General features: G+C 39.5%; 6 protein-coding genes and 1 long non-coding RNA gene across 8 annotated transcripts in view; 1 reads left to right on the forward strand and 6 right to left on the reverse strand.

The window, feature by feature from the left end:
* adra2a (adrenoceptor alpha 2A) overlaps positions 1-1,110 on the reverse strand; it is a 2,354-nt gene extending 1,244 nt beyond the window's left edge. Inside the window, exons 1-2 of the mRNA XM_040145103.1 lie at positions 847-1,110; positions 1-654 (exon numbers count right to left, since the gene is read on the reverse strand). The exon at positions 1-654 is cut by the window's left edge and continues 1,244 nt beyond it. Coding sequence (XP_040001037.1) covers positions 1-447 — 447 coding nt within the window. The 5' untranslated portion in view covers positions 448-654; positions 847-1,110. The remainder of the gene's footprint in view (positions 655-846) is intronic.
* Positions 1,111-9,771: 8,661 nt separating this feature from the next.
* On the reverse strand, positions 9,772-23,126 carry shoc2 (SHOC2 leucine rich repeat scaffold protein). 2 transcript variants are annotated; one of them, XM_040145881.1, is made up of 9 exons: positions 23,024-23,126; positions 17,846-18,918; positions 17,231-17,368; positions 16,943-17,073; positions 16,302-16,490; positions 15,056-15,178; positions 14,339-14,476; positions 13,273-13,390; positions 9,772-11,490 (listed from the first exon to the last, which is right to left on the reverse strand). In XM_040145881.1, the coding sequence occupies exons 2-9, from the start codon at positions 18,546-18,548 to the stop codon at positions 11,282-11,284; spliced, it is 1,749 nt and encodes a 582-aa protein (XP_040001815.1). In that variant the 5' UTR covers positions 18,549-18,918; positions 23,024-23,126; the 3' UTR covers positions 9,772-11,281. The 2 variants fall into 2 exon arrangements, with proteins under 2 accessions (XP_040001815.1, XP_040001816.1); XM_040145882.1 differs by lacking the exon at positions 23,024-23,126 and adding an exon at positions 22,511-22,763.
* On the forward strand, positions 22,586-24,533 carry LOC120800079. The gene is made up of 3 exons (XR_005708933.1): positions 22,586-22,830; positions 23,563-23,669; positions 24,520-24,533. It is a non-coding gene; the product is annotated as an uncharacterized LOC120800079 (long non-coding RNA).
* Positions 24,534-26,031: 1,498 nt separating this feature from the next.
* Positions 26,032-35,318, reverse strand: pdcd4b (programmed cell death 4b). The gene is made up of 12 exons (XM_040145883.1): positions 35,231-35,318; positions 34,621-34,737; positions 33,913-34,230; positions 31,505-31,599; positions 31,096-31,209; positions 30,670-30,891; positions 28,844-28,941; positions 27,841-27,955; positions 27,378-27,485; positions 26,918-27,028; positions 26,654-26,793; positions 26,032-26,515 (listed from the first exon to the last, which is right to left on the reverse strand). The coding sequence occupies exons 2-12, from the start codon at positions 34,661-34,663 to the stop codon at positions 26,455-26,457; spliced, it is 1,425 nt and encodes a 474-aa protein (XP_040001817.1). The 5' UTR covers positions 34,664-34,737; positions 35,231-35,318; the 3' UTR covers positions 26,032-26,454.
* A 788-nt stretch (positions 35,319-36,106) lies between these two features.
* rbm20 (RNA binding motif protein 20) lies at positions 36,107-86,907 on the reverse strand. The gene is given in 15 exon segments (XM_040147007.1): positions 36,107-37,206; positions 39,419-39,468; positions 39,471-39,539; positions 40,778-40,843; positions 41,556-42,114; positions 42,239-42,325; positions 42,415-43,126; positions 43,352-43,431; positions 43,508-43,639; positions 44,840-44,986; positions 51,925-52,025; positions 53,236-53,345; positions 53,792-53,856; positions 54,358-55,405; positions 86,344-86,907. Coding segments are annotated over 15 exon segments (3,414 nt in total). The 5' UTR covers positions 86,463-86,907; the 3' UTR covers positions 36,107-37,137.
* An 11,740-nt stretch (positions 86,908-98,647) lies between these two features.
* Positions 98,648-128,011, reverse strand: smc3 (structural maintenance of chromosomes 3). Its single transcript, XM_040146023.1, has 29 exons — positions 127,813-128,011; positions 127,039-127,114; positions 126,803-126,841; positions 126,631-126,698; positions 126,260-126,331; positions 125,332-125,411; positions 125,153-125,231; positions 124,755-124,872; positions 124,076-124,251; positions 123,621-123,701; positions 122,756-122,920; positions 119,760-119,881; positions 118,593-118,806; positions 118,031-118,134; positions 115,818-115,917; positions 114,465-114,625; positions 113,755-113,896; positions 112,231-112,381; positions 111,594-111,746; positions 109,058-109,209; positions 108,738-108,896; positions 106,690-106,797; positions 106,233-106,341; positions 104,534-104,781; positions 102,800-103,012; positions 101,663-101,854; positions 101,173-101,350; positions 100,736-100,842; positions 98,648-99,834 (listed from the first exon to the last, which is right to left on the reverse strand). The coding sequence occupies exons 1-29, from the start codon at positions 127,825-127,827 to the stop codon at positions 99,763-99,765; spliced, it is 3,654 nt and encodes a 1,217-aa protein (XP_040001957.1). The 5' UTR covers positions 127,828-128,011; the 3' UTR covers positions 98,648-99,762.
* Positions 128,012-128,350: 339 nt separating this feature from the next.
* dusp5 (dual specificity phosphatase 5) lies at positions 128,351-134,634 on the reverse strand. Its single transcript, XM_040147024.1, has 4 exons — positions 134,149-134,634; positions 132,955-133,094; positions 132,047-132,266; positions 128,351-129,611 (listed from the first exon to the last, which is right to left on the reverse strand). The coding sequence occupies exons 1-4, from the start codon at positions 134,510-134,512 to the stop codon at positions 129,205-129,207; spliced, it is 1,131 nt and encodes a 376-aa protein (XP_040002958.1). The 5' UTR covers positions 134,513-134,634; the 3' UTR covers positions 128,351-129,204.
* Between the last annotated feature and the right edge of the window lie 9,545 nt (positions 134,635-144,179).

Consider the following 144,179-nt stretch of genomic DNA (forward strand, 5'->3'; position numbering starts at 1 on the left):
AATGACCCACACAATGAAGATGATGCACTTGATGCGGCGTGGCGTCCTCTTTAGGTTGTACTCGATGGCCTGTGTGATGGACCAGTAGCGGTCTAAGCTGATGGCACAGAGGTGGGCAATGGAAGCAGTGCAGAAAAGAACATCTAGTGCCAGATATATTTCACACCACACCTCGCCAAAGTACCAGTATCCCATGAGCTCATTGGCCAAGGAGAAAGGCATCACAAGGGTAGCCACCAATATGTCTGCCGACGCCAGAGACACCAAGAATAAGTTCTGCGGCGCTCTCAGGGCCCGGCTTGTAAACACAGCTATGACCACCAACACATTACCAAACACCGTCAGCAGGATCATGATCCCCACCAGCACAGTGAGTGGCAGGGATATCTGGAGGCTGTAAGGGGCCACCTCTGGAAGAGTCTGGTTGGTCTGGTTGTTAAACTCCATTGCAGCAGATTGGCCAACTTGCTAACTGAGTTCAACTGCGGTTACCAAAGATCCAGCAGGAAGAACAGAGCTAGTAGCTCAGAGCAGGGCTGAGAAAGGAAGCAACTGAATCACTCCTCTGAGGCTTTCCCGGACGGATTTTTCTCTTTCATTGTGCACTGCCTCCACGAGGATAAGATGTAAATATTTATAAGGCTGTCAGTTCATCTGGAAATATGAGGAAACAAGAGGAAAAATCCGATCTTTCAATATATATATATATATGTACATACACTTTTTATAACCTGTCTTTAATGTTATGACTGTTAGAATTAACTCAAGCAGTACACCAGCTCTCTCCCTTGACCAGCACAGAGAAAAAAATATATATAAGGCATAGAAAGTGTGAAATAATCTTACTTGAGGCAACAAGCGGCGACACAACCTCTCCAGCCCCAGGGACGCGCGGGCTTTCGAACAACTGTCAGTGGGGAACTTTATGCAGATCAATAGGAAGCAAAGAAGATCCATATGGCAGATGAAGCGTCAAGTCTTCCCCCTGTGTCTCCTCTCTCTCCCCGCACATCCGCGATCCCTGGGCTGCATCGAGTTGTGCTCCGGAGCGGACCTGATAGAGCGCTAATCATGTTATCCCGGGCGCTGCCGTGCTGCTGCCGTCTGTGGTGCGCGGAGTCTCTCTCCTCCAGTGTGAACCAGAAGCGCCACTCCCTCTCTTTATAGCCCCGCACGCTGCAAAAAGTGTCCCGCGCGCGCGCGCGGGGTCACCGTGCGTGCGCACGAGTGTCAACACCGACGGGGCATGTGGGTCTGGCAACAAGGGGCCGTTGCAGAGGTGAACATCGGGGGGGGGGGGTATCAGTGCTCTGTGTGTTCACCATGTATAATACTGCAATTGGTTTAATGAAAAAAGAAATTGCCCTGCAATAATTACTCCATCTTTTTGGCAGTGTCAGTGTTTATGGTCATTTGTGGTTGGTGTTGCTGTGTTATCGTGTTTTGCTTTAGTTTTGTTTTTTGTTTTTTTGTGTTTTGTCATTCTGTCCCTGCACATGCTTCTGCCATTGTGTTTATAGACGTTGTGAACGACATGATAGCAGGGAGCCCGTTGGACGATCAGGGCGAGTTTAGCTGGATGGCACCTTTCAAACACAGAGGCAATAGAAAGCAGAGCAACCTTTCCGAACGCGGACACACAAGGAAACTACAGTCACTTCAAATAAACAGAGATATACAGTTGGAGTGGAGAAGAAGTTGCCCGAAACTCAATCATGGGAATAAAAGTGAATCTGACATTTGATTTATTTTTCTAAAGATTATCAGGAAGATAGTTTGTAGGTAAAACAAAACAAAATATGTCTGAATTTTGATCATGATTGTCCAGTTATATCTGGCCAATCAGCAGTCAGTTGCTGCACACCGTGTTCCGTTTTATCAGCTCAAGCCTGATTTCAAGTTAGTTGCTTTAATAATAATAATAATTTTACTTATACCGCCCTTTTCAAAACAAAGTTACAACGTGCTTTACGTGGCTGAACCAGGATTAAAACACTTCGGGACTGAGGCCAAAAAAAATTCAGGAAATTCAAATAATAAAGAAATAAAATGGAATTTAAAAAAACCCCAACATTAAAGACAGTAACAATAATAATAATGATAATAAGACAGATGGGACAAGTTGGCAATAAAACGGTGTGCTTGAATTTATAACAAGCTTCTTTGAAAAAAAAGATACGCTTTAAGAAGTGATTTTAAACATGACACTGATCCTGCAAGTTTGGCGGCAAATACTTGAAGCTGCAGAGAATCTTCTAAAAAAAACCAACCCTTTCTTATCTCTCAGCTCTACCTCCTCACAATCTCGCCTCGCTCGACTGTTCCCTTGACCTCGAACGGATCAGAGAGCAGCTCTGGGCGGTGAACTGCCGTCGGCGGCGCGGGCATTTTTTGCAGCGCGGCAGCTTGACTCCGTTGCCAAGCAGCAGCCAGAGCTGCACCACGTGGGCATCGGCAGAGGGGGTTTTATTACTTTGCCCAAACTCAATTTATTCACCCACCGTTCACACTCCATGTGCGACACGGGAGGGAGTCCCCGAACACTGAGCCAGACCTCGGACGGATGTGCTCAAAAGGAGACATCGGACGAGGCACGTTGGGGCTTACAGGCGTGGCTTGGGCACGGTGATGCGAGCGGGTGCAGGCTGTACCTCTAGAAAAAGACGTGCAACCTCTTGTCGGGGAGTCTCGAGGCCTCCCCTCCGTGTGTATCTTGTCACTGCAGACTCATAGTGAATTGACATAAACTACGTAAATGAGCAATGGAGGCCTGGGGGGGGGGGGGGGGGTCCCAGCTGCATTTGGAAAATCTGCTGGGGAGCTGGTGACATTTTCTACTGTTCACCACATAAACTCTACAGTTGCACATACATTTGATAAAGCTACACGGGTCCTCTCTGTGTGTAAACGGTGCATAACGTGATGCCCACTGGGTGAATCCAGTGAATCAGCTGGAATCAGCTGGTACCAGACAGATATTTAACCCTAACTGACCCCTGCGTTTATCTGTCCGGTGCCGTTTGTGTACATCATACTGTCCCCACATAACTTAGATGTGGCAGGTGACGGTAGACATGAAAGAGTTTAAGTAAACGTATTAACTGTCTTTTTCATTAGTTGAAGACTGGATTGAATTTGATTTGAGCGAAATGTAATAAACCAGCGGTAAGCGAGCCAACGTGCAGGGGTTTTTCACTCTTATTAGTCACTATAAAACTGAGAATGTGAGGGAATGTAAAACTAAAAATAAGCTAAATGGTCATTATTAGGTGTTACTACAATTTCACTCAAAGGTTCCGTATTATCAGACTAATAAAAACCAAAGTTTGATGTACCTCTAATACAAGTTAACTGCTTTAGCTTGTAGCCAATATCAGTTTGAAGTTACAATCCAACTCCAATTCCCTCCTCTTTCATGGATGGATAACACTGATGGTTATTTTGCATTCTTTCAGCAAATCAACCAAAAGGACACAACATTTCCTCAGATTTCATCCATCAGGGGACTCAATATTTTCCAGACTCCCAGAGTCTTCCTGGAACCGGAGCCCCCTCTCACCACAAAAGCTCTGATTCTCGGTTACACAGTTAATTGTTTGTGTTCCTCTCCTGTGGTCAATTTAAAAAACTCACTCGGGGAGGTTCCACTTGGAGGACGAAATTCGTGAGAAACTCTGGGAGGACATAGAGTACACTCCTCATCATCAGCGCACGCTGAGACACAGCATGGTGCATCGTCCCGGATGAAAGTGTCTCTCACACACATTTTGGTCCTGCAACTGCCTCCATGAGAAATTTGACTGGTGACTTGGTCGGTGTTTGCTGCAGGTGTTTATACTCCTGGCGTTGAAATCAAAATTCTCAGCTATCTCTATTTTATAAGTCACGGATGGAGTCAAAAAAAACAAAAAAACAAAAAACAAGTTACAACTTGTCTTTTCAGAGTCACAGTGTGAAGGTTTGCTCCAGACCATGCGCTCATGTTTCATCCATAAAAGCTGTGCATGACCACGTTTACATTGTGTCCTTCTTCTTTTTTTGTTTGGCTTGATTACGTGTCTTTGATATTACATTTACTGCAATCTCTAATCTCTATGCTTCCTAATGAGAAGAAGCTGTAACTTTTCCGATGAATTAATTCCAACCCCCTAGTCAGTTAGATAAACATGCAAAAATGTGAATTGTGTCTGCAGGCAAACATACAATTCATCCCACATGGAGAATCAATTCCAATAGATAAATCTATTTATGAATCTATATATATATATATATATATATATATATATGGTCCTATAATGAGCCTTTCCAGGAAACTTCCTTGGAAATCATTATTTGAAATAGGAGGCCAAGAAGATACGGACTCTCAGACTCTGTAATTGATGCACATTCTCCCTTTGCATAAAACATAAAATAATGGATTATTTGGTATCATTTTTGTCTCGTGGTGATGAGGTCATAAAACCACAAAGTGTCTGACAGCTGCCTGAAAGGCTTTGAATGCTGGGCAGTGAATATTCAAAGCGCCCACCTGCGAGATAGTGCACACACACACACACACACAGAGAGAGAGAGAGAGAGAGAGAGAGAGAGAGAGCTCATATCAGCCTGATAATCCTGTCTGTCCAGGCCGGGGAAGTTGCAGCTGCCGTAGATCCGCCGCACTGGCCGACTGTTTTTGGGTAAACATCTTCTCGTCTCGGCGCTCGCCGACGCATGAGGGCGCAGGCAAAGCGCAAGGATACAGTGACACCTGTCGTCTCCAGCAAGAGCCTCCCAGCGTCAGGGGGCCAAAAAAAAAACAAAAAAACGGAGAGATGTGAGGCTCGGGGGACGAGCAGGTCACTGTGCTCAGGGTTGGTCTCTTTTATTTAACTTAAATTTTGTTTTTTACAGGGGATTTCGTTCTTTAAAAAAAAAAAAAAAAAAAGATGGCGCAGGTGAGGAAAGTGATCCGCACCGCCACATTTCAGTGAAACCAGACAAGGTGACAGGCTGAGTCCATTTCCCTGACAGAAGTGGCTTTCGGGTGGCAGTGTTGCAGTAGTCACCAGGCTCCGCGGCGGGGAAAAAGCCCTCAGTACCAGAGGTAGAGGCCACAGGCGGCGTCGGCCCTTCAACGGGACTCAGACTTCGAGCCACCAGCAGGGGGCGCCGCTGCAGCTGAGCAGAGACACACGCGGCTCGGGCCACCGCCGAGGAATAAGCACTGTTGTGAAAACAGTGATTCACGGCAATATTTCCAGGAAGAGTTTCAGCCCTGACACAGGTCAGTGGTGACAAGCTGAGGAAGTTTGAGTTGACCAGGTGTGAGCGATGTCGCTCAGCCGCAAGCCCATAATTATTTGTTGATTTTTAACAATTAAACATTTCCAGCTTCTGTCATTTGGGGAGTTTTACTCACTGACCATAGTTGAAGTGTATATGCTGCATTTAAAACAAGACGATGAAGACACCTAGTTTTTTTCACAGTTGAAGTCCCTTTGAAATTTTGGTAGTAAAAGGGATTTGGTACAGACTGTAAGTTAAGTGACTGTGGAATCATTTTTATACGTATTTATTGTGATTATTGTGAGAGTATTGAACTAGGTTCGTTTTGCCCTTCTGTTTCTGTTTCCATGCTCCAAGTTTCTTTTCGTAGACTTCGGAGCATGTTTTTCTGCGATGGCAGTGTGAGGACAGCAAGTGAAGGAATTTCCCTGTGAAGTTCAACCTGCTCTCTGTGAATTATGACAAAAAGCTTTGATCATATTTGAATCCTGTCAGCAAATGTCAGAATACTTCATCAAAGAGAAAAACATTTTTTTTTTAAATCAGTATTTATCATTCAGGCATTAAAAGCTTTTTGACTGAATATCAGTTATCAATTTTAATCTCTATGAAAATGTAAATTGTACCTTTTGTTTTAATTAACAAAACACACGTCTTTCTTTTACGTCGAGAAAAGATCCCCTAAATCCTTTTGGCAATAAAGTCATTATTTCCATGGCATGCATCTTAATAGAGATGTGGACATAAAAAAAATGAAAATTTATGTGAGGAAGCATCAAAAGACAATGACTTCAGACCATGTTAGCATCAACTGTTAAGTGTTTTAGTAATTTATTAATCTCGTCATGTGCTGTTTTTGGTGTTTGGAGAAACTGAAACACACCAACACACACACACACACACACTTCATAAATTTGTAAATATTTATCGGTTTATTACAGTTAAAAAGATGTATGTACATACAGAACATCACCAAACATGGTCATCTTCACTCGTTTGCAAAGTAGCACTCTGCAACTAGTTGGTTTCAGGATAACTGTCTTACAATGGGGCGGCATCGATAAAGTTTGTCATTTACAACCAAGCACACAAATCAGTGTATTTTTTCCTCTTTTTCATTTGCCAAATAATACTTAGTAAAGGCATATAACCACAATAAAAACAACAGAAGGATGCTTAATAAAACAAGTCGTTGTTGAATTGCTGGTCCAAATCCAAGTTCCTGCTGCCAACCTGTGGCTTTGTACAGTATGTACACAGGTAGAAACACCTCAGACTGGATCTTGGTCACTGTGGTTAGCAATGGAGACTCACATAGAGGTAGTCATGTCTGCATCTGCTCATCCAGTCAAGAGACAACTGACCCAAAAACTTTGCTTCAACGTCTGTTCAATCCGTGGACCCAGATCCCTTTACCCACATTAGAGAAAGAAATAAAGGAAAATGATTATCTGTCTTCGTTGATTAAATCAAACGGTCATAAAGGTTCTGCTTGGCGCGCATAAGGCAGTCAAGTAAATGTATGGAGAGAGTATAGAGGGGTGTGTGTGTGTGTGTGTGTGTGTGTGTGTGTGTGTGTGATTCAAGGTTCCAGTGGGAAAGAACAGGTGGCTTCACATTGAAGGGCAATTCCACCAAAACTAGCTTGGCTTTAATCAGAAAAAGTGAGTGGACGTGTAGTTTATTTACTCTCAAGATGAAGAACGTGATCCTACGACATCAAACTGAACTATCTAAAAAAAACTGCAAGTTGTGACTGTGTCTCTTCTCAAGACAAAAGTATTTTTCCTTCCTTTCCAAAACTGCATTTTTTAAAATATAGGTTTGGTTTTGAAAAACTATGTCTACTCAATTTTCAACATTCTCAGACTATTAAATTTTACGTCACATAATTTTATTTCCCCTGATCTTGCAGTCTCGTTACTCAAATCTTACATCACTTGTGAAGAAAAACATATGAAAAAGAAAATTTAAAAAAAAGAAAAAAAAAAACTCAGTAATTTCTGTTGAAAAGGATCTGCCTTTGCAGAATAACAATGCAAGTCAGTTTTGGTGGAATTCCCCTTTAATGCCAAAGACAAGTGAGACGCAAGCTAATGCACATCCACTTGGTAGCATAATGGCATTATCTTCCATTGCACTCTTTGTCTTTTTGTAAAACTCTCATTACATTACAGATTTTGTAATACTGAGTCTACCATAACGTCAGATTACTGTACAGAGTAAAAGGAAAAATAGGACAAAGAAATTAGACCCAAATTTACATTGTAACGACCAGTTGCTTGTCATCAAGTACAGACAGTGGCCATAGACACAAGGAATAGCCAAACAAACACCTAAAAAAAGACCATTAAGGCTGCTTGTCAATGTAGATTAAGTAGGATAAGCATAGCCACACAATGCTTCGATACCCTTTGCAATATACACAAAGGGAGCATTTGCAGATACACCAAATAGCCACTAAATCGAAGTCCTCTATGCAAAAACGCCCGATTCTGACCCAGACAAATCATGTCAAAAATGTGTTCAACATGCTTGTTTCCTGTACAAAATAACCAGGCAATAAAGAGACAAGTTGTATGATCCAGAGGGGGGAGTCAAAAGAAAAAAAAAAAAAAAAAAAAAAAAAAAAAAAATTTGGTTTGATTACCTTTTGTTGGGACTTTTAATGTACAGTTACTTGAAAATAATACTAACTGAATACACATTTCATTATTTAGGAAAAAACACTCAATGTAAATTGATTTAAAAAAAAAAAAAAATTTGGTTTGATTACCTTTTGTTGGGACTTTTAATGTACAGTTACTTGAAAATAATACTAACTGAATACACATTTCATTATTTAGGAAAAAACACTCAATGTAAATTGATTTAAAAAAAAAAAAAAATTTGGTTTGATTACCTTTTGTTGGGACTTTTAATGTACAGTTACTTGAAAATAATACTAACTGAATACACATTTCATTATTTAGGAAAAAACACTCAATGTAAATTGATTTAAAAAAAAAAAAAAAAAACAACACACAATGCTGATCTGAACTGCAATAAGCCATTTCACTTGTGATGGAGAAAGCAGGATATGGGAATTTTAAACCACATCATAGCCACACAGACCGTTTTACAGTTTGACAGGTTAAAACTTCCCCAAAGAAAATTACTAGCATATTCAGAGCCCATGAAACTCAACATTTATATTTAATTAATACAAATTTACATGATAAACTGTTAAACTGATAAAATACTTATTTATGAAACAAATATGCCCCCATTCAAAATAACCAATGACAGGCTACTGTGTTTTTGCCTTAATGTAGAGGGTGCTAATGTCTTTGAGAAAAAAAAAAAAAAACAACACACAATGCTGATCTGAACTGCAATAAGCCATTTCACTTGTGATGGAGAAAGCAGGATATGGGAATTTTAAACCACATCATAGCCACACAGACCGTTTTACAGTTTGACAGGTTAAAACGTCCCCAAAGAAAATTACTAGCATATTCAGAGCCCATGAAACTCAACATTTATATTTAATTAATACAAATTTACATGATAAACTGTTAAACTGATAAAATACTTATTTATGAAACAAATATGCCCCCATTCAAAATAACCAATGACAGGCTACTGTGTTTTTGCCTTAATGTAGAGGGTGCTAATGTCTTTGAGAAAAAAAAAAAAAAACAACACACAATGCTGATCTGAACTGCAATAAGCCATTTCACTTGTGATGGAGAAAGCAGGATATGGGAATTTTAAACCACATCATAGCCACACAGACCGTTTTACAGTTTGACAGGTTAAAACTTCCCCAAAGAAAATTACTAGCATATTCAGAGCCCATGAAACTCAACATTTATATTTAATTAATACAAATTTACATGATAAACTGTTAAACTGATAAAATACTTATTTATGAAACAAATATGCCCCCATTCAAAATAACCAATGACAGGCTACTGTGTTTTTGCCTTAATGTAGAGGGTGCTAATGTCTTTGAGAAGAAAAAAAAAAAATTTGGTTTGATTACCTTTTGTTGGGACTTTTAATGTACAGTTACTTGAAAATAATACTAACTGAATACACATTTCATTATTTAGGAAAAAGAAAACACTCAATGTAAATTGATTTAAAAAAAAAAAAAAAAAACAACACACAATGCTGATCTGAACTGCAATAAGCCATTTCACTTGTGATGGAGAAAGCAGGATATGGGAATTTTAAACCACATCATAGCCACACAGACCGTTTTACAGTTTGACAGGTTAAAACTTCCCCAAAGAAAATTACTAGCATATTCAGAGCCCATGAAACTCAACATTTATATTTAATTAATACAAATTTACATGATAAACTGTTAAACTGATAAAATACTTATTTATGAAACAAATATGCCCCCATTCAAAATAACCAATGACAGGCTACTGTGTTTTTGCCTTAATGTAGAGGGTGCTAATGTCTTTGAGAAAAAAAAAAAAAAAAAAAAAAAAAAAAGTGCATACGAGCAGCAGCATTGCTAGGACAGTGTGGGACAAAAGGAGATATTTAAAAAAATGATCTAAGTCAAGGGAACATTTCCATCATGTAATTAAGATTCATGGGAGACCCTGTTAAAAAAAACAAACAAAAAACTGCAGAAGAGTTAAGGATATTGACAAAAAAAGAAGTGTCAAGAAGAATTTACCTGTCAATGTTTTATTATGAAACCTTGTTTGAAGCTCTGATACACTCACCACTTGCTCCAGAGACCCAGATAATGTCTTTTTAAAAACGCTTGATATGTTGGTCAGTGATCAACTGGATGACAGCTATGCAGCCCAACACTGAAGATAATATCAAACAAGTAAACATAACTAAAATTGCACTCAAGGCAACAACCAGGATTTGTATACATATATAAAAACATCTCCTATCATTTATCCCATCACCTATGCATGTTTGACTTTTTTCAATACCTTTTTGTCACACAAAAGCAATATAGACGGGGGTCACAGCACCACCCGTTCAAGTCCAACTTGCTTTTTTTTCCTCAAGCATGTATGATTGGCATTTCTCATATGTATACATTTCTAGCTTAATGTTGAACAACTACTGCTGCTATTTGTTAAAAAGATCTCCAATCACCCTATTTTACAACTGATATCGCCTGCTTGAACAGCAAAAAACACAAAAAAAAAGTAAAAACAGCAGTAATAAAAAAAATTATTGAAATAATTTATATCTTTGTATTCTCATGGACAATTGTGTTTAGAGATGAACCACTGGATCACTCTAAACATAGGCACATTTAAAAAAAACAAAAACAAAAAACAAACAAACATAAAAGGTAAAAAAAAAAAAAAAAAATAACCATAAAATAAAATAAAATTAAAAAATTATAAACACACCATCATTAGACCTTTGTTCTCTCCGGTCAAGAAGCAGTTAACATAAGTTATCTTGAGGAAGATGATTTAAAAAAGGGAATATCAAAAGAAAATAAGATGACAGTTAAAATTACGGCAGCAGCAGTAAATGTGAAGTTCAAAAGACTTTTTTTGTTTGTTTTTGCATACAATTGTATCCTTGCTCACATAATAGATGCTTGTAATTACTGTAAATACATTGGCAATGGGAGCATGGTTTATATGGTTAAAAGACTTGCCACTTAGCTCACAGTTACTCAATATATATAACTTTATATATCTTCAGTTTTGGCAAAGAGATGGAAATATTTTCCTCTTGTATGATTCGGAATGAAAGATGAGCGGGGGGTGGCTGGGGTCCTAAAATGACCATGATAAACTCTGGAGCAACACAGAAGTCAAGTCTCAAAAGATTCACCTTGTTTCTGCCCAAGGATGGTGAAAGAAATGTTTACCTCTTCCTCCTCCTTTCATTTGCCCCCGACACTGATTGTGGCGAGTCTGTTTTCTTTACAGTGCGTGATACACATAATGGGGGCCGGCAGGCAAGAGGGTGCAGAGCAAGTGGAGGGTTTGGAGTTGAGTAGGACTGGGATTGAGCTGCTCTTGGCTCAGACCATGGCACGGTATGGTCCCTGCATCTTGAGGAACTGGATGATGAAGGAGGGGCCTCCTGCGACAATCTGGGGTGGCAGGTGGCTGAGGGGACAGTTCTCGATGCTCATGATGGACAGCTTGCTGCAGAGGGCCAGCTCGAACGGGAGGCTGTGCAGGTTGGGGTTGTCGTTGAGGTACAGTTCCTCCAGGTTCTCCAGTGTACCTGAGGACAGACATCAGGTAGCATTAGTTAAGGCATAAACTGTAGCGAACGCTGTCATCCTGGGAAATGGCCTGAAATATACAGCCACCGGACAATGCGCCAGTCAAGAGAATAGGATTTTCTGGGAACAAGAGAGTGCCCCTCACCACTATTGATTCCCAGTTACACTAAATTTTGCTGCAATTCAATTTTGCTGATTTTAAACACAAACTTTGAAGAAGTTATTTAATACAAAATGAAATAGTAATATGTCTTAATGCCTCACAGTGGAACTTGCTCAATAATAATACTCAGGTCTGTATATACTGAGGATTCTCGCTATTGATTATTTTGCCTTTTTTTCCCCTCTTGATTTATCATTTGGTCTATGATATGAAAAAAAGAAAAGATGTGGGAAAAAATGGTCATCACAGTTCCTAAGACCCAAGGTGATGGCTCCAAATTCCTTGTTTTATCTGACAATCAGTCCAAAACTCAAAGATATTAAGTTTACCAACTTATATGACAATGAAAAGTTGCAAATTCTCACTGTTTGGTATTTTTGCTTTTTTTTTTTTTTTTTTTTTTAAAGTCTTAAATGGATAATTGGCTATTGGAATATTATGTGATTAATTTTCTGTCTATCAACTAATCATTTCAGCTTTGATATACTATATTACTGCAGCCATCATTTGTCCCACCCCTGGAAAGACATGATAAGGCTGTGTGGATGAGATCTCAAAGAAGCTAAACTACGGCACCAGCCAAGGGGAATTTTTAATGGCCCCGAGAGGATGCTACAGAGACTGCCATGGTCTTCATCCAGTCTCAGGTAGATCTCAGATTGTCGGTACGGATACAAATTTTAAAAATGAACAAATTATTAGCAATGATGTTCATACATTTTCTACTGTCAAAATAAAAATGCATAGAGATGTAGTGTTTTCTAAAGGAAACTTAAATACCTCCAAGCCAAAGGTATCAATTCTGGGCCCAGTCTGAATACTCTAAAATTACAACAACCTTTAGCTCCTTCCTCCAACCATCTTAATCTCTTTACCTCAGCAGTAACCAGCCTAGTCGGGCTGGACCAATCACTCGGAGGAAGGGTCAGAGGTGTGACATATTGTGGACTGTTAAGCTCTTAAATCCTGATGGTTAAATTTAGCTTTTAATCAGGAAACAATGTAATACTTATAATCAAAAAAAGCTTCAACTTATTTGTTTTGTTGTAAAATGAGATTTTCAAATGTGGAATTGGTCCTTGTGCCATTTGCTCAAAGACTACTTGCATGTATATAAACATGCGATGTGCAGGTCTTACACCATGTGGGAAAATTGTCTTTAAAACTACAAGGCAGTGACAGAACAGTAACAAGTAGCCTACGTCAAAAGAAGAATTATGGAAAGTAACTTTATTTTGGTGGGCCTCCTTGTCAGCCATACACAGCATGCCCTCTATATGAGAGCACTGAATACTGTACAGGACGATGTGACAAAAAAATAATAATAATTGTGTTTAGTTTAATGGTACAAGGTGTTTTAAAGTAATAATCAGTCTTGACAGAATTATGTCCCAAAAGTCAAGATTGTGGTTTCAGACAATCAGCCAAGTTGTCTGTTGTTTCTATTTCCACTCATCTCCCAGACACAGAGTCAAGTCCCCTCACAGTGAGGCGTCCCCACCACCACTCAAGGACGCTATTGTTATACTGTGTGAAGCAGCGAGTAGTAAAGTAACATTTTTCCAGCCCCGGGAATGTCACTGATATTAGTACAGTAGTTGATGTCATGAGTATTTACCAATCTCCTCAGGAAGGTGTTGCAGCAGGTTCTCCCCCAAACCCAGATGAGTCAGGTTGGTGAGGTGACCGATGCCTCTGGGTAACGTAGTTAGCTGATTATTTGTCAACACCAATTTCTAACGAGGGTGAAAACACAGGATGTTTTTGGAAGGTCTTGTTACTCAGTGATAAAAATTACAGTTTATTTACATGGAAGTAAAAGTTTGAATATTAGATAAAAATAAAAATGAAAAAAAATCAGCAATACAGGATGTGATTCATTAAAGTCTGCTGATTCACGACCCAAATTTACCAACCCCAGTTACCAAACATACAGTGGAAATAAAAATGATCTCTGTGGTTGTCAATACAATCAACTTCTTTATCAATGAGTTATATCCAGCTGCATTGTCCACTCCTTGCACAGGCTAACTGTGGACGACTATCTAATGGGTAGACAGCATGCCCAATAACTTCTTCCTTAAAGCTAAAATGGTTTGTATTTACACAGGGATAATGCTATCTATTTTATAGGTTGTTGTAATGACACTACATAAGATCTAGTATCTTTTCCCCCTGTAACCTGCAGGGGTCTGGTATCATTTAGATTATACTGATACTAATTCTGATGTTGCTTATTGATTCAGGTTCTCATTAGTTTTTGTTTGTAATTTTTGAGCTGTTATTTGAGCAAGAAAATAACCCAAAGTACATCAAAAGCAAAAAACACTTTTATTCACTGCATAATTACAGACTTGCATTGCTGTCTGCTGCAGTGTTTTTTATCATACTACAATTGGGAGTTAGTGAAATCATAATTTTTCAAATTCACTCACAGGCATCTTAGCCCTAAGCTATGAAATGAAAATGAGGCTTATCAAATGCTCTGAAAAGTAACAAGTGGGCAGTTAGAAGTAAAGGTGGCTAAAAATAATCTGAAATGTGTCCCAGTATCTCTAATAGTTGTGGTTTCCAATAGCAACACAAACAAACCAGATTCTCTAAAACAAAACTCAAAATATTCTGTAAAAACAAATAAAGAACCACAAATATAATGGAGAGAACTGCATGTCTGGAAAACTTACCTGTAAATCTTTAAGATAAGCAATTTCATTAGGTAGAGATTCCAACTTGTTTTCCTCCAAGTCGAGCTCTCGTAGCTTTCTCAAATTCCCAATACCATGTGGTAACTTCTTGAGAAGATTATTGGACAATATTAACACCTGTGAAGACAATGAAGTTTTTCATATTAAGGAATGGATCTTCAGTGAAACTTTGGCATCATGACACACAACTTTCTGAACAAGTGAAACCGTTAAAATTTCAAAAAGCCTACACGTATGCTACATTACACTGCACTTATCCACTGTGCTGCACTACTGGTATTCACGTTTAACAATAATGATCAAAAAATCTTGAGAAAAAAGTTTGTTATACTTTTCAGCCATATTTGCAGCGCTGTGTCTTCAATAAACACTTAGGTCACTGTAGTTTTGAGGAAATGGGCCTGTCCAGTAGTAATGTTTTTAAACAAACCCAAAACTTACTGTCATGAGTCAGAGTTGTTAAACAAAATCCTAGGGCTATCCATTTTTATTACATCAGTCATTAGTCTCAAGGATTCACTCACAAGACGATGGCTGTAATGTGTAGACATAATGGCTCCACTTCTATTCGTACTTATTGGTTGCCCCAAATATACAATTTATGTACTGTGACTTTCAACTCTTCAGTGAACTCACTGGATACTGCACTGGCAAGCTAAATTCCTACTATACACCATGTGTGTATGCAAGACTCACCTCCAGAGAGACTAGACCACAGACGTCCTCTGGGATCTTTGTCAGCTGATTAGTGGCCAGGTTGAGCTCGACCATGCTAGTCCATGTGCCAAAGTCCAACGGCAGAGACGTTAACTGGTTGTCCTGAGGAAGACAATGGAATACCATTATTAGCAAAATAACTGACCATGCACAGGGTCAACACAAGAACAGTGCTGTTCAAGAGGCTGAGCAGACCAGTGGACTATGCCAGCTATTTTACCTGGTGCCAGGACAAAATGTCTCCAATAGAGATTTAAATCTTAACTACATCCATTATGGACATACACCATGTAACAAGTTAAGGACATTTTAATGCCTGTCTGTACATGCCAGAGGTCAATACAAGCTTTGATGGAGGTGCTGTTTAGCTCTGAGCAATGGTTGGGACAAATATGATTCAATAGTTGTTCTCTCAATGGACTTCCACTCTACGGTGTTGAACTTACGAGGTACAATTAGCATTTAACACACACAAGGAGACGCACCAACCTGTTTGCTACATTTAAATGCGGTCTCTTATTTTCCCACAGTACTTCTCATCATGACAAAGAGATTTTCACCTAACCTAACAGCTACTTTAAAAAAAAAAAAAAAATATGTATAGCTTACCTTTTTAAAATGATAAGATGAATCATTGGACCTTGTTCTGTTTAACTGTACGATTATATCCACATTTACAGTGCCAGCTCATTTATATTAAAAATGTATCCAAGGCCACAGTAAAAAGTGCTGAAGACCAACAGGACAGTGGATTTACCACTGTAGATTTGTTTAAGATTTAAAACTTCTGTATTTCTCATGATTTCAGTTTTTGACACAGAATAGCTCAGATATGACACAAAGGTCTAGTTCAATCTCACATGATCCCATAGGTCTTTTTGTGACAGTTTCTGGGTCCTGGTTGTTGTACATGCTGGGTCACTGTCACAGTGTCTTGACTTACTGGGACACTTTAATAGAACAGAGCCACTGTTAATGTCATGGGTAACACCTGTGCTTTTCCTACTATGACAAGTGAAACTGTGTGCTGTGAAAAGACCTATTAATCACAGATTTTCATATCATGTGATGCCATGGTAACACGTGATTTTGGTGAAAATAAAAGTATATGGCAGACAATATCAAAAAGATAGTGTTTCATGATCATTTCTTCATTTTGTTGAAATTTTAAAAAGAGCCTACTGAAGAATTCATTTCACAGAGATAAACAAGCCCATGCTCATACCTTCATGTTAAGCTTGCTTAACACTTTGGCCCTGGAGAAGATACCAAAGGGAATCTTGTTGATACGGTTATGCTCCATGTTGAGGGAGTAGATGGTGGAGAACTGGGATGGTCCACCCACAGGGTACGACTGGAAGCAGTTCCTCGCCAGTGTTAGACTTGTCAGGTTGACCAAACTTGAAAGCAGGCCCTGGTCAAGTACAGAAACAAAGACATGACAGAGACCATTTGATTAGGACAGGACTCTGTCACTATAGACTGTGACTTTACCACATCATTCATTAGTAGCCCTCAGACATACACAGGAATTTAAGTGGATAAGCTATATGCATGGTAAACAACGATTTTTCAAGATAACCGCAAAGAGTTTCTGCGCAGTCCTTGGGGTGAAATATCTTGCCGACTGTGATTCTGGTGTAAACATTTGTGGCTCAGACGCATACATTTTAGAGCACATGTATAGCCGGGTTGAGGTTGGAAGATGAATTTGATGTTTGCCATTTTGTTTTTCAGTTGTCAGTAGCATTGCAGAAAACAACTGATGCTAGTTTAATAGAAAGTAAGTCTGAAAATAATTATTATTTCCATTATACGGTATTAGTCTGCATTTATATTTGAGACTAAATTCCAAGTTCTACTTACCTCTGGCAACACTGAAATGTTGTTGTTTTCAAGGTTTAGCTCCTCTAGTTCTCGACATTTGGATAATGATCTGGGGATGGCTGACAATCTATTATATCTCAGACCTAAGCGATTTATGCTGGCGAGATTGCCTGAAACAACACCAAAAAAATGTATTAAGTTTTTCTCCCATGTAACATTTAGAAAAATCTATCTGGAGTTATACTGGTAAATAAAGCAAAAACATACACTATACATTAACAAAGACACAATACTTTGCTTTTGAGTCCTAAAATATACTTAAGTTACCTATAGTCTCTGGGAGGTCCAAGAGCTCATTGTGCTGCAAGTCGAGGTTGGTTATCTGTGTGCAATTCCCAATCTCCTTCGGTAGGTGTTCCAACTGGTTATGGGCAACATCCAGGGTAATAAGGTTGCACAGCTCCCCTGCAGAGAGATGTACACAAAATTCAGATATTTAGTTTATTCAAGATGAAGGTGCTTTCAATTACCCACCCTCAGCACTAAATCCGCCAACTAATTTTTCTCATCCCCTATTCACAGAATCAGGATATTGACTTGTATGTAGCCAACGCCAAATCTGTCTTGGTGGTATATGTGCATAGCTTGACACAACTTACCAAGTTTTACAACCAGAACTCTCTTTTACAGTACAATTATACAGTGCACAAGATACTATGGCCAGCTGGATTCAGGGCTCAGCATAGTATGAGAATGTTGACCTTATGAGCACAAGATGACCTATACTCTGGATGGAAATTAACATTAATGAAATGACATAAACCCCAGTGGTAGCCCACTACCTCCAACAGTAACTTGTAGCCACTAGCCAGAAAGGTTTGCTTCTTACCATAACTAAATTTGAGGAATTTGTCACTGTCTTTACACATTAGTTTTACTTACCTATCTCTGCGGGCAGCTGTTTAATCTTGTTTTCGCGGATGCTGAGCATAGTGAGCTTGGATAGGTTTCGGATGTCCTTCTCTACTGATGTGATACGGTTGAAGCGCAGGTACAGCGTGGTCAGAGATGTCAGTCGGTACACGACAGCCGGTATCTCTCTCAGCTTGTTGTGCCGGAGGTCGAGCATTCGAAGCTTCTTAAGGGAGTCCAGGGAGTCGGGCAAACTGGTCAGAGAGTTCTCGCTCAGGGCCAAAGTGACCAGGCCTGATAGGCAACCCACCTCAGCTGGCAGGCTCTGCAACTTGTTGCTGTATAAGTAGAGTTCAGCCAGCTGCGTCAACTCCTTAATAGAGGCGGGCAGCATGTGAATGGAACGTTTAGATAGGTCCAGTCTCATTGAGTTCTCCTCCCGGCACTTGTTAAGTTCTTTGATCACCTCGGCATTACTGGACTTCTTGCGTGTACCTGGTGCCGGGTTTGGCCGTTTTATCGTATTGTCAACAGAGAAGGCAACACCCGGTGTGGTGCTGCTGGTGTCCTTCTTTCCTTCTTTGGCATCTTTCCCTTTGGTCTTCGCTTCCTTGCCACCATCTTTGACCAAGCCGGCCAGAGCCTTGGCCTCCTTTTCCCTTTCTTTCCCCGCTGGACCACCTTTGGGGTCCTTTTCTTTCGAATCTTTTTCTTTGCCTAAAGTACTACTCATGTCGACGTTACCGGGTGTCCTGCAGAGTTGCTCATGGGAGTCTCTCTTGTCAGGTTACTTATTTGGGAAAAAAGGGACACAGGCAGCCAAGGAGGCTTTTAAAGAAAACATCTCTGTGCAGGTCCACACATTTATGATTATCCTTGAAATAAAGGCCTTCTGATCCAAAGGTTTTTTTTTTTGATACTTTTGATACTTTGTTCCTTTGTTAAAATCCCATGGGAAAAAAAATCCTTTGAAGTAGCTGGATTGTGGCATCCATGGGCCACATGCTTAAGTGTTTGAACTGCATACAATCCCAGGACCTTCGGATAGAAGTTCTTTCAGGCTGCAAAGGTCATCAAGATTTTTTTAATCCCTCGAAGATTTGCTGTTGGGGGGGGGGGAATTTCGTTCACATTTACAATTTCATTTTCACACTTTATAAACATTCTCAGCATTTTGAATTTCAACAGTTGAGTGATCCGCCTGAAAAAGTTTCTGATCTTTTCTTGTTCTCCCTTTTTTGTTTGCTTTGGTGGGGGGCATTCAAATACTCCCCACTTTGCCCTATTAAAAAACACGGCACTGCACAGTGAGAATGACAAGTGCGTGAACTCAAACAGAAGTAAGCCATGTCAGATACTTAACACTGATGACATGCGGCAGAAAGCAAAGTATGCATGAACACATGGTTGGCAATTTCCTCGATTCGCGTCTGTTTCAGCAACATTTTGCAGGAAAACCGCACCTCTACAAAATTGCTGTTCATTGAAAAATTAGTTTTTTTATGCTGGAAAGAAAGAGCCTGAAAAAGAGACAATCCAAGCCTTCCCATCCCTGCAAATTCCCACTGACACTCTCTCAAAACATATTATGCATAATACATAGGATATATACAAAATACTACCAGTATATTTAAATTAACTGTTTGAACTAATTTTAAGGAGGGCCTACTGGGGGGTAAATGTGCAATGTAAGCTGCATGTCTGTAGTAAAAATATGATAAAGAAGGAGCCTTAACAACAATATTCTTCCTTATATATTGAGACAGAAAAAAAACACATCAACAGGTTTGGTGGGTTGTTAGTACGATGATATATGTGGTACAGAGTGCGCCAGTCCACACAAATCTGTTGAAATGTACTAAGCATAGCCTCACACCAACTTACTCCTACTAAACAAACACGGCCCAGCGGGTGTTGACATTACTATAAGCCTACAGCCCCACCTAAACATGCATTCAGCTATTTAGCCACCCCCTAATAAAGTCTGTAATGTTAAAAAAAAAAAAAAAAAAAAAAAATCACACTGAATATTTACTTCTCAAACGCAGCCAGATGAAACACACAACCCTTTGGATCTTTACATGACAAACTGAGCCAGAATGTCTCTGGCGGCCTGTCTCTGTTTAGTCTCTGTTGCTGTTGTAGCTCGGTGACTGTGTAAAGCTCTCCAACACTAGTACAAGCTAAGCTGTGGCAAAAGGAGAGGCAGGTTTGGCTCAGGATCAGAGCTAAGTGAAAAGGTTAGGACTGCTGAGAGTAATCTTTAGAAGTGGCCTTCAAAGCACGAAGTCCCCACAACAACAGGTCATGTGACCTTTTGGGTAAAAGAGATGTTGGGTCAATAGCAGCACCTCTTACATGATAGAAGGCCTGACTGTGTTCTGTAAATAAAAAAAGGTATCCACTGCTCTTTCCTGTCATAAATAATGAGATGAACATCTAACACTGGCTGTAATTGGCATACCTGTATGTAAAATAATTATTAACATAAAATGAGAATAGCCAGGCCAGCCCAATTGCTGGGGCCATCTAAACTAAACCATGCAAGAAACTTCCTTTTATGGTTGTACTGTCTATGTCGCTGCCCTGGTACACCATCTGTTTATAACAAACTGAATGTAAACATTATCTGTATAGATTTATCTCTGTATTTGAAGAAGAATGTTTTTCTCTGAAACCTAATGAAAGACCAAATGAAACCAGAAGAAAAGTTTAGGATCCAACAAAGCAAGTTCCTTTCCTAGTTAATTTTTAGTATTTGTAATGTCATTTTAATTATCATATTAATACTGAAATTTTTATTAAAATATAAAAAACTTAGAAGCTCATGGAAGGACTATTTGTCATTGTTTGTCCAGGTTATGAAAACAAAATATTAACCACACCAAAGTGGATGTGTTCTTAGCTGTATCTTTCAAATGAATGCAGTGGGTTGTACAAAACAGCTCAGTGGTTTAATATTCAGGTGAACAAAGCAGCTCCGACTTCACAAGAACGTAAGAAAGTAAAAAAGCTGTGGGTAACAACTATGGTAAAAAAAACCACAGAACCAGGGGTTCATGAGATTCAGTAACTTTTCCATGGCTGACCAGCTTAAAGTGCCCACTTGTTGTTGATGAATGTAATGACTGGATTGCATCAGCAGTCTGAGCAAAAGAGAAGGGATATGCAGAGAGAATAACCCATTAGTTGTGCACAAAACGGTGGAATCATTTTGTGGCCATAAAATAAATATCTTTTGATCAGAAAACTGCACTATTGACGCACGCTCTGTGTCTGTTTATTACCCCTCTATTGGACTTCACAACTGTCTACCATACAGGCATGGAGGAATTATTTTAAAGATGTCATTGTGGTGTATGTTGGCCGAAGCTATGGGATAATGTTAAATCAACAGGCAAGTGATCCAGTTGTGAAAAAACATGCATGCATTTTGTGAATTCCATTGAGTTAGGACTACTCATTTAGTAGATGTATATTATGAAGCTCAACTCTTATACAGCTTTGAAGCAAATCTAATGAATGTCCATCAACGCTAACAGCACCACCGTAAAGTGCTACTACACACTTGAACTTCATGGAAATGCAGCCCATATAGAAACTAATGAAGTTTCCATGAATGACATCTTGAATCCATCTGACAATGCCTGTGCATTTAGGCCTAAGCAGAACTGTCTAATGTTCTCCAGCTTTTGTTTATCCATGACAATGCATTTTGGATCAAATTAGAAAAGCATCAACGTCAGCTAATTAGAGAATACTTTAGGCACGTGTGTAAAGCAAATGTAATACAGTGAAGTGCTGTGATATGAGCAGATAAACTACAGATTCAGATTCAGGAAATGTCTAAAATTCATCTCCTATGCTGCTGCTTGACAGTACGCTACTGCTCAAGCAAAAGAATCAACAAATCAGGAATAATCTGGACCTGTCAGTTTAATTGGGTACCCGTGTGGCGTTAATTTTTGAGGCAAAATAGCAAAACATAGGTGAGGTGGCAGCTATCAGCTACAGCTGCTGCACAGCACTCCGCGGGACGCCGCTAGCCTGATGGCTACGTGAGCCAATGACAAATCCTTGGAAACATATTGCCGACAAAACGGTACCAGATCGGAAAGTCAAGTCGCCTTTCGAGATGAATCAATTTTCATAATATGAACACCTGAGGAAAACATACTAGGAGGGGTGATACTGTACGATCACTGGTGTGACAGTAATAGCCTACCTTGACACGAACAGTCATAATGCTATACGTTACGGCTTGACTGTTAACCCATCAACAACTAGCTAATAGTCGTTAGCCAACTCACGTAGGCTGAAAATGTCTAATGTTAGCCAAGCTAGCCTTGAAACTGACTGGGAGAAAATACCTATAATGTCTATCTCTAGCGACCAATCCTCAAAAAGAGAAAAACATGCTGGCTAAGCCTGCTAAAAGGACTGACAACAAGGCAGGAAATAAGAGCAGCTAAGCTAAACGTCAACAGCAAAGCAAACGTCAGTTATGCCAGACTGCTAACTTGCTAACGTCAGCTAGCGGACAAGTTAGCCCACCAGCTAACTGCATTTTAGCGAGCGATCAAACGAGAAGAGTTACATGACGGTCGGGATGAAACAATAAAATGAACCGCTATTATCGTGCATATCATACGGTGCAAAGGGTGTGAAGATTTCCCCTGACACATTTACTCACACCCAGCGTTTAGCGTTATCTCAAGCACAGCTAACTGTGCGTGTAGGCCAAGGCAGAGCTGCTGTCGGACGCGGACCGACCCGTCCGCCGTGAGTACGATTGAGAGGGGAAACCTCTGCTACAAGCCAGCTGAGCGCAATCAGGCAGCAGACACCGGAGGAACACAGCCGGGGGAGCGCACTTTGTATCTCAGCAGAGGGGCACACAAGGCGCCGACTAACTGAAACACAGTATCTAAGCGCTCTCCCCGAACTGAATATTAGCCGAGGAAAAAAAGAAAACACACTGAAAAACAGCGGCCATTCCGAAGCTGAACAAAAGAGTGCGTTCGTACTCGCCACTGCAAAATGACACTTTAGCCCTACACACGCCGTAACAAGAGACTGACGAGTGTATTATCTCTGGAGTGACGCGATGCCGTGCTCTGTGTGTGTGAGTGTGTGTGAGGGTATGTGTGTGTGTGAGGAGGGGGGGGTAAAACGTCCACTGTTAATGTGATAATATAACTGTTTTACCTTCAGAGGTGTGACTCCGCCATCCTTGCTGCTTCCTCCTCTTTTCCTACACTGCTGCTTTGCTCCCCTCCCTCCCCTGACACCAAACTGCGTCATTCGCACGCCTAACCACTGTTATCACGAGACTTTGAAGCGTTCAGATATTCCTGGAGATTATAATATATAATATATGTGTATGTGTATGTGTATATATATATATATATATATATATATATATATGTTTATATGTATATATATGTTTATATATATATGTATATATATGTTTATATATATATATATATATATATATATATATATATGTTTATTTATATATATATATATATATATATATATATATATATATATATATATATATATATATATATATATATATATATGTATGTATATATATGTGTGTGTGTGTGTGTGTGTGTGTGTGTATGTATATATATATGTATATATATGTGTGTGTGTGTGTATCACACACACATAGACAAATATTACAAATTAAGAGTGGAAAAAACAGATTAGTCATAATTTTGACTTGTGTTGTTCTGCAGATGTCAGTAAAGCATCGCGCCTGTGAGGTAAAGCGAAAAAGAAGGTCACGTGATTCTCGCGGACGCTTCGGACTGACGAACGCTGTACTCTCTGCCTGGTGCTAAAGGTGGGTTGGATTGAATTTTACAACCGATGCTTTGGATTTAACATAATCACACACGATAGTGAAAACATATCGCAGTGTATTAACAGAAATAGCGACTTTATCTGACCGTTAGTTCGCTAAAAGAAAGATGCGGTTACTTTAACTGGGCCTATGTAGCTAGCCGATGTTGCGTCTTTTACGTGCTTAACCTGGCTAGCGTTAGTTGGATCTAGCTATCATATGATATATTTAATCCTAGTCTAAAGTCAGTCCAACAAGGTTAATGGTAATATATTCGGACATTAAATAAGTAACGTTAACGCTACATAAAAAACATCCTGAGGTCGATTAGAATAAAAACGCGAACATTAAACATATTGCAGCAGCAGCATGCATACATTTCACAAATACAACACGGAATTAACTGATGCTAAATTGTTTTCTTTCAGGGTGATCTGGTGTTTTTTTGAGGTGTATCGTCTTACTTAAGTTACTGATGTCACGTGACTCCAAATCATACTTTAATGGAAGATCTTCTCTGTAACTTGAACCTCGCTCGTATTATCGCTCTGCATGTAAATACGCTGAAGTTTCAACTAAACTTGTGCCGCAGATCCTGCTTAAATGCATTCTCTATCAATTTGCCTCTTACTTGTGACGAATTCACGAGCCCGGTCACCACTCATTATCATCAATTGACATTATTTGTTAGCAGCAGGTTTCTTCACGGTCCCACAGTGTCGCTGTTTTGAATATTTGGGTTTTCCTCTGCATTTGCTTAAGTATACTGTCCTTACTACTTCTTTTTTTCATGAATCTCCGCAGGATAAAATTATGCTAAATTTAATAAAGTAATATGTTTACCTTTCAGCGGGCACTCGGGAAACACAATGCCAGAAGTCAAGTCAATTTTCAGAGAAGTTCTGCCTAAACAAGGTTTGTACCACAGCAATTAGCTCTCTGGACAGCAGTAGTTACAAACAAAAGGCTGTTTGTGGAGCCCAATACAACATGTGAACTGTTCAGAAATCTGCAAAAGCCTGCAAAATCAGTCAGTGGGTGCTCTGTGCTGTGTATTCCCCCTTTACAGTATCTTTTATTGTCGCAGTATAGACAGTTATATAATTGGGGTTAGTACCATAACTGGATGACAATGGATGTCTAGTGTTAAAAGTGTAATGGCTTTACATGTGTACAAGCTTTTCAGGAGCAGGACATTAGATGTGTAAAATTTCCAGATGTTTCATACGGGGTGACTTTTCGGTAAAAACTGACCACCAGTGCAACATAAATTAAAAATATTGGCAAGTAATGGGCCACGACCAAGAACATACAGATGGAACCGTGGGGGCTTCTGTGGCTTGCAGGTCTGGCAGTGGTGTTCTCACAGTTGTAGTAGTTATTAGAAGTTCAATAGTAGGCAGAACATTTCTCACCGCTAATGTGCTAGAGGTTTTTGTGTAAAACTAGCAACAATACAGCCAAGTCTTTACTTATATCTTTGTGGTTAAACCAAGATTAGTGAGATGTTTATTTTTTATTTATTTATTTTTTTGGCATCTACAGGGCAGCATTCCATGGAAGATGTCCCTACCATGGTTCTGTGTAAGCCAAAGCTGCTCCCACTCAAATCAGTCACCCTAGAGAAACTGGAGAAGATGCAGATGGAGGCTCAAAAGGCTGTGAAACAGCAGGAACTAGCAATGAAGGAGCAGTCGCAGTAGACACCCGATGGAGGGTTTGCAACGGTCGAAGCAGCCAGACTGGCAGAAAATTCCTTTCGATGGATGGCACAAACGCAGTCTTTTCAAGCTCTAATAGATTTAAGTGTTTTTATGGAGTGTGACATGTTACGTGAAGACCTTGACGGTTGGCTACATAGAGCAGCAGAGTTAAGGAAGTGGCGAGAGTACTCAGCTAAGCTTAACCACTACTCAGCTCATCTTCCTGTTCATGAATCATCATCAAATGATCTATTGCATGTTATCAATAAGGATTAAGTCTATTGCTTGCCAGTTTTTACTTTACAGACATAATTTGTATTATTGCACCTGTAATTTGGCCTCAATTCATAAAACAAAATTTAAGTTAACTGCCTCTTTGTTGAGTGAGCGTAGGGTTGAGCAATTCATGTGTCACAGCCAAGAGTTTAGTTGCAATGGCGTTGGATGTAAAAACTGTCTTTGATTATTTAATAGCTATTTAATGAAAAAACAAAGAAAATAAACACTCTAAACACCATTTTGTGAAGTTATCCGACTGGTATTTGTTTTTTGAATTGTACTCATGCCTAGATACATTCAGTAATGAGATCTTTGTGTGATTTAAAGGGTTAAAAAAAAAAAAAAAAAAAAGACAAGCACAGCATAGAAACAGCAGCTAGTTAGGGAGCCAGTATTGCATTGAACCAACATGGTCCCCTTTATTTATTTTTTTAAACCCCTTTATAAAGCTCTCCACAAACCAGTCATCTATGTACAAACACTGCTTTCTAGAAAACACAAAAAGGAGTGGCAGTGAAATCAAGAAAATACTGTACAAAACAACATGGAATGACTGACACTGAGAGGTGTGGCACTTTAAGGGTTAGCTTATGTAAATGTTTACATTGAAACACCTTGGAGAAAGTGATCTTCAGTCTCAATCAAAAGTGCAGTTTTTTAGCCCATCTCAATTTAAGAAATGTACATTCTTTTGACTGCTAGAAGGGAAAAAAATTGTACCCGACTATCTTGAAAAATATGCAAGTAAAAAAGTAGCTTTATCCTCTTCCTCTTCTTCTCTGGCACATAAAAAAAAGGACTTCTCAGTAGCTTTCAAGTTTGACAACACCACCGTCTCCCTCGCTGACAAATCTCTTCCGGCCCCTGACGAGAGACAGACCTCATTACCAAAAAACGATACCATCCCCCCCGAAAAAAAAAAAACGAAAAAAAAAACAAGGACACACATCTCCCTTCAGAGATGAATGTAAGGTGTGTATCTGAGAAAACCAGTGCACTTACCGACAGGGACAAATATCTCTTAATTTTACATCAATTATTCCCATACTGAGGCTCTTATCAACAAATTGCTCCAGGATGAAGTATGCACGAGGGACATCAATGTTGATTTCAGCAATGTCCATATAAACTCTTTCATAGCCCTATGAAAGAAAAAAAAGACACTGCATATAAAGCACCGTCTCATAAGGCTAGCAAACAAATAAGCTTGTTCTTGGTGATATACTTCTATGCATTACATGATCTAAACACCAGATGGCACCTTACCCTTCTCAGTTGGTCAACAGTGATGATGGAGGACAGAGAGAGAGACTTGAGTAGCTGCAGAACCATTTTGAATGTTTTCTCTCCTTTGGACTCCAACACCATCACTATTGCCTGAGGAAAGTAGCAGCAATATTGACAGCCTTTTATTAGTTCTCAAAAATCTTTGCTAGTAGCCACTAGAAGCAAATACTGCAGTACAAAACAAATAGTTGATTTATCCACAGATTTTAGTTCAGACTACATGGCACAAGAGGTGATTACTCCTCAATGAGGATTTAAAAAAAAAAAGTAAGATAAACTAACATAAGATGTTTCAGATGATGATGATGGGCTGGCTCGAAAACATTTTGCAATATTTCACCTTAAACATTGTTTAGGTAGAGAAACATTTCTCTCCCTCTTCTTTGGCCTCCTGCACATCTGCTTTTGTTGCTAATGTCAAGTGTAGCCCAGTATTTACCTCATAAACAAACTCATGGTGGAAATGGGGGACCTCCAGATCTCTCAGGCATCTCTCAGCCTCCTTACTGTCTCCAGATAGGATGTACTCCTTCAGCAGCAGGTTCATCTGGGAGGGCAGAAACAGGTAATGACACTGATTAGACTTTGGTATTTTTTTTTTCTTACAGCTACAAAGAGTTGTAAAGCAATGACAATCAGTCATAATTGTACAGAATTCTTGGACTTGAAATCCCCCTTTCAAAAAGCAGTAAACCAGACAGGCACATAAATACAGTAAAAACATGTATTAAATCAGTTAAAGCTTTATAACAGAAAAGAGTAACAATTCAGAAAAAAATAGTAGATTTTGGTTAAGAAAAAATAATAAAAGGATACTAACAGAGGATATTACGACTACTGCTCACAAAGACCTGGCCTGCTACCGGCGTCTTCTCAAGTCTGAGCTACATTATGTAATTTACCTCTTTGATGAGCTGTGTGACAGGTCTCTGCCCCCCCCCTGTCCCCCACTGGCTGTCAATGCGAAGCCCACCCATACTCATCTTCAGCAGCACTGCTGCCCGATCCAGTGCCGCCCTTGAAGACCAAAAAAAAAAAAAACAGGCAAGGTTTGTGGTATAAACTTGTCACACTGCAACATTAACCGTCATCCCCACATTCCTTACATTAATTACTGTCCCCTCTCCCCCACCTGCAGGTGATCACACTGCTTCTGCTCTAACGTGCAAAAAAAAAATGTGTGTTACACGTTTTTTTTTTTTTGTGTGTGACACACACAGGACCCTTTACATACAGTATAGTTGCTTATCATACTCGAGTAATTTTTGTTTACTTCACTTTTTTATTTCTTGAAAGGCACTTTGGGTGTCTTGACTCCTATACGTGATCCAGTAACAGATGTTGATTCTGTTTTCTTAATATATTCACTTTAATACATTTCCGGTGAAAAATACATTTCCAAAAACAGGGAAAGTAGAATGAGGGGATTTCTTACTAAAATACTAACTATTCACTTGTCTTGTCTAACTCAGACTTTTCAAGGGTTATCTTAGATAACATAAACAGATAATCTTTGGAATACAGATTTACACAGAATGAGGGCTGTGGATATTGTTCCCCATCACTTACATTCAACATGCACTAGGATGGGATTGCTTAATTGCAAGTACAAACAGGAAGAATAATCATAGCAAGAAAAGCCTGTTTAAATGTTCAAATGGGCACCTGACTATTGGTATAAGACAGACTTGAAAAACATTTTTAGCTATATTTAATGATACAAAAGCTATATATGCAAGAAAGCTTCTGCATATTATTATTGACGGAATCCCCTCTTATCTTTAGCAGTCATAATCTCTTGCACGCACTTTAAACCCGGATGTAATCTCTGAAGATTTTCATGATAACACCATGAAACAGGAAACTGTACTCACAAGCAGCTGAGCTCTGCCAACAATCACATACCTCGTGTATTCACAGTCAACTCTGCCTTTGTAACCCTCGATATAGCCCTTGGACAATATTTGGTCGCTAACAGCGCGTGCAATAAATCGGCCCACCAACTGTAAGGGAAGCACAAAAGAGGGAAAAATGTAAACAACCAAAAAACAAATTACACAGCACCACGTTATGCTGCTGTGCAGAGTTTGACAGAAACTTGATTCACCTGGGTTCTCCTCAGACCTATTATTCAGTCTACTAAATCAGAGGGGAGGGTTGGTCCGGAGTCAAAATGTCATAAACCTTATGTTCATGCATGACTGACATCCAAAACAGCTCCTTCATATATAAGGGCATCTGAAGTATGCACTGAGGAATTCATATCTGTGGATGTTTAGAATGACAGTGTCATATTTATGGGGCATGTTATTTTCTTGCTTTCCTTTTATTTTTTAAATCTGGCAATTTGTGTATGTTTTTTGTATTAAGATAAATGAAAATCAGATTTAACACAATCCATGATTCTTTTTCCTTTACATCGAGGAACAGCATCCCCATCGAGCAGGAAACAGAATAAGGGTTTGATCAGAAAACATTAAATTTAAACTGGTTACCACTTCTTTAAAAACAGTCCAAGTATATTTTTAAGTGAAATATTGTAACTGAATGTTTAACATTTGCTGTAAAAATGAAGTGAATTAAAAAAAAAAAAAAAAAAAAAAAACCTGCAAAACTGCTGTTATACATTAATAAGTCACAATTGTGAAATTCTTTTCAGTTAGGGGCCCCACAAAAACACTGACATGACAGGCGACTGACAGTGGCCTTAGGGGCACGCGTGTGTTTTTGTTTGTTTACAGTGGTGTGACGCATGATTTAGAGAAACGAAAGAGCTGGCTTTGCTCTTCTGGCCTCCACAGAGCCTGTGCTCATCACTGACCATTGTTTCTGTACAGACAACAGGCAGCTCCGTCTCATCTGATCTGTGGCTGTGGCGAGACTGGCAGGCATATGAGGAGAGAGAGGAGCGTGTGTGTGTGTGTGTGTGTGTGTGCGAAACAGAGAAAGAGAGAGTGAAAGGGTGGAGGGAAGTAGGTGGGGCCAGGGCAGAGGTGTAACGCCCCTTTAAACCCACAGAAAACAGTGAGAGTGAGACAGAAATGACAAGTGAGACCAAATGAGACAGTGAAAGGAGGGGTGCGGGGGGAGGATGACCAACAACCCTTTGAGCGTTCTTCGCTGAGCTTGCATTTTATGAGCACAGACAGACAATGGCCAGAGATCTCATGTCTGTGCAGACTGAAAAGGAAAGAGCTCAGATACACACACCACACACTAGCTGTCTCTAACACACCAGCACATCAAACCACAGCATTGTTCCCCTGTGCTCCCCAACAAACTGTAAAAACTCAGACATACCACCTCAAACACAAACTATTCTGAAGAGTCTTTTGTGTTTACTGTAACAGGACTGTCAGATTTGAGCCGAGCTTCCGCAGATCAGTTTGTCTCAATGTTCTAGATGGTAACAAAAACACAGAACATAAATGAGAAACATTATAGGACACGGGTTTACTGCTGCTCCGGGAGCTTGCTTTATTGCTTGCTTTAAATATGAAAATGAGTTTACCAGACCAACTGACCCATATTCTCGAACAAACCTGAGTGAACTCACTTCACTCAGTATCATTGTTTGGATTTTTGAAGTAAACACCCGTCCTGAATTCACAACAATTTAAGGTAATTTTAAGATTTATATTCAGCACTGTAACACACACACACACACACACACGCATATTTAACAAGCTGCTAACTGAGCAACAGGTGTACATACACTTATTTCCACTCACCTGTGGTGCTCCGGGTGTGTCCAGGACCAGGTCGGGCAGCTCTCGGAGGAGTTTGTCGAATGAGTTTTCCATGTCGCTGCGGGACAGAACAGGCCCACATAAGTCAGCCAGCAGCCTGGAGGTGAGCTCCCGGTGGCTGGCTCTGGCCTCCAGGGCCAGCGACACAGCCAGTGAGGGCACCTCACTCCGCATGGGCCCCAGGTTCAGTTCTGCAAGCAGCTCCTGGATACGCAGAGAGGCGTTAACTTCTGGCATGGGTTTAAGTCTTCATGCAAGTTGACGGTCTTTCAATGATTATTACTTTTTTACAACTCTTTGTAATAAATAAATAAAAACTTGTAGAGAATTGTGTGTAAATGTGTTATTCTGTGACACATAAGCACGTGTACGGACAGGCCGTTTCCTGAATGATGTTGGGGCACTTACTGCTACTTCATTTGTGTCGCCGTGTTCAAAGTACTCTTGCACTATGGGGGTGACCGTCTTCTCAAAGTCCCTCTCATCCAGCGGGGGGACCACAGTCTCATACACACAGTTTTCCTGTCAAAACATAACCACACTCTAGGTCTAGTGTTTGCCATACTACATCAATAAGAAATATTAATTTAATCCACTGCATTGTCAAATAAACGAAAATTTGATAATATGATGCAATGTAGTACAGCGATGTCACAATCTGCACCTTCAAAGATTACCATACAGCATCAACAAAATCTTTAAAATTAAACATAAGCTCCATATAAGAAATGTTTATTGCAGGCCTGTGCCTTCGATTTTAAAAAGTGATTTTATAAGTGATCATGCTATTCAAGACACTCAACGCTGCAGTCATTACCTGAGTTCCGTCATAGTTGGGGTCTTTCTCGTCTACCTCCTCCGGCCCATAAACTTCACCGGATCGGCCCCAGACACCTTTGCCTCCAGCTCCACCTGCAGACAAAGGTCAGTGACAACGTTAGACATGATATCGGACGACGTCACAATCGATCATGTTAAAGCAATATGGCAGTGTCCTTCTCAAAACATTTACTGGCCCACATATCTGGGTTACCTGAAACATGAGTTGTTCTTTCAAAAAACGCTTTGAATTCTGTTTAATAGTTCCGTGTATTGTGAACTTTTCGTGGTTACTAAGAAAAGAAAGTGAAGTAGCAGCTTTTGTGAGCATGAGGGGATCTTCACATGATGTCCCTTAAATATCACCCCTGAAAGCCTTTTCAAAGCAAACACAGTAAGCAGGTGGGGGTGTTGAGGGTTATAGAGCATGATATCATGTATCAAAATGCTGAGACACACAAACAGAAAGATGGTGCTGATCTATACCAGGGAAACATCTTGCATCTCATCAAGTGTTTTTTGTAACACCCTTTAGATTAAAAAGCTTTCAATTGATTTCCTCCTTATGAGTGACTTTGGCTAAAATGCCCAACTGGCCGCTAAAAAAAAAAAAATGAGGAAAGGAAGGAAATAAAAGAAAAGTCAAGAAAAGTGAGATGCATTTTGACAAAAGGTCAATCTGCAGGGTTTAACGTTCCACTGAGTGTGCCGGCAGGTGCTCAGTGTTTTACTAAGAACCACACAGTAGATAGCAATAGATTTCAACTGGCGATGCTCCATTTTTGTATAAAATATCTGTACATACACCCCCCTGCCCCAACAGAAGAGACTTCCTTCCTTCTTTCAAACAGGAAAACTCTCAGCTATAGTGTATAACACGAGTTAGACTTTAGTAACATTATTGTAACAACTATAAGTAAGCTTCCTAATGTTCTATGGATCATTATCTTTGTGTGTGATCTCTACCAATTCCCGTGCAAGATTTTTTTAACCCAAGGACCCAAACATGCTGTGATATAATCCCTCTATTTGTTAGACAAACAAACATCTGCTAGGTCTGGGGCCAGCACCAACAGATTGCAGACAGTTTAAGAACCCCGATACCAAAGCAGCTTTTGTTACGTGCTTTAAAACCTCCATTAGTCCCACCCAGTATGTCACTTATAAAATGCCACTATATTTAGCGCAGCCTACACTGGTTGTGAGAACCCTTCCTACTTCGGCGTTAAAACCTGGTGTACGCTAGTTTGTGCTCACCACAGAGTCCTCACATCCACTGTATTTGTCTTCCAAAACTGCTAAGCATGAACTTTTAATGCAGGAGAGCTCACAGCTCATATTACAGGGCACCACTGGCATGGCAGTTCTGTTATGTAACCTGAAAAAAACGGAGAGACGCGATGCAGAGAGAAACTACACTTATTCCAGTTTTATTGCCCATGAGAGGAGGAAAGTGACTAAACTGTTCTGCAATCTGCAGGGATACGTAGGTAGGCACTGTATGCTTACATCACTGAATGAAGACCAGCACTGAGAGACAGCTGAGATGAGTAGATCTTCTGATCCACTGATTTGTTTCTGAAGTTTTTGTTGTCGTGTACAAAAGACAGTTGGGGGCACGGAGAAGGCGGGTCAGAGGAGCTATCTTTGGCTTGATACATAAATTGGATGAGAACTCACAATAAGCCATTATACCCCCTTTAGCTGAATGCTGTTATCCATGGTGTCAAACACAATAACAAAGTATGTATCTACAGCTATCACTGTGCCCTGGCATACAAAATCGTTTAATTTCAGCAAAACAGGGATAGATGATAAATCAAACTCAAACACAGGATAAACAAATCATCCATAAATCATTTGAAACTAACACTACCTTACTTCAACCTATTAACTTAATAACTACTTACACTGTATATCTCTGTAGTCTAGAAGGTGGAAAATTTAGGGCACATCCTACCCGTTGATAGATTATCACTTACAAAACAAAGTTCAGTTACATACGATTATTTAATCTCAAATGGAAATTTCCAGAAAAGCTGGCCTGAGCAGATGGCAAGAAAAGAAAAGAGTGCTTTTAGATGGGTGTGAGCTGCTCAAGATCATCTAGCCATTTGTTTACCCCCTAATTGGTTTATGGCTCCAAGATGGAAAGCCACCAGGTGATGACAACTGTAGGTCACACGGCCATGAAGGCTTCTTCCCTTTGAAGCACTGGGCACTGAAGCACCAGCGGCTCGTTGATTAACTTTTACTCGCCCGTGGTAACAACCACAAGCAAAAGGGTATCCTTTGAAAATCAAGAGAAACTGACACATTTGACCTAATTGGTATCACAGTGTTACATGATAGCACAAAATGATCCCACTGTTAACTGAACTGACTCAAAATGTTAAGTCTTCTTACCTTTCTTTGGCAGGCCTCTGCCCTTGCCCAGTCGGGACTTTCTGTCCAGCAGCTTGCTCTTGGGGCTGGTGGGTGCCGCAGAGGTTCCCCTCACCACATCACCGTTATCGCTGAGGGAGTCCCCCCTGCCAGAGTCCCTGGAAGAGTTCTTTCTCAGCCTCCGCTTGGCCTTTGCCTTGAGACGTGCCTCATGGATACTGTTGCTTGTCAAAGACAGCCAGTTGCCATTGATCTCATTGCTGATGTTTTTGTTGCAGATAACCGGCCTGCCATTGTCCTCGTCTCCAGATACAAAGGAGTCACTCAGGTCCTCAGCCTCTGTTGGATTACAAGCCAAAAATGGCAGAGAGTTTATGTTTAAGCTGACAGACAATGAGTAAGCAGCTTTTATGTGCAGAACAGATCAGGGAGACTGTAGCTGATACCTACATTTATGCTTGTTTATACTTACGTGGGCCATATGCAAATACAGTTAACTCTAGAAAAGACAGTTTGTGTCAGACTTAACTAGACTTCATTCAATTTCTATCTGCAGTCACCCACTAAATGTAGGACGAGCAGCATAAATCTATGCCAAACTCAACATCAGTAAACCTGCAGGCGGTACAAGAAAGTAAGTAATGAACCGCCTCCACATGACAACGTCCTAGTGCCCCACTTCGGATGCAGCTGATGGAGCATTTAAATATTTGTGACTGGCTCACTTACCAACAGGGTTTGCGTTCAGCCAGGCCTCGCAGTCAGTTGCCATGTTTTACAGTAGAAAAAAAAAAGAGATTTTGCAGCAGGAAAGCGTGCAAAAAAAAAAGGAGTTTCAAAAGATACCTGCAATATTGAAGCAGAATGAGAAATTAAATGAGCAGACGTGCGTAGATAACATGCTCAGACATGTTGCAACGCAACAGCTTCCCCTCCCCCTATTCATTCAAAGTCCCACTGTTGATAAACAATGGCTGACGCTGCGTTAGCTTCAATGTTCACTGTCAAAGGAGAGACCTGCGTCAAAAGACCCGACTCCAGGGCATCTAACTGCACATATAACACCGTTACTACTTCTGTACTAAATCAAAATCTGCACTTTGCAGTTTGTTTGGCAGTTCTTATACAGTACTGACTCGCCTTTTATCTGCGGTGGAGACCCAAACGTCAGTGAAAAACAAAAATCAAACCGCACAGAGTAGGCGAGCTCGGTGTACACCTTCAAGCTACATCGATAATATCCTTAAATCCCTAACGACACTGTCATATAAAACATGCATTTCTATCTCCCTTGCTCTGTCGATTGAACAACTCGACAAAAAAAAAAAAAATCACTGACCGTCTGCTGAGTCCAAGCTTGTAACTCCGACACGAACACTGCTTTTGTTTTATCTACCCAGCAACGCAGGCACGTAGGCCTGTGTTTTCCTCCTCTGATTGGCTGGAGGGAGGGGGGTTTTTAAAAACAAGGAACCAATGAAAATGCAACACGGGATTTTCTTCTCGCATGTTCTCTGGGGTCTGTGTTGGTTATGAAGGGCTGCCCCCTATCGTTGTGATTGTAGGACTGCACTCTGTGTTGTGGGAGATTGCTCTCTATGACATCGGCCACAACATACTGGTTAATGCATGATGATGATGATGATGATGATGATGATGACCACTATTATTAATTGTCAAATATGTATAATCTGTTGTTCTGGCCAAAGCACGTTAACCATCCTGAACAGTTAGTTCACTTAAGAATATAATGCTTTGTTAACATACCGTGTGACTAAACAGACTAAATTAATGGCAGTGGACATTTTTGATACGGACAATAAGTTGGGCAGGATCAATGTTAACTCTCCATCCAAACAAAAACTCCCAAACTGAGTTTCACATGTTTTCATGCCCACAGATTTAGTTTTTGCAGCCAGATATGGTTTATACCTCAACACTCGGTGAAGCTCTTTTACCACAGTCCCATTCAAAGTCTTATTCTAACCTGTTATAAGCTATATAGAAAATGGATGGTGTACTGTACCCTGTCTGTGGGGTTGTTCATGACCGTATCACCATTTTACCGCATTGCATAAACATCATGTTGGACTGCACACACTGATCACTTGAGAACTTGAGAACAAAATACCTTCTGAAACCAGTTCCAGGCCCTACGACATGATTTGTATTCGTTGAAATATTGATGAGGCAGCTCAGATATTTGAAACGTTTATTTGAGAATTTTTCCATCAAAAAATCATATCAAAGGTTCATCAAAGAAAACAACACTATCACTGATGTCACAGGATCAGTATTCACAGTATATAAAAACAGTCTGGCTTGATAATCCTTCTGAAACAAATCACTGTAACATGAAACACTGCATGTTTAACTCTGATAATTCAAAAACATGGTCCAGTTTAAAGTTTTCAATATGTAAGGTATTGCAAGTCGGCAAATATGACTGAGATTGTCTTATGAATCCAATCCAACATAAAACTTAAAAAAATTAAAAATCCTTTGTATCATTATTAGTCCAAATGATGTACAGTTTTACCTGACAGATAATGTGGTGCACAAACAGGCACAGGATGGAAATAAAAAACTGCAAGAGCCTTTAAAGCCCCAGATATAAATAAAAATGTAAATGTTGTGTACTGTGCTATACATTGACATGTGTTCAACAAATACAACAAACCTGAGAATCTGCCCCAGCTTTTTAACTGAGCAAAAACATTCCTTGACGCATATTTCAAGTCATTTTGCAGCTGTACATGTATCATTGTTGCTAGCGCAATGTACAGACCAAATTAAAAACAAGGTTATCTCATGAGTATAATCGATTTAAACTCAGAAAACTGACTAAAAATGGACTAACATAAGACCATACTAAATAAGTTTTTCTTCTCACTAATTAGACATCATTGCAAAATACATTTACATTCCAAAAAATAACAAATAATTCACACACAACCCCATAAAATAAACTGTAAGAAAACTGAGAAACCGAAAAACAACAGCAAAAAAAGTCAATTAAATATTTTTGCCTCACTATACATTACACTTTAGGTATATACAAAATTGGGGCATCTAGGGCTGGGATTGTCAATGCCATTCTAGACGTCCAACCCCCCCCCCGTAAAAATGTCAAAACTCCTGCAATTCTCCACATCCTCTAGCTTCCATGTGTCACATTAATCCTTGCTGTAGTTGACCATAGCCTGGAACCAACAGCACACGTCAAAGGGCAAGGTCAAGCTGACGTCACTGCGCAGCTGAGGGTTCAGAAAGTGCGTCCGACAGACTTTCCTCTGCCAGCTGAGAAAGATATTTCTGGGAGCAAGTGGGAGAAAAGAAAACGAAAAAATTTACAATCCAAAATATATCTAAAGATACAGTATAGTATGTATAAAATAAAACAGACGTTGTGAATGATTCAACAGCACAAAGTGTTTTCTGCAGATCAGAACCAAAACACTGCATCAACACAGGCGGTTCCACTGAGATTAAATACGTCTTTTTCAAGAGAGGAAAGGACAAGAAAGTAGGATTTCAAATGTCAGCGTTGTAGACAAACAACTATCTGATCAGTCTGTCCCAGCACCAGCCTCGTGGCGGTAACTGCATGGTCTTACTAATTACTTTAAAATACTTTTAAAAATGTATAAAAACAGTTTTCAGTTTGATTGTCAACAGACTTAGTCAAAATCCAAATAATTGTGCCAAATTACAATCTGTAAAATATGTGTATTAGGATTCTGCAATTAATATCAGCAGTTACTAGCATCAGTCTGAAAAATATCAGGATTAGTCCCCAAAAGGTCCAGGTCCAATACTGAGGTGTTTTTTTTGTTTTTTGTTTTTTAAATCAGTTAAAGACTTTGCTGAAAATAGCAGTTGATGTTGTGCTGGATTTTAAACCCAAACTAGACAGAAATGATCATATCTGATTTTAAAACAATTTTCAGAGCCAACATAAAAAAAAGGCAATCTCAATTTGAATTTTGTTATAATAATGGACATATAAACTTGTACTGCTGCTCAATGACTAAATGGCTAAATGAGATACAGTTAATCCTTGAAACCAAATGTCTTCAACTTAATGAATATCTGTAAATTAATTTATAGTATAATACTTTTAAAATGCAGAAACAAATCTACAACAACAAAAAATACTGAGTGTTGAGGTTCAACTATGTAGAGTAAGTAAATTAAAACAGAAATCTAGGGTCAAAAGAGTGACAAAACCTTGACTAAAACAATTAAACACCGGGACACACACACACACTCAGAGCTTCGACAGACAGAACAACTGTTTTAATCTTTTTTATTTCTTCTTGGAATGCAATCCATCAAATGTTCGGGAATCGCCGCTCCTCTGGCCTCGCCTCAGCTGTGCTGCTGTGGCCGAGAGAAATGCAAGATAGCGCGGTGCTGAGGGGCCAATAATCAGAAACCTGATACAGTTGCAAGTTTACAGGCATGTGTGTTTGTGTGTTTGCTAGGCTGTATCAGTATATACTGCTTTTATATACTGTTGTGTTTGTCTGAGTTTGTGTATGCCCATCTGACTGCATTCATGTTTTTGCATTTTTTGATAAATATTTTTTTTCAATTCACCATTTACTCTGTAAAATGTCAGAAAATACTTTTAAAAAATCCAGAGCCCAAGGTGGTGTCTTTAAATTGTTTTGTTTTTTTCCAACCAACAGTACAAAGCACAAAGACATTCAATATAAAGCAATATAAATCTTCAAATTTCAGAATCTGCAGTGTTTTTCCTTGATCAATGACTCTTAATCAGTTCTCAAAATTAATATAATAGAAATACTATAAATGTTATGCTGACTAACTAGTCAATTATTAAACTATTTGTTTTAGCATTATTGTGCATTTTGCCAAATTACAATTTATTGGAGTGTATATAAAAGACTGCATTTACAAAATAAAAATAAAAAACTATTTTTGAGGACAGAATAGTTTGTTTTCAAATATTTTGGCTGAGGTTTGATGTTTCCAAATTACACAGTGCATAAAAGAAATCATACATTACATACCATAGAGTACCTTACTGAGGATCACACTAATGTGATTGAGGAAAAATCAGCGTATTTCATTAAAAATTAGTCAGATTCATCCCCGAAATAAGGCAAACATTTAACGGATGGCAAAGAAAACATATAATATGCATATGCTGAATGTACCTTATGTACTGAGTACAAAATAAAGAGATTCCTCACCAACTCAGAAATGGGTGTTGAAATTTTGCCACCAGACCATACTGACAGTTGACCACACAGATTTCAACACCTGACACTACACTCACTATTGTAAAAGAAGTGACATCAAATGAGCACGCAGACATAATCGTATATGTGGATACCCGCACAGACACACATTTACTGAGGGTCGGCATGCTCATATGAGGCAGGGGGGAAAAGACTGAATGAAATGTGGAACTGTTCAGTTGCAGATTATCAACTTATTTCTTCCTCTTGTCATCATCGTCAGCCGAAGGACTGGTGTGACACTGTGCAGTGCGTACCTGTAGGTTCCTGTAGTGCACAGTGCTGCGGCAGTGGGTCGTCTTGCATTCTCCTCACTGGTATAGAACAATCCGCAGAGTTTACAATAAAAGCCGGTCCTTGGCACAATGAACTCCACTCCTATTAGACAGCGAACACAACAATTAGAATTCAATCGCGGAAAAATCGGTACCACAGAAAAACGGGTATTTCCAGCAAATAGTACTTAAGGCAAAACTGGGATCCATTTGATTAAATGTTGCAATTTGTGTATTACTCTGAAAATGAAAATTTAAAAAATTTAATCCAAATCCAAGTTTGGAAAGTGAAAAAAATATCCAGTTTCTTTTATTTATTATAGAACTTTTTTCCTTGTTCATTCATCCTTATCTTTTCAAACTAAGCCATGCCTCTGACAGTGGCAGGCTGAATAATGTAACCTCACTGGGTGCACCCCTCACTACGCCACTCTCCACCACAACACTGGGTCAATTCGATTGAGTCGATGTATGTCCTCTCAGTGTGTATTCTCATACAACTATCTTATCTCGATAACATGGAATCAGATGGCAAGAGCAAGCATGCATGTTATTTAAGTCCTTCAACAGCGCGCTGTTCAGGCGAGCACATTTCAACAACACGTATCTGGGTGGCAGCTTCCCATTCCAGATCGATAGGATATAATACAAAATTATCAAAATGGCAATGACAACAACCAGGCGACTCTTCTGTGTTATATTTGTCTCAGGCATGGTACCAATGGGCACAGTTTGCCTCGACACACACGCTCACTCTTAGGGCATCATACAACAGAAATAGCCACACAGCTCACAGCACACACAGCTGTTCAGTCTGTACCGTGGTCTCTTGTTGCCAGACTGCACCAGGGCTTATGTAAGTGTCCATGCAGCAGGACCAACACAGGCCATGTGCTTGGCCGTGTCATTCAGGCCCCAATAATAATATAAATACTCATCTCTCAGGGGTGCATTTTACGACCTGGAAATAGGTCAGCAAGTGGCCAAGCAATTCCAGGCAATTAGAGTGCTAATACAACAGGTTGGCAGTGCACTTGTTAATGGTGTACATGATAACACTGTATCGTTAGGACTAAGACCACAGGCTCAAGACTCCATGAACCTCCACATCTGCGACAACGATTAAATATAGACCAGTCCAGGGACCGCTGGGAAGAATCTAGTCAGAGAAACCTGATTCAATTTTTATCGTTACTGCTTCTGCAATAATCTGTTTAATGTAAGCTGATATTTGCTGACAAAATAGGAACCATACTGACTATGTTTTAAAATCCTCAATGATTTTCTCCATTCTCAGTACAACACTCAACCAGAATGGTTAAAAAAAAGCATCATTCTTACCCAAAGGGATGCTGTGTTCACTGACAGCTTTGTCTTGCTCACGAGACGGTGAGGGGGCCTCAATCTCTACAAAAGGCATAACATTTATGAAAAAGGCAGGATGCACAAAACCTCCTTAGAAATTATACTTACTTTTACCTGACAATATATTTTTAGTAATGAATTAAGGATAATATCTAAAAGAGTTGCAGGAGGAATCTGTTTCCTTGCAACAGTCATCCCTGCAATTAGTGTGTGTACTGTGTTATATTGCTCTAATTATAATCAAAACCTGCTGTTTCAACTGTTGACCCTTCTGTTGTCCTATGTGTTCTGTGTGAAACTAGTTTATTTAGGCTGCATAGAAAATAAAGTAACAAGTTATGAGAAAAGCAGGTGACTGTACTCAACGAATTCACAAACGCAATCACATTTTACAAAAAAGAACTCACTGGGAATTCACATGAAAAGAGAAACGAGTGGTTCTGAAGCAACGATGCCATTAATAAGTTCACAACATATAAAAAGCAGGGCATTTGTTTGAATTGGTACACTAGAGAAAAAAAAATGGATTTGGAGCCAGCCAGGAGCCTCTGAGTCAGTGTGAATTGCCACCTTTGATATAATGGAGGAACATCTGTTCATTGAGTCAGACCACTGACGGACATCAAGACCGCTTCAAAAGAAGCTTTCTGTGGAGATTACCCTGAAGGATGTGTGTGCATCAATTGATTGACCATCCTGAAAGGAAATCCGTATAATCTTTACAGAACATTTGATTTTCTCATAGGGAAAGTACCTTTTTTAAGAATGACATCCTTGTGTTGTGCCCCGTTAGTGATTGTTTCCGTGACCTGCCCTACTTCCTGGGTCTTGCTGTCCTCTAATACGCTAATGTGATTTTCCATTGGCTCTTCTACTGGCCCACTGTTGGTTACTTTATCCTCTAAACACATCTCCTCCGGTGCACCCTTGAACTCCTCCTTGGGGAAGTCACTAACGATAGTGACTGGCAGCTCAGGAGCCTCTTGACTGAGTTTCTGTTCTCCAGGACTGTTTGCAGTTAAAACATCCCCTGCTTTCTCAGTTACAGATGTGTCTGCCTGGTGTCCAGCGTCCATACAGGACTTTTCCTGGTTGGCCTCCAAGGAAGAGGTAGGTGGTGATATATGCTTGTCTGCTGTTTCTTCCTCTGCAGGCTCTTTGGGGCAGGATACATACTCCTCCAGCTCAGGAAGGTCTGGCTCAATAATGGAATCGTCTTCTCCTCCCACTTCATCTACAGTGACCAGTTCCTCCATGTTCTTAGGATACCAACTGTCCTCATCAGTGTCAACTCCACTTTCCCACTCCTTCTCCTAGGGAAATGGATCAGGAAGAGAACTGTTAAGAGGGTATAAACATGTTTACAGTTCGCCTGTAGGGTTATATAAGGATCTGAAGGAGTTTGAATGCGTCATGCAGATCAAAACGCTTACTCACAGTGTCTCTATCTTTACTACATTCAGTAGCCTCTTTTGGTTTATTGCTTTGCTGAGGTGAAACTGATTTTTCTTTCGACTGGCGATCCTGAGAAAAGTATTGACATAGTTGCTAGTAACAATGTGTCACATCGAGCAGGTATACAACAATAATGCACATTAACAAAAGTTACTCACAGTATTTTCAGGAGAATTTCCTCTCTCATGTTTTTCTGCAGTGGTGTGCCTCCTGCTTGTCTTTCTGCCCCTGCCCATGCCTGGGGAACTCTGCCTCTTTTCTTCTGGTGTTCTGCAAAGTGGCTCTTCACTCATCTCAAACTCAGAGTGCCTCGACCTACCATGGTAGTCACCACCATCCCTCTTCTTTGGCTTTGTATCATGCCTTTGGTATGGAGGTCTGGGCGGCTTATCAGACTTGTACATTTGTTCTTTCATGTAGAATTCGTCCTCCATGTTCCTGTAAGAGTTGAAGGACATGCCTAGAGGGCTGCCTCGTGGGTGCCGGTCTCTGTTGCCCCTCATCCCCTCACCTCCTCCGCCACCTCCTCCTCGCTCATCTGCAGATCTCAAGCTGATATGATCCAAGGGTTTCTGGTAGGCCTTCCGGCGGTCAGCCGTCCGCCCATTAGGCCGATCGTCATCCATGCCTCCCCCATTCCTCCATGGGTCATCCCTCTCCCTTTCGTCCTCACCCCTTCTTAAGTGTGACGACCAATCCCAAGAGCTCCGACAGGGGCCCAGGCCATTGCTGCTTCTCTCCGGACCCCTGCATGGTGCCCCCTGGGGGCTGTGGGCTGCGCTGCACGATGTAAAACTGGGGCTATGGGAATGAGGACTCAGAGAGCGGCTGATCGGGCTGCGAGACCGTGCTCTCTCTGGCATGTAGCTGCTGAAAGATGAAAAGTAGATTACATTGTGGAATCTTCAAAAGCTGTCCTCTGTAGTGGAATTTTTTGGTTCAGAAAAGTCACACTGATTCTAATTAAGTAATAATCTGTGACATTTTTATATCTCCAGTTTTCCATTTTGCTTTCCTCTGATATTGGTTCAAAGAACTCAGCTACACAAAAACAACCATTTGAGACTGAAAGCACAAATGATTAAGTTGCCTTACTGTTCAAGTTCTTGCATCTCATCCCTTTCCCGCTGAGAGGTGATATCGTGGATGATCGACTGAACATCTTTACCTGGTTTCTGAACAGAATAGAAAGTTTAAGTGATCGGCTAAAACAGTCTATAACCTGCTGTTCATTTTGTTCTTCAGTCTTACCTTGAGTTGCAGTTCTTTGTATCTCTTAGACATTCGTATAAGAAGTTTCTGATTGTTAATCATAGCTGGAATAAGTTGGTAGTATTGAACCATGGCCTGAGCAGCTTCAATATACGCCATCTCCAGAAATGCCTGATGGGAGAACAGAAATTGGCTGTAAAAAATAATCCCCCCCTGACAGTTATATGGTCGTTCGTGCAGGACATACACATAAATGTTAGACTGGATGCGCTCGAATCTTTTAAAATCATCATAACGAGGCATTGTATTTCAATACCATAATAAATCACCAGAACAGTTGCTTTAGTCCCCGTAAGTAATAACATGGGTTTAGTACGAATGCCTTAAATTAGTTAGGGGTGATATTAATGGTACATATCAGTTCTGACAAATGAAACGCTGCAACCTGAGTAAGCTGTCATGTACTGGTAGTTAAACCGCCAGCAAGTTCTGCCAAAGTACATGAGACCACATACCAGTTACAACTTAAAAATAGCTGCTGATAACCATAATGGCGATTTGAATTTTGACACATCTCCTTCAAGTGAAAATCTTCACAGGATCAACATGTTTTTTAGAGCACGTCAGTGCAGAAACCACTTGGGGGCAGCAGAAACCAGCTGTGCACAGAACGTTGACATATCATGACCTCTTAAGTTGATGTGGTAAACATGTTAGCAAACACTTTCTACATCCAGCAGTTTACAGAGCAACATTATTGTTCATGTGGAGTCATGTTTCTGGTCACCTGGCAAATGTAAGACCAATATTCAACCTCTTTTAGCTCTGTTTTGGTCTCGAACAACTGAGGTAAATATCTGGCTCTATAGCTGCTAAATGCTCCACTATATTTACCAGGTAGTCTTTTTATGTGGAGCAGGTAGCTAACAGTGGGTTTTTAGAGCTTTTTCACAGAAAACCTCTGCCTGCTGGGGCTGACAACGAAGCTATGACAGTGGGGAGAGTGAATCAAAACAATCATCGACAAGTAGTAGTCAACGGTAAAACAGTAGTAGTCAGTTATTGATTATAGCCACTTTAAATAATGGGCATTAGACTAGACATGCTGGCATTGGGCTTGGAATCTCTGTTGATTACACACATGAGAAGATGGCTGTGACCCTTGACCCTACATGGTGCTTATTTTAATATTTGGTTTATCTCACAGCTCAGTGTATGATGCGTGAAATGGGTGTGTCAACCGAGGACCAAAAATCTTATATATAAGATTTTTATAATGTTTAGCCTAGGAAGGGAAATTCAAAATGTTTCTAAATTATTTATTGATAAATATAAATAACACGTAACTGACAAATAACAACGTTATTGTACCTGATGGGTAGAGCGCATGAGGATGTAGTTGGTGACTTTGCCAAAGGGTAGTCCCAGGTTGATGACATCATTCTCTGTGCAGCTGCCTTCAGGGAGGTTGCAGATGTGAACGACTCGCCCTGAGGTTGCTTTTCTGGGTGGAAATGGCTGAAAATAATCCAAAAAGTTATAAACTTGGCGGAACCAAGAACAGTGTTTTAAGCACCACACAAATCATTGGCAAAAATCTGTTGAACATATAACCTCATCTTGCTTACAATGCCATTAACACCATGACCGGTATATACTGAGCTGGTCGTCTGGTTCTGTTCACTTGTTAACTCCAGTCCACAAACCTGCTAACCCCAAAACGAGAACAGGACTTTTGAGCTGCTGCGTGCAGCCACTAAACCCAGCTGTTGTTGGTCAAGAAATCCAGTTGCAGTGTGTAAGCTAACTGTAAGCTAACCCATCCCCACTTTGTCACTGCTTTTGATTGCACATGGATAACTGTACAAGATATAACATGTAACTACAAAAGTTGGGGTGTTTTCAAAGTTGTCTTTTTTTCCCCCACACTTTTGACAAAGGATAAAAGTAATCATGTGAAGATAGGCTTAACCCTCAACTGGACACACAGAGATGAAGTTGATCTTCTCCTCTAACTGTGGGGCTGACAACACAAAAGAATAATTCCAAAAATGTTTGCGTGATCCTTTAACAATCTGTGCAGCACATCAGAGTCAAACATACTCCAGAAAACTAGACTGTCTAACATCAATGTTAACACCATCACACAGGATGTCATGTCATTTTCCCTCCTTGATGCAGCCCACTTCATTGCATCTATTTATAGTTCCTTGGCAATAGTGCAGCAGTGTTAATGAAAGTTTTCTTGTTTGGATTAAGAGACTTGTCAGCTGACTGGCCCCAAGATTTATGTCACACATTTGACATGAATCTTCTTGGCTGCCAAGTATAGCGACCTGCATTGCCCAACATCCGTCTGCCTTTCCCCCTTTTTTATCTTAAAGGAGACTGGGTGGATGAGTAATGTAAGTATGCGTAAAATATTTTTCGTAGAGATACAGGAGGCTGCAGAGATACAGTACAGAGAAGGTGAAAATTATATCTGTTTTGGTTTTAGATATGGTAAAATCACTTTGTTGTTATGTTAAGTAGCCATATTTTATATTTTTCTGACAATCTATTGCTTATTTACTATTAAAATGTACTTTTATTGCTTTATTATTTAGGCAGATAAAGTTAACAGTTTAAGTCTTTGTTTCTTTATCTTCTCGGATTTTATTTTTCCATTCTTATTTCCAGCTCAAATATATAAAATCATCTCTTTTCCTGCTCCCTGCCGAACCATTTATCCTCAAATCGCTGTCGTCTTTACCTCTGTCTTTCCCTATTTTTGACTCACCACCAAGTTTTTTCGACCTCTGTCTCTGCCCAAAGACATGCAATGTAGCCAGAAGAAACAATCTAAAGAAGTATCTCTACCATAGCAGGAACGCTGGATGCTGTGATTCAGAGGCATGCGGAAAAGAAGACCAGTTTGCATCGTGCATTATATGCATCTTTACTGTTCTGATGAGCTGCATGACCCCCTTTTAGTTCTCATTTCATCTTTCCCATTAGTTCCCCTGAAATTTTAAAAAGGGCAATGACAATTGAATGATTTCATCTGTCTTTCTACTATATATTCATCATCAAACTAACCGTTGCACATACTATTTGATAACTCGTGTTCCTTTAATATCACTGCAGAAAGCAGTTGTAAATTCAGCTTGTTATATCAGGGCGTCTTATTTTCACAACCATTATGCTGCAACACATGTTGCAACAGTGCTCCTCCTCCTCTTCCTGCTTCTCGAGCTGACAGACAGTCCCATGTGTGGGACAGACTGGGGGTCCTAATTCCACCGTGGACAAGCGGCCAGGGTCTCTGTTTTTACAGGGAATTTGTTCAGGGAAAACCTAACACTAACAAACACTTCACACTGGGTCCAATAGCCATGAAATGTAGAATATATTAAGGGGAGGAGGAAACTTTTACGATCTGAAAGTCACTTTGCTCTGCATGTCAAAACATAATCAGAGGGAACTGCATCAGTATTCAAAGAATATATGAAGCACTGATCGCAAGTGATCCGTAAATAACAGGCGATTATATATCACAAAATCCTGATTGATAACTTGAGACAGAAATGGTGAATTAGTTAATAAACTGAAGACTCATACTTTTTAAAAGGTGCCTTTGGCTCCTTTACAAATTGGGTACTATAGATTTTGGACCAAAATTTCTATTCACAAAGTGTGGAAACACCATGTTACCGCTCCCAATAAGAGACCTGGATGAGCTGGATTACTGGATTGCTATGCCACAATTTAATGGTTTCTGGCCAGCAAGCTGACATTAACAGCTTCAGATGCAAGTGATAATTCTATTAACAGCCCTGTGCCAATGCCACTGCCCCCACCAGAAAATATAAAGGTCAGTGCAGGTTGGGCTCTATAAACAGATCCAGGAATAGGCTGTTTATGCCCTTGGAATATTAGAGAGAACAAGAGTGTTGTTCTTTGCTCACTGCATCCACTAATGTCTGACCTGTGTCTGGAAGCCCAGACAGCTTGACCACAGCACTGATATCACTGTTGAGATTAGATCAGGCTTAGAGCAGTAGCTGTTTCTGTTGACCACAAACCATAAGTGCAGAGCTAGGCTCCATCATTGTGTACTCACAAGGAGTCACTACACACACTGCCAGGACTTCCTTACAATGCTCTACTTTGCAGGTGTGATTTTCAATAGAAGGAACAACAAGAACAAACACCTTGGCTAAAAAATGTCATCGTTTCAGGTTTTGAATCACCCACGCTAAACAGCTTAGACACTAACATTCATTATAACATGAAGCTAATACTAAAAGACTACAGGAAGAAATACATAAGAGAAAGTCGTATTTTGTATTAATAATGAAGCCAATTGGCTTGGTCGGCTCCAAATAATTGCCAAAAATATTTTAATTAAACTGGAAATTAACTATGATTGAAATATACCTTGTATAATTAAACCTTTTTGAGTTTAATCAGTTGTTATTCTAAATTTAGCCTGAAGAAAACAGTTATGAAAATTGACATCAATGTTTTCCTTTTATGTATTTTTTCATCTACAGATAACTACTGAAATCTACTGACAGACAATGTGCACCCCCTAGACTACGGTCAGCAGCGGTAGTAGCTTTACCTGCCACAGGGTGTTCAGCCATATGGGATGTTGCTGGAAACTTCACACTCTCAGCACTATGACCTGGTGAACCAGGGCCAAATGTTGTAAAGGATAACAACCATTCCACATGGTGCTTTCCTATTTCACTGACAGCATGCTGACTGACATTAGCTGGAATCTGTCCTAAGGACATGTCTGTTTATTTGCACAAAGCAGGGTCCATGCTGAAGGTTCCAGGAAGACGGTTAGTTTGGTTTCACAGTTTTCCCCCACGTTCCTACACAGAGTGCTCACACGCCGATCCCTCAGATCATTTTACCAGCCTCTCAGCATACTGAAACTTTACACCGCTGCCACGGGGTGTGACCCAGCGGTCTTTAGGTCTGCGCTCCTTACAGCCCAGGGCTAAGTTAGCTGTAATCCGCTGTTGATCTCTGTTTGAGGTCTGTTTTACATGAAGCTACTGTGTTGCTTAAAGCTGAGCTGCTGGACGTTGCAGTCCAAACTAAGGAGCGTCTGTGTGTGTGTGTGTGTGTGTGTGTGTGTGTGTGTGTAAGCATGCATATGTGTACGCTTGTATGCACTGTATGTGCTAAGGCATATGTTTGTGAGCCTTTACCTACAGATTATATATACTGTTGGTTTAAACTTATTTTGATCACAAAATCAGTTTCATTGAAGTTTATGTTCAGTTTTACTTTACCAAAGGGGTTTTATTTTAGTGTGACTAATGCAGTATGTTTCTATAAACTTTATGTAAGATGTGTTTACCTTTTAATTATAATGTGTACATACACAAATAAAACACAACGATAGTTCACAAATAATCATTGCATGTGTTTGCGTGTGCACTTCAGTGCGAGTGCTCTGCTCAACACGGGGATTTAAAAACAATAAAACCCCATCTGTTCTGCTTCGACAGGTGTGTGTTTATAGCAACTAACATTAGCTCATGTAGCACAGCCTATAAATATTTTTCCACTGATACAATAAAACCCTTTGTCAATAACCAACCAATGAAGCATATGACTTTCACATCACTCGGTTGAAGGCTCCTGTTAAATTGGTTCCCATGGCAATGAAGAAAAGCACAAATGGTTGATATTAAAAAAAACACGGTCATACAACATCAGCGTTTATTGGAATGGAAGAAGGGATGTAATTTAAACAACATGGCCACAGAATCTTACAGCCCCCATCAATCATACTCTTCTTTATTCTCAGATCTTAAACACATTTCTTTACGTGGCCCAAATTGTCCTCTGTATTTTAATCTTAGTTTTCACTAAAAAAAAAAAACTCTTTTTTTCCTTTACCACTGAGCTCTTATTTTTTTTTTTTTTATTTGCTTATTTTACCTGTATAAATGGTTGTACTCATTACCCACATTCTCTTTAAGTGCAATCTTTTTACACTCTATAAAGTGTACGGAATTGCATGATCATGTACAAAATACACTTTGTGCCTAAAATTCAAATGGTTCATTGCTAAGTTAATGATATAGATGATAAGCTCAGAACAACACAAGTGGCTTTAAAGACAAGACTCAAGATTCTGCAAATACCTAAGAAGCGTCTTTAAGAACTGCTGTGAGTTCTGTAAGAGGTAAGTAAAATTAGTACCTTCAATTAATACCTTTATTATTAAAGTATTCAGCTCAGAGTCTTGTTAGGCTTTATTTTACATTTCTGTGAAAATCCCAAATTGTCTAAACGTGGGAAAATGTTGTGATTTAATATAGCTCGTAGCTTAAAGAGCTGGTGCAAGGCTTATTCAGGACTAAACTCTAAAATCTCAATCATATTGGGTGAGTTCACCTCACCCAATATAGTCTACACAAGATGGGACTCACAGATGATACCACAGACTGCACATCAAACACTACGGATGATCACCGTCATGCCAACTGTCTCTGCCAACCCATTCAAACATTCTGGACAAGCATCACACATACACTATCCTCAGCCGTAGGTCGCATTATTCCAGCCTTCCCATCTGTATGTGTGCTAGGAGATCTTTCATCAGTTGAACCACCACTGAAATAAGAACAACCAAGAATGGTCGCCTTGACAATCGCTAAAAAAAGACAAAAGGCCTAAACTTGAAAGACAGAAATAACCTTTCAACAGCCCACTGGCATCCTAGTATCTGGACACATCTCTACAGAAAGACAAAGAGCATTGAAAACAATAAAATAGATTCATTTCACACATGCTGGACTCCCTTTGTCAATATCACCTGTCTACCCAATGTAACACAACCCCCTCCCCCTCATTGTTTGAAAAGACAGCTCTCAAGCCCTGCCAGGTCCCCCCATACTACAATAATAAGCCATTAATTTAGTTATTTATTACTTGATTTATCTATTTTTTTCATTCTTCCCTAATTAGTACACATTTATTACTCTTTCTTCATACATGTATTATCATTATTATTATTATTATTTTTATTATTATTTATTAATTTCTGTCTCTTCTGTCCCATACATATACAATCATACACAAAAGCACACATACTACAACAGATCTCCCCTAAAACACTACAGTACTACCTAAAACACAGGCAGTAACTGCATAATGTCACAATCATTATAATTATTATGACTATTTTATCCTTGTTTGTTTTCTTTTATAAATTTACTATGTCAAGTTCTGCACATCACCCTGTTTGTTTGTCTATCCCTGTTTCAATCATTGTTGTATCTGTAAAATCAACTAAAAGAGGTGGTGCAAGTATATACAGTTACACATTATGCAATGTATTTTCTGGACATAACTTTAAAATTCAAGGGGTGGTAGGGTATGTTACAGAAGTGTAGGAAAATTGCAGCTCAAATTAATAATATATACACTGTACAAGTCCGCACAGTTTGTACACTACGTGTCTGTGTCCAGGTATGTGTGTGTTACTGCCTGCTGACTGTTGAAAGCTGCGTGCTGGGTACCAGGCCGGGCTTTCCTCAGTTTTGCTGGGACTATATTCAGATGCCTTTCACCTCGCTCTTTAGTTAACACGAAACTGTTTTTGTTCTGAAAGGCAGACAATTAAAGACACGGCTGAGTTGTGTCTGGCCTAAACAAATTTTTACAGAAGGATGCACCTAAGAATGTGAAACATATGTTCACCTGCCGAAAATAAGAGGAATCAGTTAATGTGATTACAATTAAAAGGAAAAAAGTTATGTTCACTGTTACACAACATGTCCTTCAATACAGAGGCTCTTCTGTTATTAAGTCTACATTTAACCACTTAAATTGTATCCAGGGGCTGGAAAATCATTAAGTTGTAAAGTATGGATTTATGAAAACATGTAGTTTTATAGCCAATATTTAATGACACACTTTGCCTGGCTAACCAGGTCAGTGAAATAGTTGTCAAGCCCATACAAAGCCTGCTGGTGGGCCCCAGCAGCTGTCAACATGGAGATCTGGGTCCTTTCATTACGCAAAACACATTTAGCATCCAGTCCTTACGCACCTTATATACTTCTTCCTGCTAAGGAGCAACAAAATCTTTAAGGATACATGGAAGAAATGCCGTTGAAGAAATGCTGTGTAAACGTAATTAGAGATCAACTATGATAACATACCATAGCCTATCAGTCTGACTCTCTTACCCTGCACCAAAGAATACCAATGAAAAAAAAAAGAAAAAAAGAAAAAAGTGGCAAGTGCACTCCGTGTATATTATTCCAAGATTCATTGACATGAGTGAAACATTATTAGTCAAGGTACAACCCGATTCATGTTCGAGTGTGACAGATGTTTATTTATCACAAGCATTCTTCAGAACTTGTCACAAATTTTGATTTACATGCCCATGTCAAACTCAAAAAACAAGAAAAAAAAACAAAAAACGTTTATCTGACCTTTGACTCTGGCTGGTGTGAGGCAAATCCTGTGTCTGACATGGGATAAGTCTTCATGGCTGCAGCTGGCAAGTATGATGTAGTGGCTCCTGAGGATACATCTGTGGAAACAATTTGAAATTTGAATTTAAAATTTTCCTCATACAGTAGACCAAGTAGTGGGGAAAAAGTTACATTAGTTGACTTCAATGTTGTAAATACAGCTTCTCATTCAAAATCATTATTAGTTTTTCCATTTTAAATTGTGTAATAGTTTTTTTGTTGTTTGTTTATGGAATTTGAAAACACTAGGTTGAAAGAAAAGGGATCAAAACATGCATCAGTGCTAAGAACTGACATCTGAGAAATGTGGTGATACTGTACTGTGATGTCAATGCACACTCAGTTTCTCAGTTATACCCTATGGTTTGTTCCAGCGATGGTTTGGTGTTCACAACGGAAGATTTGAAAACTCATTTTAAATTGAAGTTTGGGGTACCTCCATAATGTACATCCAAAGGTTAAATTAAGGCTTATCTACACTCTAAAGACAGGGTTTTTCTTTCTGAACAGCTAAACTAATTAGCTAAATGCACTGTAAAAATAATGGTATGGCTTCTAGATTTCTGTATAATGGCACATTATTAGCTGTGTGACTTGAATTGCTCAATAGAAGACACCTCTTATTTACAGCTACAGCTTTCTAAACACTGAATACTTAACTGGAGAGCAAAGAACTGAAAGGTCAAATGTGTAACCTTGGTTCTAAGAGTCAGAGGCCATCTCTCCAACTTGAGGCTGCTAAAAGACCCATTCCATGAAAACTGTGAACAATGAGGGTTAGACACAAAGGCCTTTTCACTGTCTGGGCCACCCCCTACGTCTTGAAGTAATTTTACACAAGGGAATACATAAGGGATATGTAATACAGTGGAGAGATACTATCGTTATGAAAGAGAACAGGTGCTTAGTTTGTTTATGTGTAGAAAAGCACAACAAAGAAGTCATAAGCTTTGTGGGTTTGCAGTTATAATATGTGCAACAAAAGTCATAAACCCCCAACAAGTATGAATTAAGGTTTGGGTTGGTTGTGGTCACGATATTTTTGATTAAAAAACACATTTTTCTAAAATTATATATCAATGTATCAAAATACACTGTGTCAATTTATAAAAACAAGTTGCTTCATACTCTCACGTAACTCTAAAAATAGCCCCTGACCTCCATCTATCACTCCATTTCACGTATTCCAGCAATCAGAAAAATATCACTCTAACATCACCAGTAAAAAGGGACACTTGATTGGTGGTGGTGATGAATGGCTTATCCTACCTTGACTTGCAACAGAGTAGACCATGGAGTTTGTCCCTCCGGGGTTCAGACCTCCACCAGAAGGCCTGCCGACGGCGTAGTGAACAGCTCCAGCTGATACCACGCCGGAGCTGCAACAATCATAGAAGGCTGATTTTAGATGCCTCTCCCCTGCCTTGCTCACTCATATCTTGTGACAGAGCTCATATTCATAGAAACATTAAGACAGCTGTATATAGAGCAAGGAAAAGGAAAATAAAATGTTTCCAACACTCACGAAAGATTTGGTCTAAAATGATCAATATAGAGCTAAAGATTTTTAAAAAATTTCACATTTAAACACAGCTGGTAAGAGAGCGGGAAAATGACCAAATCAGCGTCGAGAATAATAATAAAAGCAACATTTTTACTCAAACCTTTTTGACAGTACACTAAAAACAGAATAAACCATGTAACGCCACAAGCTTTTGAATATCTGAAGTTGTCACTCAGTGGTAAAACAACATGGGAGAGCACGTTTCAATCTCAAGCTATTTTAAACTCTGTGCAATGAATTTTAGAGTTGCATTTGACTCACCTTTCACTTGTGTACAATGTTCGATTCTGCAGGTGTAGTTTTCCCTTCACGTGCTGGTCCCAGTCCTAAAATCACACACATACATACAAAACACACACACACACACACCATCCAAACATAGACTCAAAAAGCTTGGACACACTGGAGGCTCACTGCTTGCCCTCCCTTGGTAGCTCTTACATACCCCTTGTATAAGCTCATGGCTGGGAGCAATTAAAGAGACAACATCTTGGATCACTTAGTTATTAGCTGCCACTCAAATCAAAACATTTAGCTACAGTATATCAGCTATTTTCGAGCCGAAATGCCCATTTTCTCACCCAAAGCCAGGACAAATTTTAGTCATTTAAAAAAATCTTAGGAGCATTACATGACCTCCTGTTTTATTTGGAGAAACTATTCAGGGACTAGGTTGCCTGCTGTTTAACTCTCCATTGTGTATTTTTAAGTAAGGTATGAGCTGACAAATGTTACACTTGGGGTGAATAATTGTGTTTAGTTCCTGGTGTGCAATTATGTTGGCCAAACAAGCATGAATTTAGGTTTTGACTGATCAGTTCACTCACCTTGAGGTTGTAGACCTTCTTGTCACAGATGCTACACTGGTGTGGTAGTTGAGTGGGTGTGACAGCATGGTAATCATTGACTTGATAAGGCTGAAGTGTCCTGGTACCTGTAGATAGGGTTTCCTCACTTCCGTGCCGGGGCTGGTAGCCCACAAATCCCTGCGTGCCACTTGAACCCAAAGAGGAAACCCCACCACTTTGATTGAACTTGGGATCAGAGGTTGGCTCCTCTGGGTTATACAGCTCCGTTCGAGACCTAATTGGCTGCCCAGCTGCTGTCCACACAGCGGCAGCATTAGGAACCATATCCACCTTTCCAGTGTGACTCAGGCTAGCGGGGCCTTTCCATTGCTCCTTATGCCCGGTGGAGTTATAAACATTCAAGTTCTGCTCATTGACGGTAAATCCAGCTTGTTGCCCCTGAATATCCCGCCCGTAGAAATCTCTCTGAAAACCAACATTGCTCATGTTTTTTGCCTGAGTGTTAATCACTGTGTACTGTCCATCACCAGCAGTGGCTGATGCTGCAGATGTGTCTCCAACTAAGTTGTACTGAAGACGCCTGTCAGTATCAGAAGGGTAAGCTGACCCTGACTTTTTGCTATACTCTGCATCCTGTTGGCCCACTATGCCCCCTCCACCAGGATGGTTTAGTCTTACATTCCCTGGGTTTTGATGGAATCCCCCACCCACCAAGGCCCCCAAGGCTGAATTTGAAGAGGGAAAACCTAGCAAGCCTGTGGGGAAGGCACTCTGTGGATTCCCAACCATAGTTGAAGTCCGTAGCTGATTGAACAGGGGTTGGGACATGGCGACATTGGAAAGAACTTGATTGAGAACAGTGGCGGCAGTGGCTGTGTTGCCCCCCTGAGCCAGTTTGAGGCGATGGAGGGCGAGTTGGGCCTGGAGCTGAGCAAGCTGGAGGCTAGCTGGAGTCAGGAGGAGCTGCTGGTTCTGCTGCTGAGGCCCCGTCTGCACACTACCTAGCAGCTGGCCTCCCACCTGGGGGCCTTTCTTATCAGTGCTGTCCACAGGTACCGCACTGATGCTGTGAGGAAAAAAAAACATCCCGTACTTAATGAATCTCAAGGGTCAAATCCATGCGTTTTAGATGTCAAACAATAGCTGAGAAGTTTGTGTTTGTGTCTGTGATCATTAGCATGCTCCATAAGTGAGATTTCGACTAGGCACTTTCAACAGACACAAACAAGTCAATCAGATATTGTGACTTCTCTTTACTTCTATTATAAATCATGTGATGTCAGTTGAGTCTGCAGACACTCAGATGTTCTGAGTTCCCAGCCCAGGAATGTGTGATATACATTTACCAGTTGCATGAATCCAGCTAGTGGAGCTGGAGGAAATATCAATGCAGAGACAATGAACCAATGTGAATGAGGGTGGGTTGTCCCAAAAATAAAATGGAAGCATTTTGCGTATGTTTATTATGAAATTCAGAAATTAACGTTAAAAACACAAATTTTTCAAGATATCTACTGGGTGAACAGGATATAGAAGTGTGGATTGTGGACGACGAGTAAGTGTCTATTAGACCTTTTAAACACAGACTGGATACACTTTATACTGCCAACAATGAAATTTAGTGGAAGGTGACTGGGACTAGCTTTCAATTTTCAACTACTAGGTAGGAAAACTGGCATGGAATGCCACGGAATGCCATTATGTTTGCTAATGGAAAAACTGTGGCTCTGCAAACAATTTTAGCAAGTCACAGATTGTCTCACAGATGTTTCGCATGGAAAAAGTGTTTCTACTTCATGCCAAAGCTATTTAAATACTTGTATACTATTAAAAAACCACCAAACAACGACTAGTTTTGTACAGTGGAAAAGGGTTAATGAGCAAATGAGACTCTGCTAACTTGCAATCACCAGCAAATATGTTAAACTAGCTACTTTCATTAACCAAAAAAAATACAGAAAAGGTTTCATTACTGTTGTTTCAACTAGATATTTACTCAGTACTCCACTGTTTTCCTTTTCTTGTTGACACTTGCTGTTAGAAAGTTTCAGCTCCTCATATTCACACAACTGTTTTCTTCACAGCTAGTAACAGCAAACACGTCGAATCTTACGAGTGATCAACCAGCAGATGGCCGACGCAGTTGGGCACAGCCGTCAGCTGGCTGTCAGCACTGCTGGGTTTAAGATAAACCAAAGGAAGTAATCTGTGCCAAGAGGTATTACACAGCACTTTGCTAGGTATATTGAACTGGGAATGAGGTGAATATTGAGGGCCTGAAGAAGCAAAAGTTGTTAAAGAAATACTGAAACCTAAGGTTCCCCGTCGGTCTATCTCCTGGTTTCGCAGATATGATTGTCCGGCTTACTGATAAGCAAAATCACCTGCTAAGTAATTGAACTCCCAGAGAGACAATTAATCCTCAAGTTCTTATCTCAGACCGTAGACATAAGCAGAGGGCAGCCTCCTTAGACCGACTACATTGTGTCACTAGACTGGCACATTTACAATAGACAGACTCTGTCTCTACTCCATTATTTAGTTTTGTTGCGCTTGCTACCTTTTGAGATGATACAACAAGAGCAATTCTAGTAGCTCCGCCATCTTTTGTAGCTCAAATTACATTTCAATTACTCTTCACCAGTCTGGAAAATAATGGATTTAATCTTTCATAGAGTGGTCACAGAAACTGTACACGGATGGGTCGTGTAACGTTACTTTAATTTCTCGCATAAAGAGAGAGTAGTTGAAGTAAAAGAGGGACAGCTGTATAGAGCACGGTTCAAATATCAAAAGGTTAGCGGCCCAAGCGCCTATTTTCCTACCAGCATACTGTACTGCACACCAGCTTCCTATAACAGAAACTGCTGTAATAGAACCACTTAAAACCACATCGTCCACCGGTGCTGTGACCCTGTTTGACTGGTCTGTCCTTTCAGTTTTTGATGAATGCTCTCACATGCTGTCTAAACTTAGTCTACTCAACTATTCGTCACACCATCTATGCTAAGCACCTGACACCCCCCTATCTAGCCACTGCTCATACCAACCCTGCTGAAAGGTGACAGACCAATGAGATTATGCAGGGTGAATTTCTAAATTGTTCTAGATAAAGATTTGTCAGCCATAAAGCTTTGCACATAGAGATATTGACACATTATGGTTATTCGTAATCATGTTTACACAGATCCTTCAAAAAAATGTGGAAAGGTGGATTGAACGGGTTCTTAAATATAAAAAGAGACATGAGACATATGAATTTATGCAAATGAATCCTCCAGGCCTGTCTTCTTGATGGCGTCTTTAGTTGTGATATGGTCTTTTGATTACACTGTCACTTCATAACACTCATCGTGTCACAACCATCACTCATACTCCTTCTGAGCTACAGTATACACTATCCTGCTGTAGACATATGATCCTGACATCACAACTCCCTCAGCTAGAAAGTGAAAACTCAATTAAATGATGTAAGTTTGTTTTGCATTTTGAGATGAAAAAAAAAAATTCACAGATTTACATTTAGTATATAAAAAATTAAGGCTTAATGTTAATGTTAAAGAATTTATTAATTCATATGTTTTAAAGGTTGTGCAATTTCAGTTGATTTCTATCACTAAACTGCACAATACAGGTGCAATTCTAAAACCTTGGCAGAATCAGATAATCCACTTTAATTTAGAGATGACTAATAACTAATTATATGTCTGCAGCTCTACATCACAATGACTTGACTACATCAATATAACTTTCCTTTTGGCATATCTGTTCCATTTACAAGTCATAATCAGTGTTATGGCTTACATCTGTAGTACTTGTCCAATCAACTGTGACGCAGACTAGGAGCCAGGCTGCTCACCAGTTAAGACTTTAATTTGGAAAACGTGGAAGAAATTTGACTCACTTAAACTTCAGATAGCAAGATCATTTAGAATTTTTCTGGTCTAAATACTTAAAAGTAAAAATATTCATATTTTAGGGCAACAGTGGATACTAAATCAACCAGAGCTGCTGTTTTCAAAGAAGTTAGGCTTTTTATTTGAAAGCCTTAGAAACCATTTCAACCATCTTGGCACTTTCAGACTGTTGCCCTGCTAATTTCACACATAGTAGATAATGTTGAAACACATTTTATGAAAACCTAATTTAAGGCAACTTCAGTCACTCACAGTATTGCTGGTATAAAAGCTGAATGCTTAAAATACATTAAGAGGCTATTTCAAGTTATATTTCAAATATACTCTGGTGACTGAATTTAAGTCAAACCAAACCAAACAAACATCTGGTAGAAAATAATGACTGAGCATTTGTTTACTAAGTTTGCTCTGTAAAGCAGATTGCATCTTGGATCAGAAAAGTTTTATTAAAACGATAGATGAAAATTTATTTGCAATAAGTTAAAGGATCACATGGGTATTTTTTGGTTTAGGTTCTATATATTTATGTATTTGTGATGCATACAGTAGAAAGTTAAAACAGACCTGTAATCATGTAAAATCACATCCCACAGTCTAAGGGGTAGCACATAAAATTAAGATAACTGACTCATTTTGGACAATTGACAATCCCCAGTTTTGCTGCTGCCTGTACACACTGTTAGACGAACAAGCACATTGATGGAAAGATACACTTACACCATTCCAACTTATGACTCAAAGCTATAAATACTAGAGTTGCCCTCTGCCATCCTGAGACACAGCGTCCTCAATAGACTAATATGGACTCTTGGGAAGCTAGCAGAGTGTGCTAGACACTTCAGACCAATCTAGTAATGACGATAGGGAATATAGGCGTCGAACAAACTTGAACCAGGTGTGGAAGGGAAGAGCTTAAGAGTCACAGGAGATTCTGTAGACACGGATGACAGCGAGAAAAACCTGCAAATGTAATAATGAAGAAAATGAGTAAAGTCTCACTGTGATATAATGATGTTATTTTGAAACAGTCCTCACAGCCACGCCACCAGGACGCCTCCAGGGACACACACACCTTATGTGTTTATCATTCTATAGTAACTTATTATAAAACTATAAAAATTAGGGTTAAAATGTGTTAGAGTATTTGTAAGTATATGCACAGGGAGTACCAGAGAGAGATGCTGAGTGTGTGCAATACGTATGATGTAAGTTGTCAGTATCACAACAATGAATTCGATAATATTCCAGTACATACTCTGTTGTCGTCAAAGATCTGATAATCAGGAGCATTGTCTAGTCTCTGGGCAGACAGCAGAGTAGCAAAGTGTTATTTATGCATAAAAAATGCATTTAAAAAATATCATCACTTACGTGTCAATTGTTTAGCAACCCATAAAGCTTACATTCAAGAATATTTGCAAATTCATGCAACGGAGGGAACCTGCTATTATGCTTTCAGTGGCAGACAAAAAACAATTACTGAAGAATGGGACCTGTCAGCAGTGATAAACTCAGTTTTTGGAGAAGGAAACAAACTTATTGTGCGTCTCTAAACATCCATGTTTAGAGACGCACAATTTAAAACACATCAGCAAAAGCAGCAAAGACATTTTTCTTTTCTTCTGTGCTGAAGAACTGTCTCTTAAGAGTGAACACAAATGCATGAACGTTTTTATAAACTCTTTGTGGAAAATACCAAATATCTGACTGAACAAACCTCTAAGTTGTACCAGAGATCTTACATCAAGGTCTATTCGAGTGTCAAGTTCCCATTAGTTTCAGTTCCACTACACACTTGATTTGTTGCATCCACAAGACAAAAGTGTTGCAAATATTCAATGAGATCATGTCTGAGATCAGAATATAATATACAAAGCTTATGTTTGGCTGTGATGTTCTGACCTTTCTATGTTTTGCTTTGTGTTTTTTTTTTGTAAATTTATTTTTCAAATATAATGGCAGTCTGTTTTTCATGTGTCACTGTTGCCCTACTCTTCACTTGTACCTTTGACCGCTGAAAAACGCCTCTTACACTCAAAGTCATTTCATGGCAGAACTCCTATGCCGACAGCGAGTATTAGCTCAGTCTTAAGAATAGCCTCGTGCTTATTTAAAAACTCAAGCACGTAAACGAATTTTATTATTGCTAATTCTGCCTGTGCAGTTTTTTTTTTAATACTTTGACTAGATTTTACAGACTATCTACTAAAAGAAGATGGTAGATTGTAAACGTAACAAGCATTGCTTTTAAGCTATACTGTGTTGGCTTCTGCCACTCCATCAGTTGTAGGTCTAATGATGAGTTTTCTGAATCTGTTGCGCAAATAATCACATAACATGGAGAAATGGCTGCAATATTTGAAATGACTTTCAAGTCGGATGTCTGCTCCTGATGCAAGGCTTTCTCATCCGGCGCACATTCAGTGTGAAAGTCCTAGTGTCCAACAGGAACCCTGCTGAACACACGCCTTCTTTTCCTGCTCAACAAAGCATCCTAAAAGCATAACACTACATAATGATCTATTAAAAACTCTATTAATTTTCTAATTTCATTTTAAATTCTGGCTTTCCAGAGCATGGTGATCATACTTTATATTGTAAACAACCCCAGAGTACTTAAGAAATATTGTAAGATGTATAATAAAAAATAAGAAATAAAATATAGAATATTAATAAAAACTTGTTGATAAAACTACACAGTGCCATTCATCAATAAAATAAAGCATAAGAAGTAAAGTATGTTTGCATTGCAAAAAAACCCCAACTTGTTAGTATTAACCATTTTCATAAAACTCCACACCTCCAGTGTGATCCATTGCTGCATCACTCAGTTTGCATAAAAATGTGATCATCTGACTGGGATTTAATACAGTCTAAATGCTGGTCATAAACAGCTGACGTCCTGTTTCCTGCCATTTATTGAAGAAACACATTCAAAAGCGTTTAGGACACACTGCAAACCGTAAACTTTAAAGGTAACGATGCATCAACACTGAAAAAGATTTCAGCCAATCTGAGAGCCCAGCAACTCTCTGCACACATTTCAACAGATGTATACCTGGTGGCCTAACAACACAATATAACTTATGAAAATACTTTTTAAAAACTGCATTAAATATTTTTCAGGACAATTTTGGCAAACTAGCATGTTCTGTTTTCAAAGTCCAGGTCTTAGCCTCATTGTCCTCACTTTCACAAAGATCAGAGACAGCTCCGTAGTCACAACAAAATGCCACATGGGTCCAATCAGTCCACAGAGCCTCATCGGAGGAAGTAACAATTTAGAGGAAGGATTTAAGTTTAAGTCCACCTACAGAATAGGCCTCCACTGAGTCCAGTGAAACATCCAACAAAATATCCCAAAAGCTCCATACACACTGCGGCTCCACAGACAATTACAAATCCGGCCTCTTTGCAGAGCCCCAACGCAGTACGGCTGACAAGACTTGCTACCACATTAACTACTACTACTACAGGCTTATATTGAAAAGGACACCTGGTGGTATCGGAAGAAACACACAAACCTTGAAAAGTCAGGCAGCGGATGTCCACGTTACATCTCTGACACTACACTCTGCACTGCTTCTCCATAGTCTGACCTCTGCCCAGCAGCTGAGACTGACATATGTCTCTTCCCTCTAACATGACGACTAATGCTAGCACATGTACGCTAGCACAACATCACTGCAACTGGTCTTTTCCCTATGTGAATGACGCCGCTTCCCTGTGTTAACAGGGCAGGCAGAAGAGACGCATGTGATGAAAAGTCACAAGTGGTCAGCATGTGTGTGTGCACAGGGAAGAAAAGTATTTACAGAGGAGGCCTTCGGTTAATGCTGTGCAGTCCTGAAACTGCCGCTTCCACATGGGCAGCAGTTTGGTCCAAGCAACGCTTAATGTAGAGTCAGCAGTGAGGTTCACAGTGGTAGAAAACAACAAAATGTCTGATTACTACTGACCCACTGCCACAGCCATCTTTTGTAGTAACACATGTAAGATATAAATCAAATATTCCGTCGCTCCTCTCAAAGCTGCGCAAAATGCATATTCTTTAAAGAACAGAAACAATATGCTACCCACAGATGCAACCCATTTAGTCTGTGAGACTAAATGGTTGTAACTGACTCTTTCCTGGCAGAGATTTTCACTTTTAGTGTGTCTGGTGATTGACAGATACAGAGCCTAATGTTGAGTGCACATCCATCTCCGTCGAAGAGAACTAGTGATAACGGCTCCGAGCATCGATTCTGTAGCTCTGTCGAAGTCTTTAAACTCTACAAATGGCTTCTTTTGTTCTCGTGAGAATCTCTGATTTCACAAAGTACTCTGCATAAAGGAGAAAAGTACCTAGATGACCTGCATAAACTTATCTAAAAAAAACTGGAATTCCTCCTGGTAGGTTTAAACAACTACAGTAAAAAGCTGATGTGACAAAAAGTGTTAATCTGTTTTACTATAGTTTTAATTGAAATATCTCCTCATAAATTAACATGCGCAATTCAGACATTGTTGTGCTTCTAAAATTCCAAATCAACTTTTAAAGTATCAAGAAGCTGCCTCACATTTCACTGTGTGTAGAAGTTCTTTTTTTGGACATTTAACAAAACAAAATAAAAAAATATAAAAATGATTGATGAACCAGAAAAGATGAAAATGCAAATACCTTCAAATAAAAAGGGCCTCTATTCAGTACCATGTTAGAAATAAATTAGTTACAGTAAAGGTAAACAATAAGCCAACTGTTGACTCTACTTTATGAATGACTAAACAAGATACTTTTTTGAATGTTCACAGAAATGTTGAACAACAATTACAGTGGTAGTTCTGGTAAATGGGAAGAAAATCCTTAAGAAACACAGGGAAATAATTTTAAACACCACAGGCTATGCATCATGCAAGCTGAAGCTATAAAATGGTCACGTAGATTCATGTCTTTTTGTACAACCACATTTCTGAGGTCTATGCAATGATATGAACATGTGCAGAGCCGTTTCTGCTTTTTCCAAAAGATGCTGTCTGAAGGGAAAACTGCAAGCTCGAAACACACTGCAACAAGAGAAGCTGCTTTTTTAAACTTTCTTGTCTTATTGTTTTGTTCCTTAGTGCCTGCATCGTGTGAACAAATTGAGCAAATGAAACGTTCTTTTTTTTACATTAAACACATTTTCTTTTGTATGTAATATGTTTGCATAAATTTTTAATTACTTTTTCTTCTCTGTTTTAATACCATTTCCTAAACGTACTCTTTGGATTTCACTCATATGTTCTTTTACTTTTTCCCTTCATCATCTTTCTCTCTCTGCATAGTACAGTTTGTTGCGGACAAAAAAAATAAAACAAGTATACACTGTAAAACAGTACCCCACGATAAAATAATCTTACAGCAACAAACATGTAAGCCTACAATATCATCTATTATTTTTCTTTTCTGCCTTCTTCTGTAGACCTCTATTTGTAGATTTTTAGCAGCTGTAAATGAGTGCTTTACCTAAGCACACAAGCATTCAACTGCGAGGCATCACACTGGCAGATTTATAGTCACTCCATCTGTTAGCATCACACCGAGACAGAAAAGACAGAAGAAGTCCCTTTTTATCCTGCACCAGTACATTAAGAGCTATATGATACGCTAAAGGGATATTACCTGAACATATCATTCAATTCTTCTTCTTCTTCTTATTATTATTATTAATGCAGTGAACTAATTTAAATATGGAGGAAGGGGTAACATTAAACATCAATACCAACAACAATCAGGCCCAGCTTTTTGCTCCAATACCAACACTGGTGTTAAAATAACTCAAATATATGACCTTGTACAACCAATGTATATTTATAATTAATACGTAATTATGTATGCCAGGGTATATTTTTAGAAGTACATTTCCGAAATTGAGATCGATAAGAACTTGCCTATATCAATGCAATTAATAATACTGTATGATACTGTACAACACAAAAAAAATTGATAATAATACTGTTTTGTCATATATACACATTTGTTTTAGTTTGTGCTTAGTTTTTCAGTTTCACTTGAGAAGAGTTGTTATAAACTTTTGTAGCTGAAATGTCTCATAATGATGGATGCTCCGTCCTCGTTTGGTATGACGCTATAAATGCAAATACTGTACGTGGAGGTGGGTGCTTGTGGGAGTTCTTGTTTCAAAACTACACCTGAAAAATGAGCTTTGAAAGCCAGAAATCTTAGCTGCAAAAAAAGTTACAAGTAAGAAACTGCACTTATTGTTTGACATTTTTTTTAGTATGTTGTTTGTTAATGTTTCCTGTTTCCTGCCAGGGTATGGTAGCACAGAGTTCATGAGCCAGGGAAAAAGGCACACACACACACACAGATACACCCCGTAGGTGTTGTATAAAACACTTTTTCCGTGGCCCACTAGGTGGTGCCATATATTGCCTAAACTGGCCCCAGGACGTCTGACGGGGATGTGTCGGCCTGCCATATGAGGGCACTGTATTCATTTACATCACACATCAGTGTGTGTGTAAAATAAAATGTCAAACAATAATTGCAGTAGGTCCTTTTCCAGCCCGCTAGAATGGGAGTCACGATGTTTACATTTACAGAGATTGATTTACCTACGGTGACTCATAATGTCATGTCACTTTGGTTAGTCACCTTTGGAATAGGATGAAAGTGCTTGCGAAATACTTTTTCCGATCCCTTATACAGGGTTGTGCAAAACTTTGCTTTACAGCCATGCAGACAGAATGCTCATGGCAAACGACAAATGCACACAAGCAAATGTGTACACTTTCATTCATACATAGAGACAAATGGGCAGATATGTATGAACTTCAGAATATGTGACTCAAGACGCTGATCAACCCTTACTCTTCCCAATATGGCATAAACTGTTGCTGACATTCCAGAGACCCTAAATTAACTTTTCAACAAATCAGACACGTAGCCGCGGCCTGCAAAGTCAACAAATAGCCCCCATCATGCCATGGCAGACGGTTGCAAGGGGCGAGGTACGGGTGAGGATGCGGGGTCAGCTCGCCTTGCTACACATTTGGCACAGTTGCAAAGGGGAGTGGTTTTCAATTTATGGCACCCCAGCAATGGGTGAGGTATCCTGGCCGCAGAGACATAGGGCCTGGCCCCTCACGACCCCCATAAGACTGGCCTGTCCACAGAAAGGCATCATTTTGATTCATACCATGTTCCTCTGATGATGCTTGTAAAATGGTCAGATTTATGCTGGGGATCAGTCACAGGGTTTTATGAAGTGATATCAAAGGTAAACTAAAGTTTGTGAGGTAACTAGAGTCGCATGTACCCGGCCGTAGCAATTGACTGTCAAATAAACCTTGAAGTTCACATGCCTGACATAAAGTCAATGACTGAGTCACACAATAACACGCATTAGGCCCAGAGACATGCAACTAAACCCTGACAGGCTAACGCTGGAGAAACATTTTCCCCCACTTCTCTCACACTTACACATGGTAGCTGTAGGTGATCTTGTTTCAACCATAGGGAGGTCTAACATGGGATACTGGGGTCACAGAGAAACATAGAGGTCAAAAGAAACCTTCTGACTTGACAGCTGTCTCCCAACTGTGGAACTTTAAGAGCATTCCTACAAATATGTCCCCTACCAGCAAAACTGCAAGTGGTTTTTAGAGCTCTCCTGTTGCCTGGGTTAAAACTAGCAAAGCATTCAAATGTAAACCATAAATTCCAACACTGCCATTTTTCTGACAGATTATCAACACTCGCCCCTGTTTTCATATCAGGTGTTCTTGGGTCAGCTTTGATGCAAGGGTGCTGACAAGAGCTCAGAAAAGGGGGGCAGTTACCTGGGATCCACTGACACTGAGCGTCAAACTGGGTGCTGAGAGCTGTGGGCCAGGTGACTGAATTTCCGAAAACAGCTCGCTTGGACTTTGGACAAGTGACATCAGAGATCCGTCTGGCTTGCCAAGGCTGCTGCCGGCAAAAAGAAGGATGGCGACCACACAGGCTGCAGGGAAAGTCTAAACCTACAGCAGCTATTGCTCCTGTCACAGTAGCCGCGAGTTTGACAGAAAACAGACCTTGTCCCTTAATCCTCCAATCAGTCGGAAAACTGAGGGAGAGGGAACGACATTAGAGAGAGAATTACAGGAAACGCTGAGCCCAAATCAGGTAAAAAAGAAAAAGGTTCCCTTTTCCTTAGCAAGTTAATGTTGTTTAAATTGGATTACAGAATTATTTGTATATTTGTGAGGTAGGAATTCAAGCAGAGGAAGCGTCACAAGACTGAGGGATGAAGTAATATGAGGAGTGGGTTAGGATTGTGTTGCCTTTGACGACTGAGCCTGACCAGCCATCTTTCCTGCTGCTCTGAAATAGTTATTTATAGCTGCTGCCTGGGTGTAGAAAGTAATTTTTATTCATTGACTGCTGCTGTGCTGCCCAGTGACACATTAAAGGTCTATGATTTTTCTTTGTGAAATTCTGCAGCTCCAAATATATACATAAAGTGGACCATTATATTTTCCACATCCTTACTATTCATGAGTAGCTGCAGGGCACAGCAAGGAACACCTACGTGGAGTCTCTCTCAAACGTGGTCAGCAACATCGGAGCTATATTGGTGCACAAGGTGACGTAGCGATGATTCCCACAACCCCTCCTTCAGTCCTTCTCTCCTTCCTCCCTTTCATATCACCCTCTCTCTCTCTCAGTTCTTACCTCACTCCCACTCTCCTCCATCTCTATCCAAAGAAAGCGCTGCATTTTACCATCTGTCACTGCTGTTGTGCTTACAAATACCAGTCAAACCCAGCTGCGTTGTCCCACTCACTGACTTCCTAACCAATGGTAGTAGAGCTCCCTTTCACCACCCATCCTTTTTTTTTTAAATACTTCATGCCCTTGAGCAGTGTTTGGGCCAGCTTTAGGGTGTCCTGCCCTATTTTTTCAATAATGTTGTGTATTTATTGGGAATTAGCAAACATGTAGATTTTCAAACAAAATATATAATATAGCATTCGTGATCCAAAAAATATACTGTGAGTAAATAAACAGTCCAAGCCCAGCACCACTGCGACAGGTTGTTGAACATGACTGTCAAGGGAAGAGAGGGAAGATTACAAATAAAATCCATACAACAGCAATCAGAGTATGCTTTCCTGTCCACTCAGTGTAATACTATATACACCAAATAAGAGTGCTATTCTAAGGTCTAAAATATAACATACAGTAAAAAAGTCATTCAAAGAATTTTTAAAAAGTGTCCCCCAGCTTCCACATACTCCCATCCCCTCACACAGGAAATTTGACGATAGTACATGTCCATGTGCCTGAGCCATAGCGTTAGACCTGCGATATGACTTCCAGGGTGGTGTAGACTCACTCCCCCTCAACAATTCTCTTTTTGAGCCAAGCATGTGATTGAAAATGATGGTGAACCAAGGCAAGCATGCACAGGTTTCTCTGCTTGAAGGTGTCTGAACCAAATCAGATAAAAAAAAAAAAAAAAAAAAAAAAAGGAGAAGAGAAAGAAAAGGGTGCTGGAAAAAATATTTAAATATTTTTTTAAAAATATATCTGATGCTTTTAAAAGGTCAGGCATGGTAATATCATAATAAACATATTTGCACTTTTTGTCAATCAATTAATCCAGTTTGAGATCAAAAGCACAGAAAAGAGAAACAAAAGCCATATTCACACGTGTCTAGAATTTGGGACTTTCAAAACTAAAGAATTATGTCCAGCCTGTATAATTTGAAAAACATTTGCAAAGGATCAAGGAAAAAAAGACACTACACAAGGTGCCTAATGTCAATATTTTAAAAATTGAAACCATTTAATTTCGTGAAGCTACAGGTGAAAAATCCGTTACAAGAGCCCATTTACGTATATTTGAGTTTATTGCTCTCAGTTTGCATGGGATCGTTACGGGAGCTGAGGTTCACCAAAATACAGTGATTGGCACTGAACTTATACATGTAAAATTACAGACATGGTAGACTATCTCTACTATTTTTATTCTACTATTTCTGCTACAATTCCAATACTGACAACCGTTCAATTAAGATGGATTCCCCCCAACATGTGTTGAGAATGGTTCAGTCATCTTTTAATAACAATGGAAATTGATTAAAATTGTTGTCTCAAGTGTCCTCAAATGCTTAAATACAGTATCATGCTATCCCGTTCGCATCTTGTTCAAAGTGAGGACACCAGATGGATGAACACACATGGTGGACACAGCACTGGTCTGACAGTGACAGGGAGGGCACTGCAGCCATATGGTTTAACACGTCTCATTCCAGGAAGCTGCTGGCCTCACAGGCTTCTCAAATAGCCATTAGTACAAATTAGCCCAAACAATGAAAGTGAGTGAACTCAGCAACTTTTCCAACAGCTGCTCTGCAGAATTCCCAAAATGACAAATGAACAAAAGGAGAAGAAAGGAAGAAGGGAAAGTCATCCAGCCCCAGTGTAAGTGAGAAATCCCTCTCAAAGCCGGTGGACAGAATGGGTTGGCTATGCCCTGGAGTAATGACCATCAAGGGGTTACTCTGTGGAGCCTAGTCATTGAAATAATACACACTCATTAAACAGAAGTGATAAAATAAGACTATTGATTTTCTGTTTTACCATTTTGTGGCTACAAATATACAGTATCAAGATATAGCTTTAGTTTAATTCTCCTATAATTCTTGATTAAACTAAAAACCTCACTTTTTTTCTACACATCATCTGAGACTGGGACACCAGAGAGGAGGGATAAGCATGTCAGATGGGAAGAGAAATTACTTGGTACGATTTGACTTGTTTGTTCAGAGTTTTCATAAAGAAGTGAGTGCATTAAAAAAGGAAGATTTTTTACGGCCCGTGTAAGATATTGCACTTTTACAAAGACGGCACTATCATAATCCACTTCTTTAATCAGAGGAACATAAGTACAGTATATACACATAACATGCAGTATACTGTATGTGCATAACAGCAGACAGAGGACTGTTATAAACAGACCACAGTCACTGAACACAAAATTATAGTCATATAAAAGTAAACGCCTTATCCCACATATGTAGTGATTAATTTTTGAATGCAGGTTGATAACATGAGAGTGATGATGCCATGTTCAGCAACAGTAAGTAATGTATTTGTGAATAAAATTTCTGTTTGTGGTTATCACCGTTGGCTTAACAGATACCAATGTTGAAAAAAAAAAAATCTGTTCCTTAGTTTGTCTTTCTACAAAAAAAATGAATACAGTAAAAAGGTGGTGACAGCCACAGACCAAGGACCAAAGAAATAAAACTAGTTACAACTGCAGATAAGACTGGGTCCTGAGTAAAAAAAGTTTGAAGAAATGTGAACTGAAGTTTATCAGATTCTTACTAAAAACTGTGAAAAAATGAAAAAAAATGTGAAACAAATAACTGCTAACCGAAAACACTAGGTAAGCTTAGTTTTAATGGACTTTACACCAACTTTCAGAATATTTAAATTAATGTACTGTATATTTTCTTTTGGATCAGTAAGCCAAGATGTTTTTTATTTATTGATTATGAAACCAATCCTTGTCTAATCATTGTCCCCATTACAATAATCCAATAATAATCCAGACTTTGCTATCAATAGTTTTTATAGGAACCTTTTCTTTGTTTGAAAGTAAAAATATTCAAACAGGGGTTTGTGGAATAGTCAGTGCCACTAAGACATCGTATCTAAAAAAAACATGATGCTGTTGAATTTTGTCAGCCGAAGTCTCACATGTACATAAAACCGAAAACTATCTGCATAGCAGGGTTAACACGGAAAATATGTTTAACAACATAGCTATAACTCACCGGAGTCAGAGAAAACTAGGGACCATCTTGTGACGGGATCATACCAGCTGCGATGCCCTTCAACATGCTGACGTTCCGACCCATGAGTGCTGTAGTTATCACTACATTATTACATGGGTACTCAGTACTCATGGGTCGGACCACACTTATCTTCAAACTTGGCCTTCATTTTCATCTGAACTACACACCTGTAAAGTTTTGTGACTGTATTTTTTGTGACTGCTACCGTGGTGACAAAATCTGTCCACAGACAGACAGACAGAAATACAAATACCTGCCAAAGTACTCAGAACTGCCTCCCTGGTAGTACCCGCTACTTTTTTGCAATGATGACACACACCCACACGCACGCACACACACACACACACACACACACTCACAAGGTGAAAACAATACCAGCCTCGCTGTCGCAGCTGGTAATAAAGCATTAGCAGACAATCCTGGCTGGCAAAGTTTTATCGTCAGTATTCCGCCTGCAAGGGGATCACATCATACACTGTGGGGAGGCAGGACGGTTACTGCCCTTCTATCTTCGCATTTATGAGTCACTGACAGCTGAATCTGAGCTGGTCCAGACCCACAAAAACATGAGTGGAATTTTATTAGTTTCATGTGCACCTTACACTCTCACTCTACAGGGTTTAGCTAAACCAGTGCCTGCTACTCAGAGAAACGTGGAATGGAGAAAAACAGATTTATATCAGCAGTGCAATTATAGCCAATTACTTATTAATAGTTGTCTCTAAGGGGGAAGTCAGAGGCCAGCACCTGTGCCCTCCCACCTCCCTAAAGAGCAATTGATTAGCTGGGAGGTTAATCAACAGGAAGCTCTTTGGTATGGGTTTTGACCTTGTGCTGACACACAGAAATCCTCCAGGCCCCTCCCTCATCACAGTGAGTATTTTAGGTGGCCCATTAGCATGCCTGATTTCTAATCTGTTTTCTCAAGCTGCCAAGCACGACAACACTTCTCTATTATCTTCCCTTTGTTGATGTATGCATCTACACCCCTCTCTCTCTTTTCCTGTTTAAAGCTTTTCGGTTTCTCCCCCATCCGCCTTCCTGCTTTCTTCCTCTCTTTAGCCGTCCCCCCCCCGAGACACTCAGTCACAGAGATCTCTTCATTCATCCCCGACACTCGATGATAGCGGTAATAGAGAGGCTGATTGCAGAAGCCAGGAATAGAGGCTGATGTAACGTGGTCTCTCTTTTGAAGCCAGCACCATGAGATAATGTTGGAAAGGCAAAGTTATCTTTATAACAATGAGGCGTTATCTCATGCTCTTGTAACTGAAAATAATAAAAAAATTAGTTTATATCGTTTTATTACTGTTAATTAGCAAAAGTCATAAAGTCTCAATACAGTACAGTTTGTGAGCTTTGTCACGCAGCAAAACTAGTGCATTTGTTTTCTTCTTTGACAGTTTTAGCTGTAGCTCTACCTCTTTCGACATCACCAGGTGATCATACATCTGCCTTGGCTGGTATGAACCCCAGAGAGGGTAAACGTACGACAAGTCCACCTAACGTTTCTGAGAAGGGCAGGACCAACGAACAGAAGCGATCGTACCTCTGCGCAGTCATCTAACGCCCAGTGTGGGCGAGTATATGTATGTGCACACAAGTGTGCATACATGTGCGAAGAGAAAATACGAGAAAAAGATGATAATGGTGGGAAAAGAAACCAAGTGTAACAGACTGAAAGAGACAGAGAGTTGCATAACAGCAATGAGTCAAGTGAAATAATAAAATGAAGAGATGAAGAGGATTCTTTTGCTTTCACTCACTACTGACTCAGTGAACTACATATCCGATGAACTGAAAAACAATTATGACATTGCTATTAAAATTAAAGTCACTACCCCCACCAAAAAAATCTCATTTACTTTGAGCTTCAAACTTGTTGTTACATCTACACGATGAGGATGATGATGATGATGATGCCTAACCTAGTTTCCAAAGTGACTGTTTTAGTCTTAGTTGAGATTTGTGCTGAAAGACTCACTCCAGACCCACAAACGTTTACATGACACACCGCTGAACCCAAAATATTCTAAATCATGACCACCCTTGGGTACACTCATCAAAAGTTAGGACTGTAGACTAAAGGTAGATTAATGCATTAACATCCATTTGTTGACTGCAAGAATAGTTAGTGGTCAACTTCTGCAGGTTTGGGTTTTCTCTTACCTGAAATGCTTGATTTTTTTAGCAGGTACTTTAGACAGTCATCAACCAAGATCATATGCAGTTGTGTAATGTCTCCTATGAAAGCTCATCTGGAACTGCATTTGTAGAATCATTGTATATGTTTTATGATGATACAGCAAAGTCATATTTTTGATGATGTGGCCTGAAGGTTAGAGAAACAAGTCTGTGCCTGAGAGACCCCCAGACCGGCAGTATAAATCCATTACGCCATCTGGGGTGCTCCTGAGCAAACCACTTAACCTCTAACTGGTCAGTGGTACGGTACCTTTGCAGTGCCATTATTTCTTTTTCACCTGAAGACAAACTTAGTGTCTTTCATTAGGTCAAGGGATTAAAATATGTCAAATGTAGAAACCTGATTTCTTGTCTACAAGTAAATTGGTAAATTTCCATAGCTGAGAACTGCAAAGAGAGAACAGTAAGTTATCTGTAAAATCCTAACACAGTATAGAAAAACTCCAGCTCTACCACTACAGAGCCTGTCCACTCACTGACAGGCCCAACAACCAAAAACAGAAAAATAAAAATCTTCAAGCTGCAGTCATAGATCTCTACAGTTAATTTATATAAATTTACTTTTAATGCAATTTAATATTCACATTTTTGTTTAAAAATATGGAAGGGTTTGGGGACATCTCCGATTACTGACCAACCGTGTGTAAATCGATGTTATAACCATGTTAGCTCACAGTACATAAACACATTCTCTAATTTCCTTTTCCCTTATCCCAATTTATCCCATTAATTAATCATTTTCTGATGTAAAAGCATTTGATAAAAGATTTGGAGCTACTGTTACAGGATGAACTTTGACACCACCTCAGTTTTTGAGGGTGGAAAACACATTCATAAACGACTGCTATTAAATCATTTACTATTATGGTGCAGAGAGTTTTGCAAATTGCTGTGGTCTTTGATTACAGGAAAGATATTACAAAGTGGGCTTGGTGACAGACTGAGTGGTTCTCACTGGTGGCACCGGGGTCTCTTCAGAGTCTCCCTTCCTCTTGCCATCCCGCTCAGCCCATTTAAATTTAATCCCTGAATTTAAATCTGTTACAAAGTTCTGTGGGATCCCACTGGTGTAAAAATCTGTGGCTACAGTTTTACATAGCTTAAGGGAAGAATGGCTACGTTAAAATGTAACTGTAGCTGCAGTGTTTTTGTAAAACAGAGTTCCTTTATTGCAGAAGTTTCACTCCTTACAGGAACCAGGAGACACAATTTGCTACATAAAACTCTCCTCTCACCACAGCAACTGACAGACGCCGTAGACAACGTTATCGACAATTTACCTATAGAACCAACTAAAACATCTCAAGTCAGATGTATAGTTATTTACAGAGGGAAAGCTGAAAAAAGTCTTGGAGCCACCTTCACACAACATGAAGAGGTATGAAAAGATAAGCTCAAGTAGCCATGCATGTAACTACATACAAGCCGTAACTACAACTACGCAAAGGCAAAAATTTAGTTAATCTTATAGTGGGAGTAAACCCAATTTAAGGGTGAGTGCAAAATGAGATACAACAACTGGTTTTGCTTATGACTCGTTATGAAGAAACAGACAGTGCAGATGGAAAATAGTAACAGTGACACATTTAATGTGGTGTTGTGAATGAAACAAATGAAACAGTTACTAGAATTGAAGCCCCTTTTTCTCTATACTGTCCCCCAATTTTTAAGGGAAAAAGCATTAATTTAGTGAGTTATGTAAACTTTAATAAAGTCATCTTGTTTAATATGTGGCCACAAATCCTTTACAAACAAAGACTGCATTCAGTGTACAACCAAAACACATCGCATCAGGTATCTTCTGTGGTGATGCTCAACTACGCCTGTACTGTAGACACGCTTGTTTCTGGAGCTTTTTTATCCCAAATTACTCCATGGTCGCCTTGTTATATGTTTCTGATTTCTGTCCCGCTTGACTGTCATAAAAACAGTTAGGAGTCCCGCACTGCTCACCTATGAACATCACCTATAAACATCCTTATAGCTGTCAGTACCTTAACCACAAACGTCAGTTTCATTTCAAATGCAATGTTTTGGTGTAGTTCCAAAAAATAAGACTTTTATCACTGTCTTAATACTTTCTGACGGGACTGAATAAACAATAATTTTTTTTTTTTTTTTTAAACAAAAAAAAAAAACCTCACATATAGTGCAATCATTTGGTGAAAACACAGAGGCAGTTATTAAGACTGAGTAAGACTAATGGGGGTAATGGCTTTCCTTTGCTGGAAAAGAACATCTATATCCTTGTGGGTTACCCCAGACACATGAATCTCGATTTGTGAGACAAGCAACACAATACATGTAAAAGCTAGTTTTATAACCTACACATGTTGCTTTACTACCCCGACAACAAACAAGTCAGTTTGGTAATGCTTAAGTGCTTTGCACACACAAGATAGATTTCTAAAAAATGAAGCTGAATAATCACACAAGGTCTGGCGTCACAATGCATAATATAGTGTTAAATGAAATAAAGACTACTTTTTAAATCAAAATTTTTGAAAGGGAAGAGATCCTTACACGATAAAAAAAAAAAATACTTTTTTGATGATAGGAATAGTAGCATTATTCCCTAATGGTACCGTTTGGTGTGTATCAGCTCATCCATCAATGGTATATTTAATTCAGGCTGGGAGGGAGGCACACAGCCTTCTGACTAAATTGTGTCCAAGTTCTTAGCACACAGTACATCACACTGTCACTGCATCAAACACATGTAACCAACATCTTAACACTCTTGACATCACATTAACCACGTAAAACACAGCTTAAGCCTAGACCAGCTGACTTATTCTCCTATGGGAATATAATCAAAAGCTTAGTGACCATACCAACACATAACATCTCCCTGGTCTAAAGCAGCTAGCGAAACGAATCAGACGCTGCCACTCTACCTACTGACGTCAGGATGGGTGAATCATATTTCACTCGCGGATCATTTATCTGGTGATTATGAATAATTGAAGGTAGGTAATTATCACCCCTCGCCTCCCTTCTGCTTGCCCGGTGCTTGCCTCTCGCTCTCGCTAAGAGGCTGAGCCTGGAATCTCTACTATTAGGGACCTATACATAGCCAGACCCCCTGCTGATGGGATGGGAGCCACTTGCTCATCCTCACCCTGACAGTGATAGAATTCAAGCCCTAACTTAATAATCACTGACAGTCTAGCTCTTTCGATTTATGTAACCAACTAATTTCAAATCCTAACTACAAATTTAGAGTAAATCCTTACTATGTAACAGACAGTGTCCGCCCCTGACATCATGTATCTTGTATCCGTTTTTCAGCCTGCCCGTGTCCATTCCTGTCATACATTCTTGAGCGGGCCTTGCCCTTTCCAAGACAAGAGGGGATTGTATTAACAGTGATTATCACCATGCAGTAACATAAATTCCTTGTCAGTAATACTTAGTTTACCATAGACATACAGTAATACATACACACACACAGAGAAGAAACACAAGTACGCATGCATATGCAACACTAACAGACATAAAAATGCATTCATACAGATGCAGACGAATCCCAAAACTCTTTAAAGAATGATTTTAGTCACAATATCTGCTTGAGCTGCTCAACTAAAATCACATTCAGTATGTGAATTTGTGATTGTTACGGCCAAACGAAGCTATAGAAAGACTACTGAAATGTATTAAATGTACATAAAATGCAAAAGGAGTACTTTTTTGTTAAAAATTTGTTTAGATGGACGTGTGAAAAATTATTATGTGAATTTGACTGCTGACTGTCCCCTCTGAGCCACCACTCAGAGGGGACAGCAGTCATTAGACAGTGTTGCCAAACCCACAGATTATATCCAAACAGAATCTTGGTGTGCAGATAAAGGGGATGCTTCTTTTTTGTATGGCCTGCCTGACAAAACAATAACCGCCATGAATTACTTGGCGTGATAGAATGTCTTTCAAAAGCTGATGTTCCTCTGGGACTGAAATAGATGGAAACAAATAGCTCTATGGAAGGCAGATAATTTTACTTTGTTAAAGCAATATCATTTGACGATGATCCTTCTGTGTGTGTGTGCGCGCTGCACCTGTCTGGGACAAAGGTACGGTAAATTTGATTTCCTGTTGTCTGGCCCTCTCACCATGTGGACGAAAGCAAGATGCCTTCGGGGTGAGCACACGTGCCACAATCTCCCCTGACCTCAGCTGTTGGTCCCGGCCTAACAGAGCAGAGCAGGCAGGCTGCGTGGGACTTAAAACAGGAGGTGGGTTTATGTGTCATTTAGACACCTCTGCTCTCCTACTGTTAAACCTGTAGGGCAACATGCATTCAGTACATTCTCCAAATTCATAGCTGTAGCGGCTCATTGAACTCTGTGTGTGATGTGTGACCTTGTGCTGATGGCTGACGTAGCCCTGTGGCAGGGCGATATCGAAACAAAGATTTACTTCTATTTATAAGGAAAACTGGAAGATATAGCAAGATAATTCTGACTTATTATTAATGATACTACAGTCTATCCAACTTTCTCGTTTCAAATAGCAACTTACTTACAGGTCAAACCTAGCTAATCATCAACTGCCATGTCTTAAAGGGTGACACACACAGCTGAAACATTAACTGCAACATTGAATAAATTTAGCTCATTCATTTAGCTCATTTATTTTATACAAGAGATACGCTGAAAACAAGCACATCATAAAGATATCTAAATTCGAGTTCATTTGGTCACGCTGCATAGTTGAGGTGTCCCCCACGGCAAATGTTCCTTTTGATTTGCAAAGGATTTGTCCATTAAGTCTCAATTATACTTTTCACATACTCGTAGTTACAAGAGTTCGAGAAGAGCTATGTGATGGAAATTTTGTAATCTGCACTTGTCCGTGTAGAGCCCTATTACTGTGTCAGTTTTGGAAAAAAGTTTTTTTTTTTTAAATGTCAGAATGAGCTTTTGCACACTGTCTTGAGTGTCAAAAAAAGCAACATTTTATGAGGCATACAAAGTGTCTCTGTTGAACAAATACCTATAAACGGCCAGGAGCAGAGGCCTCCTACTCATGTCGGCCTTGTCAGAAGAAAATAGCTCTGCAGCTGCAGTATTGACAAGATCCTAAAACTGTATCTGACTCACTTGTGACTCATGAAACCAAATGTGGGGATTAATTATGCTGAATTCAAAGTGCTCACGTAACCAAACCCACCAACACACAACTATTACCTACAGTACCTGATCAACAAAAAAAGTCAAGAGGACATTTTTGAGAAAGCATGTTTTATTTCTGCTAAATAGTTGTTCCTTAAATATGTGTACATTATTTTTTCAAGTCACAGTGACAGATCTGCCCGTTCCAGTTTGAGGGAAGGAACACAGGATTTACTTATTTAAAACACTATCCCCTTTACAAATAAACAAGAAGCCTGAGAAGGAGGTTCCCGATGAAGAATGGGATAACTGATCTAGACTACGTGAACATAACATCATGTATAAATCTTCCAATCCAGCTTTTATTTCAGTTACTAACTCTATTTATTCAAGAAAATAATATATATTATCCAGAATATACAGTGTTACATTCTAACCATGGGATTACAGTCACCGACACTGCAGACCTCTTCGCTGTGCGAAACCGCCAAAACAGCAAGGGGGAAGATTAGTCCTTGCTGCCCCAGGGTATCCCTGCCTTTTGACTCAACAGCAGACAGTAATCTTACCGAAACATGAAGCTTGGTTTGCGTAGCTTGGTTCTAACAATTAATGAAATGATCCATCGGTTAAAAATGGTAAGTATTTATGTGATCATGGGAGGGAATGGTTTGAAAAAACGATGACATGTTACAGTACAATCATCGATAACATCACAACTTTAAACCATAATTGCCTTGCAATAACAAATGCGAAAAAAAAAAAAAAATCAGTTGGGACCTCATATCATTTCTAGACATAGACAAGGTTAATTGTATAGCAAGTTCCTCTAAAACTTTTTTTTTATAAAATATGGTATCATGTCCCTGAGAACTGAAATACTACATGGATGTCATTTCCCCTTCCATCTCCCAAAAAATCATCCAGTTAGAAAATGATGTACCATATGCAGAGATTTTTTACTATTGTAATGTGTGAGAAAATCACTGATGATCAGGGCTGTCATTATGTAGATTTGGAATCAATAAATTCAAGTGTAAGATGTATATAATTCTCATATATTCACATTAAATATATACACACACACACACACAGAAACACATGAAAACACAAACATAAACACAAACTCGGTCACTATGTACACCCAAAGAGAATTTTAGGTCTTTAATCTAAAATATTTCACACTTGCATCTTTGTTTCATTTTAATACGAGTCTTTTAGCCTGCACCTAATATTTCCCAAAGGGTAGCGCACTTCATTAGTTTCATATGAACAACCTTTTAAATTTAGATTGTGTTTACACCGAGACCTTTAAACTCTGCCAGCTCATATATTTAAGCATTAAGAACTGGAAAGGCAGTGATGAAGAGCTGATCCAAAGGGACTTGATTGATCGTCTCATGTAATTTGAACTAAGGTCAACTGCTGCTTAATGTTTCAGGGAGTCAAAGTTAAAGTTAATTCTTTGTCCTCATAGCCATAACTATACTTTTTACTTCTAAAAGTAGATGGAAAGAAAATACTGTTTGCAGTCATTGATTTGATTCACCAGCTGGAAATGTCCACAGCTGTACTGCCAAATGATTTCAATGCAAGTAAAACTCCCGTCTGACGGATATTGAAGTCATTGACAATTTCGAGCCATATACTGACAAAACTAACGCTGTGGATAGTCTAACTGTCTCGCTTAATAATCTTGCTTGTGTGGTAGCCAGTCATAGAGCAGAGGACAGTGCTATAGAATTACAGTCATTACAGTTTCAAGAGGAAATTGTGTGTATGGTACATGGTAATGTGTAGCTGATAGAACATGACATTTACAAGAGTTCACTGGCATTAATAGATATAACTGACCAGCCATTTGTTTCATCTGTATGCCAGTTTATTGCCGTTACCGAAGACACCGGGCAACTGTGATCAAGCCATACAAATTACAAATCACAGCTTCTGAATGTATTTAATATTGCACAAGGTGACATTTTTTTTCTGCATCAAATCAGAGGGGCCATCAGACGCCTTGAGTCACATTACAGCTTCATTTATAGCAGCCCCAGAACTAAACCCTGAAACTGTGATGATTTCAGGATTAACTGGTGTATCCCACTCAAGCCTGTCCAAGTTATGTGCAAATCTCATAGCTAAATATATACAGATGGAAATATTTGACAACGCTCTTTTCTTATTGCTATCTTCTAATGTTGATACAGTGTATAAAGACATTTAAGCCTTTTTAACTCAGTCCATTCCCATTCTTTCAGATAGTTAGCCCTGCTAAGTCTACCAACTCAACACCTGTAAACCCTTTTCCTCTAGGACATAATACTCAATGCTGCAGGATGAGAAACACTGAAAACATCTACAGTACTGGTAGATATCTGATGTTTACTGATAAAATCTGAAATCACAAGGTTGCAAAATCTAAGGAAGCCAAATGCAAAACTGATCTTACTGAATTGATATAAACGCGACTGTTGCAGACTGACTGACTGAGCGATGAAGTTACACCACTGGTCAGCCGGTCGAGGGTTGGAGTTTCCCCGTTGGCCACTGTGCTTTTAAAATGAATTGGAACAGTTTCTATCGCGTCACCAGGGGGGTGTTTAGAGGCAGTATTACCAACTTAGTTCTAGATTTAATGACTATTCAGACCCCTTAGCAACTCCTTTTCGAAAAAGCACCTAGCAACAAATCTAGCGACTTTTTGGACAAACCTTAGCTACTTTCCGTAGAAGAGAGTCCCCAGTATTGCACTGTGAGTGCAAGGTTGGGCTTCCTCTCCGCAAAAACACGTACAAGTAAATATAGTTAAAACCATAGCAGAGCCATTGTCTTTAACCTATGTTTCTGGTGATACTGTCAGATGACGTTGCGGTTATAAAATCAAGATTTTAGCAGTTGCAGAGCAGCAGCTTGGAAATGGCTTGGAAGTGACTGCTGGTTAACATGTAGTCTTAATGGGCCACGTTTCAGTCACTATTTCAGAATTTCATCCGTTTTTTGACAACAGAAACAGAAAAACATGTAAATGAGAGCAGCTTTATTTTTAATTAGGCTGTATTCAATTTCTGTATATGTGAGCACAGATAGTAGGACTGAAGCAAACAGATAAAGGGCTGAAACCGGCTGAATGCAAATATGACCCAATGACTTAATGATTATGCTGATTAGCATATTACATCAGGCTTTAGCTACTTTCCATTGAAAGTTTACAACGGTAGTTTACAGCGGTTCCTCAACAGTTTTTAACTAAATTCGTCAATTTCACACATGGACCATATGCGGTCCAGCCATGTACTAGGTTTTGACCTTGTCTTGTTGATGTATGCATTAATACAACAGATAAACCGAAACCAACCAAACGATCTAAGTAGAAGGGTCACAGCACCATTAAAGCTGCAGTAGCCAAGATTTCTATATGAAAATGTACCTTCTCTTAATAGTTTAACAGCCTCGAGTCATCTTGGGGCGGCAAACCCAAGATGACTCGAGGCTGTTGAGCTTTGTACACCTGGATTTGGGAATTGTCCACTTTGTCATTATGGGGTTTTGAGCGTAGATTGATGATTGAAAAAAGCTATTTAAACGATTTTCGCCTCACTTTGAAAAAAAGTGAAGGGATCTGAATACTTTCTGAATGCACTGTATAGACAGTGAGGTTTATGAACCTCACACCAGAATTTCATTTGTGCAAATAAGGCAAGTTTTACTGTGTCTAAGTTACAGGTAATCGGGCAGTCTTCTTCTCACTGCACCACATTGTGATTTAGGCTGATATCATGGATGTGTTTTACCTAATCACACCATGCTGATTTAATGATCTGAATACAGGGTGCACACCTAGACTTGACTTATGTCACCACGAAAGTGGTCGCCAGCATGGACATGGCAACTATGAGGCCTCCGAGGTCCCTGGCTGGTGCCATGCAACTGTCAGCCATTTAACATCAAGATTAGCCACAGTTGCTGCCACATGTCAACACAGCAATGAACACATGCTTAGGGTGGTGTTTGGGGAGGGAGATTGTCAGGTGGTGAACCAATAAATATAAAATTCCTGTAAACAACAGGGAGAAAAATTTTCTCACCTATAAGTAAGGCCAGGAGACAACTAATCTACTGCCCATCGTAGATAGTTGTACTGATGAGAACTGTCGCTGAGGAAGAGATAACATCTAGTCCATGGGGTATTGGGGATTTTATGTTAATACTCCAAAATCCTGCTAATGGTGTTTTAAAAATACCTTTTGTAGGAGTTAATAAACACACTGAGTATTGTCTATACACTCTTTCCTTTTCATACAACCTGTGGCCTGTATGGATAAACTATGCACCACTGTTGGGTTGTGGGAATTAAAAAAAAAATTTCTGTGTCCTTATCTGAAATAACAATATAATATACTCATGGCATTTATCTTGCTCAGTGTTGTTCAAACAAATGCCAGGGATTTCAAAGGAGTCCCCCATTGTCACAGAGTTGTAAAGCCAGCTCACTAATCAATCGTCACATCTAAGTCCAGACAAGCATTCGAGCAGAGCCATATGAGGTGTGGGAAAGCCTGCCAGATTAGCCCTTGTTAATGACCTTTGGTGGGATAGAACTGAAACTCTCACTTCACCAATCAGGTTAAGTTACCTATCGAACTTTGTTCGAATATTTTGAAAGATTTAACCACATACTCAACCAGACAGACAGAGATAGGTGGGCAGATGTATGAATCAATATGGGGCAGAAAATTCTGAAAATCAGTTTCTTCTTCTTCTTTTGTGTAATATGACCATAACTCAGTCATTACTTAACTGTGCTGATGGTTTTGAAATCGGCCGGAGACATAGAAGTGCTTTGAAATAACAAGCAGTTTTTACAACTAGCCACAAAAATAAAAGGCAACATAAGATCTGAAGGAATGATTCTGGACTGCTTTACACCAAAAGGCGCGTTTTATTATGTTGAGTGTCAGAAAGGCAATATAACAACATCTGGTGCCTTCAGGTTATGTCATGAAACATAGCTACAGCTTTGCTGGCACCACAGTTCAAGAAAGAAAATCAAACTCGTTAGCGTATAAAGCGTGACCCCAAATAAAGCAGAATAAATGACAGAAAATCCCAACTCAGTGGGATTTACCATTCCTGTGACATTTTCACACATCAGTGTACTGCTGAGGGGCTGCAGGGACTATGGTACAAGGTGAAATTTGCTCAGACAACTTTCCCTTCTGTGACATACTGCCAGAGTGATATATAGCCAGCAGGTGGGAAAGAGTAGTCGGATGAAGAAAGTGAAATAGGAAGAAGAGGGAAGGGGTGAATGCCAATGTGAAAATGATGAGACAAAACACGCTAACTATGTTTAACTAATCTCTTTGACCACAAATCTGTTGAGGTACAATCCATCACAGAGTTCTTATCACAAAACTCAAAGAAAAACAACACTATTCAACCATAACTGCAACCAACTGGATCCTTCAGTCCCATCATTATTTATCATAGCACATGTCTCTAACTATTTTTTAGATCTTGCTTGCCTGGGTCCAAAACACGGAGCTGCATTTATAAGACCAGTGGATTAACTTGTACTGACACAAATTTATGCTTTGTTTTTGTTTTTTTCTATCACGCCTTAACCTTACAAATAACAGTTTATTTTTGCACCATTTTACACCGTGGTTCACGTACTTGCAGCAAGTCAGCAAAGTTTATACACTGACATGCTACAGCAATGGCCTATGCACCAAACCCACCATAACAAAGATACATAAAAAGTCTTTATAGATAATTTTAGCTTTACCTGTTAGGACTACATTAAGAGCTGTGCTTACAGGTGTCTAACTTGTATTTTACCTCAGTAAAGTAGTACTTAAAAACAATTTCGAAAGCACTTATTTTAAATTCGAGCTGACTATGAAGGACACTCCTGATACGTTGAAAGATGTGCTGATGCAACATATGGCTCTTATCTAACACTTGAAATGTATATGTCTCATATTCTGCATTGTACTATGGATATCCAATTTACTGCAAATCACTTGCTTTCTGGAATTACATACATACAGAAATTAACTCAACAGACACCGAAGTTTGATATATTTGATGGCCTGTTCAGAGAATGACAACAAAGAACAGGTTTTTATATCACTAAAGAGTAGACCAGAAGAACTCAAGACCACTCACTACCCGTAAACAGTATAACTAAAAAGACCCTGACAGGTGTTGAGACGGCAACTGTGATTACAGATGCGAACTGTGACTCAAAAGAAACAAACAACAAGGTCTTTGTTATTCACTGAAAATGTGTGATATATATTTTAAACGAGTTTGTAATGTTTTTTGTTGGGGGGGGGGTTTGTTTAAATTTACCACTTACTAAAGTTTCTCCCATTTTTTTCCTTAACTTAGAAAGCTTGGGTTGGGCCAGGAACCATTGTTAATGTGAGCCTGGTAATATTAGATTATACAAGTAAACTTGACTTAATTAGAAAGTCAAAAGAAACAAACATCTATAATCTTTTTCACAGTATAATATTTGCATTTTGTGATCACTTACATGAAGTCCAGCTTCATTTGTAATCTATTAATTTTGGAATTTTACAATTACTTGTTAAGTAACTGGTAAGTATTAGAAAATCAAGCAGGGTCTTTAGCTAGAGGATGTTGTATGCTGTACAGATTGTAAAGCCTTTGAGGCAAATGTGTGATTTGTGATACTGAGCTATATACATAAATTTGATTTGACTAACTATATTGTAAATCTTCAGTATTGGCAATGTAAAACCAATCAATTCATTAGAGTGAAACTGTAAACTAATGACAGTATATCTATACTGTAACAGTACAGTAACTACAGTGAAATGGTCACATAAAGTATCTAAAATGATAATGACATAAACATGTAACTTTGTGTACATGGCTTTACGGCAGTTGTTTTGCAGCAGACCTTAATACAAAATTATTTCACAGAATAAATCTGATTGGCTAACACAAAATCATGGAAAACCCTGCTGGATATCATGTGGGGCAGTACATCCTTAATTCATTGATGATCTAAAATAAGCAGCCAATTCTAAATCCATGTATGAACTTTTAATTTGTTGCTTAGCAAATAATCAAATAAAATGTCGCCACCAACACATTCACACAAAACACACAATCACAATTTGCTCTAATTCATTATCACTCCTGGGTCCAATACAGTCCACTGTGCAGTATACCACATAGTAAGGCTGCAAGGGATACACTCTCTTAAATGCTGACCATTTGACATTCAGCGACAAACTACGACAAATTGCTTGCTTGTTCCCGTCACTGTTTGCTAATGTGGACAAGACGTCTAATTTAAAAAAAAAATTCAGTCCTCACTTAATACACAATACTTCAAATTCAATTCTTACAAAACATCTATTGAATACACTAAATATGGCAAAATACATTGCAGACCTAGGATTTGTTAGATAGTGTTTACGGCACTTCTTTGTGGGTTGTGGGTTTTGCGGTTTAGCTGCGAGACATGTGAAGTGTTTTAAAACGGCAGCCATGCTGAGATACAGCTATATACTGCAGCTGACAAACCGGGCCGTGACATGTTTTCACGACAGAGGCCTGACTTAAATGACTTCACCAGATGCATTTTTGTCTTAAAGACGTTACATCAGAATTTCCCATTTCTTGAAAAACACAAAATTTTAAGTCTTATACACATGATATGGTATGTCCAACATGAATTTGGTGGTTTTATGTATACAGCACATACTGAAAAACATCTTATTTTGTATACTCATTGCCTGTGTTCAACAAAGTTATACAAATTCAATTATGTACAGTGCTGTATTAAGATACTATTTATTCCCCTATAGGTAAAAATCTAAGATCAAATTTTAAGTGAGCTAACATAGCAGCAAGCAGTTCAGTTAATTATATTTAATATAATATAGTATTTAATATTATTATAAAATCATCAAACATTTTTAAACCCTTGTACCCTATAGTCTAATGTGCTGGTAGATTTTAATATTTATATGGCTTTTAATACAATAACCATAAAAATTTGATTTTATTCTTCTTTATGTTCGAAATGCATGTAACAGTTGTAAAAATAAAAAAAGATTCAACTCTACAACCTGTCCCTAATTCTTTCTGAAAACGACAAGCAAAGATTTTATTTAATGGCAGATTAAATTAGGAACATGAGTTGTTGAAATTACTGCAATTTTATATGTATATTATATACTATAACACACACACTTATATATATATATATATATATATATATATATATATATATATAATATGTGTGTGTATATGTGTATATACATTGTAATTGTAATAAAATTATCTTGATCATCTTGAACATCTGTATATGTATAACTTGTCATTTATTTAATTTTACTTTTTTAAATTAAAATATTTGAAAATGATGAGAAAGCAAAATTTTAGATAACAGAAATGATAGGTTAATGGAGTGAAGAGGGAAAAGTAAGCTTTCACTATTTTTTTTAAGTCTACACCTTATTAAAAATGAAAAATTAGTTAAAATTTTACACTTGTTGTTCATACTCTTTTTCATATGTGACTTTTTTACTTTAAGACTAACAATAGAGTTCAGAATATACGATCCCATGGTACTAGGTTAAATACTCCAGTACTTCATAGGAAATATCCAAATATTCAGTTTTGAGACAGACATCAAATTCAGACCAGACACAGTGCGGGAGATTTCATGCGGGTGGACATTCCAGCACAGATATAATTCATCTCCCAGAAACACTCCCCATCAACCCACCTACTTTTGGAAATTATAATGTATTCATGAATGGCATCCCCCTAATCCCCATGGAACAAATGAATTTTTCATACAGCCATGTGAGCACCAGGCATGTGCCTGAACTGTATATACAGTACCTTCTGGTTTTGTGGTGGACATAATCTCCTCTTACCTATGCAAGACTTCACCCGTTGTCTCACGTGGATATCCGCCACTTTGTCCTTTTCCCGTCATTTTTGAATGGCTTTTGACACTCTCAATGTTAGTTGTCCGATCCCAAGATTGCTGCATGGCAAAACAAACTCCCTAGCACCACCTGCAGCCTTAACTCCCCTAACCGCCAAAATAACCCCCCCCCCCCTTCAAAAAATAACTACCACAATCCAAAGACAGCGAATCCTGATGAGGCAACTTTCTCTAGCCTGCTCTGGTTTTCTCTCCCTTTACTACATGGACAGATGAAAGGAAGGCCAGCAGGCAGGAAGAGACTGGCTGCCGAGCACTTCAGCAGGGGCTCTTCCACAAAGCTACTCCTGATCGACAGCAGCAAAGGCAGCAAAGCCCCTTTAGCCTCTTCCTCTCCAACTGTCTTTCCCTATGAACTATTCTTTATACACCTCCAAGACTTTCCGTCCCTTCCCCTCTTCTTTCCAGTGTCAAAAAATGGGGAAATCAAAGCAGAGCCTCTTCAAAGGGAAACAAGAGGTTGACTGAGGGAAATTTAAGAGGGAATAACAGAGGAGGTGGGCTCAGGGGACCGCAGGAGGGGGTTGTGTTGAAAGGGACCAACTGGGAGTCCCTGTACGGGACAGCGCCACACAGCACAACAGGGACAAGAAAGTCCCTCCGGCCACCGCTGATTATCACCTCTACAGTCACACACAAACACACACCCAGAGACACATGCACCCTCACATAGTCTGGCCAATGAAGGGATGCAGTGGGGTTCTGGGAATGCCATCAGTCACTCAGTAGGTGTCAGGATCAATTTAGCTGCTGAATCATTGGAGGGGTCCAGTCTCCAGCGCCTGGAGCGCAGTCTCAGATTATTCACATTTTGTAATGGTCTGGCCGTCTGAGGTTTCCCGTCTGTGAGCCAAAATGTAAGGTGAGTTTGGTAATAAATCACTGTTATGGGGAAGAACAGTACTGAGTGAGAGAACATCAGCAATCCTTGACGGGTACACCACACCTCAAAAGGAAGAGACAGGGTCTAGCATCAGGCCTTTTCTTTGATTTTTAATTAGTTATTTATTTTGGTTGGAATAGGAAATTTTCATTTGGCAGGGGGATTAATATTGTGACTGGGAACGAAGACTGTTTCCAAAGGATCAGCCTGACAATCTTACTTTGACTTTCCTCTAAAGACTGATAGAATTTTAAAGAGAACATGTTTAATTTCAGAAACCTAAACTCTGTGTCCACGTAAAAAACATAATCATGTGAAACTTGGTGCTTGCTTTGATTTAAGATTTACAACAAATTATGACACTTTTTAAAATAGCTAAATAATAAAAAGGATAGAGAGATTATCTTCATCCAGTTGTTCACAAAATAATAAGACATTTGGTAACTTTGCTTTGACCTTGAAAAGTGGTATAAAATCAATGAATGGATTTTACAAAATGTTCAAATGTGAACAAATCACTGTGACAAGAGGCTTTAGTTCACATAACTCATAATTCAGCATTCTTATGGTGTAATCAGAGGTTTGGATTTTTTTGCTTTAAGGATCTACTTCAAAAATCCTCAAAAAGAGGAAAGGAAAAAAGAGATAGACTACAGGAAAATAGAAAGAACTTCTGAAAGAGTTCCTAATGAGCTCTGAGATTAGTCAGAGACTGAGCTATCACACACACGCAGATTCACTCCACATGCACGGATGGTGAGTATTTTGATAGCTAGCTTACAGCTAACGTCTGTTGATACGTTGGCTGTTTGGGGTGGATAAACACAGACTGCAGATACAGTCTCAGTCAGTCACAAAAAGCGGTCAAAATTGAGCAACTAAGGCAACGCAAAAATTTTCTTTGCATTCTGTCTGAACACACGTTAGTGGTCTTTCTCAAATGTAAGTGTGATGGTTAAGAGCGGCAGCAAGAAGCGTTTAAATCGGCACTCAAGAGAAAGCCAGGTCTTACAGATACAGCTCTCATCGCCAAAGAATTTACCTGAGGCTAGGGGTGCAAACAAGTGGTTGTCCTTTACTACTCCTGTACAATATTCGGCACGGACCTTATTTATTACTGCTTCAATCTCAAAACATGCTGCCTCCCAGCAGTGGACAAGGACCTAAATTATAAATCATGTTAAAACAGAGGGTATCTTCTCAGACTACCGAGAGAGGAGGCATTGTCTCCATCTTCACACTGAGTGCTTCAATGATGAATGGCAACATTCAAAAACATCTGACAGATTCCTTGCTGACAACGACCAGGAAACTCTCGCTACGCATTTCGTGTGTCCGAGCGCATGGATATATTCCTGTGACAAGTCTACATAACAAACCCCCCACTTATTTTTGGCCCTGGGAGAAAGCAGATACCACTGTAGCATGAAGTGGTTTCTATAATGGTGCATGCCTGGATGAAACAGTGTTAAGCATGGCAGTAACAGAGGTGAATTACAATTAAGATGTTTGTCTAGAGACTCTCCTGCAATCTTTTAAAACCGTCAAACTCCACATCCACAACACAATAGTTACCCACACAAATGTTCTGGGAGGATGTTCATTATATATACAGTGTAACAGTTCTCTTCTTTCATTTGTCCAGAAGATGCTTCCTCAAGCTGATTTTTTTTTTCTCAAGCACACCATTCTACAAGTAAAATTAGGAGATGAACAAGAAAAGAGGTAATGCCAGATTTTAATTTCCTTCCTTGGTCTGGCATGTTTCCACATTCGATTAGATGTTGTGGAAGGACTTTGGAACGGAAGAGACTTCATTTAGAAATTCATTTTAATCGAAAAAATTCTTCTTGCAGTTGTGCATTGTCAAATACGGTAAACCTTCCTCTTTGAAAAAATATGAGCCACTATGCTGCAGTCGCAGCAGTTTAGGGAATGGAAAAACATTTTTTTTTAAAACTTACACCTGCGTACACACATCAGACCCACATTACTGCTCCTAATCCAACCTTATAAATTATCAAAATGACACCCATGTGAAAGAACTTCACAATCGTGCATCTGAGTGAGTCTGTGCGCCAGTGTCAGTCCGTGTGCTGTCTACGCAAAAATGCTGAATGTTCCTAATTTTAATGGTAGTTGTAGTCAGAGTACTGGTAGAGCCTTCTCACTACTCCAAAAGTATGTCTTCAAACCTCATTTCCCATAAATCACCAATGCACCCCCCCCTCCCAGCTAACATTAGCCCGGTCGTGTGAACTGAGAACACGTTGAGAAGTGTCATATTTAGTGTAGCCAACTGTGGTTGAAAAGCCCAGTGATGAAAAGTCATTTTGATGATTAAGAGTGTCAGCGAGAGGCCTTGCAAAGAACTAACTAATGACAATGTGCCTAAGACCAAGTCACGACCTCTCATTACTCAGAGACAGCCTTACAGACATAGCTCTAATTTGCTAGAAGATCTGGACCTGAAGCTAGACGTGCAAACAATTGGTTGTCCTTTACTACTCCTCTACTTTATTCATCACTGAATACATTTATTACTCAGCAATATTGGTTTTTAGATGTGTCTGAAGTGGTTTCAGTTCTTCACTTATTAACGTGTATGCTGGGGGATAAAGTGTTTTCTACAGCTGATATCTTGAACTCTATGTGTTATGGGAAATAATCTTTTGAGAAAATCTAATTTTAAACGACTTTATGTCAGTGCTGCAGAATATCTGTGTATGCTACTAAACATCCAACCTCTCTAGTGTTGGTGATAAATACTAAACATAGGATGTACAGCCCTACTAGCTAGACCTGAAGGTTTTATATGACGGGAGAAGCTAGCTCTGTTGTCTGAAATATATGATTAAATTTAACTGCCTGAAATATTGTGAATGTCTGTGGAAACATTTCTTATATATTTTGGTATCTAATCATAACAGACTTCTGAAAGACTTTAAAGATGTCAGGCCAGAACTTTGTATTTGTATGTGTGTGTGTGTGTGTGTGTGTGTGTGTGTGAGTCCTTGCTCAAGCCTACAGTATGTGTGTCCAAACCGTTGTGGTGTGGATTTGAAATCAGTGCCATATATCGAACCATGCATGCGTTTGTTATTAGGGAATCAAGAGGTATTTAGAGTGTCTCTAGTTTTACAGGGATAAAGGGAATAGGGAGAAGGTCTGTCTTTAGTGGTAATCTTGTTGGATGAAAAATGTAATGGCACCACAACCTCTGCATATCAGTATCACCATCATATTTTGTGATACAATAATTCAGTGAAACAAAGACAACCAGGACAATCCATGCTACTTGCCAAATGCTCAAATAAGACTGTGTGAAGTAAGAAGCAGCTTCCTTTCCAAGCGAGCATTTTTCCTGAGAATGCTCCCTGTGCAGCTGAGAATGCCTCTCTGGAGCTGAGCATTCCCATGAAGAAGGGAATGTTTATTTAGCAGAGGATTTCAGCTAACATGTGTGAAGCCCTTAAGCAGGCTTAGTTTGTTAATTGAAACCGTTCTAATTTTCTACCTTTAGCCTCATTACAGTGAGACCTCTATGTTGAGAACCCGAGTGGGCTACAGTATGTAACAGGCCAAAGCTCACAAATTCATTCACAAACACGTGACACACTTACAGACACACATATACACACTGAAGGTCAAATGTGATTATGGTGATTGCATGAGAACAAGTTATCTGTCTCAGCAGGCCTCTTTCGTTGTGTGCACACAAGGCACACCAGCTGGCACCAGTGACAAACACAAACATACAGTAGTGTTTTATCTGGCTTTGGGTTGAAGCAGTTCAAGATAATTGTATCTTTTTTAAATGATTCATTTTTTTGTCAAAAAGAACAAAAAAAAAAATGGTTTAAAAAGAAGTGTATACCTTGTATATACAGGATGGAAAACTCTCTGACAGAGCATTTACACAGTCTCAGGAAAAAAACTCACCATCATCTTAGGTTCCTTGGCTATCTCATGAAAGTAAGGGTATGCAGATTTCATTGTAGGGTTTTAAGTCCTGAAGCTGCATGAAAAGTTTAAAAAGTAGCTTCACCTCTCTCGTTTTATTAGTGATCAACTTACAGATCTGCCCAGCCCACGCACATGACACAAACCTACAGTCAAAAAATGTCATCTAAAATCACTACAAAAAGAGACTTTGACAAATGTGATTTGAAGTACAGACACTGATGCCCTTGAGGCTAACCCAGACATCAGAGAAGTTGTGACCATCCATCACCATTTGGCCAAGGATCCAGGGAACACATGACCTCATAAAACAAGCTTAAAAAAGGAATGGGACACCAGCAAACACTGACAACAGCGGCCTGTAAATTCCATTGTTCGCAACGGGACAGCAGTTGCATTTTTTGACGTTGCACTAAAATTACACAGCCCTGCCACAGCGTACAGAATCGTTATTGTCCAGTCATGTTACTGGCTTTACGGAGGACTAACAGAAAAACGACTGTTTTAAACAGCCAAAAGTAGAAGCAAGTTTATAAACACTTAAGGTTCTATAGACCTGAACAACACTAACACCAGTAGTGCAAACTGCACCAGATCCTGTGCAAATTGATTTCTCCCCACACCTGAGAAGCTTTAAACAGCTGAGATTAGTAGAGAGTTTGCTAACACGTTCACATTTTATAGACTTGAAAAGCGTGAGCATTAACTAGCAAATAATTAAGTGGTAAGTCTTGTAAAAAGATTGTACAAATTCTTGTAATTGAATTTGTAGCCTAACCGCTACGGGTACAGACAAATTAAACTGTTCATTTATAACTTCACACTTCCCTTAGAATTGCCATCAAAATCTTTTGATAGGCAGAAGTGAGTACAGACAGCTGACTCAGTCAAAGTTCCTGTCAGGGATGAAAAGAGTATCAGAAAATTATTCTGAAGTAGAAGTACTTTTACTTGGCTTAAATATCACTCAGGCAGAATTGAAATAACTACTGCAAAAAAGGAAGTTTAGAACGTAGCTGTGTTGATGGTTAAATGTGTTCGATTGAACCATCAAAGTGGAATCCCGACTGTAAGCTTTTCAATATACACTCAGTTGGCAGTTTATTAGGAAAATCTAGCTAAAACTAGTGCAGTCTAATACAACGGCCCTGCAATAAATCCTCCCTTTATAAAGATTATAATGTTCAGTTTTAGCTTAAATTGTTATAGAGAGTTGTTGATTAAACTGTGTTATAATTTTGGAGGATGTAGTTTTTGGTGCTGTTGGGCTTTATTGCATTATACAGAGAGGTGTTTCTGTTATTTAGCCTACCTTCATTGCTATAAATGGGGTGGACAATATAATAGAAACACCTGTACGCATAACAGAGTACAATTCAACGGCACCACAAACTGCAAAATGACCATAAAGTTGAATCAACACCTCTCTAAATGTCTCTAAAAAAATTAGGCCTCTACAAGAAATATTTTAGAATATTAATCTGCAAAATGTGAAGTTTTATCATTTTTAATGAGTCAACATATTTCCCATTTATCTAAGGTTTTATAGTCGTTGTTATGAAATACTTGGTGGTGGGTAGGTCTTTCCCTGGAATAGTCGCGTGATGTTCAGGACTCACAGTTTGTTTGTTTGTTTGTTTGTTTTTGGGGGTTTTTTCAGTTTAAATTGCATCATTAGAGCTGAACAAAGAATCTCATTGTTTGAACAAGCCATAGCTATAGCCATAGACGTAATGACTGAACAGGCACAAACTAGAGCATCACATTCCAAAAACTCAAATATTATCCAAGCAAAAATTCATGACCAACTTGTTGACTGACAAGTGATCCCTGGGAAATGAAATGCAAAAACACCACCACTGCTTAGATCTAGAAAATAACAGTAATGAACAACTGATCTTAGAGATTAGCACCTCAGAACATTCCTTTTGTACATTCGGTTACATTTTTGTTAAAGAATCCCTGCTAATTTTACAGCTATTCAAATTGAATTACAGAAGATTGAAAAGTTAGGCAAAAAACAGAATGAGCTGTTAAAACAACACCAATCCATCTGAAGCATATCACACTTTACCTCAGGCCAGAAGCTTGGATCATGCAGTGAAATCGGGGGCCAGATTGGCTCGTGACCTTTGGTTCCATGGAGTCTGAGCCAGGGCCTCCCGCAGGACTCCAGCAGCTCAACAGCAGGCCACCGGGGTTAATGTCTGTCTGCCTGTCAGCAGATTGGTGTCAGCTAAATAAACATTACTCTGAGAAAATCTCTGGACGCAAAACTAATATTATGTTTCAATTAAAATCTTCGTCGGTGTTTTTATCCACACTAATTTCCCATATATTCATACATAATTGAGGTTAAGCTTCATGCTGGTTTTGACAAAATGCTGAGAAAACAGTATAGTCTTGGAAGGTCAAAACACTAGCTAAATACTTCACCTGAGCAATTACAGGCCTAAATGGCTAATGTGGCTAACTAGCTAAATTACTAGCAGTCGTAATCTTGGAAGGTCAATGGCCCATGAAGTAGTTTACCAAGACACTTATCGGATATAGTGGCAGCTCTGGCTGACAGCTAATTCACTACCCTAACCTCGCTAGCCTAACTATGTTAGCAACAAACCTTAGAGACAAAAGGACATGTTAAATATAAGAAATTATCAAGACCTGTTCCACCTTCAGACTCTACACTGAGGACTAGCTTGCTCTGTGAAATACTTGAATCCCTCTCACACACCAAAGCCACCAGCATTTGGTTGAACACAACATGACTGAAACAAAGGTCAGCTGTTTGGATATTACAGTACGCACAGGCATTTAAATCTCCCCTACCTAGTCCGAAGAAAGCAAGCTGGGCGCAACAGTAATAGGCCCTTTTCACTGAAGACATTTTAATTGGTCATAGTAAACAAAACGCCGCGGTAAATACTAAATGTAGTGCTGGCTCACTGTACTGTCGTGCCTTGGGACACCATAGGACAGAACAGAGATATCCTGTTATATAAGTGTTGTCAGTGACACCTCTGCTCTTCCCACTGTGAAAAGTTGAATGCTGTGAAAAAGGCCTGGGGGAGCAGAGCACATCATGGAGCTAAGTGACTGAATACCTAGTGATTGCTGAGGACCTATGTTAATTCAGAATCAGTTTTCCTGTGGTTGTGAGCTTAACAAGTAGTGATGTAATGAGGAAAGATGCAGAACATACCAACTGTGTAAAAGCTCATGGTTATTACTGCATAAATAGCTTACAACCTACCCTTTTTCATAATTTGCCGGTGTCAAATGTTCTTTGGCCTTTTACAGGTCCGTGCTCTCGGGGTCGGGAACCACTGTTCTGTAACTTGACCTCTTCCAGTTGCATTCAGTAACTGTAACCAGTGGCCTGGAGTTTAAATATACATGTATGCAGCAATAAATTTTTATTCAAATATGTAGTGTGACTGTGTTGTTAGTGAGAATTTACCCAGGACTTCAGTTCTTTTCTTAGTCTCAAGGGTCCTTTCTTCGGTTGACTGCCAGTTGTCTCTCATGAAACACTTCATTTGATATCTTAATTAGTTAGTAATTGTTTTTCTTTTATACAACCAGCAGCTGCATTGTTCAGTAAAAGACATCGTGTTAATTCAAGTTTGGGATTTAAAATTTTACCTTTGTTAGGCGGCTAGACATAGGAGCAGCGTGCGCTTTTGTCGTTAACATTACCAGTTAGTTCACGTTACGAGCTAATGTACAGCAGTTAACGACCGTTACAACAGCTAAGATATCTAGCTTGCTAAATAGCTAACACTGACATAGAGGTGCGGGTAGTGAATAAATATGTTCCTAAATCTTTTAGGAGAGCAGAACAAAGTAAGAGTTTATGGCAGAAGTAATTGCTTAGTTATTTAAATATGAAAATCTGAGAGTTAAGTTGGGTTTGTTGTAGAAAAACCTGGGCTGCGTTTACAGGAACACAGAAATTTGGGTTTCCTAAGGGTAGCTACTTGCCAGAATAATGTTAGTTGTTAATGCATATAAGGCTTCATATTTTATCAGATAATGTGATAATCCACGAGAGCATAGAGGACATTTCATTAATATTCATGTTTTGTATTCTCCTAATATATAAACCTTATCTGAAGTGGTAGCGTTATATAATTCGCCAAATCATAACCAATAGCCTTACTCAAAAAACAAATGTTGGCTTATATGTCTCCAATATAATCAGGAGGCGTTAGACTCTGTATATTATCTGGAGATCCTCCCTGAAGTATGGAATAGTTGTGCTTTGGACCTACATTTGATTTACTGGTTTTTGATGTAAAACTAGTTTGTAGATTTATTATTGCTCCAAGTCTCAAAAAAAAAAAAGACTACTCTTTGAATTTGTCTAAACGTAAGCTTCAATAATGTAGGAAAAGACCCCTTGTTTGTGAACTGGGGAGTTGGTCTCTATATCAACCCCACCTGCTAAACATACGCACACCACCACTGAGTTTTAACTCTAGGAATCAAAAAAAAAAACCAAAAAACTCTGGGTCCTTGGCTGTGACTGACTGAGATTAAATTTAATGAGATTATTTTCCCACAGAGCAAAAAATGCTTGTAAAACCACAACTGTCATCAGTAGTTCTTTGCTTGGCAGCCTGCAACTCATCCCTCACCACCACTTCCAGGCTCTCGCTCAGGCTTGTCAGACACTAACGTGTCTATAAAGGAACTTTAACACAGACAAGAATCACATGTCTGTGTCAGGCAGTGAGACAGGCAGGCAGATGATGGATAGACAGGGAAAAGACTGACCAGTTGACAGGCGGATAAACTAGACGGATATGGGGACGACTTGGGAGCGGTAAAGCCAGATAGCTAGTCAGCCCGTCAGGTCTGGACGGCAGATGGACCACCATGTAGTGCAAGGACAAAGCCAATCTGTTCACAGGGCTCCCTCTTCCTCTTTTTCCTCCTCCTCCTCCTGCCCCTCTCCATTGCAGTTAATAAGCACCTGCTAGACAACAAATTAGCTTGTAGACTGTAAAAACCAGGACAGCTTTATGCCCGTTTTTTACGATAAGGAAGTCGATTACGGGAGCTGGTATTATGTTTTCATTACTGTACTCCACATTCTGATACCACAGGGGACAGGGGTGGGCAGACAGTTGAAAAGATATGGTGTTTATTGTCTGAGAGTGGAGAGAAGAGGAGATGCCAGGGGTGAAAGCAAGCAGGAGGGAGGGGGTGGATTAGGTAGTGGAGGAAAGGGTGTAGGGACACGAAGAACTGAGGCTGTTTTCATAGCAAAGGGAGGCCCTACCCAGTATTAGTATAGCGTTCCTAATAAAGTGCTCGGTGAGTCTATAGTTAGCACTTGATTTTATTGGTCGCATTGTCATCGTTATCATCATCCAGATGAAATCAGATAAGCAGGTAAAAGAAGCGCAGCCTCATCATCTGTCAGCTGACTTAGCGACAGATAGCGAGCGGGGTTGGCAGGCCCGGGGCACAGACGGATGAGGTGTGCTGTCACTATCGCACCAGGCTTATTGGGTGAAGCACCTGTCTTTTGTTTTGTTTTGGTTTTGGTTTTTTTTTTTAAAACCAACTGACTTTGAGGGCAGTACAGTTCACATGTAATGAAATCAGGAAAACAGTGGAAAAAGGACTACTGGTGTCTTACAACACATGATTCGCTGTATAGCTACATACATACTGTACAAAAATATCATCTCCCTTCTTGAATTCGTGTTTTTTGTGCCACGTCTTTTTTCTGTTTTTGCTAGTGGGGGCTACACATAAAAATGTGGCTAGCTACGGAATGGATACTTAAATTCACTCTCATTAATACAAACAAGTGAATCTGCTTTTCATTAGCCAGTTTCAATCGAATTACTGCAAGTGAAGCCCTCATCTAGAATAACTTAGAATGACTGTCATTGTGTAATTAACTTCTGACAAACTGATATAAAAAGGTAAAATATAAATATGTAAATTAGTGTTCCTCACACTCAAGAATGTAAAAATGTAAATAAGTGTCCCTTAAATACCAGAGTATTGCCTATGGTAGAGAAAATGGCAGAGGAATAGCAGCCAAGGACTCAGATGGGGTGGGATGAAGGTCGTTATTTCTATTTTCACTTCAGACTTGCAAATTGGTTGTGGGAGAAGCTGGAGGAAAACGGTACAGAAGAGAGTGTGATGTGAAGCAGTGGTTCCTGAAATACAGCAGAGCCAGGGAGCGTAAAGTAAAATGTCAAATTGATTCCCTTCGGTTTCACTTTCACCAGTCATCTCCCACGAAACTTCAGGCCAGAGTTAGATCACGTCTAACAACAGAACTAGGGTCATGAAGTGCGGCACAATGCTTACAAAAACCCAGTTGTGAGTACTCTGCTTTCAAAGGTTAAAAACTTCTGACGTAAGGTACCATGCGAGTCCTGGCGAACGCTGTGGAGCGAGATGCTCTGGAGGTCTGCTGCATTACAACAGGGATCTACAAATTCATCTCAGGAGGTCACGACCTTTCGGACACGCCACCAGTGCAAGGTGATGTTACACCAGAACGACAGCCATGCCATGTGTGCCATGCAGGATCTCCCCTGGCACACTAATTAAATAGGAACACTGATATCAAAAACAAAATATAAAAGGGTATAAGGGCAGTGTGATGTGTGCCAGATTCTGACCTTGATGCCAGACGGTTGCTGACCTCACGTCTACTGCGCCCTGACGCCAAATCTAAAGCTGCTGTGGATGGAGTATCCTTCCCTAGACAATTCAAGATTGAATTATAATTGATCTAATGAGGGTAATTCAGTGGTGAAATTTAAGGATGAAGTACAGGCATGCACGTAATATAAAAGGAAAGTTTAAAAAAAAAATACAAAAATAACTTTAAAAGATTATTAATAGAAAACAATCATGGACAATCACTATAAACATGTAGACATTTTAAATTTTTTGATAAGTACATGAAATGCTAATATTTACAAATTTAGTCAGATGTCTGCAAAATATTGGTTGTTTTTAAATTTTATAAATGTTGTAATTTTTGTAAATACAAGTAAAAGTGGGATTCATTGGGAACACATTGGCTGTGTATGAATTAAAAAATAAAAAAAATTATATATATATGTGTGTGTGTTCAAGCAAACATTTTTCCTTTTGAATAATGCATCATATTTCCTCAAAAATTCCACCTTACTTAAAAGTCATTTCTCTGTCTAAATGCTTTAACTATGTGAGTTGTCAGGAATCAGTGGCACAGTACCACCTAGTGGTCCTTAAAAATGGCATGTAACACTAACCCTGTCATACAGTTTATTTTTAAATCTTTTATTATTTTTATTATAAGATTTTCTAATTACATAAAAAGGAACAAAAACATTTAAAAAAAGATTTTTGAAACTAGGTACAACATATGATGAGTTTAATCCCAAACAATATATCCATTATGAAAATAAAAAATGATTAATTACAACTTGGCTTACTACTGAAGTTATGAGTCATCTCAGGACCCAGATAGATACAGTGATCCACCACTGAGTCACTTCTGTTTTTGAAATATCAAGTCAGGAGGCTGTTTTGATTTCCAAAATGAATATCTGGGGTTTTGAAATTAAACTTTTCATATATTTAAATGACCTAAAAACAGAAAATTACACAATACAGTAACAACCATTAAAAGGAAACACAACCTTTAAACATTTTAAGCCATGTGGCTGGTGATGACAGATACATGTTAACATTGTTTCATGAGTACAAAGTGTATAGATTACAGAAACCTCAGAGCGAACAGGTAGTCTTTTTTTTTTTTTTTTTCCAGGATGGCAACAAAAACCCATATAACCTTTAGACCCACCCATCTCCACTGAACTTAAAGGTTTCAGATAAACAATCTTCATCTAAGTCTTATGAAAAGTGTTTTTACTGTACATAAGATGATTTGTTTTCTGAAAAGGTCCTGAAGATTTGTTACCTTTAAGAGCCTCTCTGGCACTTCTCATTTCAAATGGCAGATTACCAAATCTCAGCTCAGAACTATTGTTTGTTAGAAAAATTTATCACAGTAACACAAAAGGTAACAAGTGCTCTCCTCAGGACCTCTTCACACAAAGTGAGAGGTGTTTTCAGCATAAAAGAACTGTACTTCTGTTATTTGCCAAATCCACAGAGGCACTGCAACGCAGGAAAAGTTGACAAAACAAATGTCCCCTGTTAACAGTTTTTCAACAAAACCAATTTTTTTTTCAAATCTATAGTTTTATCAGCATGAAATGATGTCAACCATAAACAGTAAATATCCATATCTTTGAGATGGTGTTTTCTGAGTGTTATCCAAACAACATATCCAATTAAATCCCCACCTATAGAGAAAGTCCAATTTTCCCTTTAACAGAGGGACTAAAAAAGGCTGGTGGATTGAATAAGATATTTGTCTCTGGGCCCTGTTGTGGAAGGCTGTGAGCTACGCAGTGCACTGCAGAAAGGGGGGGGGGGGGCAAGAGGATGATGAAAAGCTGAAGACTATTAACCGTGGGTGGTGTCATCCTCCACAAAGTCTTTGGCCTGCTCCGCTGTGATCACATCAATGTGACTAACCTAAAACACACACACACACACACACACACACACACACACACACACAGACACAGAGTTAATGACCAATCAATAGCTCCATTTTAGCCGTTCTGACTAAGTAGTAATCATTTATGTTATGAAACCAACTCAAGAGGAAATCTTTTCTGTCCACTGAGACGGCTCAGCAGAAAAAAAAAACCTGGTCTAGAAAGGGGGGGGGGGAATCAACAGCAGCCACAGTTTAGGCTGAAAATGGTGGCTGTTGTGTCTGTTCACTGCTGACCTTAATTTACAGAAAACAGTGACCTCACTGTGAAGATGCTTGTTTATGGGATAACAAATCAATGACAAAAGGGCCGTGAAAATCTTGCCTTTAAAGATGCGGGAAATTTTTTATTTATTTATGTATGGCATCAAGAAGTCCCTGTCGATTCTCGTCCCTAATAATAATGTTACCTTTTGCTCTTTGCATGCCCCAGTTCACGGAGATGTGAGAGCTCAGCTGGAGAACAACACTAATGAACATTTATTTACTGCTTTAAGTTTAAACCCATGTCTTTAACTGTAAGAACCGTTTCCCTACTCACTATGACACCATGCTGACCCAAAAAATGTATGGTTTTATACAGAATAAATGATTACAACACACTGTTCACTACCATTACATTTTGCACTTTTAAATCCAAGTTACAAAACATACTCTCATGCTCCTTGTGTTTTATCAGTTTTTGATGCTTAGTTGGATATTTCTGGTGCACATGCAATATTGAACTCGTTCTCCTAAACGTATATTGCTTGTTAAGTCTCAAAAACGTCAACAAGGATCCCCCACAGCCTGTCTATGAAAAATCTCATCAGATAAAAATAAACTTGAACGATACTTGTGTACTGCGCAAATTCTGCCCTTTAGCAGAAAACTCACTTTGTTTCTGAATTTCACACCGTAGAACTTGTCGGCAGACTCGAGCAGCTCAGGCCTGAAAGTGGTGGTGATGAACTGGGCATGGCCTGCCAGCTCGACAATCATGTCTGAAATGGACAATACAAAGAGGGATTGAAAGATGAGCCATAATTTTCTCACAAAGAATTGAAACCATGATTTTCTGTTACATTCATTAGTCAAAACATTTCTAAAGTAAAAACATTTTATCCAATAAAAAGTCCACCTCAAACTGCAGCCATAGATTCCAAATCAACATCTATTAAGAAAGCTAATCATTTGAAGATCCACAATTTACTGTAGGCCTGTGGTAAAGATTATATTAAACTGTACACAGTTCTATTTTACTTGCTCCTCAGAAGAATTAATTAATATCTGAAATTCACTTAATTGCCTATTTACATATGCTAGCACTTTACCTGAGACAGCCTTTCTGTGCTGGGCGTCGAGGGCCTGGTCGATCTCATCAAACAGATAGAAAGGGGCGGGGTCACACTTTTGGATGGCAAATATCAGAGCCAGAGCCACCAGGGATTTCTGACCTCCAGACAGCTGCTGCATCTCTCTCATCTCCCCCTGCTTCCCTGTGAACGAAACCTACACAGGACACGTGGACAAAGATTAGACTGTGAAACTACATCCAAAGCAGAAACCCTGGAAACAGGAACAGAAATTTGTTATATTTGGTTAAATGGCTTCATTTGATTAGATTCTCTGTTTCAGGAAGACAGATGATCCAACAGATGACCAAAATGCTTCTGTGCCATTATGAAAGCTTTCATAATGATCAAGATATATTTAGAGTGAAGAGAATAATTTATTGCTCATTACACAACCAATTTCACCTTGGTTTGGTTTTTTTGGGGATGGACCCATCATTCAAAAGGGATAAACAAAAAAGATGCTTACCCTGATGCCAACTCCAGTGAACTGGTCCACTGAAGGAACGCTGCTCTGTGAGCCAGAGCCCCTCTCACTGTCTGCACCGCCCTCACCCTCATCCTGAGACTGGCTGCCTTCAGCATCACCCTTCTTCATCACCAGTGTAGCTTTGCCACCCGGCACCAACTTCTGGAAGACCTCACTGAAGTTCTTTGACACCTGAGGGAGAGAAAATGTGGCAAGAGAAGGTACAAAGTGAATATTAGAAAATGTGATTCTAATGTGAGGCTCAAACAAAATATTACAAATTTCTAAAAGTAGTACTAGGAGAATTAAATACTAAGTGGAATCATTTAACAGATTGTCCAAAGGAAAAAAAAAGAAAAGAAAAAAAAAAAGAAAAGAAAAGAAAAAAAAAAGAAAAGAAAAGAAAAAAAAAATTATTTATATATATCTATATATATATTCTTATAGATATAAATATATCTATATCTCTCTCTCTCTCTCTCTCTCTCTCTCTCTCTCTCTCTCTCAGACAATATTTAAATGCTGCATATTTGCAGGTATCATGCAAAAATACCCAAGGAAAAAGCATTAAAACTGCTTTTGTATTTCTATGCCAGTTGTGTTAAACAGTTCAAACTGTCAGGAATCTAACAGTTACTTAAGTAATCTATTTATTTATTCAATTATTTATTCATTTTATAGTTTCGATCAAAGGAAGGCTGATCGTTTGTACAACACCAACAGAGTTTACCTGTTACGCTTGTGTTATACTTAGTGTAAATGCAGTTCTCTATGATGTTTCTGCAACATTTGGATCACTGATGATGCTGACTGTCAAATCTGAAAACTGACTGCCATTAGTTCTGTTTTACACTAGTCTAATACTTCCCAATTTAACTCTACAGGTCATACTTTCCAGTTCTTAAGCTAGGCCATACACCCGTAAAATTTTACATGATACTATGATGCTGTGGCCCCAAGATATTAGCTACCGACAAACTCTCTTACCTCTATCCTGCAAAACCAGGCTTGTCTTGTTAAGCAGTGAATCTCCAATAGCCACCAGCTGACTGGTATCACACACCTTTGCGTGGGCTAAGTGATGTCAATGGATCTATGTCCATCTTGACACTGAACAGAATCTGACCTGCCGCATACCTGTTTGAAGGTGAGCTGGATGGCCTCATATTTGCGCAGCTCCAGGACGTTCATGAGCTCCATGATGGATTTGTAGCCACGGTCCAACTCATCCTGACGCTTAATTAGTTTTTCCTTCTGCTCAGAAAAGTTGACAAACTGGTCCAGAGCTTTCTTGTTGACATGACTGTACTTCTTCAGTTCTGTGTTGCACTGCTCCAGTTTTCGGAACAACTGTTGGGAAGGGAAAAAAGAAATAAATCATAAATCAGAGCTCTGGTTGAGGTCCGGCTGGCAGTCTTTCTTTGTCTTTAAATTTACTTCTCAAAACCTTGTTGAGCCTTGTTTTCATGACCCTTGTCTATAATGTGGCTTGTAAGTATATTAATGATGATTTATCATTAATTTATTCCATTAATGTCCATATTAATAACAGACAACTTTTGCATTGCTAGAACGTTAGCTGTATCCTGTATTAATGTGTACATCGAGACCACTTGTTGACTTAAACAGGGACATAAATCCAGATCCATTATGAATTTCAGAGCCAGTATTTAAAAGTGCTTTGCCAGATTCTATTCATAGCTGAGGATGACATGACCTGATTAATTAACAACTAGCTTAGTCTGGCTTAAAAGTAACACACATTCTACAAACTCTAAAACTATAAATTCATCCATCTGAATCACTAATGACCAAGGAAACATGGGCAAAGAGCCATTATTACTTAGTCAACTCATCCACTTCTGCAATCAGTGGTACCATCTTGCCTCCAAGCACTGTCCTGTGGAATAAGATTAACTATGTGGAGTGTTTATGAGAGAGCGCGAGGCTATTTTCAGAATTGTTGAGAAGGGGAGATGACACACATGCACAGACACACGTAATGTACACACTTAGACACTTATGAAAGATGCAGCCAAGTCCACTCAACTCAAAGTCTGTGCTCCCAGAGGCAGCTGGCTGAAAAAAAAAAATTCAGAGACAGAGCACTAACTAGTGTCTGAGTCACTGGTGAGTGGGTGGGATTTGATGACCTTGGGCCTTATTCCTTAGGAGACCTTGGTCAATCTGTGTGTATATGTGTGCGCACTCGTAAATGTTTACAAGTGTGTCCCTAATGCCATATTACCACAGGTGAGCCAGTGTTCTTGGTATTTGCAATGTATTAGCTGAATGATATGAATTGGAAAAAAACAAACAAACAAAAAAAACCAACAAAAAACAAAAAACAAAACAAAACAAAACTGTGCAGTAGAACACAAAGTTATCTAGGAAAAAGGATGACAAAAACAATTAATCAAAATCACTGTGGTGCCTAAAGACTGGTCTCCCTAAACAAAACAAAAAACATCAACAACACGGAAACAGGATGGGATGTGAGTCATTCTTTTGGGATTGGGACGGGACAGGAATATATTTGTGGGAGTGGGGTGGGACAAGAGTGAAAATCCCATCCTGTGTCACCCTCTAGTTTACAATTTATTTTGCTGCCCCCAAGTGGCCCAAGAAGAAAAAAGAAGAGTAAAATGAATTGTTACTGCTTTTAGCAAATGATATTCTGACTTCTATAGGGGGACAGATGTGAGGTCAATTAAAAGACAATACCTACTTTAATATATAAATCCACATTAAACACTTACATTGTAACACTGCACCTCTGAGCAATGCTTGTCTTGGCTGTTAGAGAAATTAAACATAAAAGGCAGAGGCCAACATTTATCATATATGAGCGCCATCTGTGTATTTGCGTACCTGTTTGAGTGTGAGGGTCTGGTACTTCTCAAAGGCCTCTTGAGGCAGTGAGCCGAGCTCTCTGATCTTTTTCATGCACTCCTCTTTCTTCTTGAGCAGCATGCCTTGCCTGTTGGTCATTTTCTCCAGCTCCTTGGTGTCGTGGTTGATGGCGTCATTCTGCTCCTTTTCAATGTTCTTCCAGCGCTCCATGCTCTTTATGTGGTCCTTGATCTCTGCCTCTGTCTTGTCAATAAGAGCATCCAGATCTGGGGAAGACATTGGGGGAGGCGATAAGGGTATTGCAGTAGAAGTGATGGGTTTCAAACCAAATGAAGCATTAATGCATACATATCGTGGCTAGGTCCCTGGTTCAGAAAATGATAAATACTCTGTCAAGGGCTGGATTCTCTTGCTTTAGATAGTAAAGAAAAAGTTAGTAAAAAAGTTATACAACATTAACTTTTCAAAAAACAGACTGCAAAAAAAACATCCTTAAAAAGGAGTTTCATCTTCATTCAACAGCCACAATTACTCAATTTGGCTTTAATTCTTCATCAACAACCTACTAATGTGGAGGCTATTTCTCCCACTTTATGAAAAGAGAGAAAAAAAAGAATTGTTCAGTGAATCATAAATAGAAAATTGACATGCAAAGAGTTTAGAACAAAGGATGTGAGGAGAATATAATACCTACTTAAGAATGAGGTCATGCTTTGAATATGTCTTTAATAAGTTAGTGACAATGATTTAAATATGAATCCATGAAAATTAATTCTATTCAGGAACAAGTGCTTTAAGACAACTGCATTCTATCAACCTCGTTTGAATCACAGCAACACCAGAACATTTATACAAACTTTGCAACCAGGCTGTCGCTGGAATAACATGTTGTCCAAACTGCGGGTCAAACAGCAATTCTCACTATCTGCTGGCAGTAACAACCCAATGAGGGTAGTCTATAGTTTTTCCGATTTAGACAGTAGACAGTAGTTCTTAAACACATTTTGGTGTTTCTCTGGCACTTATTTAAGTATTAGTGTAAATGCTTGTGTCTGTGATGATCTGAATGAAATCGGAAATTTTGTCACAGATGATTCTAGTGCATGATGCAGTGAAGGCCAGTGCAGACTGATCTGCTAAAGCGAAAAAACAACTGAATAATACTGGATCACAAAGGTTTGGTCAGGGGACGTTCTAATTGTTTCTACTATCATCATACCTACAGCTGTCGGGCGTCCCTCCAAACCATTGTGGGAAATGGTGCAGTATTTTTTATATACACATTTGACCCACTGCCCAAAACTACATTAACTTGACCTTGAAAACAAAATGACAAGGACTTCCAAGTTCAAGTTGCATTGACTTAATTTGCCAAACAAACCAAACTGAAAGTGTTTCAGAGTTTAAATAAAAATCTGTAAATATGTTTGGTGTCAACACACCCTCTTTTTTAGCTGTTAGCTGATTTTTTACTAATTCAACTTTATCTCCTAATCAATAAGGACACATATTTACATTTAAGTGAGGCATATGAGTACTACTGGGAAATACCACGGACATGGGTAAATGTTTAAGGGTCCTGAAGGGAATTTTTTTTATTTTAAAACCGCTTTTCGCCTTGTGTGAATTTGAACAGTTCATCTTCTGGTCATAAGCAGGCTTCTCCAAACTTCATACTACCACTACATCCCTGTTGTGTCTTTAGTACATTGCGTACCTTCTGATCGGGACAAAGTGTCTTTGACACGTTTGTTGATGCCATCCAGCTCAGATGTTGTGGCTGTGAGCACTGTGCCTCCCTCAGTCTCTCGCAGCTCATTTAGCTCCTGTGTCAATGCAAATTAGGCCACATCAAAAAAGAGGGTCATGCAAATTCAGATACCCCTCTTCTGACTTGTATGAATGAAAGCATTGAATCCAAGACTCTGCATTTACAAAGCCCACAATTATAACACATTACATTAACTGACTCATCTGACAGCTGCAAATAAAAGCTTTGAACTTGCCGGTTATGAAAGTACTGATGAATAATTTACAACTTTAAGCATTAAAAAAAGAAAAAAAAAATAGCAGTTTTACCTAAATCTTATGTTACGTGACAGAAACATTTTCGGCATGATGCGCCATACTAGGAGACTTATCACGTTTCTATGGAGTTTCAAGGGACAGCATACCTGCTCCACTTGGTCAAGACGCTTCCGTAAGTTCTCGTTGAGATAGGTTTCCACTCTGGTCATGATGCCCTCCAGCTTGATCCTCTCATTCAACAACTGCCTGTTGTCCTGTGGTTGGGCAAAGGGATCAACACACAACACAAAAAGATTAGTCCCGTTAGGTTTTTGCCAAGTGCAGACAAACAAGCTATCAGTAGATATCCAGCAGCTCAAGATCTTAAAGCTCTCAACACAATTAAAAATATCTGCCTTTGACATCTTACCTGGACTGACCTAATTTGACAAAACATCCATTTCTCTCCAGAATAAAACTGTTGCTAAAAATTGTGTATAAGCTGTCTCTGATTAATATCTGCTATATCTGTAGTTACCTCTCAACCACATATGAGGACACTTGTCGCTGTAAAGTCTCTGCCCTAAAATGGCACAATAGCAACCTGTGTGCGCATTCACTTATGTCCAGGAAAATGCAATATTAACAAAAACTCATGAATACAAAACAAATAGTTACGTCTCAAGTGATATAATTCAACATTCGCCAGTACTTTAGAACCATACGTGAAAGACTCAATGTTGCAGGGGTGGAGTTGTTGCGCAACAATAGCAGGAATGGCTGAGAGTTCATTGAGGTGACAGCTGAAAGCAGCAGGCAGCAGAAGAGAAAGGGGGCAATGCTGGATCACTGGAACATCCCCTACACAGCTGCTGCCTGCTGCTCTCACTTCAATCAGGTCATTTGAATATACTAGCAGGAGGCGGAGAGGGAGAGGAAACGGGTCTACTTATAAGCATATGGATCTGATCCAACCTTTGGGGCTGAATTGTGGTTTTAAATCTTCCACTTAATGTCAATAGTAGTTATCAGTACTGTTAAATTGCCAATAAATAATAATAATAATAATAATAATAATAATAATAATAATAATAATAATAATAATAATAATAATAATAATAATAATAATAATAAATAAAGCAATAATAATTAAATCTGTGACTTAATCTTGTCATAACAACATCACAACAAATGTTGATTGTATCAATTTTGAACCAAACATTAATAGAGTGGCTCCTTAATAATGAAAGTACAGACAACTAAAAAAAAACATATTTGTAGGGCTGCCCCCAACCAATTCAACTAATAGTGGTTAGTTCAAGCCCTTATTCGACTAGTCATTGCACATTATGATATTAATTTAATTATCTAAATCTATATTTTTGTGGGCGACGGAAAATGGTTTGATTCCAGGGCTGAGATAGAATGTTATACGTGACATGTGACTGTGATAAAACTGAGAGAAAAACAAATTTGTAATGATGAGCTTTTAAAACATAAATTTTACAAGCGCACGCAGGAAGTGAGGCGACTGTTAAAAACATGCAATGAACCTTTTGTTGATGTATTTCAAAACATCACACAACTTATGAATACTTGGCTAAGTCTAATAGCATATATTTATCTAGGCAATCTAATATTAGTGCAAGCGGCCATGCTGCGTGGCTAATGTTAGGCTACTTGCATGTTTCAAATCATAAGCCATGTTTGAGGCTTACGAATGATAGGCGAATGTTTGCTTAAAGAGTTTTCAGGTCACCTTCTCAGGCTTGTCCTTTACGCTTTCAAAATGATCCCACACTTTGGATTTCCTGCCCAACATATGCAATTACCATCTAGTGACCGAAGGAAGCAGCTGTGTAAACGATGTCTGCTCATGTCTGAATGTTTCTTGGAAAATAATGTAAAGCCTTAAAAATTTAACATGGTGGATAATCTCTCTCAAAAATATATAAATAAACAAACAAACAAACATATAAACTGTGCAAGTGGCAAGTGAAAGCACCTACCCACAGATAGCCTTTTTGTCATTAGTTTTAAATTAATAGTCCAGACTTCGCTGAGCAATAGCTCACTGCACTGCACAACCTCGCCACAAAATATTTTATTTTCTCTTAACAGAAATCCATAGTGGCAGCAGAAATCCGTGTGACTGTCAGTCATTTCCAAATGTGACAAATTGATCTTAATGCTTCTGCCCCGTCCTCCTCCTGACCTGCTGGAGCTGACGGATCTCATCATTGAGGTCATCGACGCGCCTCTGGTCCTCCAGGCTGAGTTGAGAAAGTAGATCTGTACCCAGCTCGGCCTTAAGTGACTCCCTGGTGGACTCCATGGCATGGAGACTGGCCTCCAAACTTTGGAGACTGCGTTGCTAAAGAGGAAGCAGACAGAGAAAAGACAGATATCAGTGGATAGCAAATACTAACCGAAAACTGGGAACAGGCGGAACCACAAGCTTAGATCATGCTAAACAATAAGGAATTTTCAGGTCAGTCAGGTCTTAATGACCATGACCCCTGCGTATGCAATCACCTTGGGCATGAACGTCTTCTCTGACTGCTGCCTTTTCTCCTTAAGCATCTTCATCTCTGACAGAATACTGTCTCTGGATGCCTTAAACTTCCTCTGTTGTGTTTCAATCTGCTGCATCTGGTTCATCAGTTGGTCAATCTCATTGTTGATGCGTGGAGGCATTGTTAAGAAAGTGTAATGCCAGTAGTTGTTCAGCAAAGACAATTTTCAAGTTGATTTCACTAGTCGGACTTATCTTCTCAGTTTTCCCAACATGATGTGACCAGCATCTACAGAGTACAGCTGACCATATTACCTTTGTTGTTCTGCGCCTATTTACATTATGCAAGACTTGCACTGCTGATATTATGCATATTCACTTCAGAATAGAGAAGGACAAAAAAAACATTGTTTTTTGTGTATTTGTGCACAGAGGAAACAGAGACTGTTTTTGTCTTTTGATGATGCTCTCATTAGAAAATAAAGTCATGGGACACTTTGTAGGCTTTTTAGTGCAACCCAGTGTGTTTCAATAATGTGATTGGGCTCCCAAAGGAGGACTGTGTCATCACTGACATCCAGGCAGAGGATTAAGGAGGGCTGCACATACTCATTATTAAGCTAATTTAACAGACAGGCTTATTGATCTTCCAGGGCTGCAACACACCTCTTGTCCTTTGAGGTCTAACGGGACTCAATAAAACACTGAAGCCAATCCATCTGCTGGTTTAAAAGGACTACTGGAAGTCAAAGGACTGGTCTGCCTGCTGCCTTGGGCAGATGGAGAAAACAGATGGCTTAAGACCATTTGATAATTTTCTTGAACGGCATCAGCGGACAATAGGCCACTACCTGCCCTGAATTAAATCATTTTTTAAAAGAGAAACCTGCATTAATCTCAGTGACCAATTCAACTCCTATGAATACAATATAAATCAGGTGAAATTTCACATGATCAACTCAATAAGAGTTGAAACAGTTATGAACTGCCGAAGTCCAAGGTCACTCCATGAACTCAATACTTCCACTGCAATGTGGTGCTGATGGCGAAATGAAGATGGCAACTTAAAATAGAAGGGATAGGTGAGGTGCATCAGCATAATCTTACGCTTATCGACAGGGCAGAGGTGGAGAGTGAACAACAAGAGGCTCTTAAATAATTGATCTGAATGCTGACTCACCCCATTGCAGGAGTGAAGGACGAACATCATGTCATCAGCTCAGTCATCTGTTTAACCCTGCCTACTCACACATCTACGTAATCACGAGTTGCAAATACTAACCTGCATACACACTACTGGCTATGAGTGAGAAGCTACACAAAATAACACCTGTGAAAACACACAGATAATCATACCTGGGCGGAAGTGACTATATCCGTAAACATGCCTTACATGCAAACACAAATCCTCTCTGATCCGCCTGTTTTGCCTTCATGGGCCATCCAGCAGTGAGTCATGGCTCTAGCCGATATGACCTAACATACAATAATCCTTCTTGACCTGCTTAGACCCCCCCTTGCATCCGAGTCAGCCTCCTGCTGGCTTTGAGGGAGCTCCACATCCGAGTTGGATTTAATCCACATTTAAAATACAGGCTCAGGCATATGACATCAACCTGTAATTGATGAGGGCAGCACTCAACGGTTTTCTAACTTTTGAAAGGTTCTTATCTACTTCATGGTAGCATATGAATTAAAATATTTCCTCATCAACTGAAAACGACAGTACGAAGTTTGTCTTTTTCCAGACTGATATTTATCTTTCCAACACACTTGATAACATAATATTGACTGATTATATTGACTATGATGTTTCCTCCTTTTTTCCCCAAGACCGGTCGCAGACTGCAATTTTCATGAGTGCCTACACTTTATCACACCTGCTGTATTTTGGTTTACTCCAGACACCAGTAAGCTAAAGCTTGCCTTGTACTGCTTGCTAACCTTACATATGTCAACAGGAAAATGAATTTGTAAAAACTAGTAGTTGATGTTTGTAAATTACTATAACAATGTTTAAAAGAAAGTCTGTCTAGCTAAAATAAAGGTAAATAATTCATTTTCAAATACAGAAATATTTCCTCTAATGTCATACTTGTATAACCCATGGGATGAACACTGACATAATAACTATGGCATTCATATGTGACTCAACCCATTTTGCTATAATTAATATATCTCAAGTTTATTGGATGTAGTGAAAGACAGATAGTGATGGTGAAACTTTTAAAGAAACAATGACTCCCTTCTAAGTAAACACCTCATCCCAGACTCAGCCAACAGAAAGAGAGTGATTAAGTCCTTTCTGATGCAACGTGAAATGTCCAGATATGTCATTGTCAGTAATACTGGAAAAATATCTGTGGCACAGCTAGCCATAAAGGCACCTTTTAAATAATACAAATCTCACAATAAAAAAAAAAAAAAAAAAAAAGATATTGCTTGTGCTCTAGTTTCCCTGCAGAGACCAAATAGAGCCAACATTTACCTGAGGGAATCAATGATGTAACATTATCTTGATGACAAACCCATTAAATATTTTAGTAAAAAGGATATGTTCAATGTTTCTGCGCAGGTTCTCATTGAGCTTGGCTTCCAGCTCACCCAACTCCTCCTCAGCCTTCCTCATGTCTTTTTGCAGCTCCAGACGAGACTTTCTAGTGTCGTAGTACCCTCCTGTCAGTGCTCCACGGTGGCTCACCTGGTCACCTAGGAGGTCACAACAGAATGTACTGTATGTAAGAGATATGTACATAAAAGGCTACTGCAGTACTACCATCAGGCAGGTCAACGATCTGATGTGTTGTCAGAAGGTATTGCCAAGCCTCTTAACATCTGCAAAGGGGAAGACAGTTTAACATGGAGTATGATTCTGGCAGGGTGGGTAGTTCAAACAATTACACAGCCAACCCCCCCTGAACTTGGGGTCCAACATTAACAGTAACGAAAATCACCAAGTAGACTCATACCAAACTGTGGTGATAAACCTAAGTGTGAATCTTTAAATACCTATCAACAGATATCTTTTAGTACTTTTTTTTTTTTTTTTTTTAAATCAGAGGCTTATTATAGACTCACTTTTAGTCTAAAATTTTAAGTGTGTGGTTTTTTTTTTTTGGTGAAAGTTGCCCCCCTCCTTTTATGTCCTTGCGCTAGTGATGTATACTGTACTGTCACCGGCTCCTTAGCTTACCTTCCAGAGTTATACAGTCCATAGTGAAAGCTCTGGCCAGCTGGGTGGAAACCTCCATGCTGCGACAAATCAGGGTCTTCCCAAACACATGCTTGAAGGCCTTGTCAAAGTTGGGGCTGTAGCGCAGTTTGCTGATCATTGGGATGGCGTCCTTAAGGGACAAAAATATGCTGGTATGAACACAGTGGCACACTACATTTCGCATCATCAAACAAAAACTGTCCGTAAAATGGTTAATGGTAAGTAGGTACGTAAGTATTTGGACAGTGACACAATTTTTGGAATTTTGCCTCTGTACACCACAATGGATTTGAAACAAAGGCATCAAGATGTTATTGTAGAATGCGAACTGTAGACTTTCAGCTTCAATTCAAGGGGTTAAAAAAATAAATAAATAAAAAAATTATATTAACCATTTAGGAATTAGCCATTTTTATACATAGTCCCTCATTTTCATAGGCTCAGAAGTAATTGGACAAACTAACAATTATAAATATATGTATTATGTTGAGATGCTTTGTAAGGCCTTTACTGCAGCCACCTTCAGTTGCTGCCTTTTTGTTGGTCTTTCTGCCCTCAGTTTTGTCTTCAGTAAGTGAAAAGCATGCTCGGTTGGGTTGAGGTCAGGCGACTGACTTGGCCATCGAAGAATATTCCATTTCATTGCCGTGAGAAGCTCTTGGGTTGCTTTTGCAGTATGTTTTGGTTCATTATCCATCTGTACTATGAAGCACTGTCCTATCAGTTTTGCAGCATTTGGTTGAATCGGAGCAGAGTAAAGCCCTATATACATCAGATTTAATCCGGCTACTTCTATCAGCAGTCACATCATCAATAAACACCAGTGAGCCAGCTCCATCGGCCACCATACATGCCCGTGCCATAACACTGCCTCCATCATGTTTGACAGATGATGTGGTGGCTTTGGATCATGAGCTGTTCCTTTCCTTCTCCAAACTTTTCTCTTTCCATCATTCTGGGACAAGTTGAACTTGGTTTCATCGTCCAAAGAATCTTGTTCAAGGAACTGACCAGGGTTTTTTTTAGATGTTTTCTGGCAAGGTCTAATCTTTCTGTTCTTGATTGTTACCAGTGGTTTGCACCTTGTGGTAAACCCTCTGTAATTTCATTCATGAAGGCATCTCTTGATTGTAGACAGACAATGACATGTGTTCAGTTTAACATTTTTCTTGACCTGGCTACATGTTGTGAAGGATTTTTCTTCACCAAGGAAAGAATTCTGCAATCATCCACTTTAGTTGTCTTCTGTGGTCTTCCAGGCCTTTTGGTGTTGCTGAGCTCGCCAGTTTATTTCTTCTTTTTAAGAATGTACCAAATTGCCGATTTGGCTACTTCTAAAAGTTTCTGCTATCCGTCTGATATGTTTGTTTTGTTTTTCAGCTTAATGATGGCCTCCTTCATTTGAATCGACACCTCTTTGGACCGCATATTGAGAGTTCCCATCAACAGCCTAAATTTATCACCTTAATTTAGTAACAGTTGCAATATATGCATGTCCCTTACATTGGTCTCTGGATAGGCAGTGTCCCTGACGTCCAGTTTGCTCAAGGGCAGGAATGTGACTTCTCCGGGCAGGTTCATTTTGTTGAACTCCATCAGTATTTTGGTGCTGACTTCATCTGTTTCCACAATGTGGTAGAACAGTCTAGGAAACAAGAGAGCAGGTAGGCCGACACAGTAACAAGGAAAACGAGAAAAATAAAGACATATGAGTGGATGGGTTTGCCACATTGTCACTGTAGCTACACACCAAGGCTGCATCATTGTAGAAAACTGAACTTTATCTGAATATCGTGAAAGGTACAAAATATTTACAACATCTTTTCCAATAAGAAGCAGATATGAAGCTATGACTGTTTTTGATTTTTTCTGTTATTAAAATCAAATATGTTAGGAAGATACAGATGGAAATAATTAAAATCGCCAAGGAACATTGTATACTGATTATAACACTTCATAGTATTTCAAACACTGAATATTTTAATCAATCTGTTGGCTGCAAATGCAGCATTGAGCAACACCCTGTTCCTTATATCCACAGGACACATTTGTATTGGCATGCAGGAAGTGGAGCCACTGTTGTTTTAAAAATCAAAATACACATGTTTTGCTGCAAAGCTTTTTATACCCATAACAAAAGTTTGGCAGTGACATTTTTACTGAAAACAATACTAGGAGCTGGCGGTGAAAATGTAAAAAAAAGCAGTTCTCACCTGGTACCCGCAGTCACCTCCACACAGGTATAAAAAGCAGGCTCACATTCAAAGTTATTCATGACGATGCCGTGATAACCATTGATGACGTGCTGGTTAATGCCTTTCCGACGAAAATGCTCAAGGACTTTGTTGATGCTGTCAATGCCATTCAGAATGGCCTGGAGGACCACAAGAAAAAAAGGGGGAATATGATAATATGATAAAGATATAATTACATGATAATATACTATAATTAGAAGAATAAGTCTACCTTCAATTACAAAACAAAACCAATCGAACTAAATTTGATCATAAAATTGATAATAACTTCTATACTTAAATATATTTTCTGTAAAGTCAAAGAAAATGGATATTAATGCAACATTTGCGAATCAAATTGCAACCATGACTAAATTTTCTGATAAAATATCAATGCACAATATGTGTTTTGATTCAGCAAAAAGTAGCTACATTAAAAGCTACACTAAGCAGCATAACATACATGAAAATACACCAAATCCTTATTATAATGTTTGCATAACTATCTTTTCTTTTTAAAATCAGAAGAGCAACCATGACCTTATTTAAAGTAGAACATTGTTACAGAAAGATTTCTAAACTGATGAAATCCTGTGCCGTAAAGAATAAGTGAAACTTGCAAAACTGCATGCTGAGGAAGATCCCAAAGGCAAAACGGTTTCTATGGGCTGCCTCCATATTTACAGTAGCTCATATTGTGAGGTACAGACAACAGAAAAACAAATTAGGCCATGAAGCCCCAAACAGCCTCCTTTCATGTCAGCAGACATTATTCAGAAGTTATACTTGACTGATGTATCTGCCCAGAAGAGATAACTGGCAGTTACTGGATGAGGCAGAGAGGAGCGAATCATATGCAAATTGAGCTAGCTATGATAAGGTGCCAGTAGCGAGGCAAATGAATGAGTCCATTTGATAAACCTATCCTGACAACTGGCAGAGTCATAAAGGCAGTCCTTTGCAGTTTTCAGGTGGGCTCATTTGGAGAGTTAGGAACTTTTTCAATATCTTCATTTGCTCATTTGCTCTTTCACACTACTTCTGCAATTAAGTGCATGTGTTACGGTTTAATGGATTTTGTATCATGGCAGCTCTACCACTGGCTTACAAGGACCCTGCTCACAAGAAGGGAGGGATTGTTCTTGCAAGTAAAACAATTAGTGTGGTACAATGACTCTGTCATTAATTTCAATCCTCTGAAAAGTCATTTCCTTTTCTGCGCTCACACGTACACAGACACATCTTTCACTTATGTCCAGGCGGAAGCATTAGGTATCCTGTAGTTGAGTAATGCAAGTCAGTAATTACACAGTCATGCACAGAGACACAGACCTTGCCGGTGGCCGCTCGAAGGAGCTGCTGTTTCTTCTCCAGGTCCTCTCGTTTGGCTGCCAGGGCCTGCTGCTCTGCGTTCTCCTCACGCCACAGGTAGCTGGACAGACACAGACAGTCACACACTGTTACACTTATGTCACCAGAAACACCAAAACCGAACTGCAGCCATGATACTCACAGGAACAGGAGTCAAGTCAGTAAGGAAAAACAATATATAAATATTTTTTTAAGTTGACTTACTTTGGGAAGCAATTTTTTTTTTTTTTTTTTTTTTTTTTAAATTGTTAAAAATTATACTGTAACTTGAGATGTAACATGTCTATTTAAGAAAATAAATCTCAAACGAAATTTCTGCAGAATCATCATACACACGTGTGTTTGTGTGTGCACCCTTATCTCCAGCATAATACATAAGGAAATACACGGATATGCAAAGGTGCTCACTCCCTTGATTTTCATTCATGACTGAGATAGTTATCTTTCAACCTCAACTGAAACACAAATTCTCTAAAAAGGACAGGTTCACATTTTTTTTAAGTCTGTCTTAAACCAACAGTCAGGTGCACCAATGTAAACTGAGACAGTTTGCTTGCTGTAATCATTCCTCCTGTTCAAAAAAGGAAAATAATATTCCACAGTCCTTGTTTTATAAAAAAAAAAATAATCCAAAGTTTATTTGACATTTATATGAGGCTTCAGCAGATTTAATGAAATAAAAGTGGATATCTTCCAAAGTTAGTCTTTTGAGTCCAAACTGACTTCTATGCATTTCAGACATTGTTTTCTTGCTGAGCTGCAAGACAGAGTGGGGGACACTCACACAAAAAAGGAATTTGATACTTAAAAGACTAACTAAAAATACTCAATTGACTTGTCTGACCTAACTGCTCCAGACTTATACTGACTTCAGATAGTATCTTTAATCCATTTGTACAGAAAAAAAGTCGGTGGGTTTTGCCCCAATCACTTACATTATGAGCATTGGATATAATAATTACAGCAAGAAAAAAACTGTCTAAATGTACGTATGAGCATTTGAGTATTGGTTTAACGCACACTTGAAAAATTGGGAACCCATTCTTTAAATAATTAAAGCAATGAAACTGCCAAAATAGGCTCCCTCTTGTTTCCATTAGGATAATTTTTAATTTGTTCATGTTTTTAAGATGGTACACTACTGATAGCTTGCATCTGTTGAGTCTTCATATTGTGTTTCTTCTATTAAAAGCTGCCATTATTCTGCCTCTTCACCCACTTACTAAAACAATGGATTACAGTGAACTGGAGGGTGCATTATGGATTCAATATTAGACTAACATATTCATGAATTGTTTTTATTTAGTTACGATAATTGTCTGTTATTCAACTGAATGGAATTCAGGTCTAAAAAAGAACAATACACGTGTCTTATACTTAAAAACGATAATATGCATTTTACCCTGAGTGTGTTATTTCAATAAATAGATGGAGACTTGACTGGACATGCTCCATTTGTTGGTTTCAAGAAGCTGGGAAGAATCTGTCCTGACTATATTTTCACTGCTAACCCAGTACACAATTCATACACCCTAGAAGATATTTTACAAACAAAAAAGTGTCTCGCAGATGTGGCCCAAGGCATCATCCTCTGTGTTATATAAATAAACCTCCTTGTTTAAGTGGACAGGCAAGGCCCAGTGACATTCACAGCAGACAATACCCTGAAAAGTAACTGAAGGTTCCCAAGCAGAAACAGTATATTGGCTTAAAGAAAGGGTGAGCAATTTAACCTTAAGCTTAATGCAAGATACAGGCATGACTCCTGTAAAGATTCATCTAAATCATGTGCCGCTAGACAATAAAATTGAAAAGCATGAGGACAAGCCAGGGCTGAACTTTAAACTAAATTAAGTTAAAAATGTAAGGCTGTAGTCAAATAAAATCTTAGTTGACTGAAATAGTAAATAAATAAATAAATAAATAAATAAATAAATAAATAAAAAAAAATCTACATGTTATCTCTACATTAACTAAATCAGCCATTGTGCAATGAGTGCACTCTACCTGGTGGACTGATTAGCCCAAATGAATTATAAATAAACATAAAAAGCTAGTATTTGCAGCAAGAGCAAGAGACGAGAGCATATCATCCAACCAATCAACCAAGAGACTACAGCCCTACAAAGATGTGAGGTCAAATTAAAGGCTAGAGGGAAAGACAATGTTCTTACTTTCTTTCGCTCTGCAGCTCATCTTTCCGGTTCTTCACTTCGTAATACTTTTTGTCCAGCTCCTCAACACGAGTCTTGACCTCATTTAGATCTTGATCGAGTTTCTAAAGAGACAAGTGGAAAGTGGGTCAGATTCATTCCCCTGTCAGGAGGTTAGATTAAAACTATAGTAACCATGACAAAAATGACATATACAATACATTACACTATTTCAAAGTCCACTTGAAATAGCGCAATATTAGATTTTACTATCAAACTTCAAGCTGCAGACAAGATTAAAAACCACAACAGCAACCTGTTGTTATTCTGAGGAAGAAGTGAATAGTTAGCACTTTTTAGTAGTAGCAATAATAGTCACAGGAGTGTTTTCATAACTTTAGCAGCATCTGCAGCCCACACCTAGTAGTATTCACCACAGCTACAAAGATACCATTACCACCATTTTTTCTAACTGCCTCTGAAAATGATTGTGAAAATGGGTCTGAAAACCAAACATCCCATTAAACATGAATCCTCTTCATGGAAAACTGAAAAAGTACTTGAACATTTTGAGTTATCTTACATTGTACTGCTCCAGGTTCTTCTCCTTATTCGTCTCTGTGTCTTCCAGGTCTTTGTGGATGGCTGCGATCTGCCTCTTTTTATCATTGATGGCCTGGTCTAGAGACTTCAGCTCCTTCTTAATCCACTTGTCCCTCTCCTCCTTGGAGGTGAACTGGCTGCCACGGCCCTGCTTGGCATACAGGTCTGTCCTCTCCTGAGTAGCCTGGGCCAATCTGGAAGGAGATGAGTCAAGATTTTGTAAAATAAACCACAAGTTCAAACAGGATGTGACATTAGTAATTCATCTTATTTCTATTCATTTCCCCAACAAATGTAGACACGTGTACACATTGATCATTTATAGCCACTGTCAAAATAGTCCAAAAAAATAGACATTCAACTATTAAATATATAACTATAATATATAAATATTTCCATTAGACTGCAAACCAATATAACAAGAGACACAACTACCTTGGCGCATAATTTCCATACGCACCCTCAAGTTGCTAGTGCTTAGGGCACATAACTGCAGCTTACATAGCTTGCATCCAACTTTATCTCGTGGTTCCACAATTTTGCTGTCTACTGACCAAAATCCGAAGTATTTCCAAATGTGGCTTTTAAAATTGCTCTGAATGCAAATCAGTCTCTCTGTGGCCAAATTGGGTTGTAACCTCTCTGCCATCATTACTAAACAGTTATTGTTGAATTATTCGCTTCAGCTTGACCGACATTTCCTTTTGAATCAATTAAAGTGACGTTTTGTGATTCGTGTCCGGCATGCAGTGCATTCAGTGCAGTGGCCGAGGTCTACCACAGAACTCGCGAGGCAGAGAGCCACAGTAGAGCTGCCCCCCCCCCAATCCAATATTAATTGTCACGATCTAATGTCCCCCCCCATTTGATTATATAATCGAATTCAGAATATTTGTTTGCCCTTCCAAACAGTGACACATAAGCAGTGACATATCTTAGGGTCACCTTTCCTGCAATTAATGATTCGAAACATTTGTAGCACACCTGCACCAGACTGCCTTGTAGGAGAATCCATAAATATATCATGTACATCCACCTCTCGATCTCTTGCTACCAAAATGTATTCAAAATGGGATGTCTGACTCACCGAATTATGCCTGGTCACAAGCTGCTCAAGGGACTGTAGCTGAGTATGAGTCATCCCTACCTGGAGATACCCCGCTCCTCTTTTTCCTTCACCATGTTGAATTTGGGCTCAGTCTCCTGCAGCTCTTTTTGCTTCTCCTCGATTTTCTCCAGCAGCTTCTGACGCTCCTTCAGCAGGCGTTTCTGGACGAGCAAGAACGTGAAATTTTACAACAAATGTAGAACTTCAGAGATGAGGATGAGAATGAAAGCAGAGAAATTGAAATTAATAAATTGTTGACAGTGGAAGGATGATTAAACAAAGTTGTTTTTGTTAAGATAGAAGGTGCTGGGAAGGACACGCGCTAAGACATTTAAACAAAACAAGCTGGCTAAGATGTAAGGTCTCCCTGTCACCTCAGTGCATTAGTATCTAATTTATTTTTCAGATTTTTATCTACATAGAATTCCTAATGAACCTTATCTGATTCCATTATCTTACTCCACTTAACAGTGAAACGTAAAGTATCTGCACAATTTATATTGTTTTTATATTTCTACAAGTAAACTTAATAAAATTACTGGAAATAGTTATATCCGGTTCTACTCAGCTGTCATATAAAAAAAATGTAGTACTCCTGACTGGCTAGCGAAAGGTGGGAACATATCCCTTACAATTTCAGTGCATTTTATGGTGTAGGATAGATATAAATTCAAAAAACAAGAGCATAGTGTAGAATTTAAGGTTAATTTCTATACTGCTTTGGAGTCCTGAGTAGTCTCTAAAAATGTGTGCACCCACTGTGTTGATTTTTTGAATGTAGTATTAATGGCATGTATTTACTTTTTTAGTATATACTGTATATAGTAAAACACATACATGTATAAAGCAAACACTCTATGCATGTATAACAATAAATTCCCTTAACTGATACTGCTGGTAAAGTGCTGTCACAACTACTAACACAAAAAAACTGGGATACCAAAGAAAGCTATGATCTACTTTGGACACAGAAATGCACAGAAAGTAATAACAGGTTGTGAATTCAGAGAACAAGAAGCAAATACAGAAGGTAAGTAATAGTAAGAAAACTTTCACCACGTAGATGAACCCATTCTGAAAATTTCATGATCTTAGCTTTCGCGTGGATCACCCAAACATCAGACCTGCCCATTGACCGCTGCTTTTGAGATTTTTCTGTGTGGATGATTGTCCTCCCACAGGTATGAAAATCTTTACTTTTGCCCTCGCTTGTCAAAGCCAACTCAAACATGATAAAACAAGGACCATGAGCACCTAATGACGCAGTTCTGCTTCCCTTTCTTTTCATTCTGCTCCAATAACTTTTGGCTGATGCTGTGCCAGCCGTAGCCAGGTGGGCTTAATCCAACCACCAGCCAGCATGCTTCCTAGGACCCATCATGGTTCACACACGGACAGAGCCAATAAAGCCATTATGTAAGATTATCATCTTCAGACTCGCACGTGCACACTAACACACACTGAACACGAGGCCATACGGAGAGCGATCCGTGCCAGCTCTGTACACAAAAACTCGTGCCAGGAATGATGTATAGTGAGGCTGACTGCAAAGAGTCTGATACGCAGGCTGGTGCTTCCTCTGCTTTGTTTCTCAACTCATTTTAGAGGGGAATGAGTTGAGAATGTGTACAATTCTGGATTTATAAATATATAAGTCCAGAAGGACAAACAATTCCTTAGAACTGAGGCCAAACAGTTCAATCTTGGTTTTATCAGACCAGAGAATCTTGTTTCTCACAGTCTAAGAAGCCTTTAAGTGCTTTTCTTGCAAAACTTTCACAGAGGAGAGGCTTCTGGCCACTCTGCCATAAAGCTCAGATCAGTGGAGTGCTGCAGTGATGGTTGTTTTTCTGGAAGCTTCTTCCATCTCCACACAGGATCTCTGGCACTCTGCCAGAGTGACCATTGGGTTCTTGGTCATCTCTCTTGCCAAGGCCCTTCTCCCCTGATTGCTCAGTTTGGCCGGGCAGCAAGCTCTAGGAAGAGTTCTGGTTGTTCAAAACTCTTCCATTTAAAAATTATGGAGGCCACTGTGCTCTTGGGAACCTTCAATTCAGCAGAAATTTTTTGTAGCTTTCCCCAGATCTGTGCCTTGACAAAATCCTTTGACGTCATGGCTTGGTTTTTGCTCTGATATGCATTGTCAGCTGTGAGACCTTATATAGACAGGTTTGTGCCTTTCCAAATCATGTCCAATCAATTGAATTTACCAAAGGTGAACCCCAATCAAGGTGTAGAAACATCTCAAAGATGATCAAGAGTATAGGAGGCACTAAATTTCTAGGTTTCTAGGTTCACAGCAAAGTGTCTGAATACTTATGTCCATGATATATTTCAGTTTTTCCCCTTTTAATAAATTTACAAACATTTCTAAAAGTCTGTTTCTGCTTTGTCATTAGTGCAGATTGATGAAGGGAAAATGTTTTGTTTTGTTTTTTTTCTTTAAAATTGTAGCATAAGGCTGCAACATAAAATGTGAAAAAATTCAAAGGGTCTAAATACTTTCCAAATGCACTGTAATCATTTACTATGTAAAAATAAACATCTTCTACAGTCATCTACAGTTTTCAAAAACTGTCAGGTTTTTCTTGCCATTCTGTGATTCCTATTACTGTAAACATAGGATGTTTTTTACCATTTGGTCAGAGTAAACAAACAATTTTAAAATATCACTTTGAGCTCTGGGATATTTATAATATTCTCATAATCCCACTTCTCTTTTTATAAACATTTTTGAGACTACATAATTAATCAATTAATTGGAAAAAAAAAAGGAAGAAAAAAAAAAAAAGATTAAATCAACAGATTTGTGAGGGCCACAAATGGTCACTATTCCAGCCAAGTTAATCGAAAAGTAAAGCAACTGTGGACATGACCTCCTCTTTCCAACTTACAACAGGGTTGAGTGGATTATATGAAAAGAGAAAACTGCCATCCCTCTCGACATACAATGATGATGCAGGGGAAGGGGGAGTGGGAGTGTTGTTGGTGCAGCATCACATGTGCAGAGTGACGCAGATGGGAGGCTTCCGTACCCTCTGTTCGCTGTTGCCTGCCAGCTCGTCCTGCAGGTCCTTGGCCTTCAGCTCAAGCTTGGTCCTCTGCTTGATCTGCTCCTGGCGCTCAGCCGACAGTTGCTCTCTCTCCTCCTTCATGGCAGAGATCTTGGACTTCAGCTCCCGCACAACACGCTCCGTCTCCTACAAATGGGAGATAATAAAAATATGCTGTCAGATTTAATTAAAAGGAGTATAAATACAACAATTTACTTCTTCAGAGATTAAATGCCTATACATTTATTTAGCCAGGACACACACTGTCAGGAGAGTTGGATACATTTGCCCTCTAAAAATATGTCCACATTCATTCATTTATAGTCTTATTTATGCACATTAAAATAAATACAAGGACTGAGGTAACCTACTCCCTACCAAAAAAATAACAAAGACCATGATGAAATTAGACATAAAACTAATATTCAAAAGTAGTTTCTATATTCTTTTTGCATGTTACTCATATCTGCGCTTTGTGATAGGGCTGAGTGAGAATTCAGTGTTATCATTTACTATCTCTCCACACAATCACATCCCGACAATATTGTTAGAGTGACTCTGTAACTCACAAAATTTGTTTATATGATGACCAAGTCTAATTTTACCAAAATCTGTCAAAGTATGAGATAGTAAAAAAATAATGTTTTAAAATGTATACAATGCTGGATTTATAAACATATGACTGATTCAATCTCAGGAAAATAAATATGACATTCCACAATGTCATTTTGAATATTTCACCTTACACCTTGCTAAAGACAATGCTGTGATGATTACGAAACTGTTAATTTTCACCCACTCCTAATCCCAGATATGGATATAATTTCTCTGTAGTGTAATTCTTTACCTCTACTTTGTCTCTGGCATCTTGCTGAGCATCACGCAGCTGTCTGGATTTGTCTCCACAGGTCTCTCTCTTGGTGGACAACTGCAAAAAAAAATAAAAACCCACAGAGAATACTTAACAGAAAGTCTTGGTACAGTAAGCTATACACAACAGAACTCAATTCATAAATAGATAAATAAATCAATGACATTTACTCATTATTCTACCAAATAATGTCAAAATGAATGCTTGATAGTTGACATCAAAAATGCTGGTGAGGTGGACAAAAAGCAGTCATATCTAAATTCAGTCAAACAGCATTCTGTACTATATTACTGTATTATAATACTCTGAATAGCTGCTAGTGGTGATTTCCCATCTTGGCAGCAAAACAGATGGTAATGATAACGTCTAACACGTTCAGTCTTCTCCTCTGTAAATACAATACATCTTTTTTTTTTTCTTGGCTTCATTACTTCGTCTAGTTTGGCACGGGTTTCGTTCAGCTCCTGGTTGTAGATTGTGTACTCCAAGGCTCTCCTCATCTTGTCCCACTTCTGGTACTGAGCCAGCTCCTCCTTCTCATCCTCCAGGGTGTGCAGACGCTCCTCAATGTACTTCAGCAGCTCATTGATCTTCTCTCGCTTCCCCTCTTGGGAACACACACAAACAAAGTTGTTTTTAAAAATACAATCCATTACTAAGTGCAAACTTAATTTTCTGGAACTTGAATTATTTCACACTAGTGATGGTTTATTGATGAATGCTGTTTGCTATTACAGGAACTGTGTGTCGCTTGCCCTCATGTGCATTTTCGACAATGCAAACTTACTCATGAAATAATACTATAAAGATTGCTGCTAAGCAACAGTGCATATTTATTTAACTTAAAATGTGACAGTAAAGTCTTTTGTTTGAGTTGTTTTAGATCATAGCTAGCAGATGAAAACTGTCATTTTCCGAACTTTATTTCCAAATAAACATCACATTTTTTGTTTGTTTGTTTTTCCTTCAACGTGTAGCATGCATTGACTACTTTGTACTTAGTTTGCCCCAAGCATGTATGAGAGCATGAAAACAAATTTTTTCAAAGGGGGGGTGTTAAAAAAACGAATTTAATACTGTCTAAGAAACAATGAGTTAAGAGGCTGTTACCTGTTTCCTTCATAAGAGAAATACTCTCCTCCTTGCGCTCATCATACACCCGTGTCCCTGCCACCTCTCGTAGCAGCTTTAGACGCTGCGAGTCAGGTGCTGTGGCCATTTGATTGATCTGAATGAAACATTGAAATAATGAATAAGAAGGAATACCCTGCTGTTCAGTGATTTTCCTTCCAGAAACATTATAAATTACATTTAGCTATGTCAATTTTAGATTTCAAATCAACATCAATCTTTCATTCTGCTAATACTGCAGGTTACGATTTTAACAGGGCAAGCCCAGACATCAGCAGTCTTTTTACAGCCCTGCTTGCATACTGTAACCCATTACACAGCACTGAAAAAGTCTTCTGTGTTGTGCATGCGATGAGTGCCACCCACTCCCTTCTCACCTTTCCCTGCTTGACGATGTAGTAGGGGTTACTACGGGAGAAGCCAGCACTCTCCAGAAGGTTCATGACATCATTCTTACTGCGAAAATAACAGATGCCATCAAACAAGTAATTGCATGGAATCAAGGGGTTGTCATTTCCTGTGATTACAGGGACAGTCACCCCACAGCAATACTTACGTCACCATCTTCTTGTCTAAGAAGTACTGGTCCTTCTTTGCACCAATGACACGACGAAGGGAGACTTCCTCTTTGTCAATCTGGAGGGAGAGACATTTAATGCTGGTCAAGGGGAGAATCACACACAGCAGGAGAACTGGCTAGTTATTCCACAGTATTACCAGGCTGCATGATTAGTTTCACACCCAGCTGAAAACAATTTTTGGATTTCTAGAGTGGTTCTAACATACTGTCTTCATTATCAGAATAATAATCACTGTGTGTACTGGAATGTGTACTACAAGTGTATCTAAAATAGCTGGTTATAACAGTCATCAGCAATTTGGGGAGACAGTTCAGTATGAACTGAAAAAAATAATATGGTGATAATATACCATTCATCGGTTGCCTGGACTAAGGATGTTGAGCCAAGTTGTTCTGAAGGTGATGCTAATATCTGGTAGTTTGCCACATGTATTGATTGTACTGATGTCCATTTTTAAGTCTTGGTACAAACACAGGTGTAAAATGAGCTAGGCTGGTTAGGTAGGTAGGTTGGTTTTTTTCATTTCCTGTGGCTAATTTGGTAGTTAAGTATATACTTTTTTATTCTGTTTTTAATTTTGCACGTATTGTACACAAAAGTGCGAATTCCACTATCAGCAAAACATCAGCAGCAAAAATTAAATTGGACATACAATGATATGCACATATAAGCTTACACTAGCCAATCCAGATGGCACGCGAATGTACTAGTACAACTCTAACTTCAGTTTATAATGGCTTCAACAATCAAAACAAACAAACATCTATAACATACAAATGGATGTGACTGGGTGTTATTTGAGAGGCTTACTAAGAGGTCTGAACAGTATCAAGTTGGAAAAGTTATTTCAGTGTGTCAGCAATTACAGTAATAGTATCAATATGAAATATTTGCCATTCCTACCGGCAGCCGGTTGTCAGAGTTGTCAAATATGATCTCCACAAAAGCCGAAATGACACGAGGACCAGTTCCCTCCTACAGTGACAGGGGAGGAAAACTCAATAATGACATATTTATATTAGTAACTTTACATGTTAAAATATGTTTCCCACTGTGTTTCAATGTCTCATGACACAAAATTCATGCCTTAACAGAAATACAACTAATCCTATTAAGATTTTTTTTGATCCACCAGTTAGTTATTAGGAAATTACACAAGCTTTTGTCCACAAAAGCATGTCCAACAAGAAATTTCTACACAACCACTGTGTCAGAGAGCCACTAAAAACAGTAGCAGGGAATCTGTTGTGTATCTGATAATTTCTTGCACTTACATGGAGCAGGGCCAGGCGCTGTTCAGGTCGCAGGTGGCTGAACTCATCACTGAGCACAAACTGAATGGCTATGAAAACAGAGAGGAGCCACAGTTTAAGACAACAAACAATAATTACATACATGGTAACGATGTTTGACTGCTGTTCCAGCAGCAAATTGAAGCTCACATACCATAGAAAAAGTTACTTTTTCCTGACCCATTCCTTCCAACTGTAACAAGAAAAAACACAAAATGAGGACATGGTAACATAGGTGCACAGCCAACCACATGAGACAAGTCTTTGTCACGCCAATTTTGGTCTGGCGACTTATTCAAAGTAATCTCCGCCTTTACATCCACACACATATTGAAAAATGCTGTATAATGCAAAAGCGTGAGTGAATTGTCGAGGTGAGCATATACTCACCGATGACATTGTGCTTTGGACTAAACGGGTCTACTACAGTTTGGTCCCTATAACTTCGGAACCCCTGGATGATGACCTGCACAAGAACCCAGAGACCACCATGAGCACAGAGTCTGTGACATCCTTCTGTGTAGGATAACGTTAACCGAATACTGTAGCTACCACGAGATTGAGTGAAAGGACTTCAGTAGCAAGCCAGGAACTATTCCTGACTGAAGCAATATTGCTACCTCTACCCTCCAATATATTCAGCATGTGTAACTTGTGTGCTAAGAGCAGCAACAAATGTATCAAATGCAGAACACGGTCTCCAACAGGGCCTTGACTGACTCCCGCTGTATGGGCTGGTTTTCATTCAGGACGTTAACTGGTGTGCGTGCTTGCTAACAAGATAACCCATAAGTTAGCCAGCCACAATCAACGCTCATATTGCATTCGATGAAGTCGATTACACTAGGGTTTTGTCCAACATTAGCAGAAATGCGAGGCATTTGCTAACTCAACGTTAGCCCTATAGCGCTAGCTTAGCACCTCGAGAAGGAGGACGAGCAAGTGAGGATTAATCGGGCTAGCTAGCATTAGCAAGCTAGCTGTTTACCTTATATCTGACTTGGTGTGATTTCGCTTAGCTCTGTTATTCAGTTAACGTTAGACTGTGTGCAAAACCTCGATACCCAAAGCAAAGTCATTCAGAGAAATAACATTAAGCTAACATAACTAACATCAGGCCAGTGACAGTCGGCAACACACACAAGTACGTTGATGTTAGCTTACCTGTTTGATGTACATGGCTGTCTAAGCAGGGCGTCTCCTTGGCTGAATTTGGAGTTAAACTCCCCTCTCCGCTAAACTGGAGAAGCCGGGAATTTAGTAACCCAAAACTCAACAATATATTACAAATTGTTGCATTCAAAACTGATGAAACGCTGTGTAGCAAAAGAGAATAACATGGAAAATGGCGGCGGGGGCGGGATAGAATGGATGACACCATTATGTGAAAACGGGGTTGTGGATATAAACATATACGAAAAAATTTATGGTAGTAATATAAATTCGGCCAAAATTTGACAATTGGAAAAAGCTTTCATATTGAACTAATATGTTGAATCCTTGGTCGCTGTTTGTTTTCTACGCAAACAACAAATTTGACATGTTTGCTATTTATTTCCCTCCCTATTTGTATAGTTGGTACAGCCTAGCTGGCTGCCGTCTAGGCGCCAAAGACTGAAGATAGTAGAAAGCGTTATCGTAACAGTGTACAAACAGAAGTCAGGTAGACGCTGAACTTGTTGATCGACAAAAGCTGTTTATTGATAATTACTAAACAATATGGATTATCATGTCTTTAGAAAATATAACGTTGTTCAGTTTGCAGTTGGAATGTTTAGTTTTTAGTTCCAAAATCTAATGCAACTTCCAAGTTTTCTTGGTTCATAGTTTTCATAGGTCGCACTGGGTTATACTAACTTGACCAAGAATCTGGGCTCATGCAGTATCTGACTGTAACTATAAATACAAGCAGCGGCTTATTTAAATCTGTTCAGGACAATTCAAAGTCACTGCAGGTGTCACTGTTGTCTGTTCTGTCTGTCCTGATCGAATGTAAGACTGGATATCAAAGAGGTTTTTAAATGTAGTATTGACCCCCCCATCCTCTGTGAATAGGTGCGCAGTAAATTATGTGGAAAAAGTCCACTTACAATCCCATTTGACTTTTCAGTTACAGATCCACCAACAATGCTACAATGATAATATGACAACTTTATTTTTGTGGTGAAAACATTTATTAAACACATATTAACATCCACATTATTGAAAAATCAGACAGACTGTAATTTTCAAATAAATTAGGTTTAAATGCATGACTTTATTTGTGAATAGGCAAATAAATCACAATATCAACCTAAGGCATGTATATTGCAGTTTATCGCTGTGCTGTGTTGTTTCATCTCTGCAGTTCAGAAGCCAGGAAAAAAGCATTAATGCCTGTTGTAGCCCATTCATTTCATAGGTCTCAATCCCATGAACAGAACACTATTATCTTGACTCTTCTCTGTTAATGTTGCTGATCTCCAGTCTATCTGCTCTGCTGGTTTCAACACCAGGCACACAGAGAGCATTAATTTTTTATTTTTCAAGTAAGACTACAAGCAGTCACAGTTCATTTTAAGGCAGTGCAGTTATTGGGCTCAGTTTGAACTGGTGGTGGACTGGGGACTGCAGATAAGAGGTAGGGAGGGTGATCACAGATGGCTCGAAGTTTTTGGTGTTGAAGGTGGTGGCAAAGTCGTTGGCAAAAAAGGAGGCAGACTCCGGGGCGCAGGGTGTGGCTGGTTCAGGTGTGGAAGCATGAGCCGGAGCCATGGAGAGGATCTCTGACTCAAACTGCAGCAGCTGACCCATGAAACTGAAGTTGGGTGAGATGACTGCGCGGCGCTGCTTGATGATGTCAAAGGCTGCGTCCAGCCGCAGCTGCTGTGTCCTCATGATGTAGGCCATGCAGATGGTGGGTGAGCGAGAGATGCCTGCTTCGCAGTGGACCAGGACTTTCCCCCCAGATTGCTTCACATGATCTGGAAAGAGAAGGGGACAAGCCAGCGTTAATAATCTGGGCCGAGATGGGGGGACAGCTTTTCTTTCTTTCTGTGATCATCAGCAAAATTGTTGCACAGAATCAAACTTGCATCACGTTGATTAATAAAAAACAGTTTGTCCATTGCTGTCAGGTTTTATGTTTTGTTTTGTTTGTCTCTGCCTGTAATTGATATTTTTATAGTCAAGATGTGTGGTAGAGAGGTTACGATGAATCAGCAGGGAGTTTTGAACAGTGAACATTAACAAATGAAATATCACATTTTAACTGTCCAATCACAACCTCCTCCTTACTCCCACCCACTAATTAATGTGAGGACTTTTCTGCACATCCTATCTAGTTTCTTTTGATCACATACACACAAACAGCACCAGGATTTATGGACCAACAGGAAAATCAACCCATTCAACAAACCTCATTGCCAGGGACAAAGAGATGTACACGCATCCTGTACCACTTTCAGTTTTGCAAACATACACTGGTGAGGCTTGTCTGAGTCAGAGCGCTGCTGTACATGAGACTTTTTTTCTCCGACTCTACCATGGGGGCGCTGGGTGCCGCTGCCGCAAAGTTCACTGTGGCACAGAGATGTGTGCTCTAATTTAGAGCTGCAGCACTCCCACAAACTAATCTGAATGTTCTAATGCCCACACAAAAATCTGTTTTCTCTCATCGGCATAAATGTCGCTCACAAGGCATTTCAAGATTTTGTTCAATTCTTAGGACGACTGCTTACATATACCTGTCTCTCTTTCCGTCTGTCTCATGTGTAAGTTTGATCCACCTACAGACACTTAGTACCACAAAGCCACTGCAGCCACCTACACATGTCTGGCTCTCTCTCTATTAAATAGAAACATTGAGGGCCACTTTTGTCTGGTCCTGAGAGCCACTGCAGGGGGGACAACGATGATTTCTGACATCTCTTATCCTTGATAAACCACATGAATGAATCATGAACTTCCCATCTGGAGTGGAGGATGTGACAAGATGGAAGAAGGGTGACAAAAAACAGCAGTGACAGCAGTGGGTGTTTTAATGACCGCCCTTGAGCGTTGCACTGGCGCGTTGGCTGGAGATGTCATGACACGCTTCAGCAGCTGTTTTCATCCAGGAGGTCAATAATGTTTATCATCTCCTCCCCGATTGTACATCTGTCACAAGGTCAGAGGGGCTGCTGATGGGAGATTGACTTTCGTTTGGGGACCAGCAGCAGCTCGATGAGGATTTGTGTGAACCACATTTCCTAATCATTTGGCATGGTTGATGAATTTTGGAGGCCCTCCCTGAATGTAGGCTAAACCTGCCCCTGGAACAATTTGCTGCCTTATGTAACCCTAAATGTAGGCTGCATCCCTAAACAACACTCAGTACCAACAATAGCAGCCACTCAAAACCGGCCAGCCAAGCTGCTCGTGGGTGAGCTTTGTCCTTGGTTATGCCTGGCTATAAATAGCCACCAGCACGTTGTGTACATCTTTTGCTGCTGCTGCTGCTGCTGCTATTATCCAGCACCTCTCTCCTCTCCCACACACTCCCCTCTTCCTCAGAAACACACTCACTGTCCTGCTGCCTTCAAGTAAATCACTGATTCCCTCCTGTAAACAACCAGCAACTGTGCTTTCTATTTGTGTGTCAGTCAGATAGCTTTCATCCTCCACCCAACCATCATAAACAACTCTGAGTGTGTGTTTGTGTGTTTGAGTGTGTCAGTCAGCCCCCAACCTCCTCCACCCTGCCATTACTAAACACGGACAGCTCACCCAGTTGTCACACTGACTGGCCACACCCGGCAGAGTAAGCCACTGAGATTAGGCCTCGGAGGCGGTGACGGCATGGGAGCATCTTTTTCAAGTTAAGACGGGTGGGAAGGAGGGAGGGGGGTCGGAAGGGGGAAGAGAGCAAATCCTGAATGAAAGCAGACTGGCTGGATATGTTGTTGGGGGGAGGTTAAAGGCAGGCAGTCAAGTTAAACTGATTACAGCTGGGTTTCTTATAGCCCTCTATTTGTGAATGGCAGCAGGTGAGAGGCAGCGATGAAGGGGCCTTATCTGAAAAAGAATTTCTAAAATAAACACACCTATGTATAGATGTCCCTCTAATTCAGCTCTAGTATTTTTTAGACTCCTCGAGGTGATGTTGCACTATAAATATACAGACGGCGAAGTTGATGTTATTCCCGGAAAGGACTCCATCTTGGTGGTGGTGTATTTATTTCCCTCTGTAGCTGGTTTGAGTGAGTGAACTACTTTGAGTATTAAGCTGAATTAATCAGATATTTTATAGGTTTATAAACAGAACTACACCATCCTGACACAAATCTGGAAGCAAAGCCTGGGAAAAAGAAAATAGTTAAAGAGGTGTCCCCAAGAGAAGGAGAGACAGGCACAACCGTGTTCATTCCCTTCAACTCACCAATAAACTCTATGGCCTCCTGGAAGTGGGAGCTGATGTCGGCCATGTGGCTGTCCTCCACCGGGATCCACTTGTAGTCATAGTGGCCCTTGGTCGGCTGCAGATCCCTGCGTGACACGTTGAGCAAGGCCGTTATGTGAAGGTCGCCGAGATAGTCCTGTCTGGAGGCGTGGTAGGCACTACCGAGATAGAGGAAAGGCAGGATCTCCACAGGTTTACCCTGAGAGCGGGAGAAGGGTGAGAAAGGAGAAAACAGAGACGTGAGAGACATGCAGATAAGGACTAGAGTCTACAACACACGGCCTTCTAACAAGACATAACATGGGGCCCCAAGCCTTGATGTATCTGCTTTAACCCATCCTTAATGCATCCCTGAGAAAACTGACCCATGGTCCAAGCCACAACATCCAAGCACCTGCAAGCAGAATATTATGTTCATCCGCACACAAAACGTACATGGATACATGCAGCCGGAGGCATTACGTGAACTGTGAAGTGAAATAACCAACAATATGTCAACCGCGGACACAGCGGAGGGTGCTCTGAAATGTGAAGCAGCCACATGCTTTCTATTTGGGCAGTGGAGGTTATAGAAGAAAGGTCAGCGATGAAAGAGAGTTTTTCTCTATGTGGCGTCCTGATGTCAGCCGGGCATCAGTGAGTGGTCTTTCCCCTTTTGAGCCAAATAGGAGATGGTGGGGAGCAGTGAAGGTCAGAGAATATCCTACCATGTATGTTGAGAAAATGTTTTGATGGGCCAGTCTCTGTGATGTCAGCAGGGCTTGGGTGTGTGTGTGTGTGTGTGTGTGTGTGTGTTTGTTTGTTTTTCTTGATAAAGTTAAAAATAAAAACTGAAAGTGGAAGTGTGCCCTGTGGCGATGTGAGAATTGTAAAGGGTGTTTCCGTACTTGATCATAATCTGGTTTGTGGTGAGAAAGCTTCTCGCTGTGGGGGTTGACTCTTTTCTCGGTTTCAGTTCCGCTCTGGTCGATGGTTTTCACCTCAGTGCAAAGTTCAGGGTACTGAGAGTGGAAGTTCTCGTATCCTCCTGAGCAAAAGAGGAAAAACCATGAACACACACACAGTAATAAACAAGCTTAGAATAATACCTCCCGCTCCCCCCTGACCCACGCATACACATGTTGTGAAATGGCAGCGTTTATGAAACAGTCTTAGCACCGGATTATAACCTTTATAACCTGATTATAAGAGCCTAATTAATTACAGGAGCCCGCGGTTGAAGGACCGGTAATCCTTTTAGGCCGACATCCTGAGGACGCAGAGGTGACAGACGGAAATGGATGTGTTTCAACACATTATCACAACCTCGAGGGATTTACTCGGCGAAAAGAAATGGCTCGGAGGGTGTTCGGCGTTCTTCTCTTCTCTCCTCTTTTCGTTTCTTTTCTCAAATCGACATCGCGCCGACAATTTTCCGGCGCTTCTCGCGCACTGACTCAGTCGTTCCGTCGACGCAGACCCTGAAACCCTGATCTCCCCAAGAAGTGAAAGAAAGATACAGGCCGCTCTCAACGCAGGTGAAAACGATAGTGAGTGTAAAAAAAACAAAACACTTGGCTCTTTGCCACAGTGTGTGTGTCATTATGAATAAAGTAATAAAATAGAAAACACGTGGGCTACACCCGAATCTGATCATAAAAAAGGGGGTTTCGCTGATATAGAAGTGGACAATAATTTCTTTCCAACCCATTCCATTTCCATTCCCCATATAATAGAGGCTCAACTAATGAAGAGTCTAATTAATATAACGTATTTACATTAATATTCTGATAAAAGCCTTGGTCTATAGTTTAACCCTGTGAGACAACAGCACATCGAGCCATGTAAAGAAAAACTAAGTGACGTTTGGTTTCAGAGATTTTACACCATTTGAATAAAAAGACACTCGTCGATAGTTTGACGAAAAATGGTGACCAAGTAAAGCTTTAACCCGTCGTGGTGAATATCATAAAATATGTCTTTAAAGCCAGGATAGTCTATTACAAAAAAAAGAGAAAAACAACAACAACTAAGCAAACCAATAGACTATCTTTATTTCTCCCTTTCTGGATTAAAACAGTTTAAATTGCCAAAGCTCTCACCTTTCAGGAAACAGATGTTTGCTCCGCTTGATAGATGCGACAGGGTGTTTATTACTATTTGTGCTACACTGTCCTTTTTTAGTTTTTGCCAGTGGGACGTCCGGTCATCCAGAGCTATGATGGCCGATATGCTCCCCTCCCGAAGGCGAAACAGGGCTCGCTCGTCCGGGATGACAAACTGCAGAGGCACCGGCCCTCCTCTAGACCTCCGGACAACCACCGAGTTAAGATTGACATTGACGGAGCCTCTGATATTGGAGTTCGTGAATGAGAAGTAAGGTCGGCAGTCCACAATAAGGCAGCTCCCGCACTCCTTCCTGATGATCTTCCTCAGACGCCGGCAGTCTATGCTGGAGACTTTCATGCTGACGCCGAGGACTTGTTATTATTGCCTAAAGAATTCAAACGGATGACTCCTGAACGGTGGACACGGGCGAGAGAGGGGCCCCTTGCGCGTCTTTGCCTACATTTCCTCCAAGGGGATTCCGGCCGATCAGTTTTATGTGAATGGGACCTCCGGCGCGTGACGTCAGGAACCATATATGGACACCGGCGAGGTGTGATCGCCGCGAAAAACCCGCCCACAACTATGACTCGGCTGTGACCCCGCCCCCGGTCCCGGTGAACAAAAGCCCCGCTCCTGCTGTGCGCTGGATTCAGCTATTGCTCACGGTGTGTCTTCTAGCAGCACACACACCTGTCCTTTCATTTTCAGGTTACACTTCACCTTCAGCGACCATTTAAAGGAGATGCTTTTATTTTTTGCTTTTTTTTTTTTAAATAGAATGGCTGCAGCTAACTATTCAAACAATACTGTAAATCCCAGTGACTTAAAAAAAGGGTGCAATGTTTTGGAGGGCTGCTCTATAACACATCAAGGCCACAATGACAAATCTTTACAGGACTTTCTTGAAATGACACACACCTTACTGTAAATCCAAACACCGGTATTACAGGAAAATCATAGTGATACCGTACAACATAAAACAGAACTGCAACTAACAAACATTTTCATTATCGATTAAACTGCTGAGTATTTTCTTCGTTCATTTATTATTTGTTTGGTCTGCAAAATGTCAGAAGATAGTGAAAAACGGCCAACATAATTTTCCAGACCCCATGATGACATCTGGGTAAGGTCACACACTGTATACATAAACCTATGATTGTGTACCACACATATACGAACACACTGTACACTGACACACAAACACACGTAAACACACGCACACACACTTAAGGGGAATGTTACAGAAAAAAATTACAGTTGTACTGTAGGAAATTAATAACACACAGACTCCCCATAAGACACTGCAGGTCTTCCGTAATGTAACATTTACAGTGATAGAATTGCAAATGAAAGAATTCCATATAATATCATGTGCTCACAAGGCCATTTATGAACAATCTGCCATGTACTACTCAGTAATGTGAGGGATTTCAAGAAGAAATCAGTAGCTGGATGACAGGGAGCCGACAAAAGCCACCTTTAACTTCCGCTTTGTCCCATGTATAGCCCAGTGAACCTGCCTCATATCCCTCAGCGTGTAAACCTAATCCCCCAAATGAATTAACGGCTTTAAACGTCACACTCCCTGCACTCACATGACAGGCAATCAATCCTAACACGCAGTTCCGGCCTGTGCTTGGCTCTTGTTTGCATGCGTTTGTGTTTGGATTGTAGTCCATAATCCAACTGCAACCATTTTGAATTCAAGGTATGTCATTCTTGCAGTAGAGAATGCTTCCCGGGAGCGCAAGAGCACAGTCATGTCCAACTATAGTGTATCCAGCAGTTATTATTCATTTCATAGATTCTCCACCAAAAAAAGCCAAAACCACATTAAAAACAAATTATTCTCAAAAGAGTGCAGAGAATCATATTTTTGGTTAAAGCAATACTTTGACTTTTTGGGAAATACTTTTATTCACTTTCTTGCTGAGTTTTGGAAGACAAGTTCAATACTTCTCTCATGCCTGTACGGTAAACGTGATGCTACAGCATCGAGACTGGAAACAGAGGGAAACACCTCGCCTGGCTCTATTCAGAGGGAACAAAATCCGCCAAACAGCACATACAAAGCTCACAAATGTCAAACTATTCCTCCAACATATTGAAGTGACTGTAGCTACCAATTGAACTTCCCCGTTGAATTCAAGCAGCCATTGTAGTTACTCCTGGGATGACTAGCTAATTTGAAGATTTGACAGTTTTTCTTTTTTTTTTTGTAATGAACACTTTACTGAAAGCGTAAACACAGAAATAAGACAGACAGGGATCGATTCACTTAATCGGAGAACCATCAAAACTAAATATACACTCACTCATAAAATAGGGAGATGAAATAAAACTTTAAAAAAAATATCCACCACACTGACATCTTCTCCAAGGATAAGCACAACAGTCCATTGACTGAGTCCCGTTTTAGAGAGATTTGGAACTTTTTGTTTAGGACTTCAAACATAATCTCTTAGATATTATTCCACCAGTTCTTAGGTGTTGGACATGTGCAAAGTATATGTAGTGTAGAGTCCTGTTTCCTTCACATCTCCAGCAAGAATCGAATGGTATTAGGTTCCATATATATATATATATATATATATATATATAGTTGTTGTGGTGTCTGATGCCATCTGTGTATTATTTTCAGTTGAATAAACCTATTGCCCATTTCTTTGTACATTGTATTAATGTTATTCAAACATGACTTCCAATCCGCAGGAGATGTGGCCAGTGTTTCTTGACCTTGAGCAAGGGGTCACATAATTGCTCCAGTAGTAAATGATAGATCTTGCGATCGATGCCCCTACCCGATAATTATCTAATCAGATGAGATCTCTGACCCATTACATACTGTATGTATTGAAATCATTTTGGGGTTTTGGGTAGAGTTTCCCACCCAGAGTGTGACGAAAGTTCGAGATTCAAGGGCCAAACCATGCGTAGGAAATGTATACACAGTGTAAACAAGAGGTACTGAGAGCCTCTTTGAGCACATGAATCCAACAAATACGTGTTACATCATGTTGTGTCTGCCGCTTGAATGCGTGGGAATGATAACGAGAGCAAAACAGAAACCGAAGAGACGCTGAACAACAAAAATGTGACAAATATACAGTCAGCGAGACAGATGCATTGACAGCTCCAGTCACAGACACAGATGGATGGACACCAGACAAAAAACGAACAAAACAAAAAAAAAACACAAAACAATAACAAACAAAACAATGGATAGTCCTCTCGGTCATGACAGTCTCATTCAGCAGCGGAGAAAGGACTCTGCATGTGGCGTTGTACCCGCCTAGCAGCCAGTCTGTGATTGGCTGAAAAAAGAGCCAGTTGAATGGATAGATAGATAGATAGATAGATAGATCGGATGGGTTGGGGTTGGGTAGGGAGATGCCTGGATGATGGCTGAGGATTAGAGGGACAGCAGGCAGCGTGCCATATGGTCCAGTCTAATCTGGGCTTGTGACATCATGGCTGATGAGCAGGGAGGCCCACCAACCGTTTCCAAGCTCTCATTTCATTATGGGGTTTGTTAGTGTCAGCTGTAGATAACAACAATGGCTGAGCCAGATAAACAAGATGGGTGTTCAAGTGGCTTCGCGCTCAGACCTTTTCTTTCTGTTTCCTCTGTATATCTCCCATATTTCTTCTTTTTCCTTTCTGTCTTTGTCTCTCTTCTGGTCTCTCTCCTCCTTCTCTCCCACATCAACTTGTGTGAGCCTATGCATATCACTCTAACAGGATTCCTTCAGTACGTCAGCGGCCCTATAGTAGAACTAATATACTTTATTTAGGAAGCAGGTAGGCAGTTTTTAAGCCAGCCCCAATCCCACCTGCACAGAACCCTGTAGTCAGCTGATTGTTTATTAGGATTGTGATTGTGTCTGACACAGTATTTTCACAAAGTGTGTCATCTGTGCGGTGATGTCAGTGGGTCAGTCGCGCAAGGGGTCAAATTGAATTTTTTGGCTAACGTTCTAGGATCCATTGATTACAGCATGAAAGCATGGGAATTTGGGAATTTCAGTGCTCCCTCTGTTGCCGACCAATGCTGATTAAAACACACAAGACAGAAGAGGAAAAATACACAAGAATAAATAGAACCAGTGGAAAATAGAGGAACATATCCTCTTCACAAACCTCATGTTTTACTGTCCAACTCCCTGTGGGATGACAGGGAGTAGACCTGAAATAATTTGTTGAGGAATTGATTAGTTCATCTACAGAAAAATTAATTGGCAACTGTTTTGATTGATAAATAAAGTTATTTTTAAGCAAAAATATACAGATTCCAGGTTCTCAAATGTTAATATTTTCTGGTTTTCAAGAATTCTCGATGGGCTTACCATTAAATGTACAGTAACTGCAAAGTATTTACAGTGATTTACATGATCAACAGCAGAACCCTCTATCCTCTGATAGCAAAACGATGTGCTTAGAAAATGGACGAACATGTGGACTAAATTCAAGCAAATATTCAATTTGAATGTGTCATAGGCAATTCTACACAGTTTATAATACTGGTCTTACACTACGAGTCACAACATCATGGCCATTTGTTTCCACCTGTACCATTCTCATTAATTCAGTGTGAGGTGAGTGTTATTAATCCTTAAGGATAAAAGAATACCAGCAGGATGTACGGAGCGTTTGTGAATGTCCACAAAGGAGGATGAACACAAGAAGATTTTAGATGTCAACAATTAGTGATGTTCAATGCTTTCTGAGAGTTTTATCATGGTGAAATCTTGCAGTTTAGTTTTTGTTTGGTTTACTACATGCTTTCCACTGCTTTAACCGATTTCAAGTAAGTAGTTATGCAGTTTCCTGTGCTACCAAGAAATAAATCAAACCTGTCAACGAATCACAAAAGCAGAACCTCAGGCACTGTTTTCTGGTCTATTGTTCAGTTCAGTTCAGTTCAGTTCAGTTCAGTTCAGTTCAGTTCAGATCTTTATTGTCGTACCAGAGGAAATTCTTTTTGCATCAAGGCAGCATAAAATCACAAACATACAAAAAATATGACACAATAAAAACACAAGACATGAAAAAACAATAAAAGTGTCGGTACTATAAACACAATTCAACAGTAAGGACACTTGTTAAGAGCAACGAAAACAGCAACAGAGAGGATAAAGACGAGAAAAATAAGGCGCTAAGCTGTGTGAAGAGTCGAGCGGCAGTTTATGTTGTACTAGAAATGAGAGCACTTATTGCACATGGGATATATGACAACTTGAACTTGTTGGACCTGACGTATCTCTGACCAGAAAGCAGAACGGTCAGATTCATGAAAGAGAGAATAGATAGGAGGGATTTTTTTTCATTTAATTCCTCTGTTGTAAGAGAGGGCTGCTGCTCATCACTGTCTCGCTGTCTTGAGAATGTTTCCTAATTGTTTCCTGTTTCACATGTGATGACTCCTTTTCATGAAGCAGACTGACAACTACCCTGTCATCTGCAAATTAAAGAATGTGCCTGTCCTTATATTGGTTTCTACAGTTGTTGGTTGTAGAGAAAGAACAGTAGTTGGAACAGTGGGGACCCTGTGGGGAGCCTAAGGAGGACAAATGCGCTTTAGACAGAACATCCTTGAACTCTGTTAAAACATGTAGCAGATTATCAGCCAATATGTAGGGCTTCACTGAATTAAAAGCAGAAGAAAAAAATCAATATATAAAAGTATTGCAAATTTTTTTGTTCCATCAGTGAGCTTGAGTAGAGTGACTGTTGCATCATTCCCCCCTCTGTTTGCCCCGTAGGCAAGCTGCAGGGGGTTAAGAAGACCCTTGACCTTGCAGAGCAGCTGATTCCTGACCAGCTTTCTTAAATACCTTCATTACCAGTGAAGTTAAAGGTGCTGGCCTGAAGTCTGGCCACTGGCTCCTTCCAGTGGAAAAATCCGTTTTTCTGCCTCATCTGTGATTGATTTCTTGCTGTTTTTGTGTCATTCTTGAACACTCATCCAAAATGGTGGCTCTTGAGAGATCAATTTGTCTGTGATTCTGAGCCATGAATTTTACTGTTATTGTGTAATAACTTCAGAGTCAAAATGTGTCCTGCCTTTGAACTCCACTATCATGAAACAAAATGTCCAAAGGTAAATGCAAATGCATCTTATCCAAGATTGCAAGTTACAGCACCATCTTTTGTTGAGGGTTATTTTACCATGATGTATAGCATAAAATAAGAGGCATGGCTGACTCAATCTCTGAATGTTTATTCTTTTATATTATTTGTTGACAGAATACTTCATACTGCAGGCATCTATATGTATCTTGTTTTCATGCAGCTCCTAACAAGACTTTTTATTTACACCAGACAATAACTGTTGGCCAGACCGCATTAGTACGGTATGTGAGTGCGTCAAGTCAGTTCCTGTCCAGAATGTCCCTTTTCCATGTGACTTATAAAAAGCACCCAAACACAATAGGCTGCCTTCGCTGGGACATCTCCCCCCGCTCACCACTGCTCCCCACTCAGCTGCACAGGTGCTTCCTGGTTTTGCTGACAGAGCCTCCAGATGATGATGTGGTTTCCCACTAAGGCTCACATTACTCATTTCACCTCAGCTGACCACTGAGCACAGCAGGCTGGAATTCCACTCAGGTACCAAAATTGACTCAAAGAAGAGTTTCGGTGCAGAACTACCATTAATAGTTTGCTGTACATTTACTAGAAAAACAACAGTCATTTCTGGTAGTGTCTCCCACAGAATTAAAAAGAAAGTCTGATAAACCAAATATAAAATGAGATTTGCACGAACACTTTTTTCAATGAGCCCTGACGATAAAGATGATAAGGAAAGCTCTTTGGACTCTGAATGCATATTCCAAGTACTGTTGGTGGCAGATAACAGTTAAGACCAAAATAGGTTCAAACCAAAACTCTCTCCCATTTCTCTTTTCAGTTCATAGAGTTTGGCTTTACCAAAAGCTCTGGACGTCATTGAATATCATTCTCTCCCTGCATGTCCTCCCCTTGAGGAAATGTTCTCTTTTTTATATCTTCTTTAAAGTACATTCCCTGAGTCTATTTGGCTCTTAAATTGTAAACCTTTGGCACTTTAAGGTAATTTAGTTTTCAGCTTATGGTTTTCTTTGTAAGTGATTGTGGTATTTTTTGTATTTTAATACGTTTTGGTAGATTTCTCTTGTATTGCGAACATTTGGCCCTGTAAGGTACATTTCGTTTTTTGCCTGTCTTTTGTGTTTATAGTGTTTCGAGTTGTTGTAATGTTTTATCTATACGATGGTTTTACTAGTATGCTTTGTTGGGTTTTGTATTTTTCAGATCCTTTCCTTTATTTAAAGTACCTATAGATTAATGTGAATGGACTCAATTACAAGTAAAAGTCCTGTAGTCAAAATCAAACTCAAGTAAAAGTACACAAGTATTATCACTAAAATGTAAGCAATAATTCTAAAAGTAGCAGTCAAAGTAAAAGTACTCATTTGTAAGCAGCATTTTACTGTTGTTGGTTGAGATGGAGCTATTTTTTAACTAATTTATGTACAGTAATGTGGTGTAGTTGAGAGGCTCCCAACCAAGGGGGCCAGGCCCCTGCAAAGGGACAAAAGATAAATCTGAGGTTCATGACATGATTCGTGGCAGAGGAATGATGAAAAAATAAAGTTCTTCTGGGAAATCTGTTTTCATTTTTCTGACTTCTTCCTTAGTCTTTGCTTTTTGTGGAACACTGGATAATCTCAACAGTCATTTAAATGAAACCACGTGAGAAGATTAGAGGGGAAATGTCTGTATGTGGAGGAAAAGGTTCAGTTTGCTGCTGAAATGTCATAGAAAAGTAGCATAAAATGGAAATACTCAAGTAAAGTACAAGTACAGCTCTTGAGTAAATGTATCTATTTACTTTCCATCAATATCTTTCTGCCCTACATTATGAGCCCAGTAAGGAAAGCTCCTGACGAAGTTAGTTGTAATGGTCATAAAGTTAACTCAACAAAATGAAAAAAAGAATAAAGTTGACATTTAAGATCTTTCTCATTTATCTCAAGCACAGTATTCAGTAAATAAAGTACATAACATTACAAGTAAATGTTAACAGTCATAATTTTAAAAAGCGTCAGTGTGTCAGAAGTGTTGTTGGCAGAAATACATTATTAACGACGATGGCTTTCTCAGTAATATCATTATAGGGAATCAGGGAGTGCTGATGGCATGTTGGCACATGTTGGTTCTTTTTATGCTGCACATGATCTGAGACAGCAACAACAAACGTCAGCATTGTGAGCAACCACACATTCCAATCATATCGCATCCAGTGCACCAGTCAACCTGTGGCTGCCAAATTCAACATGAGGCAGGAATGTTTGGTATTCCTGGGTTCAAGTCATGATATGATGGCCCAGATGACACATGCTGGACACACAGTCAGACGCTCACACACACGCACACACACACACACACACACACACACACACACACACACACACACACACACACACACACACACACACAAATGCTTTAAAGGCTTGACTCATCCTCAACCACCCCCCACCCCCACCCCCCACCCCCCCATTTCCACCCACTGCTCACCGTCATGTCATGTCTCTTCAAGGCAAACCAAACTCTTTGGCAAGACAAGGAGGGCGAGAGAGAGAGAGAAAGAAAGACAGAGAGAGAGAGAGGGAGAGAGAGAGTGTATGTGTTAGGCAGGTTAAAGACAAGGTATCTCATTCTTTCCCTGCTCCAAGTCATTGTTGAGGCCTAAGGTGGTGACAAATTTGCTTCCCCTGTTTATGCTGTAGAGGGAAGAGTCCTGTGGGAATTCACTGTGGAGCTGGAGGCGTTGTCGTGCTGCTCTGTGACGTGTTAAATGTAAAGAAAAACAAACCCACCTGAGATTCCTTTTTTTTTACCAATGCTGTCACTTTGTGTCAAGGTGTTGCACAAAACAGACTGCATTTCCAAATTTCAGGATGTCGTAACTCCAAGGAAAGCAGGATCACATTCTGTACTGTGCTTTACTATGAATCACAGCATGACCTGGTTATTGAAGGGGGATTTTTATAGAAGAGCCCACGTTTATCACATCTCTTAAAATAACACAAGTATGCATGCAGATCTGTGAAAGCTACCATGACAGATGACAGTCCATCAAAGCTGAGTGCACGCTCTTCACCCGCTTCACACTCACACTTACACACATTCATATCTCAAAAAGCGGCTCAGTGAACTATTTCCCATTAAAACCCAATGTGTCACGAATTTGTGTCCTTTATCCGTGCTATTTACCCAGAAATGAGTAAGTTATTGACAGCAGAGATCTAACGGAAACATGTGGTGATAAGGTAATACATCACCACACAAAATAGTGTAACTGGCCTTTTGCACTTAAAAAGTGTTGCAATACTAAATGTTTGTTGGCAGCACTGTGCTCTATTCTAGCTGAGAGCAGGGTAGAAAGATTCTGGCCTCTCGCATATGGCCAGTCAATTTTCAAAACAAAAGAAAACTGATCTTTGCTGTATATTTCATATCCGTCTGTTCTTGTACAGCACACACTTCACAGCTCTACCGATGGAGCCTTTTTCTTTTTCTTTGCTAAACTGGCTCACTTGTCCTCATCCTGTTTCAGCAGGACGTGTAAACTCTGGCCAGAAATGCAACTGCACTGCAGCCTCATGGCCTCTCAAGTTGAGAGTATGAGCACAAGCTGAAAGTGTTTGAAAACAGTCACCCTTCTGTCTGCAGACTTTGCATTATTCTAACACATTCTCAGCATTATATATAACAATGCCTCTGCAAAGCATTGCCTTCCTCTCCGGCTTTGCTTTTTCACTCGTTTCAGTGTCTATAAATATACATATATGTCACTTTATTTTTATCCGGCTTCACTTCCGCTGGGCACAGTGGGTCATAGAAGAGAAGGAAGAAAGAAGCCAGAAGATAAATAAACACGGGATCAGCACTGAAAATGTAGCTGGTGTTAGCCTCTGTGAGGGTGTCAATGTTACTTTTAGGAGGCGATAAATATCAGTTAAAGCATTTGGTGGTG

This window comes from Xiphias gladius, chromosome 15 (assembly GCF_016859285.1).
Source record: "Xiphias gladius isolate SHS-SW01 ecotype Sanya breed wild chromosome 15, ASM1685928v1, whole genome shotgun sequence".
NCBI lineage: Eukaryota > Metazoa > Chordata > Actinopteri > Istiophoriformes > Xiphiidae > Xiphias > Xiphias gladius.

Bases quoted from the DNA above. Each gene is read 5' to 3' on its own strand.
- shoc2 (XM_040145881.1), bottom strand. From the start codon at position 18,548: ATGAGTAGTACTTTAGGCAAAGAAAAAGATTCGAAAGAAAAGGACCCC. The intron at 17,369-17,845 runs GTAAGTAAAACT...ATCTCTCTGCAG, and splicing joins ACAGCTGCCCGCAGAGATAG to GGGAGCTGTGCAACCTTATT. The intron at 17,074-17,230 runs GTAACTTAAGTA...GTGTTGTTTCAG, and splicing joins GGACCTCCCAGAGACTATAG to GCAATCTCGCCAGCATAAAT.
- pdcd4b (XM_040145883.1), bottom strand. From the start codon at position 34,663: ATGGCAACTGACTGCGAGGCCTGGCTGAACGCAAACCCTGTTG. The intron at 31,210-31,504 runs GTAATGACTGCA...ATGTTTTGACAG, and splicing joins CCAACTATGACGGAACTCAG to GAAAACTGTGTGTATGAGAC. The intron at 27,486-27,840 runs GTAAATTACATA...CTGCCCTCCCAG, and splicing joins TCACACAGCTCATCAAAGAG to ATGAACCTGCTGCTGAAGGA.
- smc3 (XM_040146023.1), bottom strand. The intron at 111,747-112,230 runs GTAAGCTAAGGA...GTGACCTCCTAG, and splicing joins GGACTGTATAACTCTGGAAG to GTGACCAGGTGAGCCACCGT. The intron at 99,835-100,735 runs GTGAGTTTTCTG...TGTGTGTTTTAG, and splicing joins GTGTGAAATTCAGAAACAAA to GTTAGTCACATTGATGTGAT.
- dusp5 (XM_040147024.1), bottom strand. From the start codon at position 134,512: ATGAAAGTCTCCAGCATAGACTGCCGGCGTCTGAGGAAGATCATCAGG. The intron at 133,095-134,148 runs GTGAGAGCTTTG...TCTTTTGCTCAG, and splicing joins AAACATCTGTTTCCTGAAAG to GAGGATACGAGAACTTCCAC. The intron at 132,267-132,954 runs GTACGGAAACAC...TCCCGCTCTCAG, and splicing joins ACAAACCAGATTATGATCAA to GGTAAACCTGTGGAGATCCT.